General features: G+C 36.5%; 4 protein-coding genes across 8 annotated transcripts; 1 reads left to right on the top strand and 3 right to left on the bottom strand.

Annotated features, from left to right (window-relative positions):
• Nucleotides 1-7,781: 7,781 nt before the first annotated feature.
• On the bottom strand, nucleotides 7,782-8,354 carry LOC127794724 (uncharacterized). The gene has a single exon (XM_052325970.1). The coding sequence runs from the start codon at nucleotides 8,352-8,354 to the stop codon at nucleotides 7,782-7,784; it is 573 nt and encodes a 190-aa protein (XP_052181930.1).
• A 6,169-nt stretch (nucleotides 8,355-14,523) lies between these two features.
• On the bottom strand, nucleotides 14,524-76,643 carry LOC127794888 (SH2 domain-containing protein A-like). Of its 5 annotated transcripts, XM_052326171.1 has the most exons (11): nucleotides 76,267-76,643; nucleotides 73,252-73,442; nucleotides 71,659-73,114; nucleotides 71,305-71,358; nucleotides 68,321-68,433; nucleotides 50,427-50,666; nucleotides 26,926-27,176; nucleotides 21,020-21,182; nucleotides 15,556-15,905; nucleotides 14,894-14,970; nucleotides 14,524-14,809 (listed from the first exon to the last, which is right to left on the bottom strand). In XM_052326171.1, exons 5-11 carry the CDS (start codon nucleotides 68,324-68,326, stop codon nucleotides 14,775-14,777), a joined length of 1,122 nt encoding a protein of 373 aa, XP_052182131.1. In that variant the 5' UTR covers nucleotides 68,327-68,433; nucleotides 71,305-71,358; nucleotides 71,659-73,114; nucleotides 73,252-73,442; nucleotides 76,267-76,643; the 3' UTR covers nucleotides 14,524-14,774. The 5 variants fall into 5 exon arrangements, with proteins under 5 accessions (XP_052182131.1, XP_052182132.1, XP_052182130.1 ...); XM_052326172.1 differs by lacking the exons at nucleotides 71,659-73,114; nucleotides 73,252-73,442; XM_052326170.1 differs by lacking the exons at nucleotides 71,305-71,358; nucleotides 71,659-73,114; nucleotides 73,252-73,442.
• Nucleotides 76,644-92,754: 16,111 nt separating this feature from the next.
• LOC127794723 (uncharacterized) lies at nucleotides 92,755-95,488 on the top strand. The gene is made up of 3 exons (XM_052325969.1): nucleotides 92,755-93,185; nucleotides 93,327-93,823; nucleotides 94,986-95,488. Exons 1-3 carry the CDS (start codon nucleotides 92,755-92,757, stop codon nucleotides 95,486-95,488), a joined length of 1,431 nt encoding a protein of 476 aa, XP_052181929.1.
• Nucleotides 95,489-120,833: 25,345 nt separating this feature from the next.
• LOC127793834 (transcription factor MYB102-like) lies at nucleotides 120,834-122,574 on the bottom strand. The gene is made up of 4 exons (XM_052324580.1): nucleotides 122,363-122,574; nucleotides 122,045-122,185; nucleotides 121,775-121,904; nucleotides 120,834-121,617 (listed from the first exon to the last, which is right to left on the bottom strand). Exons 2-4 carry the CDS (start codon nucleotides 122,175-122,177, stop codon nucleotides 120,876-120,878), a joined length of 1,005 nt encoding a protein of 334 aa, XP_052180540.1. The 5' UTR covers nucleotides 122,178-122,185; nucleotides 122,363-122,574; the 3' UTR covers nucleotides 120,834-120,875.
• Nucleotides 122,575-129,398: the final 6,824 nt, after the last annotated feature.

The following is a 129,398-nucleotide window of genomic DNA, read 5'->3' as shown; positions in this document are numbered from 1 at the left end:
TTAATTAGAATAACATTGATTTTAAAGCTTACGTAGTTGAAATTTATTTATGAAAATGCCTGTTAAAACAATGCAACTTGATGATGAGGTAAAGAAAACATGCAGAGAAGAGAAGAAGATGAGGCTTCTGGCTTCTTCGATCAAAATGGATATCCTTCTACATTCTGTATTGTTTTTACTCCTAAATGGTGTTCTATTCCTTTTGGTGGAAAGAGAGGAATAAACAACTCTAATGCATGTTGCTTTCATATGATGGCAAAGTCAAAAGCAGATTTGGCCTTCAGTCGTCCCTTCAGACCTGTAAACCCCATCTAGGATTGGTGCTTATAATTAATTTTCTATCTGCAGGGTGAATATTGACATTTTGCAAGACAATTTTATGTGAAATATTTCAAAATTTATACCCCGGTGAAGATTCCCACATAAATTATGTTCAGAAAATAAGTCAAGTTTGCCTTGGGAATAGGACCACCCTTAATTAATTATCTTTTTCTTCAAATGGGCATAAAACTATAATACATATATATATATGTATATTCTATTATTTAATTAAACATCATACTTTGTATTTTAAAAATTCTTTTTCATACATATGGAATATTATAATAATTTTAAAATTTAAACAAAAAGATTAATCTAGTCTATATTTTCAATTTTAAAATGGGGTAATAGTGGTTATATAAAGAAAACTAAAATTAATTCTAACAAATATTATTAGTGAGATATTATAGTAATAAATTTAAAATTTAAACAAAAATATCAAGCTAATCTCTATTTTCAGTTCAAACATGGGGTGGTACGTAGTAGATATATCCAAAACACTAAATAAGTAAGATTTTATTTTTTTAATTTGAATAGTGTGTTCATAAATAATTAATTTTACAAAATATATATGTCATTCTATATTTATTTAATTTTATCAAATTAAATAATAAATATAATTTATTAAAATTTCCCTTGCATTGCTTCGAACTCTAGTATATAATGAATGGTTGTTAAATAACTTCTCAAAGCTTAAATTAGTTGAAAATTAATTTTTAATGAAATGAAATTTAGATAAGAATAGATTTTCGACACACATCATGAGAGATTTTATAATTTTGTTCATTCAAAAAGTATAACTTTATTGACGTGAAATATCTTTTCTTAGAATTGAAGACAAAGGTAAATGAAAAGAATAAATTATATTAAACTTTTTGTGTTTTTCTTTTATAAGTAAAATATTGCTTTTCTCTTTCTTATGATCAGTGTGATCTTTCTTTATTTTTGTCTCTCTTTAAATTTTAATATAAAATATAGAGAAAAGATATATTCTCTATTATTTCTAAAAATATTCATGATGGATCGTAAAGAATGAGAAGTGATGAAACTCCTTAACCCCCCCCCCCCCCCCCCCCCCCCCCCCCAATACGTTGAGAAGTCTAATTCTACAGAATGTGATAAGGTTTTTTTTTTTTTTTTTTTTTTTTTTTTTTAATTTTTTAAATTTTGGGTGGAGAATCTATTCTTAAATTAATTAATTAGTCAATACCCTAACCATAAGCATCATGCTAGGTCTAAGATTGTAGCATGGGGACCATCCTATATATGGTGATGCCCAATGAGTCCAAAATCATAATTGGCATCCAACCATAAAGTCAAAACCTTAGCACATCTCCCCCACCTAAGCTTCCTAGGCCTACTTTCGTTTTTTAACAAATTTTGTCCCATCAATTACACCCTTAATTTCAGGTTTTTTAATTAAAAAAATTATTAAAACTATTAAAAGACAAATTCCACACTGACACATATAAGATTCAATAAGAAGGCATTAATCATTTTTATATTTTTAGGTAATATTTGTTAAAATGAGTAAGATAAGACTTTATCAAGATAATTTATTTGTAAAATTCAAAATAAGTTATCTGAAAGGAAATAAGGGATAAATTTATTTTGAAAATTTAAGATAAGAATTCATATGGTTTTTTTTAAAAAAAAAAAAACTTAAAAAATACAATAAAAATTATTTTTGTTTGAAATACTTTCCATATTCTACCTTTTTCATATTTTAGTTAACAAATTCTACCTTAGAAAATAATACATGTATTCATTGACTCTGTTATTAACTTTACAACACTAACTTTCTTTTGTCAAGAAATAATTGTTAGGGTTGTGGAAGTTTAAAAAATGTGATCTCTCTTTATTTATTGTGATTATAGAAAAATAAAAAAAATAAAAAAATTTACTATTGGTGGTTGATGGACATCACCAGCCGCTACCATGGCCGACACCATCGAGAGGAAAGGAGGGGCTTATTAGTCCATTATTAATGATCTCTTGGAGGCAAATAAGCAATGAAATTTGACATATTTCAAATTAAACACAAAGGACAAAGGGGGAGGGGACCATTAAGGCTTATTCCCTTCCAAAGTGACAGAGGGCCTTCTAAATAAGTGATTTAACCCTAGGAAAGGGGTTGATTTCTGATGCCAAAACATCAGAAATCTATGCAAAGAGAGATCCAGATTTTAAGAATGGAAGAGATTGCCCCCCCATTGGGATTACGAAACATAGAAAGGCATTCCTATCCTTAAAACCCTTTTCTTGGAGCTCAAATACATAGACAATATGGTCATCTAATCATCTATGATCTGATAATATATCTACATATATATGTGCATATATATATATATACATACACTTGAAACCCTAGCTTTCCATCCAACATTTCTTGAACCAAAATCAAAGGGAAGATAAAGGAAGAGCTTGGGTTTTGCTTGCATTTTGGAAGAGTTATTCCATACGTAAGAAACCTTGCAAACTTTTGGTCTTTTGAGGTTGTAATAGTCCTAAAATACATACATCAAAATTCTCATAATGAAAATTTCAAAAGGTTAAGCAAAAGTTTAATTAAGTAAATTTTTAATTAATAATAATATTAATACATATATATTTACATATAATAATAAAAATGTATATATAACCCACATGAATTTGGTCTCCCATGACTCACCACAATTCATGGGGTCAAGGTAATGCCGGGCAACCCATGCATGGGCTAGCCTGGAGCTAGGATATATAAAAGAGACAGAGAAATAAATGGGAATCTAGGACTTTTTACTTGTGGAGATTTTTTTTTTTCATTTCTAATTTTTAATTTTGTTTTTGTGTTATCTTTTTTACATAAAAATAGAGAAAAATAAAAAAATACGTTTATTTCTATCAAATACGAAATCAGTTTTAAACTTTAGAAAACAAGAAATGTGTTCAGAGTTAGAAAATTTTCCACTTCAAGAAAAACTAAAAATAAATTAACATTGATTTATCCTTAACTTTTCTTTTTATTTCTCATTTTGAAAAAATATTATTATATTTTTATTAAGAAAATAATAACTCTAATAGGTCTGAAATGGCTTCGATAAAAAATTATGGGAAGGTTTAATCGTGGGTCTTTCATGAATTAAGTGTTTTGTACAAAATAAATTGTTAATGCAAACCAAAATTAAGTTGAAACATACTGATAAAACAAATGCATGCTGACCAAATTTTCACCATTAACAAAATCATACAAGGACCAACGGTCAACTACAAACCTTTATCAATACAACACAAATTGAAAATAACCATTGCTGCCACACTAACAATTGTTGTAGTCATTCCACAATTGGTCCGCAATGGCATCTCTCACAATACTTATTTATTGTTGTTGAGTCATATTTATTGAAAAACTTTCTTGCACTACTTCACGGCCCACAGTTGGCGATTGATCACGGCAACACAGGTATGTGACAATGTGAAGAAATCAATAACTGGGAAAATAAATATGCTCAAAACAGAGAAGAGAGAGATGAAATATAACTTCTCTAAATCATAATCCGTCAGTTCAAGACATATGCCTACTAAAATATATATATATAACATGACTAATCCTCTACATCCGGTTCTATTTACATACACTGCTGCTGCTATTGTACATATATGTAAATAAATCTAACAGTATAACCAAGAGCCCCCCCTCAAGTTGGAGATTGGGGAGAGCACAAGCCCAACTTGACAACCATAGATTGATGATGAGCAGTTGTCAAAGGTTTGGTGAACAAATCCGCAAGCTGCAATTGAGAAGGAACAAAGAGTGGAGCTATAAAACCTTGTTTGAGATAATCGCGGACAAGATGACAATCAATATCAAGGTGTTTGGTGCGCTCATGAAAAACCGGATTGGCAGCGATGTGTAGAGCAGCTTGGTTGTCACAATGAAGGGTAATCAGCAAGGGAACCGAAACATTTAGATCCTTGAGAAGATTAGAAATCCAAACAAGCTCACAAGTAGTGGACGCCATGCTGCAATATTCAGCTTCAGCAGAGGACCGTGATACCGTAGGCTGTTTCTTAGTCTTCCAAGAAATTAGAGCACCACCCAGAAAAACACAAAAACCTGTTAAGGATCGTCGTGAAAATTTGCAAGAAGCCCAATTTGCATCACAATAGGCTGAAAGTGATAGGCTGGTAGAAGCTGGATAAAAAAGACCATGAGAAGCAGTGTCCTTAAGGTATTTAACAACACAGAGAGCTGCATCAAAATGAGGCTGACAAAGAGATGACATGAATTAACTCAAGTGCTGCACAGCATAACTAATGTCTGGCCTTGTAAGATTAACATATAATAGCTTACCAATTAACCGTCGGTATTGATCAGGATTGGAAAGAGGAGTACCTTGATTAGGTTCTAAAGATAAACCCTTAGACATAGGGAAAGAAGAACCTTTAGTATCTTGTAAACCAGTTTCAAGAACAAGATCCATTATGAACTTATGTTGAGACAGAAATGTTCCAGAAGAGGATCTAGCAACTTTCAAGCCAAGAAAATATTTGAGATATCCTAGATACTTAATAGTAAATTTCTTATCAAGAGCTGTCTTAGTGGATTGAATGAAATTAATATCATCTCCAGCAATAAGGACATCATCAACGTAAACGAGTAAGGCAACAAAATGAGAATCAGTTTTGTGTGTAAAAAGACAATGATCATAAGGAGATTGAACAAATCCAAGCTGAAGAAGAAAACCACTAAACTCCAAATTCCATTGGCGTGAGGCTTGTTTTAGCCCATAAAGGGAGCGTTTCAGCAAACAGACATTGCTGGGATCAACAGAATAACCAGCAGGTGGAGTCATATAAACCTCCTCATCAAGATGACCATGTAAAAAAGCATTATTAATGTCAATCTGATAGATAGGCCAAGCTTTTACAGTAGCCACTGCTATAAACAACCGAACAGTCACTAACTTGGCAACAGGAGAAAATCTATCCTTATAATCCAGATCTTCTATTTGATTATATCCTTTGGCTACTAATCGGGCTTTGTATCGATCAATTTCTCCATTTAGTTTATATTTGACACGATACACCCATTTGGAACCAATGGGTTTCTTACCCTTAGGTAAATCAACCATTTCCCAAGTACCATTTAACTCTACGGCCTGCAACTCATTCTCCATTGCTGTAACCCAGTTAGGATCTTGAGATGCTTGATGAAAAGTACATGGCTCAGGGGCTGAAGATATATTGTTTAGGAAAGAAATATAGGCCGGAGAAAAAAGAAAAGATTTAGATTGAGAAAGATGACAATTACCTGTAAACGCAAAAGTGGAAGCATAGGCAGGTGAAGCTTGAACCAAGCTGACAAAGTCACTAAGCCAAACTGGTCGTTGTGGGACACGAGTACTGCGGCGAGGTTCAGGTAAAGAGGATTGTAAATTTGAAGATGGAGAAGAAACATTTGATGTCCTTTCAGTCAAAGGAATAGAAGACAAACCTGAAGCTGGAACAAATTCAGGTGTAGGTAAGCTGATTGGAAATTGAGGTAATGGTGTATCTAGTTGACTGGATGAAGACACATTGTCTTGAAAAGGAAAGGTAGATTCAAAGAATGTAACATCTCTACTAACAAAGATAGTGCGGGTGGCAAGATCAAACAATTTTTATCCTTTGTGACAATGAGAATAGCCAATAAAAACAGATTTAATGGCTCTTGGAGAAAATTTATCTTTATGAGGGAAGATATTTGTGGCATAACATAGGCAACCAAAGGTTTTCAAAGAAGCATAATCAGGTTCTTTATGAAACAACTGAAAATAAGGGGTTTCCCATTTAAGAACTAAAAGAGGCATTCGGTTTATAAGGTAAGTAGCAGTAAGCACACATTCAGACCAAAATTGTTTAGGTAAATGAGAACGTAGTTGTAAGGCTCTTGCCACTTCAAGTAAATGTCTATGCTTGCGTTCAACCACTCCATTTTGCTGTGGAGTGTAAGTGCAGGTTTTTTGATGCAAAATACCTTTAGATTGCAAGAAAGTAGACACGGAGTGGTTAAGAAACTCTGTACCATTGTCTGTTCGAATGGATTTGATTGAGGTTTGAAATTGGTTTTCAACTAGCCGAATGAAAGCTTGAAGAAGAGAAAGGCTTTGACTCTTGTGTTGAGCCATGTAGGTCCAAGTGGCTTTTGAATAGTCATCAACAATAGTAAGAAAGTATTTGGCACCAGTTAAGGAAGGAGTTGAATATGGACCCCAAAAATCAACATGTAGAAGTTCCAAAGGATTGGTGGTTTTAGGATCATGAAGAGGAAATGGCAATCTGGTTTGCTTTGCTAAGGGACAAACATCACATGAAAAAGTACCATCAAACAAATGCTTCAATGTAGGTATGTATTTCAGGTTTTTAACAAGCATATGCCCTAATCTGTTATGCCACAAATCACAACTAGAAGTAGTAACAAAGGAATTACCAAAGTATGGTAAAGTAACAGGCAGAACACAACTAGAAGTATTGGTAAATGCTTTATTCTTGTAAGAAATTTTTGGTAAAGTATCTGATACAAGAGGTAAATTGAGAGATTTTAGCTGGAAAAGAAAGCTGGTTATAGTGTCCACAAGGAAGCTTGACTTGTCCAGCTTGTACAATCTCCCTTCAACCTTTCCTACCGCCAACACTTTATGCATCCTCAGGTCCTGTATGAGGCAACCAATAGGAAGAAAAATTACTTGCAAGTGATGATCAAAAAGTAATTTACTAACAGATAAAAGGTTGAAGTGGAATGAAGGAATGAATAAAACATCTTGAAGCTCAATAGCAGGACTTAAACAAATAGTTCCTGCTTGTGTAACAAATGTGGTGGTGTGGTTAGGTAAATGGATTGAAACTCGGTGTGACAATTTGTGTAAAGAACGAAACAACCTTTTATGATATGTAATGTGGTCAGTAGCACCACTATCAAGAATCCACGTACCCTCACCAAGCATACCAAAAGAACAAGAGTTATTAGATTTTGGGTTACCAGCAAAATCATTCAGAGCAGTATTGAGGCTAACACTTGCAGCATTGGGCTTGAGCATTTTTAGAAGAGCCGCTGCAATTGAGTTTCCCAATTCTTGATTATCTGACCAGACAGCATCTAGAGGTGTATCAGAAGTTAATTCAGCCTTGTTAGTCACATTTGCAATAACCTTTTGTGCTGAATCTTTATTCATCTTCTCCTTATACGAATCAGGATAACCAATCAATTTGAAACAAGAGTCCTTCAAATGCCCACTCCTTTTACAGTTTTCACAAAAACTTTTGTTCTTGAATTTCTTCTGATCTCTCTTATTGTTTGGACTTTGCTTAGAGAAAAACACAGCTCCTTCATTAGTCTCATTCAAGGTAGAAACTACCTGACGTTGTGACTCTATTCTCAGAATCATTGAGTAAGCCTTATTAACACTTGGCAAAGGATCAAGTAATAAAATCTGACTCCTCACCTAATCATAACCATCATGCAGCCCCATAAGGAATTGCATCAACTTGTTTTCTTCAGCAAATTCAGATACAGCCTTAGAGGCACCACAAGAGCAGTTTGGTAAAGGCTTTACTGTAGCCAATTCATCCCATAATCGTTTGAGTTGAGTATAATACACAGATACAAAAAAATTATCCTGACTAACAGAGCTTATCTTGCGTTGGAGTTGATACACAAGTGCTCCATTACTTTCCCCAAATCTCTCCTCTATCTCACGCCAAAGTTGTCTAGCATTGTTAGTGTAAATGAAGGCATCTACAAGATCCTTAGAAATCAAATTTAACAACCAAGAGGTAACCATATAATCGTACCTCTTCCAGAGATTAAACTCCTCGCTATTTTCATCCAGAATCAGAATTTCCCCATTTACAAACCCTAGCTTGTTCTTAGCGCCTAGGGCAATTTGTATTCCTCTACTCCACGATCTATAATTGAGACCAGTTAATGGAGTAGAGACTAAGATCATACCTGGATGATCTGAGGCATGAATTTGTAACGGATCTCCTGCCGCAATATTAGATTTGTTCAAAGCCATGAAGTGTTGTCGCTGGTTTGATTAAAGACAGAGAATCTGGAAATTGAAGATCGCTTCGATGACCGATCCGAGAACATCGAATGAAATTGGTGAAACAAATCAAGCAGATCCCATTGATCTCCGCTCTGATACCATGTGAAGAAATCAATAACTGGGAAAATAAATATGCTCAAAACATAGAAGAGAGAGATGAAATAAAACTTCTCTAAATCATAATCCGTCAGTTCAAGACATATGCCTACTAAAATATATATATAACATGACTAATCCTCTACATCCGGTTCTATTTACATACACTTCTGCTGCTACTGTACATATATGTAAATAAATCTAACAGTATAACCAAGAGACAACCAACAACAATTGATAATTAATGATTAGTGACTCAAAGTGACAGTCGGTGACTCACGACGAATGGTTTGCGACTCATGACAAAAAAAAAACCTCTGAATTTGAATAAGAGAAGTCGATGGAGAAAGATGAGAGGATGGTGATAGTCGATGGAGCAAAAAGAGAGGATGGTGATATTCGATGGAGGAAGATGAGAGGATAGCGACGGTCGGCAATGCACGACGACGCACAATGATAGTGGACGATAAAGAAAGAAGCAACACTCAACTTTATGACGAAGAAAGACGTGAAAAAGAAGACTGCAAGTAGTTTTCTAGAAGAAGAAAAAGACACGAAAAAAGACATGAGGGTTTTGTGGAGAAGTTTGCTGCAAGATTTGTAACAACTCGTTAGTGGGTATAGGTCACTTGGTCCATAATCTCATGTGTATTGAATTTTGTTTTTATTTGAATAATGATTTTGAGGAATTATATGTATTGTAATAGGTGATGCTTGAAAAGTTAAAGTAAAAAGGGAATGATATATATGTTGAAAAGTCAAAGCACAGGAAGTTTGGTGGTGGTTGAAAAGTTAAAGAAATATGGGATTTTGAGTGAGTTGAAAAGTCAAAGTAAAATAGGGTTAAAAAGTTGAAATTAGGGTACGTGGTTGCCGAGTATATATATATATATATTATATTAAGTTGGCCTATGTAAAGATGGGTTATTATATATATGTATATGTATAAATGGGGGTATAAAAGGAGAAGAAAAGAGTAAATGGGGGGGGAGGGGGAATTTGCAGATTTTCTGGGGAGCTCAGCGTGCAAGCTTCTTCTTCCTTCATTCTTTCTATCCTCATCTCTCCTTGATTCTCGAAGCTTCAAGAATGTCGGGGGTTGTTGTTCTAGCGCATTGCTTTTTGTTCCCACAGCGCTATATTGTGCCTTCTTTCTCCTTCGGTTTAGGCTTCTGAAAATCTCTCAGGGTAAGTTCCTATGTCTCTTTTACCTTTTAAAGGCAAGTTCTTATGCTTCTTTTACCTTTCAGATGCAAATTCTTATGCTTCTTTTCTTTCAGATGCAAGTTCCTAATCCCCTTTTCAGTTCAGAATCATTAGTTCTTTCATTTCTTTGGGATTTTTGTTCTTGAAACCCTATTTTTGGGTAAGCGGGTTTTGCCTATTTTATTTTGTTAGTCTTGTGGCCTTTCTTGAAATGCTTGTTGAATCTTGTTGAAAACCCCAATAAGGTTTCTATTCACCCTATATTTCTAAAGGAATTACATTTTTCTTGATTAGGGTTTAGTTTCATTCAAGATTTTGATGTATCTTGCGTGTGTTCTGTCTCTTGTGCTTGTCATTCTTGTTGTCGGATTCTAGTGGCTAACCAATTGGGCCAAGGCTGTCGACCATGCAAGGAAGCAGGCACTGGCGGTCAACCGTTGGTCAAAAGCTATCGTTTTGCCCTTGTTGTCGACTGATACACCCCGTATTGCTTATATACTGCCCCAAACATTTTGTTAACTATTATTAAGTTCATTCATTAATTTTAATATTGATTAATGGTTATCTTTGGGAGGGGGGGTAAAAATACAACCATAAGTATGGAGTTGTGCATTACTTGTGATCTTGCATGAATTTATAAATGCATTGAAATTGCTTATGTGTCCATGGTGATGAGTATATATATATATATATATATATCCATGTACGAACATTTACTTGGGAAATTTATAAGTGTATGATCATGTGATACAAATGGTTAAGGGTGGTGAGTCATATGCCATATGACATGGGGATGTCTCAAGTAAACTCGTGAGTAGTTGTTGGAGAGTAACGCACTGAATATGACATTAATGACTGATTACATGGCATTGCATATAATGATCTTGTCATCAAGTTTTGACTATGTAGCTAATCCTTAGACTTGAACTGTCGTGGTTGTCTCGTGTTTTAGTATGCAGGATTTGCCAATGCATCGAACTATCTAATTGCGAGGTGGGGATATTCATCTATGTGGTTCTATATTGCTAATGCATGGAGGCATGTGCTCAGGGATAGGATATGTCACCCTCATTTAGATAAGGCAAACGTCCTATGTGGTCTATTGTTACTGTGATGAGAAAGTGTTTGACAAAGGCAATATGATTAATCAGAAAAGTATTTCCTGATATGTCATCTAGTCACGTTGATAAGATCTAACACATAGTTACCGAGTTTGTGAGTTTATCGTACCATGACTCTCGCTCAACCGGGACACTGAGTGATGAAAGAATTTTATTACATAGTAATCGTTAATTGTAATAGGCTCACTTAAAGTTTTACTTCATTGCCTTCTATATTGTTCTGGGCCGGTACTAGGCGCTTCCCAAGACCTTTCAAAATGTCACCAGAACATGGAGAGATTCTCATGATAGGTTAAGGTAATTCGGCCGGCGTCAAAAGAGATTTTGGCATTATCTAATTGCTATTAGATAATGAATCTAGAAAGTCACACACTATATAGCGTGACATCTGGTATCAGTACTGTGCACATGTCATGTCTCGAACATCATTGATAGTTAATAGTGATTTTAAATATGTCATTAAGTGTTAATAACTAGATTCATTACAAGTTAATGATCCGGTTGCAGTTTCTTTTGGAACTACATGTAGAGTCGATTGCTTCGCTCGACAGTCGACTCCATAAGGCTGCCAGTCGATTGTTACTATTACCTCTGCTCGAGTCAATGGCTTCTACATGGCACGAAATTGGAGGGGGTGCGTGGTGAATTGAAGGCTGGAAATTGGCTTCCTAAGACCAGAGAAATTCAAGAAAGAAAATTGCAAAGGTTGGTGCTTGGCTTATTCCTTTGTTATTCTAATTTTGCTTCTGTCAAATTTACAAAGAGCATAATTGTTATGTAGGGAAAATTCTGGATTGTCGGGAGAGACTGATGAGTAAGAATGAATCAAAGTTTTCAGCTTACCATAGGATCACGACGTGGTACTGAGTAGCTTGTTAGGTGTGGACGGACTAGGCCCTCTACATGATAAGGAGGATTCAGTCTCAATGTAGAAATAGTTTCTACACCCACCTAACATCGAGTTATAGGTATGTGATTTATTGTATTTCATATGATAAAACATCATGTTGATTAAATATTGAAGCAGTGTATGGTATATGTATTTATGACTTCCGTTGTGTATGTCTGATGTGCAAAAAAATTTAAATTTACCTATAGCGCTATATGTGTATTCCAACATCTACCAAGTTCCAAACTTGATTGGAATATACAAATTCAATTTTTGATTTCATAACCTCATGCCACTTCTGAGAATCGATATTTGATATTGCCTCCTTATAACTGGTAGGATGAATCAATTGATCACTATCCCTATATAGAAACAATTTTTATATCTCCTTCACAACTAGTTCATATCAACATTTTGAAGGATGAGATACTCTACCAGATCTATGAGGACCTTGATTGGTTGTACCATACTCAGTCATCTAATTAGGGATTTGTAGTTCAGAAGACTCCTCTTCCAAATTTATTTTCTTTCACATACCCTCTTCCTAGATAAACTCTTTTTTTCCCCCCAAAATAGGCATGTTTAGCGATCAAGATTCTCTAATCATCAAGAAAATAGACATAATACCATAAACTATCTTTAGAATATCATACAAATCTTCCTTTCTTAGATTTGGGTTCTAACTTTTCTATTTTCAACTTTTTAACAAAAATAGGAAAACCTTAAATCTTAACATGCTTAAGATTCAGTGGTCTCCCAACCTATATCTCATTTGACGTTATCTCAATAGATTTTTTCTATGCTTTATTTAATAGATAAGCCTTAGTGAGAAGAGCATAACCCCGTAACAAAATTGGTAAATTTGCATGGCTAATCATAGAATGTACTATGCAACAGAGTACAATTCCAACGTTCAACCAGTCTATTAAGTTGCAGTGTGTGAGGGGGCATTAATTGTGATACAATGACACATTTCTTAAGATAATTAACAAATTCAGTACTCTAGTATTCACCTCCTCGATCAGATTGAATGATTTTGATACTCATTTTTTATTTGATTTTTTACTTTAACCTTAAACTCTTTAAAATTTTCAAAAGTTTTAGACTTGTACTCCATCAAGTACATATAATAAGACTAAGATAAATCATCAGTAAAGACTGTAAAGTAGACATAACTACCTTAAGCCATAATATTTATAGGCCCAACAACTCTATAGCCTTTTCCCCTTGTCTAAAGACAGACTTAGTCATTTTCTTAAGAAAAACATCTCCTATTTATAGAGGTTAGCACCCCATCAAAGTATTCTAGCCATTGGAGTGAAGATCATGAAAAAACCAACCACTTTCAGTTGTGACTACAGTGAAGGCGAGGGTGTGTATATATGTATATATATTAATTGAAGAAATGTCAGTCAAGTTAAAATGGTAAAATTAGGCAAATCTCAAATTTCTATAACTCAACCTTTATCATCTGTAAAGAAGAATAACAATATTATGTCCTATTTAATAATTCAAAATGATTGTTCAACCAGGTAAAATATCAAAAACATATAGTTATATTAATTTTAAAAACTACCATAAATCCTGAAATCTATGCAAACACACATTTGACGTTTTGCATTGTGGAAATTTGCGTAAGCTTGGCAGCAAGCTCATTTGAATCAGGCTTCCTGTTGCGATGACAACAATTAGAATCCCAGGTCGACGTGCGTTTGGATAAATGAAATACCAAAGTTTAAGACTGTATTCTCTTTACTTTTTAATTTTTAGTTTTAAGTTTTAAATTCATTTTTAATTTTCTATTTTAGTAATCTATTTTTAAAAAATTAAAAATACATTCTTTTTATCATTTTAAAAAACTATTCCTCAAAACAGAAAATTAAAAGACCTGATCTCTTTGAAATTTTGAAAATAAGCTTTTAATTATATTTTATTTAATAAATTTGATATTTAATAAATTAAAAATATTTAATATTAATATATTATTAAAAATATATATACATTTTAAAGTTAATGAATTTTATAATATTTTTTATTATAATAATAAAATATGAATAAATAAATAAATTTATTTTAAATTTTAAATTTATTTTAGTTAAAAACACTCAAAATAATTTTTTGTTGTTTTGAGTTTTCTTTATAATTTTTTTTATTTTAAAAAATATATTTTTAAAAACTATAAAGAGAACACGTTTTTATTATTTTAAAAAATTAAAAACTAAAAATGAATTAAAAACAGTAAAAAGAACGCAACCTAAATTTCTATGATGGTATAGATTTCGCTCAATATGTTAAGATTTAGACCTAAATAGATTAAATATGCAAAATGACATAAAGGGCTATTAGTATTATTTCAAATGACATTTAAAAATCATATATCCAAGTGTTCGCCTTGGTGAATTTGTCATCACCTAGAAAAACTAATCATTCAAGTAACCTTTTGTACACATTAATAAAAATATCAGTTTTAACATCGTTGTCGTCGTTGTCAACAGTGCATGTTATTCTTAGTTAAAGTAAGTGATATGACATCTATAATATCATTTGACTTTTAAAATCATATCGATAATACAAATTTAAAAAAAAATAATGCAAATAATTTTACGCTAAATGTCCCTCTTATTCACCCCTTTAGCAAGACAATAGTTTGGTTGGGGTTACGTTTCGACACCAGTCTCATAAGAAAAAGTTTCAAGAGATTGCCGATAATGAAAACATAAATTTAACAAAAGAAAAAAGGAAAAAAAAAAAAACACAGTTTGTCAATGAATCCCCATAACAATAGGAGGACAGATGGAATGGGCTGGAGAGCAAATATAAGATGAGATGTCAAGTCAATATGTCCATCCATTCCTTCCACCAAAGCAAACCTAATAGTTCTCTACAACACTGCCATTCTTTACAGCCCCATAGTTTAGTTATTTGAATCCAACACACAAAGAGAAAACCAGATACATTAAGTTATGTACACAAAAGCTTAACAGAGAAACGGAAGGAACCAACAGGAAAACTGATTCTCACAGAAGCCACCTTATTTCCCCGAGAAAGGAGGACATCGATTACTAAACAAGAAACCTAGCCGCTTCTGAAAACCCTGCATTCATAAGGCACTGTGAATCATTACAATTTTATATGAACAACGAATTCGGGAATATGGAAGAGAGTACACTTTAGCATTCATTGGATAACTTAACTGCCCAATCGGGAAAGCTCAGGCTCCGCGAGGAGCATATCTTTTAGTGGTTTCCAAGTCTTCTCTTTTTCACCAGCACTACAAGGGCAGAAGAAGATGTCAGTCTTCAAGATGCATATTCTCTATCTGCTAGTACAGACGAGGAAACAGAAAACATCCCGGAAAGTCAGAGGGGCAACAAAAAGGAAGACCAGCAGAGTCGACTTTTCCTAGTATGCAGACATCAAGAGTGGACACATGTTCGGTACATGTGTGTATCCATTGGGTAACTAAACACTACCCGTAAATCAAGTTATACCATTTAGCATATTTTGTTAATTCCTATCTTCCAGAATTCCTAGTTACCTGCCAAAAAGGGTCATCTTTGACAGAAAATAAATTATTCCAAAATTTGCGTTCTCTCTTCACTCAGCAGACACAAGAGTGAAGAATTTAGAGGAATTTTCAAATATTTTTGCCTTTGCCCCCAGCGAGGGAGCACATCCAACCAGGACTGCAAACAAAAATGACAGTCTCAACTTTGTTGTCACCTTTCCATAAATTGACAAAAAAAGGGAGGGAGAGTATCTGCTTTCTTCTAAAAGCCCAACCGCATGTTTACCAACTAAATGTCTACAAGAAATACTGCACCAAGACAATTATACAAGGAAGTGACGTACACACCTGAAAATAAAATCAAGTGACAGCATCCTGTGGTGAATTTTATAATCGCTACCAATGTAAGTCACAACCAAGTTACCAGCATCTGGGTGGGGCCAGCTCCTTGAAGTAGGAAATCGCAGGATAAATGTCCCAGGGTCTTGAAGGCCTGCTGGTCCTTGAAGTGAATACTCTGCTTCTTCTTTCGTAATGAATCCTTCTATCCACTTAGGAGATGTAGAATTCCAGGCTGAATTTACCCAATGTATTGATAGCGTATAAGCTACTGGATATAGCCAACACCACAGCTTCTCAAAGTGTTCTCGGGCCACTAACTCCTGGCACCCAGCAATTTTCCTCAACAGCTCTAAGTCCTAGAAGATCAATAATCGTCAAAAAAAACATAACTTTTACTGATTTTGATAGAAGTTCTTTACATTTAGAACATAAAAAACATAACTATTACAAATGTTATTTACCAAACTGCCCATCAAAAACTCACTTTGTCAGCAACATCCCAAGCCTTTATCATAATATATGGGATTAGCTACATGAATTCTACCCTTCTGTTCATTTTTATCTATGGCCTTATCTTCCATAAGGCTCATATAATTAATATTAAACCTAAGTGTCTCCCCATTGAAGGAAAACCCAAAATTCTGAAATGAGAAAAATTAGAGGACCAAGGCCGATGGCCAAAACCCTGCTCGTGTCACCATTTTAGGACTCCTTTTTTTAATTTTTGTTTTATATCAATATTCAATAGCAAGGTAAGACGTGTTAAATACAATAAAGATAGTTTAGCCATGTGAAGAAAAAAAAGTAATAAATGCTCACATGGGAAGAGTGAATGGAATGGAAGAAGTTTTTAGCAAGAGAGATAAGAGGAAGATAAAGAAAAACTTGGTGGAAAACTCCAAGGCATGATATAAATTATAATGGCTTTACAAAAGATGTAGCCATAGATACAAATAATTGGCATGCTAGAGTTCAAGTAAACTCCACTCAATGGAATTTAAGACTTGATATATTGTTGGGAGGTGGTGTCATATCATTACCACTACATTGTTTCAGATTCAAAGCAAACTATTATATCTATGTATTTTTCTCTTCTTTTTTTTTTGAGGGAGGAAGGGGGGTGTTTGAGTAAACTTTAATTGTCATCTATTTTATGTGAGATATATTATAAACACCCAAATCCTTGCAGAACTTGAAATAAATCATACTAAAACCATGTAAGAATAAAATTATATACATTACCAAAACCATATAGAAAATAGGTACACATACTTTCTTAAAATAAATAGAGAAATAAGTATATATACCATGCCAAATCCATGTAAAAATAGGTATACATGTTATACCAAATCCATGCAAGAATATCTATTCATTCTTTCCCAAATAAATATAGATATAAGTATAGATATACTCCGCCTAATCTATGTGGGAATAGATAACTTTCATGCATAATAGGCTATCAGCTAGGTCGACTATAGCTTGACTCTATCACACTAGGAGTCGACTATGGCTTTGATATAGTCAACTCTGGCACACGGGGAGTTGACTATGGATGACTGGGAGTCAACTATGGATGCAGAGAGTCGACTCCCAATCTGATCTTTGGAGAAAATGCTCTAGAAATGCATGGTCGAGTGGCTTGATGATGTGGCAAGTGAACTGACGTGGCGTTGATGTGGCATAGGCATCCAGGAGATGTGTGCATGGCATACCTTTGTGCAGTAGGGTGTCGAGTGGATGCAATCGTTCGGGGTACGAGTGAGTGGACACGTCTGTTCGACTGTGAAAGGTGCAAAGGAAGAGATATGTACCTTCACGAGATGATGCAATCTAGACCGTTAGGTCGTGCCTAAATCTAAAAGGATGTGATCTGAAGATCTAGATTAATCTGAATCAAACAATATGACCTTTCACGATTGGACACTTGGAAACTATAAATAGGACCCTCCTATTTCCATTTCTTTAATCCAAAAATCAATTCGAGTCTACTGATTTTGTACATTCCTCCTCCAATATACTTTCATAATCCTCTATTACTTCTAAGTGCAAGAGATTCTAATCTCTTTCCTCCGGTCAAGAAGAGTGCAATCAAGTTTGGTTTCGCCCGACAAGGTTAGTATTGTGTTGTACTAATTCTTAGAAGAAGTGTTATATCTTGAAAGAGATTCTAATCTCTTTCCTCTGGTCAAGAAGAGTGCAATCAAGTTTGGTTTCGCCCAACAAGGTTAGTATTGTATTGTACTAATTCTTGGAAGAAGTGTTATATCTTGGAAGACAGACATCCATTGATCCTTTAGCACCATTGAGGGGGCGAAATCTGTCTTAAGAAGATTTGCTTTGGCATAACTCATTTCAAACCGATTCTATGTTCTTTTTCCAAATCTCCTTTCATTATACAATTGCGTTTCCATTTTATTGTTAATGTGCACATTTTCTTAGTTAAATTAAGATTTTCTACAACAATTTTTAATCTTAAAGAAAAGCTTTCTTGTATAAATACGCTTGCATATTGTTTATCTCATTTTAACTCATTCAAGTTATATCTATCATCATGAACTACACCTTATCCTAACTAAGTTAAGGTTAATGACACAACATTCATAATGGTAATTAAGTTCTAAAAGCCACATTAATAATACAAATCCATTATATATATATATATATATATTAGATCATGGTTTGGCAATAGAATCTATACATCGGATAGTTTGAGCGTTTTAGTCTAGTTCATCAATTTAGACATTTTTATCTTGGCCATCCCACATTTGTTCTTGTGGACATTAAATATTTTCTTATCTTGATATTCTTGGCAATTTTATCTAGTTTAATTGTAGTTAGGGTTGTATAGACATTGATTTAGTTTATTATCATGGAATGGATATTTTTATGGTTCAATTTATTGGTTATTATTTGTTATTGTCATGATATGGTATGGCATGTATCAAGGCTTTCTTGACCTTATGGGTTAGCTGCCAATTATGGCCCCCAACTATAGAGTTGGTATCGAAGCCTTGGGTTCTAGATTTTAACTACTAGATTTGATCCTTTTTTATTGAGTCCCTTGTAACTAAAAGAGCAACATTTAGTAGGTTCAGGATTGTGGTTATGAACTCAAGCACACTCACAATTGGGACATTTCTAAAAGGCTATTAGGATATTGTTCTATTCAATTTCGATATCTATTGTCTTCTTATTTGGTCAGGTCTATTGGATAACGTTGTGAAAATTTTGTTTATATGTCTCCGAGGGCACATCCAAATGCTAGGGGAGCTATAGCTTAAGAGACCTTTGATAACAACTTCATGCTTAGTGGTTAAGATAAACATGATAGATCATCTTAATTAGTTGGCATTTTCTTGGGAGGCTACTATACCTCCTACTATTTAGAATGATCTCATGGTTGAGGTAGTTATAGAAATACAAGTCGTCTATCAAGTCAAAGATATTAGGTTGATAATAGCAAAGTCTGGTAGGATATGTCTAACTTTGAAGATGTTGTTGGGAGTGAATGTTTCATCTAAACATTATAGTTTTAGTGGATTGTCATAGGAAGAATGGACTTTTGACCTAGGATTAGCATTTGATCTTGAGAATTTGCAAAGTGAAAAAAAAAAAAAGGTCTCCTTTTAATAGTAAAGGCTAGTTAATTGTCTCAAAAAAGGGTAGCAAGGATATTTACCTAGCTAGTGTAATTGAGGTTGCGAGAGAACGAAGTGAGGACACAAGCACCATGACAAATTGGGGAAATTACTTATTTTCGAAGGATATCTTAGATGTCCATAAAATGGAGAGAAGTAAGTTCCATATAGTTGTTGACCAGGATTATTTCTATAGCAGTGTTATTGAGAAGAAATTGAATCAGAACTCAGAAAAATGTCAAGCATGAGTGGATGGAGGAATATGAAAGGAGTTTTTAAGAACTAAAGAAGAGGAAAACTTCAACAGCTTGAACCAGATAGAACAAGGGATTTTTTTATATATAGTGCCTCCAAGAATTCTTTAGGCTGCATCCTTACGTTTCATGGAAAAGTGATAGTCTATGGTTTAGGCTGCATCCTTATGTCCCAGATTAAGTTGCAGGTATTTTAAATTTGAAATTGTAGAGGTGTTATTTATACAAAGAATAGTTTGGCATCAATATAGATAAAGTCAACATTTCAATGTTCTAGAAGAAAATAAGTAGACTTATTTATTTTTCTGAGCATTCAAATTGTACTATGATGAACTTCCACACAAAGCTCAGTGACTAATGTTTGGAGTAGAAAGAACTATGAGGGGTTGGCTATTTAAGGGCTGGCCAATGAACTTGGTTAGAAGATTTTAGCTAATTGAAGGTAGAAGTAGAGCAAAACCTGTTGGTAAATTTTAAAGTCCAATCAATATTGACTAGAATGATAAATCAAGAATATAATGCTAACGTGAAGATGAGAAATCTAAAATATAAATCTGAGTTTTGACTTAGTAATGCATTTGAGGACCTAGTCAAGATTTTCTAACTTAGAGGTAGACAGGGTGTACTAGCTAATAGTGTCTAATGAATGAATTGCTAGAAGTTCATAGGTCACATTACACTACCCATCCATGTAATGCTAAGATGTATAGAGATTTGATGAAAGTTTATTAGTGGCCCTGTAAAAAGACACAGGTGATAGAGTTTGTATCCAAGTGTTTAGGAAGTCAGCCGATAAAGTCTGTGTACTAAGACTAGTAGAGTTGTTGAAACCTTTATTTATACTTGAGTGGGAATGAGAATGTATAACCATGAAAATTGGGGGTAACACTCTCTATATAGGAGAAAATGATTTCTCCTGGATTGAACTAACAAAGATAGCTCACATTTCAGTGAAAAAAAGAAAAAAAAAAAAAAAACTATACATTTGGAAAAATTAGCTACCTTGTATGTACAAGAAATGGTAAGATTTCAGAGAGTGGCAATCAGTATTGTATCAATATATATTTGAGGTATATCTTTAGATTTGGAGATAGTTTTTAGCTAAGCCTAATTAAAAAGATAAATTTAGTATAAGCTATCGCCCATAGATGGATGAAAAATCTAAAGAGAGAATTCAGACTTAGAGGAATCATTGAGGAGTTGTGCAAGAGATTATAAAGGCAACTGGCGTGAGCACATATCTAGGATAAAATATGCCTATAACAGTAGCTATTAAGTTAGAATCCAAATGCACCTTCAAAGATTTTGTATTCTAGAGCTTGTCTCTTACTTGACAGTTTGAGATAAGGCTAAACACTTGGGACTAGAATTGGTACAAGGTGCAGTAGACAAAGTATATTTAAGCAGGGAAAGGTTGCTTACAGCCCAATGTAGACATAATCATCAGTGATATATATTGATGTCTATGCATAAATGTGTGCTGGCAAGCACATGCATTTCTTCAGGGAATGTGAGTGGTTGGGTGTGTGCAAATTGGTGGGTTGAGAGAGAGAGAGAGAGAGAGAGAGAGAGAGAAACCAGCTGTGTCAATGATCTGGAACTGCAATGCGCAATCATTATGAACTGTTGTTTTATCACAGAAGCCACATTCACCCAAAGAACATGATTGTTATTTTGTGAGATCAGATCCCAAACTTTTGTTCCCTCCTCTACCAATGCCTTCGCAATTATTATTTGTCGCCTGAAAAACAAAATTCATATCATATTGTCAATTGAATGGCTAGAAATTTATGGCATATATATAGAAGAGTCTAAGTTGTTGATTTCAGGTAGTTTATTCACAGAAATTACATCCAAAGGGAATGAAGCAACTGTGAGAGCAATTCATATTGCTTCTTTTTCAACAGCTAGAAAGAAATAGGAGATAGTTTGGTAAAGCTCAAAAAATAGTACATTTGTTCCCCATGTGAAATAGCACTTGTGACAATTCCCAACAGATGCTATTCCAACCACGGATGTGGCATAAGCAGATGATTTCTCAACATGTACCAGTTGCTTTTCATGGGCAAGCAGAATGAGTAGTTATCTTTTATGCAGAAAAAAAATTGTGAAAAACATTTCCTTCAAAGGTTCTGCAATCATTACTGTTAGAAGATGTGGCTGATTCATATTCCTTATGGGGCTGATTCATATTGCTTCATATCCACAGGAGTCCATGGGAGATTTATTTAATTACTTTGCTTTCCTTATTTAAGTGATTTGATTGTATATTATGTCTTCTATCTTTTTTGTATATTTCTTTCTATATTCGGTTGTTGTAGCCTTCCTTTTATTTCTTTCTAGATTTGGTACTTTCCTAAATCTGCATAAGGCAGGTTGTGCCTATGCTGTATAAATTTACAGCTTGTGTTGCATCTTAATAATAAGTCGAGTTTTTCCTTCTTTTCTTGACATAGTATCAGAGCCTTAGGATTAGTCCTAGGCATGTCGAGATTGTAAAGCTGAGAGGCCCTCTTGATCCAATTCTCTCTCAACCCATAGAATGGCGGCCGAAACTGAAAAATCAGTAGGCATGACTGATGTTACAGAAAGTACTAGTCAAGGCACTGGGAGGGAACTTCCGATCAGTCATAGTATTGGAGGAGAACTTCCGATTGTCCAAGCAGCCTATAGGTTGAATGGCAAGAACTACCTCAAGTGGTCCCAACTTATCAAGACTTTCTTGAAAGGCAAGGGAAAATTGAGTCATTTGGAGGGATCTGGACCGCAGGAGAATGATCCTATGTATGGTGCATGGGATGAAGAAGATTCATTAGTCTATCTTGGCTATGGAACTCCATGAATCCGAAGATTAGTGATACCGTTATGTTCTTAACAACGGCAAGGGAGATATGGGAGGCGGTGAAGATTACCTATTCAAAGGTACGTGATGTCACTCAGATTTATGAACTTAGGACCAAGGCAGCAGCAACCAAGCAAGGGAATTGGTCTATCACCGAATATTCCAACTTGTTACAAACCTTGTGGCAAGAATTGGATCACTATCAGTGCATCCAAATGAAATGCAGTGAAGATGCAGCAGTCCAGAAGAGATTTGTAAAGAATGAGCGAATATATGACTTCTTGGCTGGACTAAATTTAGAATATGATGCTGCTAAAATTCAAATTCTTGGTAAGCCTAATCTACCCTCCTTAAATGAAGTAATTTCTATTGTACATGCAAAAGAAGGCCGAAGAGGAGTTATGTTGGAGCATGGTCACCTGGAGAATTCAGCTCTATTGACTCTAAAAGGAGCTGGACGTGAAAGAGGGACTAAAGAAGATAAAAGATTCATGGATACAAGTTGGACCACAAACAAAGATAGTTTGTGGTGCACTTTCTGTAAGAAGCCGAGGCATACAGTTGATAAATGTTGGAGGGTTCATGGGAAGCCAACAAAAGGAGGACAACAACTTAAGGCTAAGGTACAAGCCTACACTGCCAATGGTCAACAGCCATCCCATATGACCAACTACAGTGACCAAAAGCATACATAAGGCAAAGAAATAGGATTGATGGGACTCAAACAGGAGGAGATTGAGAAGTTAAGGAACCTATTGGGGTCTCTTGAAAAAGAGCAAGGTGTTAGTGCTTCAAATCTTGTCTTCACAGGTATTACTTTCAATTCTTGTTGCTTAAATGCTTCAGATTTAGGTTTTAAATCACACTGGGTACTTGATTCCGATGCAACCGACCACATGACCCATTCTTCACACAAATTTCTAAACTACAAACCATGCCCCAATACTAAAAAGATTGTGTTGGCTAATGGATCTCTAACTATTGTTGCTGGAATAGGGGATATCCTTATTAACAATTAACTAATTCTGAAAGATGTTCTCCATGTCCCAAAACTCTACACCAATCTCATCTCTATTAAAAAACTGACCCAAGACACTAATTGTTGTGCCATCTTCTATCCAAATCTTTGTGAATTTCAGGAAAAGGACACGAGGAAGAAGATTGGGCATGCTAAGGTGAAAGAGGGGTTGTACTACCTTGAAGAGTCTAGTGGGCTGAGTGATAGAAAACATTTTTCTCCTATATATTTTTTAGCTAAATCCAATAAGGATGTTTTATGGCTTCATCATTTTCGCCTAGGACATCCATCTTTTGTAGTTCTTCGGTCTATGTATCCCTCTTTGTTCAAGGGATTAGATAATAGTGATTTACATTGTGATGTTTGTCAATTTGCTAAGCATAAAAGAGTTTCATTTACTCTTAATAATACTCAATGTGCTCTTCCTTTCAACTTAATTCATAGTGACATTTGGGGTCCTTCTCCTATTCCTAATATTTCGGGTGCTCGATGGTTTGTGTTGTTTGTGGATGATTGTACCCGAGTTGTGTGGTTGTATCTTCTAAAGAACAAATCAGAAGTATGCATCATTTTTCCTAATTTCTATACCATGATTAAGAATCAATTTGGTATTGGAATTAAAAGAATGAGAACTGACAATGCCAAAGATTTTTTTAACCAAACTCTATCTCTTTTCTTTCAAGAGATGGGTATAATTCATGAGTCTTCTTGTGTTTATACCCCTCAGCAAAATGGAGTAGCTGAGAGGAAGAATGGTCATTTGTTGGCAGTTACAAGATCCTTTTTATTTCACAATAATGTGCCAAAACGCTATTGGGGATAAGCTATCTTGACAGCTACTTATCTCACCAATAGGCTTCCTTCTAGGAATCTTGACCTCCAAAGTCCTCTTCAGCTTCTTACTAAGGCATTCCCAAAATTTATTCCAACAAATCTTTGCCCAAGAGTGTTTGGTTGTTTGGTTTTTGTTCATAATCATTCTCCTCATAGAGGGAAATTGGATCCTAGAGCCCTTAAGTGTCTTTGTTGGATATTCCTCCACTCAAAAAGGTTATAAATGTTTCCATCCTCCATCCAAGAAGCTGTTTGTTTCGACTGATGTAAGCTTTATGGAGGACCAATCATATTTTGATATGGCTGATATTAAGGGGGAGACCAATTCATTGGATGAACAGTCAAGGGAATTCTATTTCTCAAATTTTCCAGTTTCTCCTTCTCCTTCAAATCACCCTTAAGATTTCTTAAATTTGGTTCCAAGAGAGAATGTTCACTCTTCTTCTCACCCATTGCAAGTCTATTCAAGGGGAAAAGGTCCCGATTTTATCTCTAAGCATGCTGAATCATCTAATCCTTGCGTAGATCAGTGTAGCTCTCAACCTAATTCACACAAGAGTCCTAATTTACTTCAACCTACAGTCTCTACTGTTATACCAGAACCTATTTCAAGCAACACTCAGCCATCTAACCCACTTTTGGATGACCTGGGCATCCCAATTGCCTTAAGAAAAGGAACCCAAGCCTGCACTCAACATCCCCTACATCTATTCCTCGGTTATTCTAAATTGTCTCCGGCACACAAGGCCTTCTTGACCAACCTTAACTCCATCCCTATCCCAAAGAATCTATCTGAAGCTTTAAGTAATGATAATTGGAAGAAGGCCATGAAGGTGGAGATGGCTGCACTTGAAAAGAATCAAACTTGGGATTTGGTCCAACTACCTAAAGGAAAGAAAACTATTGGGTGTAGATGGATATTTATAGTGAAGTATAAATCAGATGGCTCTCTCGAAAGGTACAAAGCTAGATTAGTGGCCAAGGGTTATACACAAACATATGGTGTGGACTACATTGAGACGTTTGCTCCCGTCGCAAAAATGAATACTGTCAAAATTTTGTTGTCTTTAGCAGCTATGTTAGACTGGCCGTTGTATCAATTTGATATTAAAAATGCATTTTTACATGGGGATTTAGAAGAAGAAATTTATATGGAAGTTCCTCCTGGGTTCGAATTGACTAATCATGGAGAAAATGTTGTATGCCGGTTGAAGAAAGCCCTATATGGGCTGAAACAGTCTCCCAGGGCTTGGTTTGGGAGGTTTACAAAGGTGATGCTTGGTTTGGACTATAAACAAAGTCAATGAGATCATACTCTTTTTATTCATCATTCTAAAATGGGTAAACTCACTGCTCTATTAGTATATGTTGATGATATCATTGTGACAGGAGATGATAAAGACGGTATTGATGCCTTGAAAAGATGCTTGATTCACGAGTTTGAAATAAAAGAGCTGGGCAATCTAAAATATTTTTTGGGTATTGAGGTGGCTCGATCTAAGGAGGGTATCTTTATTTCACAACAAAAATATGTGCTGGATCTTTTACAGGAAACTGGTATGTTGGGCTGTATAGTAATTGATACTCCAATTGAACAAAATCATCATATTGGTGCTGGAAGAAGGGGTTGTTGATCGAGCATCCTACCAATGATTAGTGGGGAGGCTCATATATCTTTCTGATACAAGACCAGACATTGCATATTACATGGGCGTAGCTAGTCAATTTATGCATAACCCCAAAGAAAGTCATCTTAAAGCTGTACATCGTAATCTTCATTGTCTTAAAGACAGTCTAGGTAAAGGCATTTTATTTAAAAAAGGTGGTCACATGTCTATGGAAGTATACACTGATGCAGATTATGCTGGATCCCTTGTTGATAGACGGTCAACCTCAGGTTATTGTACGTTTCTTAGTGGTAATCTTATCACATGGAGAAGTAAGAAGCAAAATGTGGTGGCTAGATCTAATGCGGAGGCTGAATTTAGATCTATGGCTTTGGGGATTTGTGAGTTGTTGTGGCTCAAAATAATCTTGGCAGATTTACAGATCCGTTGGACAGCTCCTATGCGGTTATATTGTGACAACAAATCTGCTATCAATATTGCCCATAACCCCGTCCAACATGATAGGACTAAACATATTGAAGTTGATCAACATTTCATTAAAGCGCAACTTGAAGGTGGCTTGATTTGTACTCCATTTGTTCCTACCGGCGAACAACTTGCTGATCTATTTATAGCATATTTCACAAGCTTCTACACAAGATGGGAATGTATGACATCCACTCTCCATCTTGAGGGTGAGTGTTAGAAGATGTGGCTGATTCATATTCCTTATGGGGCTGATTCATATTGCTTCATATCCACGAGAGTCCATGGGAGATTTATTTAATTACTTTGCTTTCCTTATTTAAGTGATTTGATTGTATATTATGTCTTCTATCTTTTTTGTATATTTCTTTCTATATTCGGTAGTTGTAGCCTTCCTTTTATTTCTTTCTAGATTTGGTAGTTTCCTAAATCTGCATAAGGCAGGCTGTGTAGTTTCCTAAATCCGCATAAAGCAGGTTGTGCCTATGCTGTATAAATTTACAGCTTGTGCTGCATCTTAATAATAAGTCGAGTTTTTCCTTTTTTTCTTGACAATTACTTGTATGCTCGAACTAGGAAATAGGTCATAATGATAATGGTTATTACTTGTTACCATATTCAATCAAATATAAAACAGATTAACTTTTTTTTTTTTTTTTTTTGGACATATCAAAGTAGCATAACCTGTATAGCTTACCCATGATGGGAACATCCCAAATACAAGGAGACCAGCTGTGCTAAGTTTTCAAGTTCTTTCTGAGACGCTGCTGAGGAAATCTCCTTGAGCAAAAGGGCCCTCTCATTTAAGCCTCCCAAGCAGTATTTGAAGACAATCAGATCAGAAACTGGATTCCTGATATCTGACATCCTCTCGGTATCTGGATTCCTTGCTCCAGTGCCCTCCGAATCAGATGGGGAGTTGTCTGTCACTTCATGATTTTCTAGTCTCTGCAAATTATTACCACATGCATTATCTACCTAATTCATAAGTTTAATAGGCTGAGATCCACGTGTCAAGATATAAAAGTACAGAATGTCACAACTGAATATAATGTCAAAGAAACAGCTCATAGCCATCATCTGAATAATGATAACACTAAATGTTACAATTGTATGACACTTCTGGGAGAGGGATTTCAGCGCTGCAGCTTCCTTCATTCTCTTGCTCAGAGTTGAGTTCTAAAGTACAGAAATGAGATGTAATGTGTGTGTGTGTGTGCATATGCTGTTCTAATTGATGAAGAGGTGAGCTCACAGCAGAAGAAAATCAAAGGAAAGAAGCGATGGGTGTGTGTGTGTATATAACTGTCAATTATCGTTAAGTAAGGAATTTCTGCTCTTGGTGTTGGAACCCTTTCTAAATGAGAAATACACAGTTGAAGAATAAAATATACGAAACAAAGTGAAGAAGTATGAGGTGGCAATATTGCAATATAATGATAAAACTAAGCTACACCACAGGACAAGTAAAGAGATAGAAATTAAAGGAATTTCTGCCACATATATATTCCTCTAAGAGAACATAAACGTATGTGCATATTGGTGATGTAAGCAGCTGACTTTGAACTTAATTTTGGGGGACTAAATGAAGAAATAATGAGCAGCATTTTAAATATGTTGCTAGGCTTGGTGAGAGGATTCTTTCCTTTTTTGTTTTACTTTTTTGCTAGGTGGAGAGAGGATTCCATTGATATAAATTTCGTTAATTATGTTTAAGGTTTATGAAAGTGGGAGTAGTGGCTGAGTAATTGATGACTTAAATAAATGAGATTAGGCGAATCTCTAAATACTCTAGTGGTTGGTGGAATTCTCTAGCATCATGTGGAGACTTCTAGAAGATAGGTGAGGGGTCAAGGAAGAGCTGAAGCAGGCAGCTGGGTGTCAACCTGGGGATGACCCAACTTCAGCAACTTGGAGTAGGTAAGTAGGACTCTAGACCATTTGATTCTAACACAAATTGGTATAGAGCAGCTTTCCACAAGGTCAATAGAGAAAGCCCAGTCAGGGAGGAGAAGAACGAAGGAAAAAGTGAGGAAAGGGAGGAGGTTGTGCTCAAAGAAAGGGAAATTTCCCGGGAGAAGCAAGGAGCTGAGGTAGAAAGCATGCATTGGCTACTGTAAGGGGCACTGTATGGTTTATTATGTGTGTCACATTAAATGATTTGTGCATGAAAGATTTGTGGTAGCATATACCATGATTTCATGTGCATTGCATGTGTGTGATGTTCATGAAAGAGACATGGTTAGGGTGACATTGTATGTATGATGACTATAGTGTAGCGGGTGAGTTAGACTCCACTCCCCTCGCATTATGTGGGATATAACCCCTCTTGGTCTGCTACATGTGCTGAAGGTCGAGGGTGAGCCTTATGTGGGGCAATTGGCCTCTCGGTCACACGGAGTAACATTATTGTTGCAACTAAGTCTTACCCTCTTAGTGTTGCCATTTATAAAGAAAAAATATATATAATCCTACTATCAATTTAATAACTACAATTCAAATATATGAGAATAAAATATAATATACACCAAATTCTACTTTATTTTGGAAATAAAGTAAACCTATTCCTAATCTATTTTGGATTCTTTATTTGTTTTTTCTAGGAAAATGTATATTAATTCCTCAATCCCCATCGCTGCTCTTAAAAAGTAGTGTGGGACCTTATGTCTCTTGAAAATGGCCTCCAACGTCAATTCTAGTAACCGTCTCTCACAGATGTGGGCATCATCATCTTTACCATTGAACACAACTCCTCCCTCAAACCACTTATGAAAGCATACACCAAGTACTACTTTGTTAGACCCGGCTGCACAATACCTACAATTGACCTCAATTCCTCAAATTTCGCATGGTATTCCACCACTATCCCTTCTTGTTTAAGTTTGTTGAATTCCTCAATCACATCGGTCATGTTCCTTTCTCCAAACCGTTTACACAGCCCTTCTGCAAATTCTACCCAATTCCCACAATTTCCTTCATCTTGGATCCACCCTTGAAACCAAAAATCAGCCATATTGTTTAAGTAGACTACAACCAAGTTAACTTTTTGTTCCTCCAGCACCCTATAGAACTGGAAAAATTGTTTGCACCTCCTAATCCACCACCTTGGCTTCATCCCATCAAACATGGGAATTTCCAACCTTGGCATTGGAGGGTGGTTATTAGGGAAGGGATGGAAATTTATAATTGGTACTTCTTGTCCCATTGGAAACTCCTCTGCCTCAAGATCTCCCTAATTAATGGTATTCTGCCCGATGGTCACAGAATTAGATCTGGATTCTGCCTTGGAAACTCCTCTGCCTCAAAATCTCCCTGAGTTCTTGGTATACTGCCTTGTGGCAACAGAATTGGATCAGAATTCTGCCTTAGAGGGAAATCCAACGATAGCCGAAAATGGGGTAATAAGGACAACATACCCAGCACGCCATTCAATCTTTGCTTGTACTGCCCCATGGATTCCTTTTATTACTCCAAGATCTCTCGGTTCTTCTCTGAACCCCCCCCCCCCCCCCCGGCGCATTGCTTCCTTCACAACAGCCACATCTTCCTAAGTTTGTACCATCGTCTCTTGAGTCTGGGATATCCCAAACTCCATGGCCTCCATCCTCACTTCCAATTACTTCATTCTAGTACCCTCTACCATCCTTCCTCATCGCAATTCACCACGGTTGTTACTGTACTTCTCTTATCACCCACACAACTAGTTAACCTGGCTTTGATACCACAATATCAAGCACCAAGAATTGGGCTTGGGCAATTATGGAATTCTGGACAGAATATAATAGGAAGAGAGAGAGAGAGAGATAAAAGAATAATTTTGTTATTCAATGCCTTTCTCCTATCACCTTGGGTTACATATATAGCCTCTCCTTAACCGTCTAACTGTGTTATAACTGACTATTACAATAACATATAACTGACTATTACAATAATTACTATCTAACTAACTGTTACAAATATAACTGATTATTACAAATATAATTATTACAACTGTAATTTATTAATATTCCCTTCCTACCCCTAAGATCATAACAAGCATGACTAAGCTATTGGGCCTTGACTATACCGTCCAATATAGAAAAGGGAAGGAAAACCTAGTTGTTGATGCTTTGTCCCAATGTTTTGAAGAAGGGACTATTGCAGCCATCAGTTCCCTCATTCCTGACAGGTTGCACGAGGTGACAGCTAGCTATAATATGGCTAACTGGTCTAAGGAATTGTTGGAGCAGTTGATTATTGATCCCTCCAGTCGACCAGGTTATACAATGACCAATGGATTAATACGGTTCCATGGCAGAATGGTGATAGGAGACTGTGACCAGCTCAAAAACAAAATTCTGCAATCTTTACATGATCACCTTTGGGAGGTCACTTAGGTATTTGGAGTACTTACCATAAGGTGAAAGAGATATTTATTGGGCCAATTTAAATCTGTGTTGCGTTGTGTGATCGTGTATGCTAGATCGTGCATGCAGTGGAGCCAGCAATATCTTTCCATATGTGTACGAGGTGGTGGCTTTCCTTAGGAAACTTTCTTAATTCCTTAGCTTTCTTATTTCTTTAGCTTTCCCAAAAGTGTATATATATGTTCTTAGGAAATGTTTATAGATAGGATGTTTATATCTTTGGTTTCCAAATCTATATAGTGGTTCTTTTCCATCTTGAGCCTCTCCTAGCTTCTATAAGAAGGATTGGCTCGTGTACTATTCATAACAAACAACTTTTCAAGAAAGTTGAAAGTATTATTTTTCCACATGGTATCAGAGCCTTGATCCTAGCCTAATACGGTAAAACCCTGGTGCCTTCATTGCACAGTCCCTTCATCGTTTTCCATCCTTGAGTGCCTTCATTGCACAGTCCCTTCATCATTTTTCATCCCTGAGTGCCTTCATTGCACAATCCCTTCATCATTTTTCATCCCCGAGTGCCTTCATTGCACAACCCTTCATCGTTTCACTTGGAATTCATTCCCTATCATCAAAAGTCCATGTCTAAAATCTCTGAAACCATAGCCCCTACCATGACTTCGATAGACATCAATTTGCTTGAGGAACCCAATGGAGGAGGAGAGCTATCGAGTGTTCATCAATCCTACCAGCTAGATGGTAGAAATCACCTCTAATGGGCCCAACTTATCAAGACATTCCTTAAGGGTCGTGGGAGAGGCAGCCATCTAACCAGATTAACCCCAAAGGAGGATGATCCATCTTTCACAGCATGGGATGTGGAAGATTCTCAAATCATGTCTTGGATATGGAGTACCATGCAGCCAGAAATCAACAAGAACTTCATGTTCTTGAGCACAACAAAAGAGATATGGGAAACTATCCAGCAAACCTACTTCAAGGTCAAGGATGCTTCAGTGATTTTTGAGGTAAAAACTAAGATAAGTACTACAAAACAAGGTCAGTCATCAATCACTAATTATTTCAATAAGATGAAAGGGTTATGGTTGGAGCTTGATCAATATCAGGCAATAAAGATGGTGTGTAGTGAGGATGCTGCCACCCTCAATCAGATTCTTGAAAGGGACCGGATTGTTGAGTTCTTGGCAGGTCTAAACTCAGAGTTTGATCAAGTTAGGGTTCAGTTTTAGGTAAGGATAAACTTCCTAGCATGAATGAGGTTTTTGCTATCATTAGGAGCGAGGAGAATAGAAGATATGATATGCTTACATAGCTCTGAGGGGTCAGCTCTTATGACCAGCAACAAAGAAGGAGGAACCAAATTTGGAAAACCAACCTCTATGCATAACCAAGGGGCTAATAGTGAGGGGCAAGGGTGCACATTTTGCAAGAAGCCACGGCATACCAGGGAAACATGCTTCAAATTGCATGGAAAAGAAGCTGCTTTGGGCCGAATTGGAGGCTTCAAGAACATGAAGCCTCATAACTATATCTCCAATAAAGATCTAGAGGAAGTCGTCAATAAAGGGGACATGACTGAGGCTGGTTCTACTCAGCTAAATTCAAAGGAACTAAGCAAGCTAAAATCCTTCCTTCGGACATTCCAAGATGGAGCATCTTGCTCACTGGTGCAACAAGGTAAATCATTAACTTATGGGACTTTTTCAGCCTTTAAATCTGATAGGAATAACATGTGGATCCTTCATTCAGGAGCCACTGACCATATGACCCCTCATCTATATGTTTTTGACACCTATGAACCCTTTAAAACCACTAAACACATTACCATTGCAAATGGAACATCTGTTCCTATTTCTGGAAAAGGCAAAGTTCCTTTTAACCCTTGGCTGCCCCTTAATCATGTTCCCAAATTGACAGTAAGTCTGATTTCTATTCATAAACTAACTAAAGACCTGAATTTTTTTTCTATTTTTTCTTCTCACGTGTAAGTTTCAAGCCAAGGACACAGGGAGGACGATTGGTGTGGCTAAGGATTACAATAGACTCTATATCTTGGAAGGATTGAACACTTGTTCTAAAAGGAAACAGAATGGGAAGGCTTGTTTATCTCTATCTGCTTATGATATCTCTTCTATTTGGTTGCATCATTTTAGATTAGGTCATCCCCCATTTGTTTTGTTGAAACAAATGTTCCCTACTTTGTTCAATTCTTTAGATCCAAACAGCTTTCAATGTGATGAATGTATTGTGGCTAAACATCATCGGGTTTCTTATCCAATCAGCAATAAATTTTCTTCTCAACCATTTAATCTAATTCATTTTGATGTTTGGTGTCCATCTAAGATTGGAAACTGTTCTAGGACAAAATGGTTTATATCTTTCATTGATGATTGTACTCATATGTGTTGGGTGTTTCTTCTAAAGGATAAGGCAGCCATTGGGACTGTTGTACCTTCTTTTTGCAAAATGATTTACACCCAATTTGGCACACCTATCAAGAAGTTTAGGACTAATAATGCAAGAGATTATTTCAATAATCACCTACATCAGTACTTCCAACAATAGGGCATTAGTCATGAATCCTCTTGTATTGATACTCCGCAACAAAATGGAGTAACGGAGAGGAAAATGAGACACCTTCTCAATGTCACCCGAGCCCTTCTTCATCATCATCACGTTCCAAAAAACTTTTGGAGTGAAGCTGTGTTAACAGCCACCTATGTTATAAATAGGATCCCCTCTAGAGTGCTGTAGAATAGGAGTCCATTCCGACAGTTAGCATCTTTTTTCCCAGATCCTACTCTTCATTCTCCCTTACCTCTTAGAGTGTTTGGGTGTGTTTGTTTTGTTCACATACCCAAAGTCCATAGAGATAAATTGGATCCTAGGGCTCTTAGATGTGTTTTTCTTGAGTATTCTCCTACTCAAAAGAGCTATAAATGTTATCATCCAACCACTTGAAAATTCTATATGTCAAAAGATGTGACTTTCCTTGAAAACCAATCTTTCTTTAATTTTCTTTCATTTGGACAGCAGGAAGATACCCTTAAACCTGCTGATTCAGACCTTGAGCACCTGTTACCTACCCTTGATAAACCTACTAACCAGCTTCCTGATTCTATTCCTAATGATCCCATTCTGTCTACTAACCCTATGCATGCCTCCCAAATGCATTCTGATGAACAAGCTATGCCTAAGCTGTTAACTCCTAGTAGATTCAAGGATTCTGCTTTTATGTACCAGACAAAGCAGCCCATTGATGAGCCACAGCCACCACCAGTATCACCCACCAATCCTAGCTTGGAAGTAGCACCTCATGAGGAGGACTCCCCCAGCACCTCTGACCCTTCACCTCATCAGCCTAATCCAACAGACTTAAACCTACCCATTACTATCTGGAAAGGGGTTAGAACTTGTACAAAATACCCATTAGCCAACTATTTGTCCTATCATCGCCTATCCCAAAAACATAGAGGCTTCCTCACTTCATTAGATGCTATTGTTATTCCTAAATCAGTGGAAGAAGCTTTAAAAGAACCCAAATGGAAGGAGGCCATGTTAGAGGAGATGAGGGCTCTTAAAAAGAATCATACATGGGAACTGGTACCCAAACCCAAGGGGATAAAACCAGTGGGCTACAGGTGGATTTTTAATGTGAAATATAAAGTAGATGGTACCCTTGATAGGTATAAAGCACGGCTTGTTGCCAAGGGCTATACTCAGTCCTATGGCATAGACCATCTCGAAACATTTGCTCCCGTAACTAAAATGACTACTGTACGAGTTCTCCTAACATTGGTAGCCAATTATGGGTGGAAGTTACAACAATTAGATGTCAAAAATGTCTTTTTATATGGGGACTTAGAGGAAGAAGTTTTCATGGAGGTTCCACCAAGATTTCAGCATGTGGAAACAGGGCATGGGCAAGTGCGTAAACTTAAGAAGGCCTGGTTTGGAAGATTCTCAAAGGCCACATCTATGGGATATCACCAAAGTAGAGGGGACCATACTCTCTTAATCAAGCACATTGTAGAGCTATGTTGCATGGTTTCATGGAGGTTCCACCAAGATTTCAGCATGTGGAAACAGGGCATGGGCAAGTGTGTAAACTTAAGAAGGCCTGGTTTGGAAGATTCTCAAAGGCCACATCTATGGGATATCACCAAAGTAGAGGGGACCATACTCTCTTAATCAAGCACATTGTAGAGCTATGTTGCACGGAAACACCTCATAAGAATCGTCTCCCCGTTTCCGAAACGTTTCCTATTCTCGTTTCGGACCCTATTTATGCCTATTTTTTTTTTTAAAATGTTTGTTTCCACGTTTCCATTTCCTATCGGAAACATTTCCCGTTTCCGTTTCCGTGCAACATAGCTATACAGAAGATAACTACCCTACTTATCTATGTTGATGATATTGTAGTGACTGGGAATGATTTGGATGAATAGGGTCATCTAAAACGGGATTTGGCTCGAGAATTTGAAATAAAGGATCTTGGTCCACTGAAATACTTCCTAGGAATTGAGGCGGCTTACTCACAAAAGGTATCTTCTTGTCCCAAAGAAAATATGTGCTGGACTTGCTTATTGAAAGTTGAAACGGGTTTGTTGGGGGGAAAAGGAGCAAAAATTTTGGTTGATCCTAACCTAAAATTGCAGGGGAATGATAGTGGGACAGCAGTGGATAAAGGGAGATTTCAGCGTTTGGTAGGAAAGCTAATTTATCTTTCTCATACTAAGCCTGACATAACTTTTATTGTTAGCCTAGTGAGCCAATTTATACATAATCCTACTGAAGATCATATGAATGCTATGAGGAGGATAGCTATCTCAAAGCTACACCGGTAAGGGAATTTTATTCACCCCAAGAACTGGTTTGAAAATTCAAGAGTATACAGATGTAGATTATGGTGGTTCTCTTGTTAACAGCAGATCTACAACTAGATATTATGTCTTCCTAGGGGGGAATTTGGTGTCTTGGATAAGTAAGAAACAAGGGGTGGTGGCTCGATCCAGTGCTAAGGCTGAATTCTGAGCCATGGCACTTGGTGTATGTGAGCTTTATGGTTACAAATTATCCTAGAAGATTTGAAGGTTCCGATGACTTTTGGGGGACAATCAATCAACCATTAACATTACTCATAATCCTGTACAGCATGATAGGACAAAGCATATTGAGATTGACTAGCATTTTCTTAAGGAAAAATTGGATTTCAGGCTTCTCCAAATTTCCTAAGTTCCCTGAACTCAGCAAGTAGCTAATATTCTCACCAAATGACTACCTTGTACTCAATATGAAACTCTAGTAAGCAAGCTGGGTATAATTGACATTCACTCCCCAGCTTGAAGGGAAGTGTTGTGTTGTGTGATTGTGTATGCTAGATCGTGCATGCAGTGGAGCCAGCAGTATCTTTCCATATGTGTATGAGGTGGCAGCTTTCCTTATTGGCGGCAACAGCATATCAAGGCAATCTTGGCCTTGATAGAATTAAGAAGTTTCCTAAGTTGAACTTAGGAAACTTCCTTAATTCCTTAGCTTTCTTATTTCTTTGGCTTTCCTAAAAGTGTATATATATGTTCTTAGGAAATGTTTATAGACAGGATGTTTATATCTTTGGTTTCCAAATCTGTATAGTGGTTCTTTTCCATCTTGAGCCTCTCCTAGCTTCTATAAGAGGGATTGGCTCGTGTACTATACATAGCAAACAACTTTTCAAGAAAGTTGAAAGTATTCTTTTTCCACAATCTGTGATAGATATTGTGATGTCTTGTGATGTGTGCCAACGATGTAAGCATGAAACAGTGGCAGCACCTGGTTTATTGCAGCCATTGGCAATGCTTATGCAGGCTTGGGTGAGTATATCCATGGATTGTGTAGAAGGACTACCTCAATCATAAGGCAAGGACTGTATTCTAGTGGTGGTGGATCAGTTCATTAAATTTGCCCATTTTCTAAGTCTCTCACACCCTTTTACAGCACAAGAAGTGGCTCGGACATTTTCAGATCATGTTGTCAAGCTACATGGAATGCCACAGTTCATAGTTTCTGACAAGGCACAAGCTTACTGTGGCAAGAACTTTTTAGATCTTTGGGCACAGGGCAGCATATGTCTACTGCATACCATCCTGGGTCAGATAGCCAAACCGAATGAGTAAATCAGTGTTTAGAGACTTACCTACATTGTCTCTTGTCAGGATCCTCGGGTGTTATAGCTGTTAGTTATAGTTGTCAAAGTAGTTATGAATATGTTGGGAGAAGAATTAGGAGGTAGGTTAGCAGAAGGGAGCAGTTAGCAGGAGGTAGGCTACCATGCATCGATACTAATATGTTTTTGAAGTAAAGAAGGCTCTGATTTCCCTCTCTGTTCTTCTCTGTCTTGATCATGTTTCTCTCTTGCCTACTTCTGCTTTCCCTCTCCATTTCTGATTCTTCTCATGATTCTCCCTAAATTCCCTCATTTCTCTCTTTCTTCCATCTTTCCCAATTATCTACTAGAATCCCTAGATCCAAAACCTAGGGTCTTGACAATTTGGTATCAAAGCACATCCTAGGCCACCGATTTAGCTTCCTACAGATTCTTGCCATGGCTGATGGATTTGGCTGACATCATGATGCAATTCTTGAGTTGGATAAAAAATTGAGGTTTCAATGGACGGATTAGCAAGGAAATTAGATAGACTCATGTTAATGTTCTCCAAATTGTATCAGGTTAGTCTTCCTACTATTTTTTTCCTAAGGAACGGTCTGATCCAATTCTTCAAGGAAATGGAACAGTTCCCAGGACAGTTGGTTCTTCAGGATTTGAAATTGAACCAGCCTTATGCAATGAGAAATTGGCTTGAGCGATGGCTATAATAGATGAATCTGAGAAAGCTAAAAATGAGTCATTAGAGATTCAACCAACTGAAAAATCAACAATTTGACCATCAATGAGTTTACTTCAGATATGGATTATTTCAAGAGTAGAGTGAAGGAAGAGTGGTCTAATTCAGAATGTACTGATGAGGAGGATGACAGCAATAACAATGATGATGATGGCAGTGGAATGCATTCTCCGAAGAAAAGCAATGAGGTCCAGGATGTTTGGAAAGTAGGTCCAAGGGTACAACCTGATTCCTTAAAAAGAGAAGCTTATGAAGAGGATGCTCAAGATAACTTTTCTGAAAGTTCTGATCATGAGATTATTGATTTAGACAATCAATCACCAAGATTGAAATATGATAATAGAACATCTAGAGACTGGTCATCTTTTTGTTCGCAATCTGCCATATACTACCACTGAGTAAGAGTTGGAATAGCATTTAGCAGATTTGGCAACGCATCTAAAGTTCATATTGTTGTTGATAAAAGTACATAGAGGTCCAAAGGAACTGCTTATGTTCATTATTCGCTTCCAGAATCTTTCTCCAGAGCTTTACAAGAGTTGGAAAAAATTATTCTCCCTCCAACAAAAACTTAGGCTTTGGTTGTTTTCCCTGAACCAGCTGAGGCACGTGTAGCTTTCAGAGGTTTAACTTACAAGTGCTACAAGGATGGTCCACTGTATTTGGAGATGGGAGCCTGTAAATTGATTGTGAAAAGAAATTACATAAGTTTTTCAAGATTTCTCCATACAAGCTGTGGAAGAGAAGGAAAAAAGCTGCAATTTGAAAGCTACTCTGTTATGGTTTTGCATCGAGTATAGCCTAGAAGAACTAGAAGAAACCAAGGATAATACAAGTGGCAGAAATAAGTTAAGTTAGAAAGAGTCTTTAACTGTTGTATATGTATGAGAGGTATATTAGACTTTGTGTAGTCTAGTTATAAACCTTGTAATACCCGCCCTATTTGTCTATAAATAAGAGGCATAGGGGGCAGTCGCGGATCATCATTCATTTTCATTCTATGCGAGTGTTTTAAAGTGAGAGAAAAGACTAGAGAGATAGAGCTTTGTAATATCGCGACTAGTGTACTGGTGGAGAAAGTTTTTTGTACTGTTTTTTTAAAGATTCTAGTGGATTTGCTCTCGGGACAAGAGGCTGGATGTAGGATCACGAATTGTGATCTGAACCAGGATAAAACAGCTTGTGTTCATTGTGTGGTTTGCATGTTCTTTCTCTATTTCATTTCTGTTCTTATTATATTTTCTGTTGTGGGTTGAATCAGTGTGTGTGGCTGTGTATTGGCAAGATAGAGTGATTCCAGTGCTCCCGATTTCACATACTCAATTTCCTTGGGCTGCCGGTTTCTCTGATCTTTTGAGGCCAAGAAAGTTCTGAATGTCAGGATCTCGGGTGTTATGGTTAGTTATAGTTGTTATGGTAGTTATGAGGGAGAAGAATTAGGAGGTAGGTTAGCAGAAGGGTCCAGTTAGTGCATAGTGTGCTGTAGTGGCTAGAGTTGTAGGAGTAGTGGTAACTGCTGTAAAGGCCTAGCAACTGCTGTCAATAACTGTTGTCGGTAGCCTTATATCAGGCTACGCTACCATGTATCGGTACTGTTAGAGTAGATCTGCAGCACTCTCTCCAACACTCGCACTCGAATAGTCTCTCAAATTCTCACGGCAACAAGAATAACAAAATACAGAATTAAAGAACACGAAAAAGAAACAAGAACACCACAAGAATTATCCAAGTTTGGTCTCAAATTGAGACCTACGTCTAGATTGGCTTGGCCCTCACTTTTCCACTATCTTGTATAGGTTTATTACATGTGCTTTTGACAGAACTCTCACATAGCCCATATAACTTGAAAACTATAGAGTTTCTAACCAGAGTATACACAACAATACTCGTCTCACTCTTTGCACACAGTCAACACAAACCCTCTCTCGCACAAAATAGAATTTCCCGCATAAAACACAAAAATGAAGTACACCCTAAAGCCCACTCCCGACCCCTATTTATAAGCCATAGGTGCGGGAGTAACAACAACAGAAAAACTGCCCCACAACTCACCATTACATAACTACCGGCCAATTGTCCTTCTAGAGACAATCCTTCTAGAAGCCTTTTCTAACCATTTAAAACAAACCATAAACAGCACTAATTTTACATAACATTTCTTGATATCTATTACACTAATCTAGTACAAATGTTCTAACAAAATCTCCACCCATTTGCACTGGATTAGGCCTTTCTCAGGATCCTGCATCCTACTCACTAACCTGCATCTTCATTGTCCGAGTTGCAGTAGCTTTAAGCAATGCTTCAATTTAGTTGTAGGTACAGGTTTTGTAAAAATGTCTGTTGCATTGTCTTCCTCTGTCACTTTGGTTAGAATCATAGTTTTATTTTCAATAACTTGTCTGATAAAATGATGTCTTATGTCTATACGCTTTGTCCTTTCATGATGAGCTTGGTTCTTAGACAAATGGATTGCACTTTGACTATCACACATCAAAGTGGTCTTAACCTCTACACCTAGAATCTCACTTACTAATCCCTTTAGCCACATATCCTCCTTAATAGCATCTGAAAGTGCTATGTACTCAACCTCGGTAGTTGATAATGTTACCACATGTTGGAGACTTGATTTCCAACTAATAGTAGAGTTCCATAACCTAAAGACATAACCGGTTGTGGACATACATTTGTCAATATCAGCAACATAATCAACATCCGAATATCCTAGAATTATTGGTTGATCTTCTAGATTTGCACCACTATAAGTCAAAGCATAATCTATAGAACTTTTCAAATATCTTCACATCCACTTAACTGCCAACCAGTGAGGCTTACCTGGGTTGACCATAAACCGACTTATGACACTCATTCCATGTGCCAAGTCGGGTCTTGTGCAAACCATACCATACATTAAGCTGCCTACTATGCTTGAGTATGGTATATAGGCCATCTCTCTTCTCTCTTCCTCATCCTTTGGGGACTGATCTGATGACAGTTTAAAATGTGATGCAAAAGGCACACTAACTGCTTTTGCATTTGACATTCCAAATCTAGACAACAACTTTGCTAAGTATGATTTTTGTGACAGGTAGATTTTCTTATGTTGTTTATCCCTAGAAATCTCCATTCCCAGAACTTTCTTTGCTTCACCTAATTCCTTCATCTCAAACTCAACTTTCAACCTTTGTTTAAGAAGCTGAATTTCACTGGTGGATTGACTTGCAATGAGCATGTCATCCACGTATAATAACAGATAGATAAAAATACTAGGTGTGATATGTTTAAAATATATACGGCAATCATAGGAGCTCCTTAGGTATCTTTGGTTTATTATAACCGAATCAAATTTTCAGTACCACTGTCTTGGGAACTGTTTAAGTCCATACAGTGACTTCCTAAGAAGACATACTTTCTCCACCTCTCCCTTAGCTTGAAAACCCTTTGGTTGGTCCATATAAATCCCCTCTTCAATGTCCCCATGAAGAAAGGCAGTTGTGACATCCATCTGCTCCAATTCTAAATCCAATTGGGCAGTGATAGCTAATAAAATCCTTATTGAGGTGTGTCTCACAACTAGAGAAAATACCTCATTAAAGTCTATGCCCGGAACTTGAGTGAACCCCTTAGCTACCAACCTAGCCTTGAACCTAGGTTTAGCATTATTTCCAGCCCCTTCTTTAATCTTGAAGAGCCATTTGCAGCCTACAATTCACTGCCCTCTTGGCCTTTCAACCAATTTCCAAGTAATATTTTTCTTAAGGGATGCTATTCCAACCATTTATCAGAATCCTTAGAGGACACTGCTTCTTCATAGGTGAGGGGTTTTTCACCTATAGTTTCAGCTACACTGGTTAGGGCATATGCAACTAGGTCAGAATAACCGTATCTTTGAGGTGGCCTACGGTTTCTATGCTGTCGGTCTCTTGTTACACTATACCTATATGGATTTGGTTGATCCCCTAAGCTAGAGTCTACATCACTGTCATCCTCATCCCCTTCAAATTGGGAAGAATCATGGTCTTGGTCATGGTCATCTGCTAGCTCTAGTTTAGGTGAGTCAAACTCAGTTTCAGGAGTATTTTGGGGTAAATTAGGACTAATTTCAGTGATCACCTAAACCGACTCTCTATTTTGTTCCTCATCATGCTATGATTTATCATTTGCTACTTTTATGGTAGAATCTATCATGAACTAGGGTTCATGACGGACTGAAATGGACAATCAGAAGAATCCGATTGAATGAAGGTTAAAGGCAGAATGTATTAGAGGGAAAATTGAAGAAGAATGGGAGAGAAATTAGAGAGAAAATGAGGGAGAGCAGAATAGAGAAATGAGAGGGAGATTGTAGAGAAACTTAGAGAGAAAACAGAATATTCATTTATCATTCAAAACATATCTTCTCCTCTTACAATGGGGCCTTTATATAGGCATAGTAGCTAGTTAACTAATTTCTAACAATCTCCTAACAGCACCCATGTGCTTCTAACAACTTGTAAAAAATATCCTAACAACCCACTACAATCCTATTACCATAATACCCTTCTATTATTCCTTAGGTCATGACAATTCCCCCCTCCTTGAAAGAGTTCTTGTCCCCAAGAACTTACAACAATTTAGCCATTGCTCCTCAACCAATACCAACTCTCTCTAGTTTGGTTGTTCTTTCTTTTATCATTCCTTTTCTACGCCACTTCTTCTTTGTTCTTGGATACTCTTCAGCTGTCAATGTGTTCACATCAAATGCCTTCAATGAATTTAGCCGCTCCTTGTCGCAGGTAGCAGCTGAAATCTGCAACCCTATAGCCTTCAAATATCGATCATTCTGAAACTCTAACAGACCAGCTACCACATATGTTCCCCTCTTCTTATCATCTCCAAAATTGGCAACAATATGGTGGCATTGTTTAGGATCAGCAAGTCTTCCTTCTGCTGGGGCTGTCTCCCTCTTATTGTTTGATAAAAATCCCTCCACGTTATCTAATCCGTCAGCCTTCAATTGTTGTTGCTCCTTAACCTCAAAATTTACAGCAAGATTGTGGCACATTTTAGGATCAGCTCTACACACCTTCACAACATTGGAAGATATTTCAGCTACAAGTAGGCCATCTTCATAGCAGTTCGGCTTCTGGTTCCGCCTTTCCTTCACTTCTGATTCACGCTCCAACTCTTCCATAAAATGATCAATGCTCCTTGCTTCCTTGTTTGCTTTTTCTTTCAGCTTCTCCTCCTCCTGCTCCTTTTCAAGGAATTCCTCCTTGTTAAAACTTCCATGATAATCATCAAAATATTCCACCAGAAAGTTATAATGATACTTCTTAATAAGTATCATCGCAAATTCTTGCAGCTTCTCGCGAAACATTCGACCGAATTCCTTGCACTCTTCATGAAATCCCATTGCTTATTCCTTTGTCCTTGTTGCTGCCAACTGAAAATGCAGCCTCCTTTGGCTGCCATTGAGGCTCCATTCCAGCTAAAAAGGAAACTTTCTCCTGCTGCAATTGAGACTCCATTGGACTCCTTCGTGCGCCACTTCGCAAGGCTTCACGAGCAGGACATTCCATTGAAAATGCAGCATCCTTTGGCTGCAATCGAGGCCCCATTTGTGTCACGTGTGCCCTGCTTCCCATGGTCAACATCTCACGGACATGACACTAGGAAGACCAAGGGATAGGGATTGTATACATACCGTTCTTCACTGATTTGCTGCTATTAGTCATTGAACTTCTAATCGCTGAAATTGATTGCCCCTGCCTTCAACTCGGATTTGTGTAATTGTCGGAGCTCACTGAAATCTGCTTTGCACTTCCAAGTTTGGCCTCAGCTATCAGCCCAAGCTCAATCAATTCACCGTAGTTGCCGAAAACACAGTCGGACCAGCCAGGCCAAGTCACCTTCAAGCCTTCTCAACCTGGACCTTAACTATGGAAACTGATTTCCCTGCCTTCAACTCAAATCAAAATCGCAGCCAAAGAACAGCTACTGCCCAATCACTGTCCAGGGCTCCCTACACAATTTGCAATCGTTTTTTATTCCAAAATTACCACAACTCACTGCTGGTTCAATAGCTACACCCACTTCCGAGTCCAACCCACTGCATCGCAACAACCCCCAGTCGCTTCACCGACACAAGTCAGAAGGCAACCAAAACCGTAGCACACAATACCTTCCGATCGAAGCGGCAACACCCCAAAACTCCAGTTGGAATTTCTCGATCAAACCCGCAACACCCAGCCACGCCTACAAGAAGCTTATCAGTCTGGTCGCAACTCTTTGGGTCATCCGCTTCACCTCCGACGGACTCATGCTCGCCTCAACAGTCGCACTTCAGTGATCGTAGACCACCATCCCCTTCATTGTCTTCCAGCCGAACCAAGAATCACCTCCAAGGATCAGATCTATCATCGTCCAGAATCACTGTCGAGGACCACCGTCAACCCAAAGATCCCCGTCGACCCTCTGTTGCCTCTCGAAGTTGAGGATCACCGACTCAGCGACCCAAACCCAGTTGCTCCAGAATCACCGTCAAAATTGCCTAGGTCAGTTTCGCCTTCACCCGCCTTCCTCAGTCGGTCTCCTCCTCCACTCAATCAATCGATGCTTCCGATCGGGTTGGGTGTTCAATTCGTTCACTTGGAATTTTGTCTTAGGCTGATGACCACCTAAGTTCCAACCGATCGCTAGGAATCACTGCACCCAACCGCTATCAACTATTGTTTGAAATCCGCTTCACTGTGGATCAGCAACGAGGTTTGCACCCAAGTCGATTAACGTGTTTAGTGTGGCAGAACCAATTGAAGAAGGTGCAGAGCTTGATCGATCAAGGAAGGCGATTGTGATGCAACCAGCGGAATTCTCCGAAATTGAGAATGATGGCTGCAGTTTCTCCAAAATCCACTTACAACAGCTCCAAGGATGGGAAGGCCTTGCTCGTCTGTAAGTTCCAATCAACTAGAATCAAATCCACAGCCAATGATTGACTGCTCTGATACCAATTTGTCATGAACTAGGGTTCTTGACGGACTGAAATGGACAATCGGAAGAATCCGATTGAATGAAGGTTAAAGGCAGAATGTATTAGAGGAAAAATTGAAGAAGAATGGGAGAGAAATTAGAGAGAAAATGAGGGAGAGCAGAATAGAGAAATGAGAGGGAGATTGTAGAGAAACTTAGAGAGAAAACAGAATATTCATTTATTATTCAAAACATATCTTCTCATCTTACAATGGGGCCTTTATATAGGCATAGTAGCTAGTTAACTAATTTCTAACAATCTCCTAACAGCACCCATGTGCTTCTAACAACTTGTAAAAAATATCCTAACAACCCACTACAATCCTATTACCATAATACCCTTCTATTATTCCTTGGGTCATGACAGAATCCTCATCAAATGTCACATCTCTTGTGACTATAGTTCTTGGTCCTTTTGGATCTAAATTCCATAGTTTGAAACCTTTTGACACCAAATGAATAACCTATAAATAGGCATTTCTTGGCCCTAGACTCTAATTTGTCTTGCTTCGCATGAGCATAGGCAAGACATCCGAACACTCTAAGGTGGTCTAGGCTTGGTTTATGTCCTGTCCACCTTTCATATGGGGTTAGGAAGTCGAAGTTTATTGTTGTGGTGAGAGACCTATTTAGTACATGGGCTGCTATCGTAACAACTTCCCCCCAAAAGGATTTGGGCAAATTTGCATAAGATAGCATGCATCTAACTCTCTAAGAGGGTTCTGTCCATTCTTTCTGCAACACCATTTTGCCTAGGATTTCCGGGCGTGGTTAGGTGTCCCATAATCCCAACCATCTTTACACATTTGGTTTAAATTCTTATTACAAAATTCTAACCCGTTATCAGTTCTTATTGCCTTGATTTTGTTGTCCTTCTGGTTTTCTACCATAGTCTTCCATGCCCTAAAGGTTTCAAATGTGTTATCTTTAGACTTTAGAACATACACCCACAGCATTCTAGAGAAATCATCTATTATTGATAGGAAATATCTAGAGCCTCCTGTTATGGTCCACTATAAGGTATGAGACTTGTGCCACATCGGAAGTTTAGGCTTCTGATGTGGGGTTTATAACCTCTTGGGCACCCTCCCCTTAACAACTAGCTTTTGAGAGTGAGTTCTACTCGAGGGTTGTAATAGTGGTATCAGAGCTAGTCTCATGGCTCCCAATGCAAGCGAGCAGCGACGGAGGTGACGTCAGCATTGCAGTGTTCGCCCGAGACTAGCAGTGGCTAATGCACAGCCTGCCGTCGTGGGCGCCGGGCTGCAGAGCCTGGTGGTATGTTAAGGTCCACTGTAAGGCATGGGACTTGTCCCACATTGGAAGTTTAGGCTTCTGGTGTGGGGTTTATAATTTCTTGGGCACCCTCCTCTTAACAGCTAGCTTTTGAGAGTGAGTTCTACTCAAGAATTGTAGCACCTCCATGAGATATAGTTTGGGTTGGACCCCATAAGTGTGAATTAATGTAGTCTAGAGGTTCTTTTGATGAGTGTATGGCTGTTTTACTAAATTTTACCTTTGTTGCCTTACCATATACGCAAGATTCACACTTGCCTAAACCTATGGTTTGTTCTAAATCCAATATACCTTGTTTTGTGAGCTCCTTAAGACCCTACTCATTGATATGTGACATTCTTAAATGCCAGAGTTACCTTAGATTTAGGGTTAGGGCTTATCGTTGCAACTTCACCACATAATATGGTAGCCTGCAAAAGGTAAATTCCATTTCTTAATACAGCCTTCATACACACTAAAGACCCCTTAGATATTTTAACAACTCCACCCTCACCCTTAGACTTTAAGTCGTTTGTGTCTAGCTCCCCAAGAGAGATTAAATTCCTCTTTAATTCTGGAATATGCCTCACGGTAGTAAGGGTTCTATGGGAGCCATCATGCAATTTTAGCCTAATGTCTCCACCTTTTACCTCACATTCATAGTCATTGCCTAGTAAGGCCTTATCTCCATTAATGCCCTTAAAGTTTTGCAACCAATGTCTTTTTGGAGTCATGTGAAAGGAGCAACCAGAGTCTAAGACCTACTCTTGGCTTTCTACACTTTCACTCACAATTAAAGCTTCAGAACTATCATAACCTAAATCACAAAAATTTACCCCTCCTCCTGAATTATCCTTCTCAGCTAGGTCCTTCTTTCTCTTTGGACATAGCCGCTAAATATGACCTTCTCGTTGACAGTAATAGCATTTTATTGAGCTTTTTCTAGTCCTAGACTTAGACCTTGATTTACCCCTATTTTTCTGATCTCTTTTAGGGCTTCTTGATCTTGTTGTTAAAGCATCACCAGGGGTAGATTTAATGTCTATTTTAATTCTTAAGTCTTTAGAATTTAATGCCCCTATTACATCTTCTAAAGAAAGTTTATCTCTACCATGCTGGAGAATATCCACAAAGTTTTCATAGGACTTAGGTAATAAATAGAGAAGAACTAAGGCTTTGTCTTCATCCTCATATTTTACGTCTATGTTTTCTAAATCTAAACATAGTTTGTTAAAATCATCTAAATGCTCCTGAAATTTCTGATGATCATGCATTTTAAAATTAAAGAACCTGGCCTTGAGGAATAACTGGCTGTAAAGTGTCTTCTTGAGGTACAAGTCTTCCAATCTTTTCCAAATTTCTACCGCAAACTTCAATTTTGACACCTCCCTGAGAACTTTGTCTCCAAGACTTAGAATCAGAAGGTTGTAAGCCTTCTTCTTCATCTCCGCCTAAGTCTCCTTCTGTTCCGCCGTTAAAACCAGTGTCTCGTTCTCAATTGGTGTCCCTATTGCGATGTCCTCTTGTTCCAGTGCCCCTTCTAGGCCTTGACTACAAAGGAAAGCTTCCATCTTGATCCTCCATAGGCCAAAGTCATTAGACCCATCAAATTTATTACTGTCATACCTTGATGCAGTTGGTGCCATACTGCTTTGAGACTTAGATTCTTTCTCCTTGAGTTTCTTGAAGAATCTTGAATGTCTCAAAGATTATAGGCTCTGATACCAAGTTGTTAGAATAGATCCGCAACACTCTGTATGACACTCGCACTCAAATAGAGTCTCTCAAATTCTCATGGCAACAAGAATAACAAAATACAGAATTAAAGAACACAAAATAAAAACAAGAACACCACAAGAATTATCCTAGTTCGGTCTCAAATTGAGACCTATGTCCAGATTGGCTTGGCCCTCACTTTTCCACTATCTTGTATAGGTTTATTACATGTGCTTTTGACAGAACTCTCGCATAGCCCATATAACCTGAAAACTATAGAGTTTCTAACCAGAGTATACACAGCAATACTCGTCTCACCCTTTGCACACAGTCAATACAAACCCTCTCTCACACAAGATAGAATTTCCTGCATAAAGCACAAAAATGAAGTACACCCTAAAGCCCACTCCCAACCCCTATTTATAAGCCATATGTGCGAGAGTAAAAACAACAGAAAAAACGCCCCACAACTCACCGTTACATAACAACCGGCCAACTGTCCTTCTAGAGACAATCCTTTTAGAAGCTTTTTCTAACCATTTAAAACAAACCATAAACAGCACTAATTTTACATAACATGTCATGATATCTATTACACTAATATAGTACAAATGTTCTAATAGGTACTAATATGTTTTTGAAGTAAAGAATTCTCATTTTTCTCTCTTCAATTCTTTGATTTCCCTCTCTATTCTTCTCTCTCACTCTACTGCTTTCCCTCTCCATCTCTGATTCTTCTCATAATTATGCTTAAATTCCCTCATTTCTCTCTTTCTTTCTTCTTTCCCGATTATCTACTAGAATCCCTAGATCAAAAACCTAGGGTCCTGACATCTCTGTTTTTTACAGCCCAAGGTTTGGCATAAGTGGCTTCCTTTGGCTCAATGGTGGTATAATTCTTATTATTACAATTCCACTAAGAGGTCCCCATTCGAGGCCTTATATGCTTATAAACCTCCCCTTCTACCTACCACTTTAGAATCTACAATGGTAGCTGCAGATAACACCTATTTACAGCAACGACGAGAAGTTTTACAGGTGCTACACAAAGAACTAACAACTGTTCAAAATAGGATGAAGTAGTTTGCTGACCGAAAACAAAGTGAAAGGGAGGTATGGTTTATCTCAAGTTGAAACACTCCCATCAACAGGCTCTTACTCACGAGCAGATTTCCAAGCTAAGTCCTAAATTCTATGGCCCATTCCCTATTGTGGATAAGTTTGGAAGTGTAGCTAATAAGCTCCAGGTGCCTCCTGATACTCAAATTCATCCAGTTTTTCATGTCTCCTAGCTTAAGAAATCAGTGGAAGCACAGCCGGTTAGTTCTACTTTACCTTCCTTTGTTTGTGATGCATCTCCCACAGTGGAACTGGCTTTTATTTTGGACAAAAGGGTCACTTACAAGCATGCGGCTCCCTTAACACAAGTGTTGGTACGATAGACTCACCGCCACTTGGATAACAATACATGAGAGTATGCCCAACTTCTTTCCATTTCTTGAGGACAAGAAAATTTAAGAGGAAAAAAGGGAGGGGGGGGGGGGGGGGTGTAATTGTCAGGACCCTAATGTTCTATAAGGGGATCCCTTGATATTTTTTGTATAGCAGTTAAGGAGTAGTTGTACTTAGAAATAGATGCTCACAGTTGTACTTTGAATTTGTAATTGGCAGCCTTGTTGGGGCCAACTTAACTGTTGCATTGGATTAGAATATAAAGCTAATCCAGCCTAATGCAAAGGCATCGAAGAAGTATTTTCCATAATTCTTTGTTTCTCTCTCTCTCTCTCTCTCTACTTTCTTCTCAAATTCTCCTTATTTTCTGCCCTGGTTCTTGCCAATTGGCTGAGAATTCATCTTGTCAAATCTCGAGACCTAACACAAGGTTAGGATAAACATTTAATGAATTGGAGGAGGCTAAACAAGAACAATAAAGATCTACCAAAGAAGATCCTTCTAATTTCCTTTTTCTTTTTTTTTTTCAAAAGAAAAGGAGGATCCATGTATCAAATTGTTTCTTCTTCATATCACAATATAACAAGAAATTATATTTCTTCCATTCATTTTATTAAAAAAAAAAAAGATCTCAAGCACCATGAGAAGCTATTACTTCTTGTAACCAAACCAAAAGAAATAAAATCTTAGCCAAAACAATTAAGAATGAAGACTCAAGGAATCACCAGCTGTGGCAGCAGAAATAGGAACAAGAATTGTTAATGCCATATACCATCAAAACTGTGGGATTGATCATATAAGGTCATTTATAGCTATTTCCCACATTAAAAAAAATAATATGCTTGCTTATGACGCCAAGTGAGAACACTACTCCTTACTTTTCATACAACACCAACGTGAGTAGAAAACCTTTACCTAAAATTGTGCATATACAACAACTCAAATCCAAAGAATCTATTTTTCAGTTATCAAATTAGTTGAGCAGTTGTTGGATATAGAAATAGGAATAGATCAAGAACCCTAACATCCAAAAAAATTTCAATGATTTCTTTTTTCTTCTCAGATAAATAAAGTATAATGACTTAAGAAAATCAAATACACATGAAAGTATAATGACAAAACTGAAAAGAAACATGAGAATGACATATAAGAAATTAGAATACATGCGCAGTCATACAAGAAAAGATAAAATTCGAAAATAAGACTATACTTCATAAGGTTGGAGTAGTGTCTACTGAAGATAAAATGTGAGAGACACGATTAAGATGGTTTGAGCTTTGAACATGTGAAAAGAAGATGAACAGATGCACTAGTGAGGCAAGTGGATGAAATGGAAGAAGTTTATAGCAAAGAAGTAGTGGAGGAACAAAGAAAATGTGGTGGGATCCCTTCGAAAGAGCATGAGGTAAGTTCCAGTTTATTACCATCATCTAGAAGTGTTGTCTATAAGTACTTGCTGAATAAAAGCAATAGCACAAAAGTAAAACAGATACCTCATTTGCAGTGAAGTTATGGGGAAAGCACTTCTCTTTAGCACGATCCATGTTGAGATCAGCCTTATATGTTGCAAATGAATTATCTTGTCCAAATTTCACCTGCCTTGATGATGGATTAGAGTTTCCTTCATGTACAATATTGCATCGAAGTTCCGAGGATCCATCATCCAACTGACAAGGAGGAGATTCACTGAGCAAGTGAATGGAAGAGTTTGATTTCTCCTTCATCGGAGAACTCTGCATGGCACAAATTGTGCAAAATACAATGAATCAGACCAGAGAATGGCTCAAAGAAAGAATATGTAATATCCCGAAATTTCGGAAATAAATGATGATTATTAATTTTGATGTTTGAAGTCATTATGGAATATTTAAGGAATTAAGGGAAAATATTTATTTATGTTATTTTGAGAAAATGGATAAATAAGGTAATTAATTAAATTATTTGGGGATATTTATGAAATTAATGAAAGAATAAAATAAATTAATTTAGTGAATTTTTGGAAGTTTTAGGGTGTAAGTGAAATAAGAAGGAAATGGAAGTTCGGGCGTATGTGCAATTAAAGGAAATTAGGGGTGTGGAAATGTGAATAGCAAAAGTGGCCGCAATTCACCTTAAATTTAATGAAAGGCGTATATATGTTGAAGGATGAGTGTGGCACGGGCGGTCGCACGCGAGGGATGCCAGGCGAGGGACGGGGGATCGATTCCTCAGGCGTGCGCGCGAAGCTGGGTTTTGCTGATTTTAATTCAGCCAAGGGAGGGCCGAAACGACGTCGTTTCAGCCCTAAGGCGGTGCTAGCGTACGCGGCTGCTGGTTGCACCACGTGGCTGCGTTCTGGCTACTCTTTTTGTTCCATTTTTAAGCCCAATTCAGGCATTTCCGAGCAGCAATTCCAGTGAGCAAATTGGGAGAAGAAGACGCGGGCACAGTGATGGAAATGAAGAAAATTTGGGAGAAATTGGGGATTAAATCAAGGTTTAATTGAGTTTTAGTTAGCCAGGTAAGTAGAGCAATATGTATTAAACATTCTGTACGATTGGAATTTCATTTTGGGTCCAATTTTATTAATTTTGGGAGTTTATTCTATTTTGCAGCATGTATTAATTTGGTAGTGTTTAAGCGTGAAAACGCTGTAAACAGCTAAATAGAGGCAAGCTCCCGCTACCCTTGCGATCTTTTTTTCATTTTGTGAACCCCTCGCATTTCCTTAATTCGTTTCGATTTCGAGTATTAATTATATGAATTAAGGATGTTATTGGCATGATTTAATTTAAAATAAATATGAGACTTATTGGGATTTTATTTGTGGTGCGCCTACGTGGGATTTTAGACGGCTAAATTATTTATATCACACGGTTAAATTTGCTTAATGTAAGCTATGATTTTATTAATTAATAAGAAACATTTTATTTCACAGCGGGAGTGCAAGAAAGGCAAGAACGACCGTATAAAGGCAAGCTCCTAACCCTCTCCTCCTGTTCTTTAATTCCTGTAAGAGACTCCATGGTTTCTCGTATTTTATCCCCTCCCTTACGCTAAATCAGCACCTAGCATTATTTATTAGATTATTATTCATTTAGTATGATTTAAATTAAATCCAGAACTTCTAGAACTTTATTTGTTGTGAGCTTACGGGGGTTTGTACCGCCCCCAGTCCTTTTGGAATAATGCCAAACCTAACTTGGGGATTAGGTTCCTAGATGTGCGGGTTTATTTATGGATTTCTCAGGTTTATTTATGGTTCAACTAGGGCTATCGAGCAGTAGGGCAGTGGTCGGCTGTTTAGTGACGTTGGAGTAGACTATCGTACGGCCCTGATGTGGACCATCGGACGAACACTCCTAGTCACTAACCGTTGACCGGTGCCGGACACTGCTGATTAGCTCTCTCGACTCGCTTTGTTTTCTATCATTCCAGGTAGTAGCAGCATGGGTCAAGGGCAAGGGAATCAGCTTCTAGCGGCAAAGTCAGTATGGTGTACAGGCAGTCCCGTCAATCCCCATCAACTCTGATGTTTAAGTAGGATTTACTCTATTATTTTTGCGGTGCCAGGTCATTTCTCGAGTCTTGTGTATGTCGGCACAGGAGTCTGTATTCATTTATTTATTGTGTGACCGTTGTGCTAGCAGTCTTCCTGTAGTGCATGCATGTATACATAGCTTCGCTTCCTTTGTTTTAACTCTTGTTTATGCATGCTAGGGTAGTTTTTGTCTTATGTTTCATTCTTTCTCCTTCCGTAGGCATTCCCGTTCGGGTAGTCCGGGTGGTTGGGATATCCAGGCGAGGGTGCTTACAGAATAGATCCTCATAATACATTATTCAAGTAGTAATATGGGAATGTGACTAAATACATTATACATTCATAATTAGTTTTGTGTAAACTTTCTCTAAAAGATGCCAAGCCTTTTCATACTCTAAAAAATTATAAAATCTTATAAATGTGAACTTTTAAAGGTATAAAATAATGCTCATAATTGTTGGAGAGTTTTCAAAAGCTAATATTATTTGTACCAATTATGTAAACAATAAAATACTTGTTTTTGTCTAATGGCATTCATAATTGTTTACCTCTTAACATTTTTTTTGTTGCTGAGATTTATCTCTGAAATCAATAGGTATATTGAAGAATAATACCTCCGATGATACATTCATTGGATTCAATAACAATATATAGACAGAGGGAAGCAAATAATAAGGAACTACTATTGACAACACAATCTCTAAACAAGGAAATGATAGAAAAGAGGAATCAAACTATGAATGGAAATACTAAAAATGAAACATAGATAATCTTCCCGATCTGATTTTGGGTTTTCCAATCTTCCAATAGTCCACCTCAAGCTAGTGAATAGATATCTATCATTCCCACTTTGCTAACGTTTGACTCAAAATCTGACTTTATCAGGGCTTTTGTAAGAAGGTCAGCTTCTTGCAACTTTGTTGGCACATAATGCAAGGTGAAGCTCCTATTGTCCACTTCCAACTTGATGAAATTTATGTCAATCTTCACATGCTTCATCTTGTCGTGTTGAATAGGATTATGAACTATGTTAATGGTAGATTTACTATTACTATAAAACTTCATAGGTTCTTCCATTGGAATAGATAGGTCTTGTAGTAACTTACAAATCCAGATTAATTCACACTCCTTGAGCAATTGCCCTACATTCAGCCTCAACACTACTTCTTGCAACCACCATCTGTTTCTTACTCTTCAAGTCACCACATTTCCCCATACTTTTGTGAAGCACTAGTAGTGGATTTTGTGTCTTCAATTGAACCTACCCAATTTGCATTTGCATAGCACTCAACACCCCGTTGGTCAGTTTTCCTTAATAGTAAACCCTTCCCCAGAGTACACTTTAGGTAGCAAAGAAACTCACTACTTCTAAATGTCTCTTTATGGGAGCATGCATGAATTGACTTACCACATTGACATTATAAGCAATATCGAGTCTGGTGAGAGATGAGTAGATCAATTTCCCCACAAGGTGTTGATATCTCTCTCTTTTAACTGGTGGATCCTCTTCAGTAATTTTGTGCTTCCAATTTCAGACTAGGGGAGTCCCTGCAGGTTTGCATCCCAGTTTCCTTGTCTCATTCAGCAAATCAAGGGTGTACTTCCTTTGGGAGATAAATATGCCCTTCTTACTCCTAGCAATTTCCATCCCAAGTGTTATCTTGGGAGTATTGGAAACACTCAATTGGTCTTATAAAACGCACACGCACACACTCACGAATGATCGTTACAGAATAAAAGAACGATAGGACAAAATAGAAATGTAAAGACAGAACATCAAACAAACTCACAAGACACCAATTTTATCCTATTTCAGATCATCAAGTAATTGATGACCCTACAAACCGAGAGCAATCTTCTTTTAGAACTTGAATGAATCAGTACACTGATGGCCTCACACGAGTACACGATTTACAGATATTATAAAGGCTATCAACAACTAAACTCTTCTCTCAACGGCACTCATTTGTTTCATATCCTCTAATCAAATACCCCAGCCCTCTATTTATAAACCATAGGGGCAGATTTTACAAGGATAATATACCGATAGTTACCGTTAGACACTGTTAGTTACCATTAACTAACTAAAACTTAAGGCTTTTGACTGATATCACCGGAACTTTTTTGGGCTTACTCGATGCAAATATATAAAAAATCTCCACCATTTGCATGAGTACTACCCAAGCTTGAGAAATTACCAGCTCTCCTTAGGACTTGCATGTACACCTATTCATTCACATAGAAATACTTGTAGGAGCCTTAAACAATGTTGTAGCTTGGCTATTGGAATAGCTTTGGTGAATATATTCGTAGCATTATTTTCCCCTACAACTTTGATCAAATTTATCTCTTTCTTTTCAAGAATTTCTCTGATAAAATGATGCCTAACATCTATGTGTTTGGTTCTTTCATGGTGAGCTTGATTTTTAGCTAAATGTATAGCACTTTGGCTATCACACATTAGGGTTGCCTTTACATTTTTCCCAAGCAATTCACTTGTTAAACCTTTCAACCATAAGGCTTCTTTTATAGCTATATATTCTGCTTCTGTGGTTGAAAGAGCTACCACAGATTGCAAATTAGTTTTCCAACTAATTGTTGAATTTCATAGCTTAAATACATACCTTGTGGTTGACCTTCTCTTGTCTAAATCTATTGCATAATCAGCATCAGTAAATCAAGGATGCTTGGCTCTTCTTCTATATTAGCTCCACAATAAACCAAAGCCATATTAATGGCCCCTTTTAAGTATCTAAAAATCCACTACACTACATTCCAATGTGCCTTTCCCGAATTAGCCATAAACCTACTTGTTACACTCATAATATGAGCTAAATCCGATCTTGTACATACCATGCTATACATAAGACTGCCTACAACACTTGAATAGGGTATCTTGCTCATTTCCTTAGTGCTCACTTCCTCAGTGAGAGATTGCTCATGGGATAGCTTAAAATGCTAAGCAAAAGAAACATTCATATCCATTGAATCTAGCATATGAAACTTTCTAATAAGTTTCGCAATGTATGACTTCTGAGATAACATGAATTTTCTCTACTAGCTCTCTCTAGAAATTTCTATGCCTAAGATCTTTGCCTCTCCTAACTCCTTTATTTCAAAGGTTGACTTCAATTTCAACTTTAGATCCTGAATTTCTTCATTTGATTGACTTGCAATCAGCATATCATCAACATAGAGGAGTATAAAGAGATCTTATTAGAAACATGCCTAAAATGCACACAACAGTCATATAAACTCCTTTTAAACCCTTAGTTTAACATGAATGTATCAAATTTCTTATACCACTGTCTAAGAGATTGTTTTAATCCATAGAAGGACTTTCTCAGCAAGCATACTTGCTCCCCTTTTCCTCTAGATTCAAATCCTTTTAAATGTTCCATTAGAATATTTTCTTCCAATTCACCATGCAAGAAGGCAGTGGTTACATCCATTTGTTCTAGGTTTAGATTTAAATGAGTTGTTATAGCAAGTAAAACTCTAATAGAGGTATGTCTCACCACAAGTGAGAAAACTTCATTAAAGTCAATCCCGAATACTTGAGTAAACTTCATTAAAGTCAATCCCGAATACTTGAGCAAACCCTCTTGCTACTAACATAGCCTTATACCTAGGTTTCTCATTTTTTCCAGCTCCTTCCTTAACCTTGAAAAACCATTTACAGCCTACAACTCTTTAACCTGAAGGTCTATCTACCAGAGTCCATGTTTCATTCTTCCTTAGTGACTCCATTTCAGATTTCATGGCTGCCAGCCATTTCTGGGAGTCCTTGGAGTGTACAGCCTCCTCATAAGAAAGAGGCTCATCTCCTATTACCTCCATTGCACTTGCCAGTGCATATGACACTAGATCTGAGAATCCATATCTTATTGGTGGTCTGCAACTTCTCCTTAGCCTATCCCTAGCAACGTTATATTTCTGTAAGTTAGATTGATAATTTGCATTTGGGGTATCCTCACTATTTTCTTGATGATCAATTTCCTAATCATAAGGACTATCTAAGTCTTTGTCATGGGTTTCATCTTGCAATTCAACATCCACTAACTTAGATTTACCCTCCAAATCCTTTTGATCATTTATCTATTGGTCCTTAATAGTGGAACCCTCATCAAATGTGACATCCCTACTCACCATTATTCTTGGCAAACCTGTTTCCAAATTCCACAACTTGTACCCCTTTACCCCAATAGGATAACTAACAAAAAAGCACCTCTTTGCTCTAAGTTCTAACTTTCCCTGTTTCACATGTGCATAAGCTAAGCACTCAAACACCCTCAAATGGTCTAGGTTCGGCTTATGTCCAGACCACATCTCATAGGGCATTTTAAAACCTATGGCAACTAATAGGGACCTATTTATAACATAAGTTGCAGTTGCTACAGGATCCCCCCAAAATGCTTTTGGTAATTTAGCATGAAACAGCATGCATCTAACCCTCTCAAGTAGGGTTCTATTCATTCTTTCTGCAAAACCATTCTTTTTAGGGTTTCCTGGAGCTATGAGGTGTCTTATAATACCATTTTCATTGCACAGCTGGGTAAATTCCTTCTTGCAAAACTCTAGACCATTATTTGTCCTAATGATCTTGATTTTCCTTCCTTTCTAATTTTCTACCATGGTTTTCCAAGTTTTAAAAGCTTCAAATGTATATCTTTTGATTTTAAAACATAAACTCAAACCATCCTAGAGCAATCATCAATTATGGACAGAAAATACCTAGCACCTCCATGGGATAAAGTCTGTGCAGGGCCCCATAGATCTGAATGAATATATTCAAGAGGAGCCTTAAAGGAATGAATTGCTCTCTTAGAGAATTTTACTTTTGCAGCTTTTCCAAATATGCACGACTCACATTTGTCTAACTTTGTGACCTTTCCAATGCCTAATATTCCTTCTTTGGACAATTCTTGCAATCCTTGTTCACTAATATGTGCCATCCTAAAATGCAAAAGTCTAGTTTGTGCATAAACCCTATTTTCTCCTACTGCAGCTTCACCACATAATGTGGAGCCTTGCCGCACATAAATTCCATTTTGCGGGTTGGCTTTCATGCATATTAGTGACCCCCTAGATACTTTAAGAACTCCACCATCTCCTCTATAGGAGTAGCCATTTTTATCCAATTCACCCAGAGATATTAGGTATCTTTTAAATTTGGTACATATCTCACAGATGTTAAAGTCCTAATGATTCCATCATGCAATTTAATCCTTATGTCTCCTATTCCCATTATTCTACATTCTTGGTTATTTCCTAACAATACCTTCCCACCACCTATGGGCTGAAAATTAAGAAACCAGTGCCTATGCGGAATCATATGAAAGGAACAACCAGACTCCAAAATCCAAACCTCTTTTTCTGCCTTTTCAGAAACTACTAAGGCATCTAAACTACCGTAATCAAATTCACAAACAGATGTAGAAATTTCAAGATTACCTTTATCTTGGAATTCCTACTTTCTCTTAGGCCAATTCTTCTTAATATGTCCTTCCTCATGGCAATGATAGCATTTGATTACCCTTCCTGCCACTCCTTGATCTTAACCTAGATCTGTTCTTGCCTCTGGGGTCTCTCCTATCTAGCCTTATTTTGACAGAAAGAACATCCCCATAAGTGTTCTTTCCTTCCACTTTATTCTGTAATTCTTTTGAGTTTAAAGCACATATAACATCATCAAAAGTTAAGTGTATCCCTACCATGTTTCAATATATCCACAAATGTCTTATAAGATTTTGGTAAAGAATGAAGTAATACCAGGGCTTTATCCTCATCATCATATTTTACTTCTATGTTTTCAAGATCTAGACACAACTTATTGAATTCATCTATATGATCTTGTAATTTCTGCCCTTTATTCATTTTAAACGTAAAGAACTTAGCCTTCAAATACAACCTACTTGAAAGTGATTTGGTCATATATAAGCTTTCTAACTTAAGCCATAATTCTGTTGCTGTCTTCATCTTAGAGACCTCTCACAGCACCTCATCCCCTAAACATAAGATTAAAGTATTGAAAGCTTTCTTACCAATTTCTTTCTTCTTTTATGTGGAATTTTTGTGGAACACACGGTTGGCATTTTTGTCTCCCCTTCAAGTGCTTCTTCCAGTCCAAGATTCCCCAGCAAAGCCCTATCGTCATCTTCCATAAACCAAAATCGTTCTACCTATCAAACTTCTCAATGTCATACCTTGTGGTAGACGTAGTTGATGTCATTTCCGAGAGTTAGGATTCTTGGTATATAACTCTAAACGATGATTCTTGGCTTTTCTTGACTTAACAACCGTGCTCTGATACCAAGTTGTTATCTTGGGAGCATTGGAAACACTCAATTGGCTTTATAAAACGTGCACACACACTCACGAATGATCGTTACAGAATAAAAGAACGATAGGACATAATAGAAATATAAAAACAGAACATTAAACAAACTCACAAGACACTAATTTTATCTTGGTTCAAATCATCAAGTAATTGATGACCCTACGTCTAGCCTTAAATCGAGAGCAATCTTCTTTTAGAACATGAATGAATCAGTACACCAATAGCCTCACACGAGTACACGATTTATAGAGATTACAAAGGCTATCAACAACTAGACTTTTCTCTCAATGGCACTCGTTTGTTTCATATCCTCTAATCGAATACCCCATCCCTTTATTTATAAACCATATGGGCAGATTTTACAAGGATAATACGTCGGTAGTTACCATTAAACACCGTTAACCAACTAACTGAAACTTAAAAGTTTTTTACTGATATCACCAGAACTTTTTTTGGCGTACTCGATGCAAATATATAACACCGAGGATGTATTGTAGGTGCTCAAGGTCTTTTACTTTAAATTATTCCTGCAATTGACCTTTAAGTCAAATAATTTCTTGTGTGTCATCCCCAGTGATCACCATATCATCTACATAGACTATACATATAGTCCTTCTCTAAACCTTAACTTTTTTACAAAGAGAGTATGGTCAGTCTGACTTTGAGTGTAAGCTGTACTGAATCAGGCAAACCACACTCTAGGGGATTGCTTCAATCCAAGTAAGGATTTTCTCAGTTTACACACCATGCCTATTCTATCCTTTTCAAACTCCAGAAGAAGTTTCATACCTCTTCTTCCAAGCTTCCATTCAAAAATGCATTCTTTACATCCATCTGGTGTAAATCCCAACCCAGATTGGTAGCAAAAGAGATAAGGACTCTAATGGAATTCAACTTGGTAACAGGAGAAAACATTTCCTCATAACCTATGTTATAAGTTTGAGTGTATCCCTAAGCAACCAATCTTGTCTTGTATCTGTCTATATTTCCATAACATTCAGTTTTGTGGTAAAGATTCCTTACACCCCACAGCCTTCTTTCCTTCGGGAAGAGGAACAATATCCCAAGTCTTGTTCTCATTCAATGTTATCATTTCCTCCATTACAACTGCCCTCCACTTTTGATCCTAGATAGCTTCATACACATTATTAGGAATCTCCACATGGTCAAGTTTTGAGGTAAATGCCATGTACTTTGAAGAGAGCTTAGAGTAAGTAAGTTAACTAGATATGGGGTACTAGTGTAGAATCTTACTCCTTTCCTCAGGGTAATAGGCACATCAAGAACATCAACCATACACTTACCTTCCCCAAATTGTGTCTCTTTCACTAGATTTGGCTCCAAATCTAGTTGTTTGCTTTGTTGAGGAACTCATGGTCTTCTAGAGTAAACTACAAGTTCCTCTTGAGATGTTTTTTTCAACTTCTCCCCCTTGATCAGTCACTAGTCTAGGTTTAGGATCAAATTGTTGAATAGGGAGGTCTTAAGGTGTTGGGTTAGGAAGCTATTACTACCTATGGGCACAACTGTAATTAGTAGCTTGGTATGATTGTAATTAGTAGCTTGGTATGATGGTAATTAGGACACAAGCTACACATGGCCACATGGGTACTAATAGCAAAGAGTTAGTTACTTAGAACTCTCTAGATTGTAACCAAACAACCTATAAATAAAAGCTATCTCCGGAGGATGGAGATCATGTGAGGATTATTCCAAAGATTTTTTCTCTCTTTCTTCTAAAAATCTCTCTCTCTCTCTCTCTCTCTCTCTCTCTCTCTCAAATTCTCTCAATTCTTTCTCTCCCACTAATTCTCTTTCCTCTTCCTAAATTCCAGAAAAGTCCACTGCCAGATCTTGGACCTAACAATTGGTATCATAGCCGGCGATCTGGTCGGAGCATTGTGTCATGGATGAAGGCACCAAGGAAAAACAAATGAAATCCTAATTAGATGCCATCGAAATTGGGATACGCCAGAATCAGGAATAGGTGGATGACCGCCTAGAGACTTTGGAGATGGGGATCCGACAAACTCAAGAAGAGATTAGTCGGAGCCGATCAAAGAATGCGGCCAACTTGGATCGAGCAATGAATGGAATTAGGGAGGAATTTGCTGGATTGAGACAACAGTTGAATGTTGCCTTGAGCATGTTTGCTCGGCAACCCAACGCCAACCTACCCATGGATTTCCCTCCCAAAGCTTCATTAGCGCCAATTCTGATGACGCCAAGAAATAGGCCAAGGGCTAATGATCAGATGGAAGCAAGGGATAGGATGGAGGCAGAGGAGGAAAACATGGCTTTAGGAGTTGGGGGAACTCCCCCCACACCCCCAGGCCCGCGAATGGACATTCCCAAGTTTGAAATAGATAGGCCCAGATAGTGGATCAGGAGGTGCAAGTGAGTGTTTTATCAATATCGGGTGGCAGAAAGAGAGAAGGAAAATATGGTTGCAACCTACCTAGATGATGTAGCTAATGCTTGGTTTTAGAATTGGTGCAAAGGGAAGGTGGAATGGAGCTGGCTAGAATTTGTAAGTGGCTTGTGTACCCGGTTTGGAGAAAGGACCAAAACCGATATTATTGAGGAATTTAATAAGCTGATGCAAAAGGGCACGATAGAGGAATACTAGGTGAGATTTGAGGAGCTTCGATCCCTATTATCCCTATCCCACCCTTCTCTAGATGAAGCTTACTTTATGTCTAGCTTCATTAGTGGTTTAGATGATCAAATCCGTCCCACGGTGAAGATGTTGTACCCAACATTAGTTGGGCAGGCAGCAAAGCAGGCTCACTTGCACAAGATGGCTTTGGAAGCATTTGCAAGGAAACATTGGTTGTCCCCTAAGGGAAACAGATAGGAGAATCCTTACAGTAATAGTGGGGTAATGACTAAGGGAAACAATCAATCCTAGCAGAGGCATGGTTCGATAGTGAGGAGTCTACCTGCCCCACCCCTAGCTAAGGCCCTAGCTATGGATCAGAAGAGACAATTGGGACTCTGTTCTCGTTGTGGTGAAAAATTTGGTCCAGGGTATTAGTGTAAAAGAATGTTGTTCACGATGGAGGGTCAAGGAAAAGAGAAAGAAGTGGGAATCAAGAAAGCAGAAGAGCAGGAAAGGCATGCTAATGGGGAGTAAGATGGGGAGATATCAAAGCATGCCCTACAAGGCTGTGCCTTGGGCAAGGAATTGAAGGTAAAAGGAACTGTAAGGAAGAGGAAGTTGGTGGTACTCATTGATAATGGCAGTACTCATAGTTTCTTAGATGAAGTAATGACCACTGCCCTGCAATGTGAATTGCAAGAGACTCCCCCACTGTCTGTTTTGATTGCTAATGGGAGTAGAATAGTGAGTCAATATAGATGTAAGGGGTTCAAGTGGATGATGAGTGGTCAGGAATTCTCACCTAACTTGAGGATTCTCATATTAGGGGGATATCACATCGTGCTAGGGGTGGATTGGATGCGAACAGTAAACCCCCTAGTGTTTGACTTCAACACTTTGGAAGTTACCTTTGACATGCGAGGTTAGAAGATCACTCTTGTGGGCTGCATTTAAATAGGGGAGTGTAAGGCAATGTTAGGGAAGAGGCTACAAAAACTCCTGGAACAAGAAGGGACGTCCATTGGGCAACTACACTCCCTATATGCCATAGAGACAGAAGTGGACCAAGGGAAGGATGATCTTACCACCAATTCCAGACAGATGGAGGGATGGCAGTTCGTGCCTCGGGCATCAGTACCATCCACCACTATTGTACACTCTTGTGATCCAATTCACTTATTGTTGATGGAATTTGAGGATGTATTTGCCAAGCCATCAACCCTACTCCCACACCGGTTCCTTGACCACTGTATTCACTTTAAGCCTAATAGTGAACTGGTTAACAAAAAAGCCTATCAATACTCCCCTGTCCAAAAAGTTGAAATTGAGAAGTTGGTTAAAGACATGTTGGCTAAACCCCTCATCCAACCCAGCCAAAGCCCATTTGCTTCCCTGATCCTCCTAGTAAAAAAGAAGGATGGACCGTGGAAGTTTTGTGTGGATTACAAACAGTTGAACTCTATCACCATCAAGAATAAATTCCCAATACCCATTATAGAAGACCTGCTCGATGAACTTACAAGGGCCTCCATTTTTTCCAAATTAGACCTCACTTCAAGGTATCACAGATTAGGATGAACCCTAATGATTATCCCAAAGCAGCCTTCCGAACCCACCAAGGACACTATGAGTTCTTGGTAATGACATTTAGACTCACTAATGCCCCTGCAACCTTTCAAACACTAATGAACCATATCTTTGCTCCCTATCTTAGAAAATTTGTGCTAGTATTTTTTGATGATATCTTAGTTTATAACCCTAACCTAGACTAGCACTTGACCCACCTTAGAAAGGCATTTGAAATCCTCAAGGTCCATCAACTCTTTGTGAAAAGGTCCAAGTGTACCTTTGCAGAAACTAGAGTGGAATACTTAGGCCATATTATCCCAAGTCAAAGGGTGAGCACTGACCCCTAAAGGGTTGCAACCATGGAACAATGGCCAAAACCTAAGACCCTTAAGGAGCTGAGAGGGTTTCTAGGTCTCACAAGCTATTACCAAAGATTCATTAAGGGGTATGGGGTGATAAGCAAGCCATTGACTAATCTATTGAAGAAGAATAGCTTCCATTGGGGAGTTGAAGCAAATGAGGCTTTTGAGACACTTAAGAGAGCCATGACTCAAGCCCTTATTTTAGCCCTCCCAGATTTTTCTAAGGAATACATTTTGGAAACTAATGCATGTGACACAGGGATAGGGGTTGTGCTGATTCAAGAGGGCAGACCAGTGGCCTACATGAGCCAAGCCCTAGACCCAAGGCACCTAGGCCTTAGTATATATGATAAAGAGTTGCTGGTTGTGTTGATGGCTATAGAGAAGTGGAGATACTATCTTGAGGGAAGACGATTTACTATAAGGACAGACCATGAGTCTCTAAAATTTCTCTCTCAATAGAGAGCCCACAACCAATTACAACAGAAGGGAATTACTAAATTGATGGGATTTGATTATGTTATACAGTACAGGAAGGGAAAGGAGAATTTAGTGGCGGATGCATTGTCAAGAAGAGAGAATGCACCTAGCTGTCACGCTATCTCAGCCATGGTTCTCAATTGGATGCAGAATATATCATGCAGCTATGAGCAAACTGCATGGATTAATGAGATACTTACCAAGCTGGCAGTTCAACCCCAATAAGAGTCTGACTACACTTTCAAGGCTGGGTTGTTAAGGTATCAAGGAAGGGTAGTCATTGAAGAGGATGCTCAACTAAAAAAACGCATCCTTCAGTCACTACATGACTCACATATAGGAGGGCACTCTAGGCTAAATGTGACCTATCACATGGTAAGACAACTCTTTTATTGGCCAAGGCTAAAGAAAGATGTGACTAAGTATGTGTTGCAATGCACCATTTGCTAAACGTGCAAGCATGAGCAAGTACCCTGTCCGAGTCTTCTCCAACCGTTGGAGATACCATCCCAAGCTTGGGACAGATCTCCATGGATTTTGTGGAAGAATTACCAAAGTCTGAGGGATTTGACACCATCCTAGCAGTGGCCGATAGGATAACAAAGTTCAGTCACTTCATTACTCTGGCACATCCATTTACTACAACAAAGGTGGCTAGGAGGCTTATGGATTCATTGTTTAAGTTGCATGGATTACCGAGGGTTGTTGTCTCAGATCGAGAGAAGATTTTACAAGTCAATTTTGAAAGACTATTTCAAGGGTTAGGAATAGGGTTGTGATCGTCAACAGCTTTCCATCTGGAGACTGACAGACAAACAGAATGAGTCAATTAGTGCCTAGAAACTTATTTGAGGTACCTATAGTTTACAAAACCAAGGAGTTGGAGTAGGTGGGTGGCATTGGCATAGTGCTGGTACAACACCAATTTTCATACAACTCACAAAAGAACCCCGTTTGAAGCACCCTTTGGGTACGCACCTCCTATCATTCCAGTTGTTATGTACTACAACCCAGCTGAAACCTCAGTTGATCAGTACTTATAGGCAAGGTAGGAGGCACTACAAGTCATTAAAAGGGAGCTTAACACAGATGGCGAATAAACATCACATGAACAGGACTTTTGAGGTAGGGGAGGAGGTCTACTTGAAGGTCAAGAGGTTTCAACAACAACCATTCAACAAAGGTCCCATATCTAAAACCAGAACAAAATATTATGGACCATTTAGAATCATTGCAAAGGTAGGGCTAGTGACCTACAAACTACAACTTCCCGAGGGGGTGGGGTTGCATCATGTGTTCCATGTATCCCTCTTAAAGAAGGCAGTGGGAACAGCTGAGGTAGTCAATGGGGAGGTTTTTGAATTGGTTGAAGATAGAATTGTGGAGGTAGAACCTCTAACAATGCTAGATAAAAGAGTGATCTACAAGGATTCCATCCCTCTCACCCAAGTCTTAGTGTAATGGACACACTTGCACCCCAACAACACCACATGGGAGTACCTACCAAATCTACTCCAGCAATACCCCCAAGTGATTAGGCTTCTTTGATTTTTTAGGGACAAGAAATAGTTCAAAGGGAGGAGAGTTGTTATAGTCCAAGGGCACAACTGTAATTAGTAGCTTGGTATGATGGTAATTAGGACCCAAGCTGCAGATGGCCACTTGGGTACTAATAGCAAAGAGTTAGTTACTTAGAACCCTCTAGATTGTAACTAAGCAACCTATAAATAAAAGCTATCTCAAGAGGATGGGGATCATGTGAGGATTATTCCACATATATCTCTCTCTCTCTCTTTTCCCTCTTGAATTCTCTTGGTTCTTCTCTCCTGCCAATTCTCTTTCCTCTTCCTAAATTCTAGAAGAGTCCACTGTCAAATCTCATACCTGACAGAATCGAAAGGGAGATTGAAAGGGAAATAGATGGATCCCAATGATTTTTTTCGATTGAGATCTCCCCCTACAGAGAAGCATTGGGGAAGAAGGGTTGATTTTCCAGAAAATTGGTGTCATAGGAAATGTAGAAGTGTCTAGAAGTAGGGCAGTAGCACTTGTACCCTTTTTGAGTAGGAGAGTACCCAAGAAAGATGCATTTATAAGCCCTTGAATCAAGTTTTCCTTGAGTAGGACTAGGGTTATAGACAAAGACCATGCACCTAAAAATTTTGGGAAGAAGTGAGTCAAGGATCCGAACATAAAGAAACACTTAGCTTAAACAACTAAGAGGAGTTTGAAAATGAAGAGTTTTGGAAGGAAGACTGTTGATAAGATAGGTAGTAGTTAGAACAGGTTCCCTCCAAAACTGGTTCAGGACATTAATGGTGAAAATGGTGGAGGACAATTTTTTTGCTCAACAATGCCATTCTGTTGAGGAGTACGAGGACAAGAGCTCTGATGGAGAATGCCATGGTCAACAAGGTAGTCATGGAATTCATGGGGGAAATACTCCTTGACATTGTCAGAATGGAGAATTTGAATAGATGACTAAAATAAATTTGTGACAAGTTTATGAAACTGCTTGAATGTGGTGTTGGTTTCGAATTTTTCTTTTAGAAGATAAATACAGCACACACGTGTATAGTCATCTATGAACATAATGAACCATCGAGCTCCAGTAATATTTGGCAAACTAGCGGGCCCCCAAATGTCGCTGTGAATGAGATGAAAGGGTTTGGATGCACGGTAAGAGTGGTTTGGATGATGTTTCCGAGATATGCTCACAATTGAAAGAAGAAAAATCTTTGTTGATAAATAGATTCGGGTACAAGTACTTCAAATAATTAAAATTGGGATGACTAAGATGACTGTGCCAAAGGAAAACATTGGAATCTGAACACTAGACAAAGAGAGTTCTTTATTTAGTGAACCCAGTCTTGAAGGAGAACCAGAAAAAGAGTAAAGGTCATTTCGTTACTCAGCATTGCCACTCATAGTCCCCGTAGACAAATCCTGAAATTCACAATGAGTAGAAAAAAAGGTTACTGTACAGTTTTGATCTTTAGTTAACTTATTGGTAGATATGAGATTATACTGCAAACTTGGGACATGAAGGACAAATTTCAACTTTAACCCGAATAGGTTCAGATTTCCAATTCCAGCAACAATTGAAGAGCTTCCATCAGCCATGATAATTTTTACCTCTTCATCACACTGTCTATATGAAGAGAAGAGGGTGGATGACCTAGTCATGTGGTCGGATGCCCCTAAATCAACAATCCATTCACTGGTATTTTCCTATTTTGACAAAAGGGATGACTTAGAGTGTTACCTTTTGTGCAACATTTACAGCAAAAGGTGGAAGGAGCAGGCAATTCCGATCTGAATTAAGTTAGCAGGTTCTATAAAATCTCCATTTGCTCATCGGAAAAAGGGTTTGTAGCTGGCCTTTTCTTGTCTGTAGTGGTCTTTGCCACATGTGCAGCAGCATTTTGCTTGCGTTGACTTCTAGGTTTCCAATCTGCAGGTTTCCCATGAATGTGTCAGCATGTCTCTTTGGTGTGATATGACTCGAATTGGATGCAACAACAAAGTCGGGGTTGGTTGTAGCGGCGTTGATCGCAGCGACAACTGCTAGGGTTGGTTGCAGCAATGGCAATCCTAGGCACTAATAGGGTTAATCGCGACAGTTGGCCTAGGCACTAGAACCTAAACAGCGATGGAGGATCGAAACCTGGATGGCTAGGGTTTGTAGTTGTGCTCTGATACCATGAAATCAATAGGTACATTGACGAATAATACCTCCGATGATACATTCATTGGATTCAAGAACAATATATAGACAAGGGGAAACAGAAAATAAGGAAACTATTGACTACACAATCTCTAAACTAGGAAATGATAGAAAAGAGGAATCAAACTATGAATGGAAATACTAAAAAAGGAAACATAGGTAATGTTCCCGATCTGATTTTGGGTCTTCCAATCTTCCAACAATCTCTTGCATTTTTATGATTTGCATGCGCCTGTATTTGACACAAGCCTTCACTGTTGGGATCCATTAATTAATAAACAGAAATTTTATATTTCTAATGGCATAATAAAGTATCAAAACTACATTCCAAACTCATAAATACGCTGAAAACAGAATATCTTAACAAGAATTAAGGCATCAAGAAAGTTAAAAGATTTCCTTGGAAAGATATTTAAAGTGAAAGCTATGAGAATTGAAACCAAGTGAGCTTGAAAGCAAAAAGAGACTCTTGATTTAATTAAGTACTGAAATAAAATAATATATCAAGAGAAGAGACTCCACTTCTGCAGTGTAAAAATAAAAAATAAAATAACATTTTATAGATATATATATAAATGTATATATCAAGTATCAACTACCAAGAAGAATCCACCACAGAATATATTAATATTATATAGCAACTGTGACTCCTGCAAATTGCAACTCAACAAGGATTCATCTAGCACAGCAGAAATCAAAAGGCGAAAAGTCATCCTCAACTCCTAGCAAAATCCAGTGGACACTGGACACTAGTCACACAAAAACCCAGCTGCAAGAAACAACTCACCGACATCACTGTCAATCGTTGCAGACACTACAGTCCACACTACTCAAAAATTGAAGTCCAGTCTAGTCGTTGCCAGTCGCTCACAGTCCACACCAGTAGTCTCGTCTTCAACCCTGGTCCCACACATTCCAATCATCAATCAAATATAGAGAGAATGAAAGCATGAAGAGTCTACAAATCAAAGAATCGTATCAAAACTGAAGAGTTGTGCAAAAAACAAAGTCTAGAAACAAAACAATCCCTGTTCTATATGTCTTTGAAGTGTCCGGAAAGGGGACACATGCATCCTTCATGTCATACATGCCACGTGGGCATGTCTGACTAGCTGTCCACACTGGCACGACAACCCCAGGGCGTTTCTGTGCTTTATAGGCTTTTACAGAAGACATGACCACAGATAGAGATGGCTGGTGAGTTATCAAAATTTTAGATTATGAGTGATAATCATGTATAATACTCAAAATGAGAGTCTAAAGCATTAATCAAACCAGACAAAAATATGAAAAAGAAAACATGGTAGGGTTGTTGGGCAAAGAAGTTAACAAAGTGCAAGAAATAACTTTCTTTTAACAATAGAATTTATTTGCACTAGAGGAAAATTCAAATTAACAACATGAAAACATGGGATTAGGTTCGAAAATCAAATCTCAATGATTAATTGTGCATTTTAATTTCCCTACCACGCACTCATGCTATCCTTTAATGCAACTATGGCTAGGTTATCACTCAAATTCAACGAGCTTTTTTGTCCTCTTCCTTATTTAGTAACAAATGGAGCTTAGTCATGGGCAAGTGGAAGCTTATATGTTGTTCTCTTGTATATGGTAAAAAATAAAAAACTACCGCTAAATATCAAGATGGATGGTAATATAACGCCACAAACTCTAAATTTTTTGTTATATCACTATATATGGAAACCTTGAGACATACAAATAATAAAAGCTATCTACTTATTGAGACATATGATAAAGGGTCTAGAGGTAAAGAAAAAGATTTGCATATGGTATTTACTAACTTGAAAAAAAGACCATGACAAAGTACCCAGAGGAGTCTTGTGGAAGGTGTTAGAGAGTAAAGGTGTTCGAATTGCTGATATGTAGATTATAAGGACAAATATCTTCATGCAACAAGTATGTTAAGGCTTATGGAGGAGATATTGAAGCTTTTTCTAGCTGCAAGTAGATTACATCAAGAATCTACATTGAACCCTTACCTCCTTACTCTTGTGATGGATGAACTCATAAAGCACATTGAAGTAGAAGTGCCTTAAGAATGTTATTTGCAGATCTCGAGGATGAGACAAAATAAACTTCACTTTGTGAAGAAACATTGTAAAATCCAAAGGCTTTAATTTGAGAAAATTGATGTCATGACCCTATGAGCAATAAAGGGGTATTATTGTAATAGGGTAGAATAGTTTGTTTTGGATTTTTTACCAATTAGTTAGGTGCACATGGCTGCATGTGCAAGGCTGTTAGGAGACAAATATGCCTATATAAGACTGTTGTAAATGGATGGGATTGTCATGTGTTGAATGATAATTGAAATTCTAATTTCTCTCTACAATTTCTCTCTAATCTCTCTCCCTAATTCTTCTACCATCCTCCCTCAATTCTCTCCAATTTTCTCCCCCCATTCTTCTTCAATTTCCCTTATACATTCTGTTCTTGACCTTAACGGTATCGGATCCTTCTGATTTCCATTCTAGTCCTAGGCTAAACCCTAGGACCATGACAATTGAAAACTGAATACGTGGAATATAAGTTTAGTAAAAATAGAAGTGTGGATGAAGTGATAACAAGACTTAGAGATTTATCCTAAGAAAATCAATTTAGATATATTGGATGAATTGCTCAACAAGAAACGGAAACCATGGATGCTACTCATAAAATAAGGAACGATAGTAAGTGGAGAACTTACATTTTATGTGACCGCAAATTCCTTTTTAAGTTAAAAAAACAAAACTTTTATCAAATAATAATAAGAGCATCTTTGTTATATGGCTAAGAGTGTTGAGCAGTTACATAAAAACACATGCAAAATATGGAGTTTTTCAATGAAATTAACATTATTCTTTTTTATTTTATGCAACTAGCACCGATTTTGTGATTTTCACTATGATAGCATCAGGTGGCATCCAAGCCTTGGTAGAGAAGACCCGCTAGTCTAGCTAGCAGATGTAAGTAGCATTGCTAGCCACAAAAAGAAAACCCACCAATCCTACTAGCAGGTGTAAGCAACATCATTTGTTGCAAAAGAAAAACCGCCAGTCTAGCTGTAACACCTCCTCAGCTCAAATATCACAGGAAGGCATATACACATTACTGCCTAAGGGGTGTTAGGAAACCCTCAACAAAGAAAGTTATGGATCGAACCTGCCAAGAGAATTGAAAGGGTTTCCTAGGCTAATATAAACACATACAAGCCTTTCCTTTCAGGTGGTGTTTAAATTTAACATTAAGTAGTACATCCATCAAACTAATACAATGTTTTATTTACAACTCGAACAAGACTACACATTAGGCTACAAGATCAAAAAAAATAATATTAAGCGTCCATAATTTCCTTGCCACTCGCCTTGCTTGCTTCCTCAATTCCTGACACGTTAAACATACCTGGAACATGGAACATTCCAGGGGCATCAACCCAAATTAGATAACAAGTATCTAAGTGAAGTGGTTTTACGAAAGAAGTAAAACATATATGTTATGCACATATACAAAATGAAATCCCCTTTTTGTGGAAGCCATGCCAAAATGTTGCAATCACCCCGCGCACGTCATGCTCACATTAAACACAGGTATGTGACTCCACAGAGCCACCCATGACGGCCACTAGCTTGCCACAACGCCTCATACTATGTAGTGAAGAAATAAGTAAAGAAACATGCTATACAAGGAAATCAAGTGAGTAGGTTCACATCCAGTACAAATGACTCAATAAATTATCAACATGTACCAAGGAATATGCAAGAAACCATTCACCTTAGTCGTTAGCCCCGTCGAGTTACTGTTCACAGGATTTTCAACTCGGTTTTGCTGCAGTTTCACAAAGTTCGTGTCACCAATTTCAAATATTTTTACATATGGTGATAAAGAATAATTAGAGGATGAAATCAGAAAATTTTCAGAGGAAGAGAGCTGCTCACGCGCCACCAGAAGTGTGGCCACGCATAGCAGCAGCTGGCGCGTGCGCCGCCTTTTTCCTCGCGATGGATCCTACTACTGAAGTTTAAAAATGCCATATCTTGCTCATTTTAGCTCCGTTTCACCCTTCGTTTGAACCTACGGACTCCCCTTTTCATGTTTTACAGCCATACGGAAAGAAAATCGACTTACCTCTTTGATTTTCCCGCTGTATTGACTGATTTCCGGTGAGACGTCGGTTACCTGCCACCACCTTCTTCCTTCTATGCTTCTCTTGGTTCTTCTTCTTTGTTTTACTTGGAAAATCTCTATACTTGCCACACTCCACTTCCACAGCAAGCCTCCCCCTTTTATAGGCTTTCAAGATATCCATATCTCCTTAAGTAATCATGACATGATCTTTCATTATCTCTAGGATATCTCTTAATTCCAAATTTCTATTTTTCATCCAATCCTAAGCTCCCAAATCATGCCCCATGTGTTCTTAAGATAAGAACTCATTATTATCATCATTACCTCCTATTAAAAATGAACTAACCTTTAACAAGTTGAAATATTTACACTTAGGCCTGGTTCCTTTCTTTCTCTTATTACATTAACGCCCGAAATCCACTTCTGATGACATTTTAACCCTCAACTTCCACTGGAAACACTTTTGCCCCCTTAAACATAGAATCCTACATTCCTAACTCTTTCCCCCAGGTTACTTCTAGCTCATTTTCACATTCACAAGACAATAAAATCAAAGGTTTCTTTCTTTTTTCTCAAATCAAAATACCATTCATTTCGTCACTTCAATTTTCATTACAACATCCAAGCTTCACATCAAGGTTCGGGGTATTACACTAGCCTTTACCTAAGACCCGCCAGTTACCTGCCAAACACTTTTGCACTCTTTTGTTAAGTGTTGGCGATGACAAGGTAGAGAGACATGCTAGTTAGAGAGACTAGTAGGTCTCTCACGGCCTAGGCTCAGAAACCATATTATGCTAGTTGGTAAAAATTTCAAATTCGATGCTAGTTGTATAGAAAACAAAAAAATATCAATTTAATAAAAAATCCAATATATGAGTGTAACTGAGATGAAGATATTACAATAAATGAGTAGTTATACGATAAAAGAGAAAATAAGAAACATAATTATACATAATAAGGTTGGAGCGAGGCCTAATGATTATCAAATGCAGGAGATGCAATTAAGATGGTTAGCGTCGTGAATCAAGACTGTGATTATGCGTGTGATTGGTCAAATATTTTGTAGATTTAAAGGCTATAATAAGGATATAATCATATTTATATTACTGTAAATAGAAGATTACTCAATTAGGATATTTGTTCCCAAAGTTAGGTTGACATTCTATGTGTATATATGCATTTTCCAATTCAATGAGAAAGTAAGCCATATTTTCCATATGGAACCAGAGCCAAAGAAACCCTAAAACTCTTGTTTCCGAGCCTTCATCGCCGACTATTCTTCTGCCGCTACTACAACCATCACGAGCAGCCTTCATTGCTGCAATAGTACGTTATTTCACATTCTTCCCTTAGCCCTTCCCATTAACCGGATATGTCAACCACCACTGATGAAGCTAGTTCCCATGATACAAGGGAAACACCGGCACCCACGTTGCTTTAGCCATCGAGAGAACTGTAGCAAATCAATGTTGTCTATTAGTTGGATGGAAGGAAGTAACTTAAATGGTCCCAGTTGATTCGAACCATTTTGAAAGGGAAAGGGAAGATTAACCATATTATAGGAACTGGACCAAATAAGGGAGATCCAACCTATGTGGCATGGGATGAAGAAGATTCCACGATCATTGCATGGCTGTGGAGTTCCATAGATCCTGAAATCAATGATACTTGCATGTTTTTGTCAACAGCAAAGGAGGTTTGGGAGTCCATCGAACAAACCTACTCCAAGGTGAAGGATGCAACCCAATCTACCTAGATCTACAAGTTGAAGACCAAAATAGCTGCAGCAAAGCAAGATAATAGGACTATCATTGAGTATGTCAATTCCTAAAGGGACTATGGCAAGAAATGGATCACTACAAGGTAATTGAGATGAAGAACAATGATAATGCAACCACCTTGAAAGCTTTTATAAAAATAGACCGCACTTACAATTTTCTTGTAGGTCTAAATGTGGAGTTTGATCAAGTGAGCGTTCAAATCCTAGGCAAAGATGACTTACCTTCACTTAATGAAGTGATTTCAATTATTATAGCTAAGAAAAATAGGAGGGGTGTTATGTTGGACCCCAAACCAATTGAAGCCTCAGCAATGGTGGCAAAAAGGGGAGGAAATCGTGGGTTTAAGAAGAACCAACTACTTGGAGAAAATGGAAAAATAGGTCTCAAATCCATGGACAATAACAACCATGAGAATATGTGGTAGCAGCTACTAATCAGTCGTTGTCAAATTAAGAAGGTCGTCGATCAATACCTGCTACCGCTACCGATGGCTCTAGGGTTGTCTTCTGAAAGGCCATAAAAGGTACACACCTACTCACAAATAACTTAATTATTCTACAAAATGGCTCCAGTCAATTGGGTTGGGTTATTAATTGGTTTTGAATTTGGGGTCGAAATTGGCTCTCTCTCTCTCTCTCCCTCTCTTTCTCTCTCTCTCCACTTGAAGTCACCAAACAGTGGGGCATTTTCAGCCAAAATCTGGGTAAGTAGAAAATCAAAGTAAAATGCAGGGTTTCTTCTATAACCCTAACCTCAGCCCCTTGGTTCCCCTCAATCTGAAACCCTCATCATCAGCCATTTCGGGTGTTACACTTTTGTTCTCAAAATGATAAAACATTACCATATGTTGATATATTGCCAAAATCTCGCTAGCAATTTATTAATCTGTGTAACATTTTCCTATATATATAATGCCAAAATCTGGGTTTTTCATAATTTGTATAACCTTATTAATTCAAAAAGAAGGCATCTTTGAGTGACTAACAAAGTATATGATGATGTCATGATATGGAAAATGAAGAGGAATAGCATACAAAGCATTTGGTTGAGAAGAATGTACTAAGTGCGGGATGGAGGCCATTCAAAGTTGCACACAGATTATTTGGTCCATAGTTTACTTTTCCAGATGATCAACTTTCGAATCTGAGATTAATTTTTGGCCCTTTTATTATATCCATACTGATCTGTTATGCTTAACAAACTCAATAGTTCTTGTCAAATTCAGGTTTATGTGTTTTTTCATTCACAATACATTAATCAATTCTTTCCCATTTTGTTGTGACACCAAGAAATGTACCCTTTAGGTTTTCAGCAAACACAAGTCCTTAGTGGCCAAATTGACACATTGGGTTCAGTGCCTAACAACTACAACAACAATCACAGGCCCTAATCCCATTAAGTGGGGTCAGTAGCATGAATTTTAGACATATAACCATCTTCATCCATGGCTTTCTCCTCTGCAATGCTGTTAAGTTTTATGTCGTATTTAAAAGTTTTGCTCCAAGTTCTTAGCTTTAGTGCTTGCAACAACAAAAATAAACAATCACAAGCATCAATCCCACTAGGTGGGGTTAATTACATGAATTCTAAATCTGTATCTATCTTTATCCATGGCTATACCCTTCGTAAGATTTTTATCCTATCTATGTCATGTTTAAAGAACTTTCTCCATTGCATCAACTAGTTCCGTATGTGAATTTATTAGTCTTCTTTTCACATGTCCTAACTGTGGAAAAATATGGCTTACTTTCTCATTGAACTGGAAAATACATATATACAAATAGAATGTCTATCTAACTATGGAAACAAATCCCCCAACTGAGTAATCTTCTATTTACAATAATATAAATATGATTATATCCTAATTACAACATTTAAATCTACAGAATATTTGACCAATCACACACATAATCTTAGCCTTGATTCATGACACTCCCTCTCAAACTAGTGAATTGACATTGTCCATTCCTAGTTTGGCTATAACAACTAGCATCATAGGTTGTCATGATCCCATTTAAAAAATATTCATGTCATGATCCCATTTAAAAAATATTCAAGCAAAGGAAAACAACTTGCTTGCATTGGAATAGAAGGCTAAAAAGAAAATAAAATGAAAGGGACACAGAAACTTCTACTTCAACACATATTCAAGAAGCCCTTGATCAAAATCCAAAAGTCCCTGTGTGCGAAGTAAGTAAAACCATTAATTATTTGCATTATGCTTTAGATAGCCTATCATGGTGCAGGCATTCTTCTTGCATCAGCATCCATATGAGAAAAACCCACTGGAGCTTGTATAACTGCTAAGATCTATACATTGAAGCCATGGAGACCTCTTCTAAGATGAAAACTGGAAAATCTGATACAACCTAGATTGAGTCCGTTGAAATTTTATGAGTGGTGTATATTTGTATTGTAGTACTTTTTACATTTACATATTGTAAATTTTAGAGATGAAATCCTGGCCAACATTGTTACCATTTTTGCGCACACATAATTTTACAAGTTTGAACCCACACAATACATCACTGTTAATTATCAATTTCCCCAGCAACAAGCTCTATGCTTTCATGAATCAATAGTACAACAGTAATGACCAGAGCATCATCACCTAAACTCATGTTAATCACACAATTTGCAGGGTAACACACATAAGTACCAAAAAAAATGTTGGCAATTAGTTTCTGCAGACAACACTGATTATAAGATTCTAAAATATATTTACCATGGAATGAAATAACCAGAACAGACCCACAAATATTTTGAGGGAAAAGACAAAACTTAAAATTAAAAAATATATAGATCTCAGAAGTAGTTGAATGACCTTTCGAATGCAAGCAGAAGGCGACAGTGGCGTTGAGGCAGCGAGGAGGAGGGGGCGGCGATGGGCTGGAGACGGCGAAGGGAGATAAAGGCAGCAAGGAGGACGGGGCGGCGATGGGCTGGAGACGGCGAATGGAGATAAAGGCAGCGAGGAGTCGACGGCGGCGGCGATGAGGCAGTGAGGAGGCGGCGTTGAGCTTGAGGCTGCGGCAGCGATGGGCTGGAGACGGCGAAGGCAGGCGGCGGTGGCGTTGAGGCAGTGAGGAGGCGGCGGCGATGGGCTAGAGAAGGCCTCGGCGGCCGGCGGGAGTACGAGAGAGGGAGTATGAGTGGGGCAGATGAGATTTGGGAATTTGAAGGGGGGATTTGTGGATTTAGGGATTTGCAAGGGGGTAATTACAATTTTCAAGAGGCGAGGCATCTCTTGCCTTCAAAAATTATTTTGTTGCTTTAAATATTTAGTAATTAAAAAAATTAAATAATATATTAAAATAATATTAATAATTATTTAATTAATAAAATAAAATAATTATAATTATGATATCTGATAAAATAATTTAAATTATGATCACTATTAGATAATTTACATAATAATTTATGATAATAAATTAAATATGATAATAAAATAATTTAAATTATAACATCAAATTAATATTTATTTAAAAATATAATTATATTATAACTTTAATAATTATAAAAAATTAATTTAATATATTATATTTTTTTAATATATTCATAATGTTTTAATATATTACATTATCAATAAATATCATTTAAAATGATATTCTTGTATTTATAAAAAAAACTGTCTAATAATTCTCTTATATTATTTTATGGTTAGAATTAAAAATTTTAATTAATTCTTTTTTCGTTGTTGCCTCTCTTCTCGTTGTTGCATTCTCCTTTTCTACTACTTTTCACTATTTTTATTTTAAATTAAATTGACTTGACAAGAAAAAATAAGATATTAAAAATCAAGTTTACATGTACCGTTTCTATTACCATCTTCTTTTCATACATAAATTATTCAATTTTAAATTTAATATTATTAGTCAATTATACATTAATTAAAAATATATCATGTAAATATAATTGAATCTGAATTGTATGTGATTTGTTCCTGCAATTGGAGAGATAAGTTTTATCACTTTGTAGTATTGGACTCTTGGTACTCTAAAAAAATAGAGAAAAATATATTCATTTTGTATCGAAAACGTTTCCTATTTCTTGTTTATATTTCCATGCAACTTAGTACATAAGTATCTTTTTTGATCCAAATAAGATAATATTATCTTATCAAATCTTGATTTTTTAGAAAAACATAATACAGTAATTAATTTATTTTATCAGGGATTCAACTATTTTATATTAACTACTTGAGTTCAATACATCAATTGAGAATATCAATAATTATATGTATTAAATGGGCTTAAGGTAAGATAATTATATTTTTTTTCTATTTTACGAAATTATAATTTTTTATTTAACATTTTTTGAATTATTTTCAAGATCTTTTAATTATTTAATCATCTTATGTCTTAGATTGATTCACTTTTAATTTATTTTTTAATTATATGGTTAAATATTAAATTTTAAATAAATATTATTATTTATATTTATTAATAAATTAAAAAAAAGCACTTTATTTTTTTATTTTTCCATTTTACATCCTCAAAAACGTTCCCTCTCTATTAATTTTTACCTCTTTCTTTTGATTCCCTCATTTTACATCCACTAAAACTTTCCCTCCCTATTAATTTTTGTTATCCTTTAATAATGGTGACAAATATTTTTCTTGTTTTTCATGATTTTGTGAACAAAATAATTTCAATATTATTAATATTTTTTTCAAAAAAAATTGTCATTTTTACAAATTACTAAGATAAATAGTTTTGTCACTATTGAAACATTGAGAATATGACGAAAATATTTGTCATCATTTGATAATTCTAACAAAAGCATTTTTGTCATATTTTTTGATTTTGTGACAAAATATTTTCATTAATATTAATATTTTCTTACTAAAGAAATTTGTCACTTGTGTAAATTATTTGACACAAATATTTTTCCACTATGGCACATTGAGAATATGATAAATATATTTGTCACCCTTTTATAATTTTTTCAAAAAACATTTTTGTCACATTTAATATCATTATTATTGACAAAAACATTTATCACTAATGCATTATAGATGTTGTTGTCAAAGTAAATAATTTGATGTAATCATAATAGTTTAGAGCATTAGTGACCACAATTTACCATTCATCACTAAACAGCTAAATCATTGCGTGCTTGGTGACGAAAGTAATTTTTCGTCACTAATAATAAAGTATTGGTGACAAAATTTTATTTGTCATTTATAAATTCGTAACTAATAATCACATTTCTTGTAGTGATATTTCAATTTATTTTTTTTTCAAAATTAGTTTACATTTATATATATTTAATTTTATATTTCACATTTTTTCGTATTATTGTTACATTTTATGATATTTACATATGACACTTATGACTAATTAAAGTGGTATGCTAGGATCATATATATGTCACTTTATAGGTACAGGAAATGTTAACATTAAATGTATAATTTCATTCATATTTTTATTCAATTTCAAAAATTAATTTCAACTCAATTATATTAAAATAAATTCATATTATATTTTTAAATTTTATGTCACCTCAACCATATGAATTTAAGTTAATTCATATATTTATGATTAATAAAACATAATGAATTGCATTTATTAATCAAACACAATGCAGATAGATTAATTAAATATCGAATAGTATACTAAATATATTATTAAATGAATAAATACTTTATGAAGATATAACTAATTATATTATTAATTAAGATCATGTTTGATGTACTACATAGAAATTGATATATACTATATAGAGAAATGTATATGCTAATCGTGTTTGATTTATTATTATTCTTAATTCAAAAAATTATTACAAAATCATATGATATACCAAGATTTTGAAATTTTATGTGTTTTTCTTGACTCTATCATCAGTTTAAAAATATTTATATAATCTTTTCAATCCAAGAATAGTATATATATATTCTCTAAATATTATTTAATTTAATTTTAGTATACTTTTCACATTAAACAAAATATAATTCATATACTATTTTTTTTTTAAAATGTGCCCATTTATCTCTCTCCTCTCACATTTTTTTCATTTTGTATACATTTAATAAATATTACCAATAGTTACTTATTATATATTTAATATATATTTTAATTTATAAATTTGTAGTTTACATTTATATATATATTTATTTAGACTTTAATTAAATATATTTCATTTTGGGATATATTTAATTTTTATATCTTTAAATGAAAATTTTAATTTATATAATATTTTTAATTAATTTAAAATTTTTAATTTCAAGACAGATTTCTTTTCGTCTCTAATTCCGTCTCAAATTTGAGACTGATTTAGAAATAAAAAAAATCCGTCTCAAAGTTGAGATAGATTTAGAGATATAAATTTTTTCATCTCTAAGTTGAGATGGATTTTGTTTCTGTCGAATATTTTTTGTCTCTAATTTGAGACGGATTTAGAGACATAAATTTTTTCGTTTTAAATTTGAGACGAATTTTAAGACGAAAAAACTCTGCATCAAATTAAAGACGGATTTAGAGATAAAAAAATTCGTCACAAATTTAAGACAAATTTGGAGACAGAAAAAATCTGTCTCAAATTATAAACGAAAAAATTCTCATCTCAAATCCATCTCAAATTTGAGACAGAAAAAATATGTTTCAAAAAAATTCGTCTCTAATATACTATTTTCTTGTAATACACCCATGGCATTGGATGAATTTGTCACTAATAGCGATGGAATTTTTCCATCTAAATTTGACTGATGATGTAACCAATTTAGCGATGAATTTTTTTCTTTTAGCGATGGATTTAAAAATTCGTCCCTAAGTAATTAGTGACGCTTGCTTAAGTGATGAATAAAAAACCATCGCTAAGTAATTAGGACAGAATTTTAGGCATTTAACAACGAATTTTTTCCATCACAAAAAACCAATTTTTTTGTAGTGATTGCACAAGCAGCTGCATCTCCACAAATCTCCATTAGGACATCACACTCTTTGAACATGTACTTGACTATGTTGAGAATGACCTTGTTTTTTCTTCTTAAGACACATTTTGTTGGAGGGTATAGGGTATAGTGTTTTGATGATCTATGCCATGTTCCTTGCAATAGACTACTTTAAATTCTCAAAAGGTGTATTCATCTACATCGTCTGTCCTTTGACACTTTAGATAATAGTTGTTTCTTCTCCACCAAGCTCTTGAACTCTTAAGACACTATTTTGTTGGGGGTATAAGGTATAGTGTATTGATGAACTATGACATGCTCCTTGTAATAGACTTTAAATTCCCAAGATGAGTATTCATCTACATCGTCTGTCCTTATACACTTTAGATAATAGTCACTTTACTTTTTCACCAAGCTTTTGAACTCTCTAAATTTGTTGATGTAACACCCCTCCCCTACTGACCCAACACACAAGAGGACCGAGAAAGGGAATGTTAGAGAAACCATAAGAGACTTGAGAGCCAAAAAGACAAACATCCATCTACCCAATAAATTTACATTCATACATGCCATATCATCCAATTCTCATTCATTTAAGATTCCAAAACGTACACAACATGCCAAAACAATTATCACTTCCTTTACTATTACATGCTCTGTTTATAAAAAAAAAAAAAAAAATGTAGGCATTGGCTTCACAAAATCCACTCCCACGATATTTTGTCTTAGAATGCCCTGACACACATATCTAACCATCCACCCTACTCGAATTCTCCTCAGCTATCTCTTTTCCCTTACCTGGAATAGTGATGAATACAAGTATGAGCCACAAGACTCACCAAGTATGAACAATAAAAATAACATAGATGAAACCATAGCACGGAGTGTGTATGGTAGGTGATAATCGAAACAGGCAGAGCAAATCATTTACATAACTTATAATTCCACTCACCCACCCATAAAACATTATACTACGAACGTGCCATACATCACACAAATATATGTTAGTAACACATATGGCCAATCGGCCACAAAAATAATTATACATACCGGCCTGCCTCTGAACATCTGCAATCTACGGAATAGTAACAAGTCTCAGTGCCCACATAATCTCACCCATGATTGTCACCAAATGGCTCGCCCCTAGGTTGTCACCCAGAATGTAACGTCCCGCTTTTCCGAGCGTTAAATAACTTAAGAATTTTAGGAATATTTTTTTTCAATATAAATCATTTACCGATAATCTTGTTCTACCTTCTCAACATACTAAACAAGAATTAATAAACTAAGACAGTTAATCATCACAAATGTGGAAGCTTAAAATCAAAACCTGATATGGTACATAACTTAATTCACTTAATCATAACATAAGAATTTGTAACATCATATCATCAAATACTTAAATACATGGAGACTTATCTGTATAATTTGACGATTCCTCAGAAATATAGTAACTAGTAACAATTATACATGATCTTCAATGTAGTATAATCTTCTAACCATGACTAAAGACGTATCATGAATCCTCACGAAAGAGCATATATCGGAATAACTCGTCAAACCCATCGCCCACGTCATCACGTGTCGTTACATCTCAATCATCCCCTAGCCATAGCTGCAAACCTAACTGGAACGTTTGAGTGTTTCAAGGGCATAACTCAAATAAGAAAATGAATCTTTTAGTGAGGGTTTAGAAACATCATCCATGAATGCATGATGCAATAATATAAACAATCATATGCCCTAGTGTAACTTCCTTGGTTTACCAGCCCGGCACAAAACCCAAGGTAGAATCCTGACACCTTCAGCAAGATAATCCCAATGTTGTGCCATCAATTACCCTTGGAGAATTACGGCTACACTATCATGGCGACATCTCAATCCCATGCACGTATATCAATATGCTAATAATATTGTGCCATGCAAATCACAACTTTCCATGCAATATGACAAAATGATCATTGTTAGGTTAATTCGCAAGCATACGAATCGCACAAGTAATATAATGAATGAGTAGAGTGTCGATCCCACGAGGATTGGATTAAGTACCAAAATTGGATTAATTTTAATATTATTTTAATTATAAAAGGAAGATGAATTTAAATAAATTAAACTAATGAGAACTAAAATTAAATGCAAATTTAAAAACAACTTAACTTGGATAAAATGAAGGCAACTAGGGTATTTCGAATTCACTTATTAATTCTTCTTAATTTTCAATCAATTGGGTTTCTATCAATTCAATGAGGTGAATATCTAAATTGGTTAGTTTCTTTCCTAATATTTACTAACCTAATTAAATCTCAATCTGTTAACAATCAACCTATTTTTCAATAATTATAACAAATAAAATTCATTGTTAAGTTTTAATTCATTATCCCTTATAAGATTCAATTATCAAATCTCTTATCAATTATCTATCTTATAAAATTTATTACTTCAACCTGTTATGAAATTACCTTTCGGTTTCAAATCATAATACGAGATCAGTTAAGTAATGGTTAAATCACTTAATCATATTAAGAACAAGTAATAAATAACTGAAATCACGATAAAAAACTCAATCAATAAAAATCAAGAATTCATAATAAGTTTCATCTCAAACCCTAATTAAATAAAATTAGTTCATAATAAAATTAATAGAATAAAAATAAAACTGAATGAAGAATCATAAAGAGGAAGGTCCCTGCGCCGCTCTCATCCGTCTGTTCGTTGCCTTCTTGTGTGCGCCTGACTTAAACCTCTGTTAATTGCTTCATTCAATTTTCTTCAATGCTGTGCAGTCTCCAATTCTCCTTGTGCGCCGCCAAGTCTCTGTCTCCTCCTAGCCTTCCATTCTCTCCCTTAATCTCTTATTATATACATAAATTTATAGGATGCACAGCCGCTACCTTCCTTCCCCCTTAGTGCCTTTTTTTATTATATATATATATATATAATGCATATGGCAGCCCTAATCCCTCATTTTCAATCCCACGCCACTGCCACACTATTGTATATATAAATAATATAATATAATATATAATATATAATATCTAATATACTATTAATTATAATAACTTTATTATATTATAATAATTATTATTATATAAAATATTTATTTATTTTTATTTATATTAAAATATTTATTTTAAAATTAACTTTATAATATTTTTTTCCTTTTCTTTTTACGCTCAAATCTTCGAAATAATATCCTTTGCTGAGTTCCTACAAAAAGAGATTAAAATGATGTAAAATCCATATAAACACATTTTATGTAGAAAAAATCATATAAAGTTAAGATAAAAAATAGATAAAAATATACATACAATGAAACCCTATCAATCATAACTTTATACATATAATGCATAATATAAGCAAACACATCATACATAAATTATTGTGATAAAACTACTCACCTTTAGCATGAAGTTTGGTTTACTTAAAAAAATACGTATCACCTCGATTTGCGTGCTTGACCTCAATTTTTGGGCCAAACTCCAAAAGTCGAACGAATAACTATTCCCCGAGCACAACAATCCTATAAAATCATATTTCATCACAAAATATTTCAATACCCCAATTTCTTGATATTTTCCTTTATTTTCTCTCATTTTTCCTTCTAAAATCCAAATAAAAACATCTTTAACGATTTTCACCAATCTTTTTCCACAACAATTCATTATATTCTCAGAACTTCAAAGGAAAATTCCAAAACTTACCTTCAAGATCTGTTTGCATGCAAAACGAGGTTAGTTATTGCAAAAATCGACACATCGAAAAGGCAAACACCAAAACTTTGTGCACTTCCAAGATTTTTGCCAAATTTATCAGCCAAGGACGTGCCTTCACGCGCTGGCGCATGGGCTGCGCGTGGTGACCAACGCGTGTAGCCCACTCGCCAGCTGTCTTCCCCAACCCCGACACACCAACAAAGCTGGATTTCTCCACCATCTTGCTCTCCTTGCCCAGTCGATCCAGATGGGCCATCTTAAAGTTCGAAAGAAGCACCAGAAGGTTGCAAACGAGCCGGCCAAAGACTCGGTCAAGCGATCAGCCTCCCATCTCCGGCGAAGCCTCGAACACCCCTCAAACCTTAACAAAAATGCTCAAAATTCTCTAGATATCATCCTCATCTCATGGGAAACAAAAACCCTATGGTTTGGTTTCTCAATTCGTTCAAGAACAGCCTCGATTTGAAGCCAAAAACCTCCTCAGATTCGGCCACCATGAATGCCTATTTATAGGCTATTTCGGGCCTTCAAATGCTTGAGCTCGACCAACCCAAGTCCCCTAGAGCCTCTGCCTCCCCCAAGTTGGTCCAAAACCCATCGAAAGATCTCTCAAAATCAATTCTCAGTGGCCAAACTTTTGGCCATTTTCAGCCTAAAGTTGGCTGATTCCGACGTGCTTTTGGCCGATTATCGGCCAAGAAGCTTGTCTTGGCTTTGGCTCGAGGCCCCCAACCACTTTCTTGGGTTTTCCATGGCCGATTTTGGTGATTGCATAGGCTAGTCAGCCATGGCTGTTTTGGAGATTTTCCTAAAATTACACTTTGGCTTTCTCACTTTGGCCCATTTTCATAAAGCCCCTCAACTTTTCATAATTGCATTGAAGACACTCAAGTTCTAAAACATCCATTTCAATCCCTAAGATTCCAAAAAATAACATTTCGACCTCTCTCTAGCAATTTTGAAAAACTGCACTTAGGCCTGAATATTTGTTTTGGCCGTAAACCTTTTCGTTTCTTCCTAAAACCGCTGAATGGTTGTAACACTCGAGAATAATTTTGAGGATAAAAATGATATTTGATAAAGGGCATAATTGGAATTTTGGAAAAAATAAGACTATAGGGCACACTAACACAGCTTTGGACGATCGAATTAATCAGAGGGAGTACCTTGGACCCTAGATAGCCAAGGAAAATGGTATAGTATCGACGATTAATTAAAATTATGATTTTTAGTGATAAAAGAAATGAGATCGGGAACAGTTTTCGGTACAGCAAAAATACAGCTGCCAATTAGGTCGTATTACCGAATTGCTATAAACGACGTTTAAAAAGTCAATGGAGAGTGTCAAGGACTAGTATTCGATGTATAGAACAACTCTTAAGTGGTTTCAGGTTGAATCGAGTAGATTTAAGGTCAAATAAATCAATCGGGCCTAAGTGTAATTTTCTAAAAATGCCCGAAGGAGGTCAAAACGGTAAATTTTTGAAAGTTTCAAGGGAGAAATGAGAATTAATAATCTTGAGGGTCTTAGTGATAGTGTTGGGAAGATCAGGGCTTAAGGATAAGGGCCAAAATGTAAAAGAAAGTTCAAGGGGGGCCAAATTGTAATTTTCAAAAATCTGCCAAAGCATGGCAGATCTGGCCGAGATTTTGGCCTGAAATTCCGGCGATTTGGGCAGCCTAGGGTCATTAGGGAGTGGCCTAGGGTGGTCTAGGAGACGTGGGGAAGAAGCCTTGGCTGGAAATCGGCCACGTGGGGGTCGGATTTGGCTATAAATAGCCAAGGGTTTCGGCCAAAAATGAAGCATCAAATTGCTCCATTTTGAGAGCAAATCTAGGGAAGCCAATAAGGGGCTTTTGATCCTTGAGGGAATAGGATCATTTCTGAAAATTTTGAGAATTTTTGGATCGGTATAAGGGTCTTTTTGCATTTGGCCGTGTATATATATACATATATCGAGTGAAGATGAAATTGGGTTGTAGAGTGATCGATCGAGCGATCTAATAAGGGGCTTTTGTTCGCAAGGTGATGGGTAACTGATTTGGAAAGTTTCGTGTCAATCGGAGTTCAAATCGAAGGTCAACTTGGCTCGCTGGAAAACGCAAAGCTTCGCCAAAGTCGGATTGTAAATCGTCAAATCGAGCAGCTTCCGGTAAGTTTTTCGGCCATGTGAAGGTTCTATTGTGATCGACTTGAAGAGAGCTTCAAGATGGTGTCTTCAGATCAGCCATCGGAGAAGGTCGCCGGTCACTGTCGCCCGAGAAGATGACCAGAAGTATTTTTTTGTGTTTTTTTAAATACTAAAAATATAGAAAATTCGATAACAAATAGAATTAAAGGAATTAAAATTCTGGAAAAATATCCATAAATTCAAGAAAGATGAATAGTTTATTTTGATGCGTTTTTATCTTGGAACTTTCTTGGGGAAATAATTATTTTTGATTTTTGAAAGGAAATGTAAATATAAAATAAATAGGAGGAATTTTTAGAAAATTCTGAAAAAATTCCATAAGTATAAGGAATTTATTGTATTAGTTTTTGTGATTTTTATTGAAGTATATTCGAAGTAAATCAATGAGAAATAAATTTTCTCAAGGAAAAGTAATTATGGAAATTTGAGAAAATAGGAGAAAAATCTGGAAAATTTCCAAAAAATCCCAGAGACTTATAAATATTGTTTATGAATTATTATGTAAAAATATTTGAGAAAATAGTTGTGTAGATATTTATTTTGGATTATTAGAGAAGAAAATGGGAAAAAAATAGGAAAATTGTGAGAAAATTAAGGGAAATTATAATTGTTGGATAAATGTGATGATTAGGGTGCTTTGAGGGTTGATACGAAGTGACTCGGGTGAAGTTCGAAGAAGGCACGCAAATCGAGGTAGGCACGCAAATCGAGGCGTACTGCGTTTGTCGAGAAGAATTTGAAATTTCGCCAAAGGTGAGTGTTCGCCCCCAACTTTGTTTTGACTTGTGAGTGGTTCTACTCGAAAAGACTTTAAGTGACATGTGAATGGTTTACTATGAATGTTCATCCCTATGGCTTGGTTTATTATGGTTATCCAAACAATTATTTACACATGCATTGAATTTCGTACGGTAAATTGCATACATTGATATGTTGATTTTATGCATGTTATGATTTTTTGGCATTGGCTTGTTTTGTGTCGTCCATGTGGGACGTGGGTTGGTAACCTGTGACGTAGCACAGAGTGACAGCACTCGGGATGCGTACCTAGGATTAATGCTAGGCGACCCACTTGGGACGGGGCTAAGAGTGGACACCACCCCAATTGTTGGCTCAAGTGGCGGGGCTGCGAGTGGACACCACCCCAGGTTCCTTTGAGCAATAGCATTAATGCCGAGGTGACGTCGATTTCGAGGATAGTGCTGATGTGACACTCTTGGGGCTAGGGTTGCGTTGGGTTTTGGATTGCTTTTAAGTTGGAGCGTAAAGCCTAACAATGACAATGGGGTGATTCCCGGGTTCATATGTCGAGGTTGTCCCTCTTAAGTATGATTGTTTTGCCAATGGGTCGAAGTGGTCGTGTCGCCTTTAGAGAGATTACATTTTCCCCGGTTAGGGTTAAGTGCTATGTGAGATTCTCTTAGGCTGGTGCATGTCGGGATTTATTGATTTTGTATATGATTTTTCATATCTGCATGAAAACGTTTTTGAACTCTCATTTAGATGATTCAGCATCTAATTTGGACTATATCCCTGGAATATTCAAACGTTCCAGGTGAAAGCAGTGGTGCCAAGGGAAAGAATGTCATCGAGATGTAGCTGCTATATTTTCGTAGGTTTTGTCTATGATTATGATGTTTAGAGGTTGTGTAATATTTTGATATTTTCATGTGAAACATCGGTTTAGATATTGTAAAGGAATTGTCGGTTATATATATTTGAGGTTTCGATCTTACTTTCGCTGATGTGATTGATACTACTTGTCTTAATCTATTGATTCTTAAATTTTGATATGCTAAGAAGGTACGATCGGGATTGTCGGGAAATGATTATGACGAGGGTATGTATATCGAGGGACTTATGTTGAGTATTTGATGTTGAAAAAAAAAAAAAATATCCCCGAAATCTCGAGTTAACGCTCGTTGTGGGAAAACGGGGCGTTACAATGGTTGTCCTACATACTGAATATGAACTCTCTCAAGGTTCCGTTGACTTCCCGGAAGCCCCCTACGATAATTCAATTTTGCAGCTTAAATCGTAGCTGCATTTTAGTTGTATCAAAAATTGTTCCTGATTAGGTTTCTTTCGATGCCATAAATCATTCCTCAAAATACTAATCACTTTCATATCATTTTCCTTTGGCATCTCGGCTCCAAGGCACTCCTTGCAGTCTATACGATCATTCATAGCGATAAGAAATTACCCTTATACCCTTAATTTATCTGTAAAATTCTCGGGTATTACACAAAGTCTGAAACCCCATTCAGACATAAGTCTATTGGTTTTGGGGGTTATATGCCACAGAATCATCTGCCTCGCACACAATAACTTTCCTTGTCATGTAATGCATCACTTTCATGCTCATACACATAATGCTCGTGTAACACTTAAAAAAAAAATCATGACTGATGCTCACGCATGCCTAATATATAAATGTCATTATGCTTGTATCGTGTCATGCCCATGTTGCACATATACCACACATCTCAAGTCATGCCATATTAAGGTTTTACATTTATGGTATCATAGACTCTTTCACTTGATAAACAAGGCTAAATGTCTTATTTTGTCCTAATTTAGGGTTGATAAAGCTTGAAATCGTGATAAGATTAAACTTGGAGTCAATCAAAACATTTTTGTAATTTTTTTCTAGATTAGTCGACTAAGGGTGTAGATGAGTTGACTAAGGGTTGGGTTTAGTCAACTATCAGGTTGACTTAGTCGACTGGACTGAGAACTAGTTTTTGGATTGAAAAAATTGACAAAAATGGATTTTAATATTCCTTTGAATAAATACGATATCTAGGGATCGTTGAAACTCGAGGTTGAGTAAAAGAGCGGTTGCTGGTGACATTGGCACGAGAATCTAGGCTGTGCACAAAAATTGAGGCATTTTGAGTACGTTCGAGGTTAGTGTTCTTACTTAAAAAATTAGTTTTATTCTTCCTAAACTTGATTTGGTTACATGCAAAGGGTTTTGTTGCATGTGTACGGTTTAACCTATGGTGGTTATTTTCATATGGAGGTTAGTCCCAAAAATATTTTATACATGTGCATTGAATTTTATGCGATAAATTATGTACATGAAATGTTCTTTTATATGATGCATCGAAGTATGGTATGTGGCATTGGCATGTGTTTGTGTTATCTATTTAGGATGTCAATCTAGGATGTTACTTGGATAGTGTAGTTGTAATTTCCCAATGGTATTTGCAGGAACAATGTATAGGTGTATCCTGTGCCGTGTGTGTTGCCGGGATGATTGCCTAGGGTTTCGTGCCAAGTTGGGTGGCCATAAAAGTTACACTAGGGCAATTAGTTATACATGTGGTGTAATACCCTAAAACATCGTAAATAATAATCATAATTTTGGTATTTCGGACCCTAGTGAAATTATTAGAATTTTAGTATTTATTTGTAAATTTAATAGGGTTAGGTATGTATAAAATTATTTATATTGTATAAACTGTATATAGTTTAATCATAGTAAAAAATTCCATAAATTATAAGGCTTAGGTACTAAAAATTAGAATTTTCTTTCAATATTTCATATATGTATATATGTATATATAAAAAAAAAATCAAGAGAAAATCGAAGCAGGCGCAATGGTTATACTCTTGCTGCGACTGCAACAAGCTATCAGAGGGAGAGGAGCGGCATTAATGCCGCAATGGCAGACGGGATGGCCTTCAGGACACGTGGGTGCCCGTGATGGGATAAGAAATGTCAGTTTTGGGCTATAAATAGCCGTGTTCGGGCGACTCATTTTCATCCAACTTTTACTTCAAAGATTGAGAGATTAGGGCACTGTTTGAGAGAGTGGTGAGCGCGATTTGGATCCTTGCGTCGTGGGTAAGATTTTTGGAGCGTTTGGGGATTGTCGGAGCAGGAGAAAGCGAGAAATCGAGGCTCGCCGAAAAAGCCGCACATTGCCGGAGCTGAGGATTCAACCAGCAAATCGAGGTACTTCTTGATGTTTTTTTTAAAATTCTAAGATGATATTTGAGGTCAGAAGGTCGGGTTTAGGAAGGGAAAGAAAGTCGTTTCGAAGCTCGAAGGCGTCAGGCGTGGCCGCACGCGCCAGTGCGTGGGGAGGCTGTGCGTGGGCCACACATGCGCTAGGTAGGAAAGAAAAAGAAAAAAAAAAAGAAAGAAAGAAAGAAAAAAATAAAATAAAATAGGAAAAGTTTTGCAAAAATTTTTGAAAAAATTTAGAAAATCTAGAATTTAATTTATGTTTTATTTTGAGAAACAATTCCTTGGAAAATGCTCAATTAATTATTTATTTACTGATTTTGTTATTATGGAAATAAGGGAAAAAATAGGAATTTAATCTGAAAAATTACAAAAAAATTCCAGAAGGCTAGAAATGTTATTTTAAGAATATTAGTGAAGAAAAATTGGGTTGAATGAGGGTTTAAATATTTATTATGAATTTTTGAGAAAATAAGACTTCGAAAATAAGGAGAAATTGTGGAAATTATGAGAAAAATAGGAAATTGATATTCTAGAATAAATTTAATGTTTTAGGAACCCTTTAGGCCCGAGGATTGGGAAATAGCTCGTTTGACACGTTTATCGAGGTCGTCACGCTTATCGAGACAGCTTAATTGTGAAACGAAAGTATACTGTTACAGGTTTAGTATGATTATAAATGTTTATGTTAAACTCTGATCTTCGAGAATGCTTTCATTATATTGACATGCTCTGATATGTATCCATCACGTAGACTCCACACATGACATGCTATGAAATGCATGTTGATATCATTCATCATGCGTATCGTGGCCATAAGGTGTAACACCAAGTGTCATTTCACATGCATTTATAAATTTTGCGTAATTTTATTGCTTATGCCCATATAAATGATTTAATTATAATTATTACTATCAATTATTGAGCCTTGTTATGCAGTGGAAGGAAATGGACACCGTCGCGCTCAATGTGCCAATTAGAAAAAAAAAATTATAATTTGTTATTATGCAGTTCAATGTGTTACTATTGATTCAAAAATTTCTAAGTGTATTATAATTTTATCAATTTGAATTCAAGTGGCTAAATATATTTATTTGGGTTTGAAATTTTTAAATAGCACTCAATAGGATCTAGAATACAAATTAATTTAATGTTGGGTTTAATTTTTAAGAGACTCATTATTGGCCCAATGGGTGAGAAAAAATAAATAAATAAATAACCCAAAAGCCCAATTAAAGCCCACCTAACTCAAGACTTAATAAAAAAAAGAGAGAAAAAAAAATTAAACTTTTAAAGACTTCAGGTAAGTAAACTCTCTCTATTTTTCATTCCATGTTGAACGATTAATGTGGAAACATTATGCTTTATGGTTTGCTTGTAGATATTTAATGCTAAATCTTCTCGTTACTTTGTGTCACTTCCTTACATACAAAGAAAATGATTAAACATGTATATATGACATGTCATTGCATCAATGAGCATGCATAGGCATTGATTAGAGAAGGTTAAATGTTTTTCACATGAAAGATGTGTAAAGGTGCAAATTTTCTTTCAAAGATATGTAACTCAAATTTTAAAGGAAAAGGGTAAATGTCTATGCTATGAATAATGTGAGTGGGAAATGGGGCGTGGGGGACCGGCGCACCCGACCTGTGAAGAAATGTGAATGTGAAAGTTGAAAGTGGAAATAAATTTTTAACCCCTTTGCGGTACTACCGATGGAATGAATTTGGTTCCAAATAAGAATTGCCCACTGCATTTCGATTGGCTAGATGACACATCCTGTGAGCTCATGATAGTAATGAAATATTTTGAAAAGTTAAAATAAATGGGGATATATTTTCCAAACTTTATTAAAACTTTGCATGTCACGAGCATGCATCATGTACATGGAGTTTACTTGCTAAGCTTTAGCTCATCCCTTTATTTTCCCCACGTTTCAGGTGATGAGAGCTAGATTAGTTGAGGAGATTGCTTGGAGATAGACTCACCCAGTAACCAATGGCATAGGGTTTTAGTTTTGGACTTGTCTTGTTCGTTATTCATTTATTTAGCCATTTCCTTAATTGTTTCATCTTGAAGTTTGAAATAAGATAGTTTTGGGTTTAGTTGGTTAATATTTCTATTATTGTGGGTGCGTTGTCCCTTTATAGGTTGGCTAACTCTTATTTACAGGGGACACTCTGTCGAAACTTTTATAGAGTTTTATTTAAAAGAAAAAATAAGCTAAAAATGAAATAATTTCTGCATTTAAAGTAAGGTGAATGTTAACACATCTAGGTTTAGGACTTCTAAACTTGGGGTGTTACATTTATGGTATCAGAGCTAAGAGTTTTAAAAGCTATTATGTAGACTTTAAAAACTTGATTAAAGGGTATTCGGGTGCTAAGTCATGCCACAAGTGAGTCCTCCTCAATCATCTGGTAAGGTCAATTTTTTTAAAGTTATTGCATGTTCTTTAATGTTAGAATGTTGTGATTTGCCTACATATTAATATGTAGTGTTTCCTTATGAGTATGATTTTGGCTTTGTTTTAGTAATGGCTCGTACCACCCGTTCTCAAGCCCAAGAGCCAACTTCTCAAGGTCAGAATGAAGGGACAGGCAACGACGTGATCCCTCAAGGCACTCCGGTGACCATGGAGGCCATCATGCAAGTGCTGGCTACTTTCGGGCAAGCCAACCAACCAAGGAGAAATGAAACACAGGAGCATGGAAAGATCTATGAATTTAAGAAGCTGTCCCCACCATCATTTGCTGGCACTACTGATCCCCTTGAAGCTAAGAAATGGTTGACTGAGATTCAGAAAGCCTTCTCAGTCATGGAGTGCACTGATGGGGAGAAGGTTAAATATGCGATATACATGCTCCAGGGAGATGCATATGATTGGTGGCTGATGGTTCAATGCCAACATGAGAAAGACACTAACCCCTTCACCTGGAAGATGTTTACCAAGGCTTTTGATGACAAGTACTTTCCCAAGAGCATCCGCTAACAAAAAGAGAGGGAATTTGTGAGGTTGGAGCAAGGAAGTCGAACAGTTGCAAACTACGAGGCAGAATTTACCTGATTAGCTAAATTTGCTCCGGATTTAATAGCGACATAGGATAGAAAGGTGAGACGTTTTGAGGAAGGACTCAAGCCTCAAATTAAACAAGCAGTGATTCCATTTGAGCTTCCTACTTACCGGGAGGTGGTCAACAAGTCTCTTCTGGTGGAAAGGGCAAACCTCATGTGCAAAGAGGAGATCAGAGTTCAACTGAGTGGCCAGAAATACAAGGATGGGAACTCTAAGGGCTGGAACAATAATGGGAAGAAGAGGAGAAATGACCTAGGGAAACATCAAGGTCACCAACAGAATAAGCAGCCCAGGAGGACCTGTCCGAAATGCGGCAAGGAGCACCTTGGTGAATGCCTTCATGGCAAAGGTGTGTGTTATAAGTGTGGGAAGCTAGGGCATTTTGCCAATGATTGCAAGGGTGTATGCTACAATTGCGGGAAACCGGGACACATAGCTAAGAACCGCAAGGAAGAAAAGAAGACTACTACAGCACGAGTCTATACCATATCCAAGAAAGAGGCTGAAGATTCAACAACTATAGTGTCAGGTACTTATAATTTACAATTGAGTACCTTTATCAATTAATATGATTTGATTATAGCATACATATATATATATATATATATTCTATCATGTAGGCATCGTGTATGTGGGTGACACACTTGCGACTCTCCTGTTCGATTTCGGGGCTACCCACTCATTTGTTAGTCCCACATTTGTTGGAAAATTGAGTTGTCCAACTCCGCAACTAGATACCCAATTTAGTGTGTCAACACCATCCGGAGTAGTATTGAATTCAAGATATGTATTGAGAAATTGCCCGGTTATAGTGAATGGGAGGGAGTGGTAGCCAAGGTTGTTAAAATCGAGATTTTAAATGGGATCGACAAAGGGTCCATAAAATCGGATCGTAAAATCGTAAGATTTTAGAGATAATTAAAAATACCCTTTAATTTTTGTAAATATATGTTTATAATAATATAATTTTGTAGAAAATGAATTAATATTATTTAATAACTTGATTATTCCTTATTATAATTCAAAAAATGATACTTCCCAAATATAGCTAAAAAACTAGCAGGTTGGTATAGGCAATTTAGAGGCAAAATATAGGTAATTTAGAGGTAAAATATAGCTTAAAATTCTTTAGATGATGCTTCCAATGTCTTCCATTAGATTTAGATTGTAATTTTTTCTTGATTTAACATTGATTAAATCAAGTAATATCCTAATTTGGGGTTGGGTGGTCCATTAATTAATTACTTGTTTGTCTTGATTTACTTATGCAATCAATGTTAAATCAAGTAAAAATTATAATTTAAATCAAGTAAATTGTAACTTATGCAATTAATGTTAGATGCTATGTGACATTGGAATTTATGTAATCAATGTTAAATCAAGTTCCAATTTAGAGGCAAAATATAACAATTCATTGCATAAGTTCTAATGTCAGATGCTATGTGACATTGAGACGTTGGAAGCATCCTCTAAATTACAACTTAAATCAATAGAGGTCTTTGAATCGTAAAATCGTTTGGGGATCTCTGAAGCGTAAAATCGTAAAATCGTACACGTAAAATCGAGATTTTATAGGATTTTATCCCAAATTGGATTTTACATGGGATTTGAATCGTTTGGGGGTCTTCGAATCGTAAAATCGTAAAATCGTATGCGTAAAATCGGGATTTTAACAACAATGGTGGTAGCAGATCTCATAGCATTAGATATCCATGATTTTGATGTCATATTGGGGATGGATTGGCTATCACGGTATCATGCTACAATTGACGTCCATAAGAAGAAAGTGGTGTTTGAGCCCCCAAATGAACCTCGTTTCTGCTTTGTTGGAGCTGAGGTGAAGCCTTCAATTCCAATAATAACAACAATGAAAGCTCGCAAACTGGTGAATAAGGGTTGTATGGCCTACTTAGCTGCAATAATTGAGATGCCCAAGTCAGAACTTTCTATTGAACAAATTCCAATAGTCCAAGAATATCAGGATGTGTTCCCAGATGACCTTTATAGTCTACCACCTGAAAGGGAGATTGAATTCGCCATTGATTTAGTGCCTGGAACAGCCCCAATATCCAAGGCACCGTATCGTAGGCTCCTACTGGACTTAATGAGCTTAAGGAGCAGCTACAGGATCTCATGGATAAGGGTTTTGTTCGACCTAGTTTTTCACCATGGGGTGCTCTTGTGTTATTCATGAAGAAGAAAGATGGTTCCATGAGGCTTTGCATAGACTACAGAGAGTTGAACAAGGTGACAATAAAGAACAAGTATCCGTTACCAAGAATCGAAGACTTGTTTGATCAGCTTCAAGGTGTTGAATATTTTTCTAAAATTGATCTGCGATCTGGTTACCATCAACTGAGGATCAGAGAAGATGACATTCCAAAGACCGCTTTCGGTACTCGATATGGGCATTATGAGTTCTTGGTAATGCCTTTTGGGTTGACAAACACCCCTGCTACATTTATGGACTTGATGAATTGGGTCTTTAAGAAGTATCTAGATCATTTTGTCATAGTCTTCATCGATGACATATTTATCTATTCACGGTCCAAGGAAGAACATGAAGGGCATTTGAGGATGGTGCTTCAGAAACTCAGAGAAGAGAAGCTATTTGCTAAATTCAAGAAGTGTGAATTCTGGCTAGATAAGGTGCCGTTCTTGGGGCATATTGTATCAAGGAAAGGTATTGCAGTTGACTCGAGTAAGATTAAGGCAGTTCGAAACTGGCCAACATCAGTTAATGTTGGAGAAGTCCGCAGTTTCCTTGGGTTAGCTGGTTATTACTGAAGGTTTGTCGATGGATTTTTAAAAATTACCTCACCTTTGACTCAATTGACCAGGAAGAATATGAAATTCCAGTGGAGTCCGGATTGTGAACTAAGCTTTGAGGAGTTAAAGAAACGGTTGACAACTGCACCTATCTTAACAATTCCACAAGGTAGTGAGGGGTTTGTTATCTACAATGATGCTTCTAAGAAAGGACTCGGTTGTGTCCTTATGCAACATGGCAAAGTGATTGCCTATGCCTCAAGGAAACTAAAGGAATATGAGAAGAACTACCCAACTCATGATATCGAGTTGACAGTTGTTGTTTTTGCATTGAAGATTTGGAGGCACTACCTTTATGGGGTTAGATGTGAGATCTACACTGATCATAAGAGTCTCAAGTATTTCTTCACATAGAAAGAGTTGAACATGAGATAGCGTAGATGGTTGGAACTTGTTAAAGATTATGATTGTGTTATTAACTATCATCCTAGTAAGGCCAATGTGGTCGCTGATGCACTTAGTAGAAAAAGCCATGGAGCAATAACTGCCTTACAAATCATTCAAAAACAATTGTTGGTAGATATCCAAAGGCTTGAGTTGGAGATCATTCTGCGAGGTAAGTCAGGCTATCTCGCCAATATGACTCTAAAATCGACACTTCTTGATAGGATCAAAACCTTATAGTTCGAGGATTGCCGAATGTTAAAAATTCGAACTGAAGTGGCTAAAGGAAAACGTTTTGACTATGTTATAACTGCAGATGGTGCTCTTCGGTATGGTGATAGACTGGTGGTCCCTAACAATGAAGAACTAAAGCAAGAGATTATGAGGGAAGCTCATAACACCCCATACTCGATTCACCCTGGAAGTACAAAGATGGTTTGAGATTTGAGAAAACATTTTTGGTGGGTTGGCATAAGTCGTGATGTGGCAACTTACATTCAGTGTTGCCTTACTTGCCAACAAGTCAAGGCTAAACACCAACGACCCTCAGGCTTGTTGCAGCCCCTTATGATTCCAGAGTGGAAATGGGAACGGGTAGGCATGGACTTTGTTGTTGGCTTACCTAAGACAAAAAAAGGAGTTCCATTATCCATTGTATCTGATCGCGACCCGAAATTTACATCCATATTTTGGAAAAGCCTACATAGGGCCATGGGTACACAATTGAGGTTTAGCATAGCCTTTCATCCGCAGACCGATGCGCAGTCAGAGAGAACAATTCAAACCCTTGAGGATAAGTTAAGAGCTTGTATAATTGATTTTCGGGGTACTTTGGATGAATTCCTCCCATTAGTCGAGTTTTCATACAATAACAGTTACCAAGCAGCGATTGGTATGGCACCTTATGAGGCGTTGTATGGAAGAAAATGTAGATTGCCAATTCATTGGGATGAGGTTGGAGAAAGAAAATTATTGGGCCCAGAGATAGTACAATAGACTGCTGATATTGTTGAGAAAATCCGCCAACGAATGAAAACAGGGCAGAGTAGATAGAAGAGCTATGTTGATAAAAGAAGGAAGTCATTGGAATTTGCTGCAGGTGATATGGTCTTTTTGGAAGTGGTGCCAATGAAAGGAGTTATGAGATTTGGAAAGAAAGGAAAGCTAAGCCCGCGATTTGTTGGACCTTTTGAAATACTAGAAAGGGTCAGTGACTTAGGTTATCGGGTTGCACTGCCATCAACATTATCGGGGGTACACAATGTATTCCATGTCTCCATGCTAAGGAAGTATATCCCGAACACATCTCACATCCTCTGTTATGAGTTACTGGACCTTCGTCAAGATTTAACGTACGAGGAATCACCGATAAAAATTTTAGAGAAGGCCAACAAGGAACTTAGGAGGAAGAATATCACATTAGTCAAGGTCTTGTGGAGAAATCATGCGGTAGAAAAGGCCACTTGGGAGCGCGAGGATGAGATTCACGCCAAGTATCCACACTTTTTTGGTAAGTTTTAATTTCAAGGACGAAATTTATTTTTAGGGGGTAAAGAGTTGTAACACCGAGTGTCATTTTACATGCATTTATAAATTTTACGTAATTTTATTACTTATGCCCATATAAATGATTTAATTATAATTATTACTATCAATTATTGAGCCTCGTTATGCAGTGGAAGGAAATGGACGCCGTCGCGCTCAATGTGCCAATTAGAAAAAAAAAATTATAATTTGTTATTATGCAGTTCAATGTGTTACTATTGATTCAAAAATTTCTAAGTGTATTATAATTTTATCAAATTCAATTCAAGTGGATAAATATATTTATTTGGGTTTGAAACTTTTAAATAGCACTCAATAGGATCTAGAACATAAATTAATTTAATGTTGGGTTTAATTTTTAAGAGACTCATTATTGGCCCAATGGGTGAGAAAAAAAAAATAACCTAAAAGCCCAATTAAAGCCCACCTAACTCAAGACTTAATAAAAAAAAGAGAAAAAAAAAAGTGAACTTTAAAGACTTAAGGTACGTAAACTCTTTCTATTTTTCATCCCATGTTGAACGGTTAATGTGGAAACATTGTGCTTTATGGTTTGCTTGTAGATATTTAATGCTAAATCTTCTCGTTACTTTGTGTCACTTCCCTACATACAAAGAAAATGATTAAGCATGTATATATGACATGTCATTGCATCAATGAGCACGCATAGGCATTGATTAGAGAAGGTTAAATGTTTTTCACAAGAAAGATGTGTAAAGGTGCAAATTTTCTTTCAAAGATATGTAACTCAAGTTTTAAAGGAAATGGGTGAATGTCTATGCCATGAATAATGTGAGTGGGAAATGGGGCGTGGGGAACCGGCGCACACAACCTGTGAAGAAATGTGAATGTGAAAGTTGAAAGTGGAAAGAAATTTTTAACCACTTTGTGGTACTACTGGTGGAATGAATCTGGTTCCAAATAAGAATTGCCCACTGCATTCCGATTGGCTAGATGACACACCCTGTGAGCTCACGATGGTAATGAAATGTTTTGAAAAGTTAAAATAAATGGGGATACATTTTCCAAACTTTATTAAAACTTTGCATGTCACGAGCATGCATCATGTACATGGAGTTTACTTGTTGAGTTTTAGCTCATCCCTTTATTTTTCCCACGTTTCAGGTGATGAGAGCTAGATGAGTTGAGGAGATCACTTGGAGGCAGACTCACCCAGTAACCAATGACATAGGGTTTTAGTTTTGGACTTGTCTTGTTCGTTATTCATTTATTTACCCATTTCCTTAATTGTTTAATCTTGAAGTTTCAAATAAGATAGTTTTGGGTTTAGTTGGTTAATATTTCTATTATTGTGGGTGCGTTGTCCCTCTATAGGTTGGCTAACTTTGACTTAAAGGTGACACTCAATCGAAACTTTTATAGAGTTTTATTTAAAAGAAAAAAAAAGCTAAAAATAAAATAATTTTTGCATTTAAAGTAAGATGAACGTTAACACATCTAGGTTTAGGACTTCTAAACTGGGGGTGTTACATAAGGAGTACGAACTGGCACCGCTACTTTACCAAGGGTGCCCCCATACACCCCGGCTTCGAAAAAGGTGGCCGTAAAAATGGTAGGTAGCATGAATGGTGCAGTTGACACCTACAATGAGTAAGACATTGCATACACACGTGATAAAATATTTTGTACCCTTACTTAGATGGTTCATCATCTAATTTGGGTTTTTGCTCTTGAAATATTCAAATGTTCCAGTTGGGACTTGCAGTGATGGTACGAAAATCGAGGATGCGTAACGACACGAGTTGTCGAGGAATGAGCAAGTTGTACCATGTTTTGTTGTAGCATGAATATTTCAAATATTATGAATAGCAAGAATGTATGTTTTAAAAGCTTTTGTATTGTACTGAGAATTTTGTATTATGAACTATGTTCAGTTATCAATGTATGAGATCCTATGATCAAGTTCGATTTCAGCTTACACTTTATAAAATTATATTTAAATCTAGTGTATGAAATGTTTCGCCTGGCACTAGATAGGTCTAGGGGAATTTCGGGAATAATTAATGTAATTCAGCATGAAAAAAAAAATAAGTCCCAAATTTCCTAATATATAACACGTCCTGAGAAGGTGGGGTGTTACATGTGGGATGTCAACTTATGACGTGGCACTTGAGTGATATCACAAGGGAAACGTGCCAAGAAAAAATGCCTACTTGTGACCAGGGTTGAGAATGGACACCACCCTGGTGATCGACAAGTGGCGGGGCGGTGAGTGGACACCACCCCAGGTTCCTTTGAGCGATAACATTATTTCCGAGGTGGACATGGAGTCCCAGGGATAGTGTTGATCATCTTGCAGGCAGGATTTGTATTGATGTGATTCAATATGCTTTTGAGTCAAAACGTAATCCTTGGCATGATTGTGGGGTGATTCCTTGGGTTCCTAAATTGATGTTGACCATTCTATGTCAGAAGTGATAACGATGGTTTTTCGTTGTGTCAAGAAGATGCATTGATGTTGCCTCTTAAGTTATGGCTGTGTTATGCCAATGTGTCGATGTGGTTGTGTGGCCTTTAGACAGATTGCATTTTTTTCGGTTAGGGTTAAGTGTTGTGTAGGATTCTCTTGGGTGTGGACATGTCAGGGATATGTTAATTTTGTTTCATGTCTTGCATACATTCATGAAAATATTTTGAACTCTCACTTAGATGATTCAACATCTAATTTGGACTTTGTCCCTAGAATATTCAAATGTTCCAGGTGAAAGCAGCGGTGCCAAAGGGAAAGGAATTGCCGAGAAGTAATGGCTATTTGTAGGTGGTTTGTAGCATGTCTTTTTGATTATAATGTATATTACTTTGATGATGTCATGTTAACGATGGTACGACTTTCATGTTAAGAAATAAAGTAGTTTCGGTTATGTACCGTTTGAGGTTTCAATCTAACTTCCACATTTATGATGATGTTGTCTATCTTACCTTACTGATTTTAAGTTTGATATGTTGAGAAGGTAAAATGGGATTGTCAGGGAATAATTTATGTTATGTGTTTGTGGAAAAAAAAATATATTTCCGAAATCCTAAGTTATAATACGCTTGAAAAAAGTGAGGTGTTACACCTCGAAGGTTGGATTAGTCGACTGAGCAGAGACTACTTATTTGGGGAGTCGACTCACGGTAAGTTGATTAAGGCATTCTTATGTCAACTAGACACAAATAGTTGACTAAAATTGGCCTAAGTTGACGATTCAAGCTATGAGACCAAAAATGAAAGTAAGAACCAAGGCATGGAAGAGGCCAAATCTTTCACCATGGTTTGCTTAGACAAAAACTACCATTCCTTGAGAAAGTTTAGGGGTGAAACAAACCCTAAATAACTCACAAGAAAAGCTTCCAAAAAGGATTTTAAACCAAGGTTTCTTAACAAACACAACCCACAACCTTTACCCCTCCAAACCTTGAGTTTCTTTCTAAACCCATACCATAACATGAATTCCCATATTTGGTATCTCAACATACACCTCACCTCTTTTCTCAAAACCCCCAAACCAAACCCCAAAGGAAACTTTAATGTTTAGAAATGGAGGAAAAGAGAATAAACTTGCCTTATTTACCCTCTTTTCTTAGCACTTTATGGATTTGGAGCCTTTAGAGAGTTAGATGCAAGCTTGTGATTGGAGGAAGAGTGTTGGGTTTGGAAGAGAAGGGAGACCCACAAGAACCCCTTGCCAAATGCTTCATTCCTATTTTGAGATTTATTCTCTTATATCTCTCACAAATTTCTACTAATTTCCAACCACACAAATTTTCTCTCTTTTAATCTCTTAATATTAATTTTAAATTGCCCCTTATCACTAACTCCATATTTCTAGAAAGTCCTCCCTTCGCCCTAAGTTTTGACTTGGTCTTCATTAACTTCATGCTTTTAGAAGCTCCCTCAATTGTTTTCTCTAGCCATCAGAGAACTCCACTTCCTCCATTCTCATTTGGCCAATCTTGACTTTTCAACTCCACCTTCTTGCTTGACTTTTTCACTTCTCTCATTCCTACTTGTGACTAAGACTTTTCCACAACTCTCAATCTATTCTTGACTTAGACTTTTCCACCAAGCATCCAACCAACATCTTTTGAATTTTCAACTACACTTAGACTAACTCATAGTTTACTATCCCCTCATTGTACCCAAATAATTTACATAAATTATTGAAAATACATTAAACAAGAAATCTACATACCCGACTTTTTGAACAAAAATCATCGATTTCCCGGGTAGCTCATCTCTAACTCTCGATACCTAACAATAATTAAATTAGGCTTCTTAGACCGAATATTTTGGTACTTAAATTGCCAAAGAAGATCAGGGCATTATAGTTGAATACTTATCTTTTCTCATTCAAAAGACAAATCCACGTTTTGCCACTAAAATTATCCGTAAAAATGTGCATATACTTGTTACCTCTGATGGTAGTAGGCGTGATTAGTCCACACGTTTGAGTGCACAAGCTTCAGGGGAAGAGATGTCCATTTTGTACTCCAACTTGTGAAGGCTTTATGTATTATTGCGACGATTCACCTTGGGCAGACCACATACCATGTTTTTCTCTCCCATTTAATACTTTTAATGCCTTAAAATTTAAATGCCCATACCTTTTTTTTATCATAGGATAGTTTCATCTTCCACAACGGTCTTGAGGCATCTTAACTAATTCACATTCAAATGGAGTGGGAACGTTCGGTTCTTGGCCATCTTTACTGTAGCAACCAATATTTGGTTCTTGTTATGCATGGAGAATGTAGTCCCTCTCATTCGGATGTCGTAACCACTTTCCAACACCTATTCCAAGTTGAGAATATTGTTTATCATATTTGTACGTTACATATATAGTACACATCACTGTTGTAGCGTTGATCACTAGTCTTTAACTGGAGTATGATCTTGCATTTTCCCTTGTCTAGCCTTGTGACAAATCACTAAACATGACAATGACAATGCATTTTTCATCGAGCTTCACAAAGAACTGTTTTCTCCCACGCATATGGTTGGATGCATTTGTGTCTAAATACTAAATACTTGAACTACTACTGTCCATACCATTGTAGGCTATTAACAAGACCTCGTTATCTTGCTTTTCTTCATCTTTAGCATAATTGAATTTCTTATATTTCTTTTTGGAGTAACATTTCGAAGCATAATGACCTAAGTTGTTGCAATTATAACATTGTATACCAGATTTATCATTCCTCCAATTTGATTGCCATGCCCCATCTCAACCACGACTATGACCACAATTTCTTTGACTAGATGAATATCCTTCATTGCCATTATTTTTTTCAGTCTCCCTAGGCTGGAATCTACCTCTTCCCTTCCAACCATATCTTCTTCCTCGTTGATAACTCCCTTGTCTGAGTCACCTCGTCTATCTTGGAATGAGAGTTTGGTTTGAAAAGCTTGTTCGAGGGGCTTGTCATCACCCTTTGAATATTTCCTCATATACTTGAAGTGAGCCCATCAACTACTCCGTAGTCATCTCCTCCAAGTTTTTTGATTCCTCAATGGAAATGGTCACATAATTAAATTTTGTGTCGAGTGACCTCAAAATATTTTCAATAATGCGAACATCTTTTACCTCTTCACCATTCTTTCTTAATTGGTGGACAATGGAAATAACTTGAGAAAAATAATTGAAAATGGACTTTGAATTTTCTTGCCACAATGTTTTAAATTATGCTTGAAAGGTTTGAAGATGAATTTTCTTTACCTTCTCCATGCCACCAAACACTTTTTGAAGAAGTTCCCATGCCTCCTTAGAAGTTTGCGCCAAGGCAATTAACTCAAATAAACTTTCATCCACTACTTGATAGATCGTAGAAAGTGCCATTATAAGAATTTCGAGATTTAGCGACGAAATATTTTCATCGCTAAATCCAAAAATCCATTGCTAAATCAATTTAGCGAAGGATCAGCATCGAACTACGTTTGTCATTAAAGTCTTCATCGCTAAATTTCTCTTGCGATGGATTAGCGACGAAAATATTTCCATTGCTAAATATAATTTTTTGAAATTTTGCAATGGAAGTTTCCGTGCAAAACAGAGATGTTTAGCGAAGGAATGTTCCATTGCTATTTTTGGCAATGGAATATTCAGTCGCCATTTTTTTTAAAAAAATTTATTGAAAAAATAAGAATTTTATATTAGCTTCGATCGTTATATTTTTAAATTTTTTATAAAAAAATATATTCAGTTGTTAATTTTTTTTTAAAAAAAAATATAGTGACGGAAACTTCTGTCATTATTATTTAAAAAAATAAGAATTAATTTATTGATGAAAATTTCCGTCGCTAAAATTAATTCAAAATATTTCTGTCGTTAAAATTAATTCATAAAATTAAAAAATATAGCGGCAAAAAATTTCGTCGTGGAACCCACAAATATTTTAATTTTTTTTTGATAAATTAATATATTTTTTATTTTTAATCATAAATAATTATTAAATTAATCTAAAATAAATTAAAAAGAGAATTATATAAAAATTCTAAAATTTATATTTATAATGTGAAAATTAATATTCAAACAAAATACTAATAATCGTCTGTTATATACTAATCGTTACATAAAAATAACTACAAAAATTAATAATCTAAATCGTCACCAGCATTAGCTGAGTCAGGCTGATAAGAAAAAAAAGAAGGAAACATACTACAAGTAGATGTAGTAAGTTGTTCAACCAAAGCTCGCATATCTGACATTTATTGTCGAACGTCATTTAGCTCCTGAGTCTGCAAATTTATCTACTTTGTCTACAATTTTATTTTCTTTGTCATTTCTTGTATAACCAGATTTTCATTAAGACCAGATGAGACCGTGGATGAGCTACCAACGTCAGAAAATTTCAATTGGGATAAGGATCCTGTGCCGTAAATCCTCTTCTTCTTATTTTTTTCGCCGGCAACCTGAATGAATATTTGGTCGCAATCTAGCTGTTGAGACTCCTCCGACCTCTCATTCGGTTGAGTCGCTTGCTCCAGCAACTGTTCGTACGTTTCTTGCGACAATTTATCCAAAAAAAATAGAATAAATCAATTTCGAATATTAAATCTTACGTTAATTATAAAAATGATATTATTTATAATTAAAAAAGACTTACAGAGATGCTCACAGAACGTCTGTCGACGTACGTCCTCTATCCTTCCTCAATTTTTTTGGAATGAGTTTGTTCAAAAAGTTCAATTAGTGTGAGTTCACTCCCAAACTCCCGTGTCTAAAAATATATATATATATATAGAATTAACAATTTTAATAATAAAAAATTATAAATATTAATAAATTAAATAAATTAAATTTCTCACAATTCATCTTTTATGCTCTGCTGAGGATATGGAGCCCCTAGTATGGCGGGAAGAACAAACGCCTGGACCACCTGTCTCACTTAAACGGTTCAGCGATACTTGTGTAGACCGTTTTTGAAAGCTTCATCTTATTCTCATTTCTGCATCCAACGATCTCAAACATTATCTGTCACAAAGATCGGTTTTCCATTGGCATGCCACCTACGAATATTGTCAATGTATCGCTTAGCTGCTTTTTGTGCCTACTCTCTTCTCACTAATGCATCAATTGCAGGATCCCACTGAAAAATTTTCTATAAAAAAAAAAGATTAAATAACTTAAACATTTCTACATTAATAATTACCAAAAAATATATATATTATTAATTTAAATTTAATACTGCAAATTCATCCCAATATAAGTCTTTCGTCTTCGAAGGCACTTCTTTTTCAAACGAGACCCTCGTTGTGAAGATGTTTCTTGAAAATCGTCAATATAATATAGGAGATGTTAATTTTATAACAAAAAATGCTCCTTTATACAAATAATAATAATTAATATAAAAAATAACATGTCATAATGTAAAAAAAAAAATAAAGATGATTTAAAAAAAAAATAAAATTACCCATTGTCATCTATCACTATAACATGATGTGACTCGGACATAGAAGGACCAGCAACTGAGTGAGATGATGGAGATGCTGCAGGGGGGGAGGCTGGTGAAACGTGCCCTGAAATATCCACCGGTAGAAATATTGTTGGAGATGATAAAATATGCGATGTTGCAGTAGATGAGGTAGAAACAACAGTAGACTCAGAAGAATTAGGTGTGGAACCATTATGTCTTGCACGAGGAAGATAACGTTCTCTGGGACTCGTCATACCTTCGATAAAATAAATCAATTACAAAATTAATATCACTAATAATTAAACATAATATATAACATTTCAATATAGCTCACCTAAATCATGTAGCTCAAAATGGTGACATCACTATTAGAAAAACAATAATAATTTTCTTCTCAAGAAATTGATTATTCTAATAAATTATATGAAAAAACATATTATAAAAACAATAGATTCCAGAAAGACTAAACTAAGGGGTTTTCAACTTTATTTTTAATACTAAAAATAAAGTTGAGAGTTTCAGAATTTTCCAAAAATGATTAGTTAAGAATCGAGTTGCTAGAGGAATACATATGTTGTGCAATTCTTGGAATAGAGATAAATGATTCCTTGAAAGTCAAAATGCTATACAAATCCACAAACAGTGTATACAGTATTATTACACATAAAAACGACTTGACGAAAAGATTTCTTATTTACCAGTATTTACCATAGACAATTGATAAATAGTGTTTGGAACGTTAGAGAAGAATAGAAACAAAAATGACACTCCATGGTGGTATGGTACGTAGTAACCAAAAAGGAAATCATAATATCCAAATTTTAATTTTATCATTTCATTTTATGTAATTTAAGCTGTTACATTATTAAACCTGACCAAAATTTTAGATCTGTCCATTCACCTCATACACACACATTTATAAATATATATATATATGCATTCAGCTTGACTTCACTTTTTCATCCACAAAATTCCAAGCACAACCACACTTTTGTATAGTGTGAATATTTATAATAGCAAATTGCTGCCACACCACTACTAGTTGTCTTGTTTAGATGATAGCAAATTGAAGTTATATAAATCATAATTGCTGCCACAACTCTTTACAACAACTCTTTACAGAAGGCTAAATTTTGTCTTGATGTAATATGGTTAATTTCATGTTAAATTATTTTAATAATACTATCAAATATTAGCGACACTTATACACTATATGCATTGTCACATACCCCAAAATAGAAACAAAGAGCATTCAAGTTTCAAGAAACCATGAGTATTCAAATAACATTCAAGTTTCAATAGCATTCAAATACCACAAAACATAAACAAATAGCATTTAATAGCATTCAAGTTTCAAGAAAAAGAAATAGCTAAACCTCGAGCGAGCTAGAATGAGAAAGCTAGAGGCGAGGGCGAGGATGAGGCAAGTGAGCGAAAGGCGAGCAAACGAGGTAGCCAACGAGAACAAGAGGCTAGGGCGAGGGTGAGGCAGTGAGAGCAAGGCAGCGAGTGAGAGGCTAGGGCTAGGTCGAGGGCGTTGGAGAAGGGTTTGTAGAAGGGGAAGAAGGGAGAATAAGGGTTTGTAGAAAGGGAGAAGAAGGGTTCTGATTGAGGAATTTTTAAGGGGATTTGGCCAGAGGTGGGAATCTTCCTGCCTCTTTCGTTTTTTTTTGTTTAATATTTAATAATTAAATATATGCTGAATTTACTTTTAAATATATTCCAAATAAGTATACCAAGAACGAAATTTCAAATCAATTAAGGAGTTAGCATCACATCTACATTAAGCGGTTGTTCAATTGTCAAAAATAAGTCTTGTCTGTTATGAAATTGTCTTTGACTGGTTTGTTTTTTTAATCAGAAGGGGCATTTTTCTTATGATAATAAACAACATAAATTTTCATCCTACGAGTATAATAAATATTAATTATTTATTTTCTTCAAACAAAAATTCTGAAAATAACTATTGAACAGATTAATCGTTTAGATTATTGAACCAATAACGATTTTATACGTCATATATTTTGTATTTGACTTTTAGTAAGAATAAATAATTTTTGAATCGTAATCATAGATATCCTATCATAAGCTTTGTCATTTGCATGTGTATCGATAATGGTTTTATTCGTCATATGCTTTGTATTATCATTTTAAAAGTGGTACAAAAAAATAATTTACATCTCATGTCTCCTGTGTGGTAGCTTGTTTGGATTATTTTGTGATTAGTTGAATTTTATTGTCTTGTAATTTTAATTTAGGCATTTGTTAATTTATTATCTAAATAAAAATTACAGCATGCCAATTAAAAATTTTGTGATAATAATATGAGCTTGAATATGTGTAAATAAAGCAAATATGAATGTCACATTATGGTGTTATGGAGATGGGGATGATTACAATTTACATGATTAATTTAATAATTATGGAAAGAATTCCAATACAAAATGGATTGGATGGAATTCCAATCCATTTTGTATATAAAAGAAAAAGAAATGGAATTCCACTAAGATGACAAACGATACAAACATGAAATTGATAATTATATTTGTTTCAATTTAATTTATATTTATTTACATACAACTATATTAAGATCATATATGTGTCACTTTATAAGAACATAAAATGTCAACTTTAATGTATAATTTGATTCATATTTTTATTCAATTTCAAAAAAAAATCTCAACTCATTTATGTTAGAATAGCAATACAGTTGTGCAACAAAACTACACTGGTAACTAAAAGCCCCCAAATAAACAATAGCAACAGCAGGGATAAATACGCAACAACAACCAAGGGAATCACTTGTTGCTGTAATGTCCTCACAACAGATAACCACAACAATACAACTTAATAGCAACAAACAGTAAAGGAAGGAACAACCAACCCAGAATCCGGCTTGGCAACTGCAACGAGGAAGAAAAGTGACACCACCGGAAAAGCACACAGGGAGAAGTAAAGGACCGAGGCAGGCTTGGAAGCGTCGACCTGAAGACAGATACGCCCTACTTCAGTCACAGGCAGACTTCGGCGATTGTCTAAACAGGATGCAACAATCAACTCCGTCGGACGCCGACCACCATCGACCAGATCTGGTAGAACAACAAAAGGAATGAGTTCGCTCTCTGTGATAGACTACGAGAGAGGGATGACAATTGAAGGTTGCGGTGCAGGAAACCAAGACACGATCTGCCTTTTATAGCAAGGTTGAGGGCATCGAACTGACTCTGCAATCAAATCGGCCATTGAATGCTGACATCAATGCCCGTCACTTAGGGAAGACGAAGCAGAGACAAAAATTAATGGAATTAATGAAGACGACCGCTCTTGGAAGCCATTAGAAGGAGTGGAAATAAAAAAAAGAAAAATATTTAATTTATTATTTTCTTTATATAAAAAATATATCTATACGACCCGACCCGACCGACCGACCGACGGCGGCATGCGCGAGGGCCAAGGGGTTCGCCCGCTCTAAAAATCTGGGTGCCTATTAGGGCCCAAACCCAAGTGAGAGGGAGGAGTTTAAATACCCACTCCCATCTATTTACACAACTAATGTGGGACAACCACCCACCCACACACACTTACACTCACATTATAAAACACAACAATCCCCACATGAGTGTAAGTGTGCTAAACCAAACAGACCGACATGATGCCACAGAGAGCGAACACCAAGTTATGCATCAAGCAAGGTATTTTTTGGACTTGAACCTCCCTTAGTGAGTATCTGTCGAACTTACCAAAGAAGTAGTGAGCCTAGCTCTTGAACTACCCTCATGGTGGCAAATCAAGACAACAGATATCACACACAACTCATCTTACACCTTCGAGTTCTATACGATTGTATCCATTTTGGTCATGGACAGTATCCTGAATTCATGAGAGCTCTAGAGAACCCAAGCCTTTAGAACAGTTCTCATAGAAGCGACCAGCTTTTACCCTCACAAAGGTAATAATTGATTAAGAGTATTCTGTCACTACTCCTCTTATAATAAGATACCAACATTACCTGTATCATCGACAGATCACACTCTCTCTTCGCTACCAGCAATTGGGGTTGGAACTATAAGTTTCTCAGTATGTAAAGTATGAATTGTTCCAGCCATTTTGCCTATTTAACCCAGATCTTGGGATCTCCAGTCAACTGGATTTGGTTACACCGAAAAATTCATTTCACAAGCTTTAACACCATTCCCTTCGTCGTACAGGCGACTTGCTTCCTCGCCACCCTTTACTCAAACAATTAGCCAAGTTTTCCTTAGACTTGACATAGTCAATGGAAATTATTCCATTGGTAAGCAATTGCTTTATAGGATTATGCCTACGGCTAATATGTGTTGACTTCCCATTGTAGACACTATTTTTAGCTCGCATTGAAGCTGCTAAGTTGTCACAATAGACACATATGACATGTACAGGCTTAGGCCACAGTGGAACATCTTCAAAGAAATTTCGAAGTCATTCAACTTCTTTACCAGCTTTATCTAGAACGATAAAATCGGACTCCATAGTAAACTACGCAATGCATGTCTGTTTCAAAGACTTCCATGATACAATGGCTCCACTTAAGGTAAACACATACCCACTGGTTGATTTAGTCTCCATGCTATCAGAGATCCAATTAGCATCACTAAATCCTTCCAGTACTGGTGGATATCTCGTGTAATGCAACCTATACTCTAACGTGTACTTCAAATACCTGAGTATCCTGACCAGAGCATCCCAATGGTCACGTTCAGGATTGCTCGTGTATCTTGCTAATCTACTTACTGAGTAGGCAATATCGAGTCTTGTACAGTTCATGATGTACATCAAACATCTGATGACCCTGACATACCCCAAAGGAGATACACATTCACCATTGTTCTTCTTTAGTTTAGAATTTAAATCAAACGGAGTAACCGCGGGCTTACTCTCGAAATGACCAAATCTGCCCAACACTTTCTCAATATAGTGTGATCGAGAAAGTATATACCCTTCGGCATTCTTTGTTATCCGAATTCCAAGAATAATATCAGCACGACCAAGGTCTTTCATGTCAAAGTTAGAATTCAGTATCTTTTTTTTGGATTCCATGACATGCCTATCAGTGCCCATTATCAACATATCATCCACATACAAGCACACAATGACACACTCGTGATTTATGGTTTTAACATAAACACATTTATCACACTCATTTATCTAGAACCCAATTGCAAGCGCAGTGTGATCAAATTTCTCAAGCAATTGCTTTGGCGCTTGTTTCAGTTCATAAAGAGACTTTACAAGCTTGCACAATTTCCTTTCATGTCTCTTTACGACGAACCCTTCGGGTTGTTCCATATAAACTTCTTCCTCTAAATCTCCATTAAAAAATGCAGTCTTTACATCCATTTGGTGGATTTTCAAATTATGTAACGCTGCAATCGCAATCAACACCCTTATAGATGTGATTCTTGTTACTAGATAATAGGTATTAAAGAAGTCTTACCCTTTCTTTTGGCGATATAGCCTTTAGCTACCAAAGGGGCCTTCTGCTTATCAATAGTACCGTCAGGTTTTAGTTTCTTCTTAAATATCCATTTGCACCCGATTGGCTTACTTCCCGGAGGTAAGTTGACCAATACCCACGTCTTATTCTGCATAGTGGACTCCATCTCACTATTGATAGCTTTCTTCCAATATAGAGCGTCAGAGGACGTCATAGCCTCATTAAAAGTTTGAGGCTCATCTTCTACCATATAGGTTAAGAAATCTCGTCCAAATGAAGTAACTTTCTTAGCTATTTTGTTCCTTCTAGGTTCAACCTCGGTCTCCTGACCAACTTGACCCTCAGAAGAACTCATCTCATACTTCCTCCTGGAATCACCGTTGTTGTGTCTTTCTTCCTTAAAAGGGAATATGTTCTCAAAGAACTCCACTTTTATAGATTCCATTATGGTGTTATTAATAATATCAAGAATTTCTGATTTTATCACCAAGAACCTATAGGTCGCACTATGTAATGCATAGCCAATAAAGACACAATCTATCGTCTTTGGTCCAAGTTTAATCATTTTCGATAAAGGAATTTGCACATTCGCCAAACACCCCCACACTTTCAAAATTTTGTACGAGTGTTGCTTCCTATTCCACACTTCATAAGGAGACTTGTCAATCTGCTTATGTGGAATCCTATTTAATAAGAGGTTTGATGTAAGCAACACCTCCCCCCCACAAGTTATGGGGTAAACCTGAACTGTTAAGCATGCAATTAACCATGTCCTTCAACGTTCGATTTTTCCTTTCAGCTACACCGTTTTGCTGTGGTGTATACGGGGTTGTGGTTTGATAGATTATGCCATTAACCTCACAGAACTCAGAGAGAGACGATGATTCATACTCACCACCTCTATCTGATCTCAGCACCTTTACTTTCTTCCCAAGTTGATTTTCAACTTCTGCCTTATATGTCTTGAAGACATCTAAGGTCTAATATTTACTATGTAACAGATACACATAGCAATATTTGCTACAATCATCTATGAGTGTGACAAAGTACTTCTTCCCACCTTTAGTAGGGGTACTTTTCATGTCACGTAGATCACTGTGAATTAAATTAAGTAACTCACTGTTTCTTTCCACAGATGGAAACGGCTTACTCGTAAATTTTGACTTGACACAAAGTTCACATTTGTGCCCTTTGTCAATGCTGAAGTTAGACAACAATCTTAAATTTACCATTCTTTGGAGAGAACGATAATTGACATGCCTTAACCTTGAGTGCCGCACATCACACAACTCAACAGAATAAGCGAAAGCCTTGTTCTTATTCTCATTAATTTTGGGAACCTGGGCTAGTACATTAAGTTTGAACATACCATCAAGTAAATAACCCCGTCCCACATACATACCCCCATTAGTAAGAGTGAACTTGTCTGACTCAAACACCAGTTTGAATCTATTCTTATTCAGCAGGGTTCCAGACACCAAGTTCTTCCGGATTTTTAGCAAGTGGCACACATCATTGAGGGTGAGTATCTTTCTAGAGGTCCACTTCAGCTGGACCTTTCCTTTTCCAACCATAGGAGATGCAGAAACATTCCCCATGTACAGCTTCTTAAAGTCGTCAGTCTTCTCATACGTGGCGAACAGAGACCTGTCCTCGCAGATGTGCTTTGTGGCCTCGGTGTCTACCCACTAGCCCTTAGCATTCGACACCATGCAAACAACTGTGACAACTGCAATTAGGTCGACATCCTCTTCCATCATGTTGGCCTGACTTTTCTTACGCTGGTTGTTGCCAGAGCTCTGTTCCTTCTTATGACGACAGTCAATGGCCCTGTAGCCCGTCTTGTCGCACACCCAGCAGCTCCCTTGGATACGTTTGGTGAGGGTCTTATTCTTGGGACCTATGTTCTCGTTCTTCTTCTTGCCTTGCTATTTCTTGGGCTAAGGCTTTGAAGCTTCACCACGTTGGCCCTTGCTTCTAGCCTTAGAGGGACTTTATCTCCCTTCCGATTGTCTTCTTTGATACAGAGTTTGACAGCCAGATCCTCCATGGACAGCTCTTTCCGCTTGTGCTTGAGGTAGTTTTTAAAGTCTTTCCACGAAGATGGTAACTTCTCAATCATAGCAACAACTTGGAATGACTCATTTATGATCAATCCCTCACTCAGTAAGTCACTGAAAAGGACCTACAATTCTTCCAACTGATTGACCACCAATTTGGAATCAACCATCTTGTAGTCAAGAAATTTCCCCACGAGAAATTTCTTAGTCCCGGCATTCTCTAATTTGTCTTTATTATCTAGACAATCCCAAAGTTCCTTGGTTGTTGGGTAGGCAGTACAGTATACATTGTATAGTGAGTTCACCAAGGCACTTCGTATGTAATTCCGGCACAGGAAGTCTGTATGCATCCACGCTTTCTTGGCAGCAACTTCCTCTGCAGTTGCATTCTCTTTCGGGGTGACTGGGCATGCTTCCTTCAGGATATACGCCAGGTTTAGAGTGGTCAGATAAAAGACCATATTTTGTTTCCATCTCTTAAAGTCCTCCCCATTGAACTATTGTGGCTTCTCAACATGTGTTGTTGTTTTGGTAATAGCCGGTCCAACAGTAGCGGCCGAAATAACAACAGCAGCAGAGGCCGATGCAGTGGCTGTAGTGACATTGGTGTTGGGGGCAACCATATTCCACTTAGGAAAATTTCAGACTATTTTCCCTTTTAATATCTGTCTTCAGATTGTTAGAACAGCATTATAGTTGTGCAACAAAACTACACTGGTAACTAAAAGCCCCCAAATAAACAATAGCAACAACAGGGATAAATACGCAACAGCAGCCAAGGGAATCACTTGTTGCTGTAATGTCCTCACAACAGATAACCACAACAATACAACTTCATAGCAGGAAACAGTAAAGGGAGGAATAGCAAACCCAGAATCCAGCAGGGTAATTGTAACAGGGAAGAAAAGTGACACCACTGAAAATGCACACAGGGAGAAGCAAAAGACCAAGGCATGCTTGGAAGCGCTGAACTGAAGACAGATACGCCCTGCTCCGGTCACAGGCAGACTCCGGCGATTGTTTAAGCAAGATACAACGGTCAACTCCGGCAGACGGCGACCACCACCGACTGGATCTAGCAGAACAGCAGAAGGAAGGAGTTCGCTCTTTGTGACAGACTTCGAGAGAGGGATGACGACTGAAGGTTGCGGTGCAAGAAACCAAGACGTGATCTGCCTTTTATAGCAAGGTCGAGGGCACCAAATTGACTCTGCAATCAAACCGGCCATTGAATGCTGACATCAATGGCCGTCGCTTGGGAAAGACGAAGCAGAGACAAAAATTAATGAAATTAACGAAGACGACCGCTTTGGGAAGCCACTGGAAGGAGTGGAAATAAAAATGAAAATATTTAATTTATTATTTTCTTTATATAAAAAATATATCTATATAGCCCACCCGACCGAACGGACGGCGGCGTGCGCGAGGGCCAAGGGGTTCGCCTGCTCACAAAATCTAGGTGCCCCTTAGGGCCCAAACCCAAGTGAGAGGGAGGAAGAACCAATCCATCGCTAATTTTAGTGACAGATTAATATTTTCGTCTCTAAAATTTAAAAATAAAAGAAAAATAAAATTAATTTTTTATTTAGCGATGGAATAAATTTTTCGTCCCAAACAGATTTTAGCGACGAAAAATTTATTCCGTCGCTAAATAAAAAATAAAAATAAATACAATTAATCCATCACTAGTTTTGCGATGTAAATTCGTCGTTGTTCCATCGCAATATAGTGATGAAAATTTTCGTTGCTAAAATATTGTCGCTAAATCTCGAATTTATAGTGAGCCTTTCTTGTGTTGCTCTTTTAGTTCTTTCTTCAGTCCATTGGTTATAGTAGCTTCATTTTTCTCATCCACTGGCTCCTCGTAGCCATCTTGGAGGAATTCCCATAAATCAAGTGAGTCTAAAAAGGATTTACATTTGGATGCACCATATATCATTATTTTGTTTGGCGAGTTCTGGAAGTGGAACTGAATTCGTAGCCATTGTGTAAAATGGTACTCTTGAGGCTCCAATAACAATTTTAATTGTGCGTTCAACGCGTCGTCTCCACAATGCTGCATGTCCTTTCATCTTCCTTTGTCTCCTCCTTTCTTTCTAATTCACCACTGGGCACTGCTTCTTTTTTTCACGTCGGCTGCTGGGCTTCTTTTTCACTTTTCTTATTACTGTTCATACTGCTTTGTGACTGCTTCTTTTCTTCTTTCTATAATTTCCTCATTTTTTAGCAATTCGACGCGACAGTAAGCAGGCACGCAGGCTTCATCGTCAACAATGGCGGCTGGCACACAAGGGGCAGCGTCCGATTTGCGACGGTTTCAGGGTCAATTTAATTGCCTCTAATCTGTGACGGTTTAGCTTCCAAACTGCGATGGTTCACTTAATTGACGCCACAACGCCGATCGACTTCTATCTCTTCGTGTGTTTAGCTTCTAACTCTTCTTGTTCGCTGATCGATCCAGCAACAGGAAACCCAGATGATACCTCCTTTCGATGTCGCTCTGTACTTCTCCAGCTCTGATACCATGATGTCAGAAAGTAACCTCCTCTTCCTCCTAAATTTAACCACGTTGTGTGTGGTGTGTGTGAAAAAACGGACTTGAAAATGAAGAAGAATGCTCTGTTTTTTAATATATATAACTGGCTGAGATTAGCGGCATATATATTTATAGGCCAGATTTAACAAAAGAAACTTAAAAGAAAATGTTTTGTTATTTAATTACCTTCCTTCAATGCTACTTATTCCTCTTCCACTTCCACCGCTTCTAATTCTTCCGTCTTTTGCAAGTTTAATCTTCAACAAGGAGTGGCCGCTTGTTTTCATGTTCCTTATTATTTTAGTGTTTGTTTTTATTTGTTTAATTTTCATTTAAACAAATAAAATAAATTAAAAACTGTAAATGACAAGAAAAATATTACACAGGTCCTAATCAGTTTCCATGCACATGATAAGGTGTGTTAGGTAATCAAGGGAGAAATGTATCATGGAACGCGTTTACCCGATCGAGCATTAAGACACCGTTTCAACGAATTAGCAACACATTTCTTTTGCTTGTAGAAAGCCAACCAAAGAGGGAAGAATCATAGTAATTAGAAAAGGCACATGAATCATTCTCCTCATCCAAACAAACCCCCAAGTTTCTAAATGAGAAACTCAGTCAACAGTGCCTTCTCTTCATCCAAATAAATTTTCCGAGAAAGTGGAGAAATATCAAATCCAGAAAGCTTGAAGACAGAAACCCTCTTTAATTTGGAGTTGCAATATTCAAGGCTTTGAAGAAATTAGAATCATATGTAGAAATGGCATATTGATCATTCTCTTCATCCAAACAAACATCCACATTTCAAAAAAAGAAATTTCAGTCAACAGTGCCATCCCCCAAATTAACGTAGAAAGGCAGCAGCAATTAATATTCCCAGTTGTTCAACTGCAACACAATTTCTATAGGAAACGAAAAGCAAATTTTCCGGGAAAGTGGAGAAATATGAAAAGCACAAAGCTTGAAGACAGAAACCCACTTTTGAAGTCGCCATATTCAAAGCTTTGAGGAACCTTTTTCTTTGGGCGGTCGAAGAAAAGGATGGATAGAAGGAAATGGATATGGTCGGCTGAGAGTCAAACGATTAAGCTTCGACCTCGTCGTTTGTTCCTTCGACACGTTGCTGTAAATGCAGATGAATCAATGTGTTTTACGTAAAGGTGACGAATGGATTACGGGCATGGCTTTGCATGGCAGCAGAGTTTGACCCGCACAGCCGATATTAACACGATTCAAACCTTTGGCCATTAATTCAAGTAAATGGTGATGTGTGGTTGTTCTTCAATCTTGGTTTTCAGTTCACATGCGCGCAGACATATTCACGTATTTGTGTTCATGTATATATTCAAGAAGGGTTGGTTGACAATGTATATAAATATGAATTTAAGATATGATAGTACAATTATTGGGGTTTGATTTTAATCTTTTCTGAGCTATCTCTTTCGGTCTCCCTCAAAGCTAGTTGTCGGGAGAGTGCTGAGAAACGACATGTCGTTTGTCGAAGAAAATTGTGATAGTTTCGTGGTTCATCAGCTAACCCGAAAATGAATATAAGAAAATTGCTTCACTGTAAAATGTTGTAGTGTTATCAAATTTGACTACGTATGGTTAATTATTTTTCAACAATATGCCTGCAATTAAAAAAAAAAAAAGAAGAGAAATCCTAGTTTATATATGTTTCGAGAAAACTATTCGATGTATATGCTCAGGGTTGGCCCTATAGGCCCCCAAAAAATTTTTAGAGGCCACTGGCGCTGGTGCCCAAAAAGATGCCACCCATGGCCGACTAGTCGACCATGCACATAGGAGCCAAGACCAAGAGGAGGTGGAGAGGAGACGACGATTGGATTGGCAAGCGAAGACCAAAGGAGATAACACGTGCGAGAGAGAGACAACTAACAGAAGCGCTTGCAGACATGCGTGCACGCATGAGAAAGAGAAGAAGAAAGAGAAAGAGAAAGAGAGAGAATGCCTGCACCGCTACCCTTGTCTACGTTAATCGTTCGACTGCCACTGCTAGCTCCTTCCCTTCCATTCCCTTCTACAATGACAATAAATATGGGTGAGACCCCTAAACTAGTTATTGCCTAGGGCCTAGAACCCCTTGAGTCGGCCTTGTATACACTTAACATTTAACATAGTTTAAGATTGGAATTCACTTCTTTGAGATAAAATACAAATAATTATTTGGTGTGATATTTTTAATGTCACAGAATTACATGCAAGGGACATATGTTAGGGTTGAGAGCCATGACCTTCTTATATTTTTTAAAATCCCTTATAGTATATTTTAAAAATACAAAATATTAGAAACTTTGCTATTATTTGCTCATGTTTTTGTTAACCCTTTTTGGAATATAATAAAAAAAAATATTACTATATTATTGACCCCAAACTAAAATCAAAATTTTATAAATTTAAGATATTAATTAGGTTTGTTTGATTGACCATATTTTTCATGAAAAATGATCATTTTTTATCAAAATTCTAACTTTTGAGGTGTTTGATTAGTCAAACTTTTCATGAAAAATATTTTTTTACTTGTGGTCATGTGATGCTATTTTTTCACTTTTGCAGAAATTAGTTTTTTCATTGGGGGAGGGGGGTAGATGCAATTTTTTTATGGAAATGAAAAAACTCACCCACCACATATATAGCTGGCCTTCCTATTCCACCATCGCCCATCAACGGAGAAGAGAAGAGAAGGATCAGCCAAATCTAGCGATTGCAGCGGCTATTGGTGAGCAGTGAGCAGCGATGACTTGCAGCAACCGCCATCAATGACGGCGAAGGCATGGGCAGTGATTGGGGAAAATATAGGCGATGACTGAAAAGACGAATAGAAGCATTGTAGGAAGAAGACAAAAGGTCGTGATGCAGGGGCGGTGCGTAGGCGACAACGATGAACGGTGGCTTGACCGACAGCAATAGCCAATGACGATGGCAGTGGCTGAATAGCGACAACGACTGTGGCTAGGCGGCGACGACAATTGTGGTTGAACTTGTTGGGTAACTAGAGACTCACTATCTCATTATTTGATTATTTTGTATATATATATTTAATTTATTTTTTGAATATGTATGTATTTGATTATTTTATGTAGTTGGTTATTGAGTTGTGTATTTGATTATTGATTATCTGCATATGTGTACATGATTATTTCTATGAAAAATAATGGCAATCAAACATAAAAAATTAAAAAAATATAATAATTTTTAGGTAAAAAATTAAATCAATTAAACACCTTCAATTAACATTTTTCCTAAAATTTAATTTTAAGTAATTTAATTACCTAATTTTTTTTTTCATACAAATTTTATACTTATGATCAAACACACTCTTATTGACTCTCTTACTGACTTAAAAGACTTTTGCCCCTAAATAACTATATGTTTTTCTGTTTATCTAAAAGACATATACATTATGACCTTTTATAATAATTCCGTGATAATATCAATAAAATAGAACTTATTAATATAAATTTAATGTACGATTATTACACGCAACTTTATTCATTATCAATTATTACATTGATCATTTAAAAATACATTAATCACCTAGAAGATGAAAACATTAGTTAATAAATTAATAATTTAAGATCAATGTCCAATAATTAAAAGAGTTCTTCTACAGAATAAGACAAATTGATAGAGAGAATTATCAAATGAGGGCAAAAAAGTAAAATGCTCTCGCCCATTTTACAAATTTACAAAGTGAGCCATTATCATGTTCTCTCCTCTCTCGTCACATAACCGTCGATTGTAAATTGCCGAGTGTTGTTGCCTTCACCTTGTCACCTCGCAGACCATCATTGCATCCTCTGATGGTCAGCGAGGCAACGAGACGAAGGCAATAATGCTCGGTGATTGGCAATTAACCATGAAAAGAGAGAGAGATAAAAAGGTAAAAATAGTAGCATCATTTATAAATTTATATTTCAAGTGAGGACATTTTAGTCTTTTTCATCTCGAGGGCAAATTAGTATTACTCTGATTAAAAAATCAAAAAAACTGGCGATGACGAACGCACTGGCCCAACCTCAGAAACAGGATAAGAGTCTATAGGGTCACCGGGTCAACCAGTCACCATGGGGCCCACTCATCATAATTGAGTCCACGTGTCCGAGACGGTGGTTTAAAAGAAAAAAATTGCCACAAGAGCCCCGCCGTGTTTTTCAAAAAAGGGAAGTACCTTTCATTTACGTGGGCCCCACATTAACCACGCATGCAGCGCCACGTGTTTCTCAAAGTCAAAGCCTCACAACCTCAGTCTTCACGATGCAATTTAATTTAATTTTTTATATGTATATATTATTATTTACTTTATATATCTTTACATTTTTTTGTACGTGAAAGGACACCTTCCTTACAGGTGGCAACAACACGTGCCAGACTCCCCACCTCTGGCAGCCGTCACCGGCGCTGTCTCGGTCGCCGGAGCCTTCTGTTGGGATCTGCGAGATCGTTTCTCTGTTTCTTCTTGGTTAATTCTTAGATTTATTAAATTTTAGACCAAAAATAGTAATCACTTATATACAAGTGATTATTAAGGTTCTAATTTTAATTTATTGTTTGATTGACAAGAGACAGATGGATTCATCAATCTTTTCGACGACAAGGAGCCAAAGGAAGAAAAAAATTGTATTAATATATTATATTATATTATATATGAACAATATGGAAAGTCACATGATTAATCAAGCAGGGGAACATTTCGGGGCGCAGTGAAACAGACCAATAAAGTTGCGACAAATAGTTAAGAAGTTTCCCGAGAAATTAGCACCAATAAATCTGAGGAAAAGAAAATTTTTTGATGATCAGTTGGGTTTTCAAGTTACATGAATTGATTGACATCTAACATTTCCATGATTTCAAGCTTCAACATGTTACTGCAGTAGCTTTCCCTCTCATCTTCATTCGAAACGTTGCTGCCGTTGATGCCGGTCGAGTTCGAATTCAATGACGCCTGACTGAAGTTGTTGCTGTTATTGGATTGGAAGGTCGAGTTTTCAGATAGAGAATTAGGATCCATGATGCTTTGTTCGGACCCGTAGAAGCCATAGTTTTGTAGAGCTGCATAATCTCCGGGTTGCCACTCGTTTATTTGACAATTTTGAGTAAAGTTAGTGAAATTTGATGAGAATTGCTCCACATTTGGATCCATGACATGGGTTTCGCTGGAAAATGGAATTTCCAGGGCTTGAAGCTGGTTAGGCTGAACCAATGGCGGCAACTGGTTCTGGAACTGAGGATTGCAGAGCTGGTTTCCTTGAACATTTTCCGAGAAAAAATTGGGATTTTCTCTCTGAGACGGGTAAAGAGAAGCGGCCAGCCGGAGAAGTTCTGGGTTTACAACAGCCTGGACGCCGAGTAATCTTGAAAGATTATCCACTTGAGAAGGGTTGTAGAGAGATGATGAGCTTAGAATTGAAGAAAGATCGAGGAGATCAAGGCGAGGGCTGTGAGTCACTGGGTCGATTCCCATTCGGAGAAGCCTCTTTCTAATGTGTGTGTTCCAGTAGTTTTTGATCTCGTTGTCAGTTCTTCCCGGCAACCGAGCTGCAATGGTCGACCACCTAGGGTCAAACAAATTGAGAACACAACCCAAAATTAATCGTCGACTATGCACAAGAGATCGGATAGTAACTTTAACTTCTCGTAGATTAAAAAAAGTTCGATTTTGAACTGATCTGTTTAGATTTCAGAATTGAGTATTAATTATATTCAACTTACTTGTTTCCCAGAACACTGTGCAGTTGGATTATTGTCTCCTCCTCTTCGAAGGAGAATCTGCCTCTTTTGATGTCAGGCCTCAGATAATTGGTCCAGCGAAGACGACAACTCTTTCCACACCTCTGCAGCCCTGCATAAATAATTGCATAAAACCCAGAAAAATATTAAACTCTGGAAACCCAGAAAAATGGCTTAGTTTTCAACCAAGTTTGAAAAGTAAGCAAAGCATTTAGTTGACAAAGAAGAATGGATAGAGAAGTGGACGCATACCGGCATTCTTGGGAAGGGTTCTCCAGTTCCCATAGCCATTCTTCTGAATATAATCGGTCAGCTTCTGATCTTCCTCCGGCGTCCATGGCCCCTTCTTCAGGCCATTCTTCTCGCAGCACGGTGTTCTTCCCATCGTCGACTCTGCAAATCAAATGCTCTCCTAATTACAGAATTACATATACAACTTCCTTTGGTCCTGCCCGACCAACGGTGTTCCGTACAGATTAACAGTGCTATATATGTGTGTGTGTATATATATGTCTATATATATATATATATAGAGAGAGAGAGAGAGAGGAGGGAGGGGCATGGAAGTACTTGAGCGAGAAGGGAGGGTATATATATAGGAAAGAAGAAGGGGAAGTCAATGAGATTCGGTGCCGTCCAGAGCTTCTCTCTCTCTATATGTATATGCGATCACATCGTGTACATCTTTTTCCGGCGGGGCGTCTCTCCTGCGATGAGGATTCACATTAGCTGTCATCAACGTTTGTAAGGCCACGTACCCCTCCCATCCCCTGCTCACGGCGTCGACTCATGATCTCATCTTCTTGCTTGCATGGCGCCCTTCTAGCTAGGTCGGCTTCATCAGTTAGCCATGTAAAATTTTGTTACGTCCTCTTACTCTAAAAGACCGTATTGTCCCCTCCCACCCCCCCCCAACCCCAACAAAATACCAAGTTTCTTCAAGTCTCCATCAAATATTTATAGCTAGGTTAGGCGGTGGCAAAATATTGAATTAAATGGTAATTAAGGAAAATGATACCATTATATATATATATAGAAAATATGATTGAAATTAATTACACCATTTCTTATTGTAATTAATTGAATTGAGTTTAAAACATTTTTGGTGGGAGAGGATGATCGGAGGTAGGGCGCGAGTTCCGGTGATAGGTCCGTTCGAGGGATATTTGGCACTTGCAAACACTCTGACAGTCGAGTGAGTAAAAGAGTAAGGAGAGACAGTGTATCAACATGTCAGAACATATTTTGACTCTGAGGAGAACTGGTTGATACAGGAGGAGAAGATGTCCTCTACACACATGCGTCGTACATTTGTAGGTGATGAGACTGGCTATCAAGCATCAGTGGAGATTCTCATGTGATAACATGATGACGACGAGACCCTCATTAATATGGATGTGATATATCATTAATGAAGACAATATCTGAGGCTGTTGCATGAATATCCAATGGGATTGCAATGATACCGTGATAAGCTAGCGCTGAACCAAGATTGAACCTAAAGAAAGGGTCGAGATTGGGCCGGACGGTCTAGTGGACATTTTCTTATGAAAAATTGAATATGCAATTGAAGTTGTCAATTTTTCATATAAAATAAACACATGGGATATAATGCTACCTAGCTTGTCAATATTGTGTGACAATTGTATTTGAATAAAGAACGTGTTAAGAGTCATAAAGGCTACAAAACGAGTACAAAATTGGAAACACCTTGGTTGGGGCAAACAAAAGTGTAGTCAAACATGAAAGTAATTGCGAAAGAAACTCACATGTGATCCATTTGACTGAAAAAACCAGCAATAATGTGCAGCCCAATATAGGCCCTACTTTTTTTGTCAGGAGACATCACTTTATGTCTATCCCTCACAAAAAAGAACAAAAAAAAATTAATTTCTTACTTACTAGATATATTGATTTATTCATCCGTCCAATAAGCCTCGGCTTACCATCAGAAACGTTGTAAATCCCAACTCAATAATATTAGATAGAGTTGACTATTGGGATTATTAGATCAAATAATATCATCTAAGATCTTTTAAATATTAGGTGGGCAATAATATCTATCTATGTTCTTGTAAACACGAGCTGTTTCAGTGGGGTTTTTTTTTTTAATTTTAATTTTAATTTACACGTGTATAATTATGTATAAGATTTTTGTACAAAATTAAGTCATTAAGAATAAAATCATCGTAAAAAATTGTTAAAAAACAATAATTTTGAGGAGGACAATATATCGTACGAATAAAGTGTCCAAGTAACATGCATTACATGCAGTTTTACAAGTCTCAAATTTTTAATATATATTTTGTTCATCACACTCCTTGACGTCGCACTCGGGGGCCGGCCGGGGCCCGTGGTGATTTGTCATGAAGCAATGCCTTACAATTAAATTTCAAGTTTGTCGACTTATGGATTACAACACTAGCTAGGGTCATGTATAGTTCAGGCATCCAATGACCAAAGCCACTTACTTTTTGTGCTTCTAATTGGCCCCTTTTTTTTTATATATATATATGTATATAGATAGGCTTGGCTTTGATTACCCCTCAAGTTACAAAGTCAACATAAAGTTTGGATTGGTAATTAATGCCTTATGATCTTCCGTAAAAATTTGCATCCAGCTATATGTCACACACAACTTTTATATATATATGCCCTCACAAAGTTTTGTTTTTTATTAGGTCAAATTCACAAGTGTTATAATAATAAAATTAAATTGAGATAAATAATTTATTTTTAACTCTAGTCCGGTATCAAATTTCATATTTTAATTTGACCTAAGTCTTGACATGATTAAATTATATATTGAAGACAATTTTAATGTACCAATGTAGAATTAAGCCTCGATATATAAGCTCCTCTTAAAGTTTATATTGCTCTAAATTAATTAAAAATCACTTTCAAAACACAGGTTAAATGATTAGATTATAATAAGTTGAGATTCATACTAATAGGTAGTGAGTTCAATTTAAAGGTTCTATTTGTAATTTATTTTTTCTGTTAAAATTGAGGATATAAACGGTGAAGATCGTGCAATAATGATAATTTTAAGTTAATTAAAAATTAATTTAATCTAAATCAGTATCAAAATAATTTTCGAACTTAATTTGTATGTAACGTAAGTCGAGGTGAGAAGTGGACAGGCAGGCAAATCTCACTTAGACCATAAACGTCTCATAATTGAAAGTCTTTTGACAATAATAATAGGGTAATAATTTGTCAATGGTGACATGCCTACGTGTCATAATTCCCGACGGTAGCTTTCCGTTATGATGAGGATATCATCATCGCCGTTGAAAATCGCGAATCCTAATCCCATCAGCAGCCGCCACGTTGCCACTTGTGACCCTAATTAGTTGTCCACCTACCTCCTTAACACCACACTTGTTGGCAATGATTTTTAGTATAATTATTATGAATGTAATTATGATTTTATATTTTTAATTATGTTTATTATCGTAATTATATTGTTATAAATTTTTATAACTGTATTTGTAATTGACTGATTAATTATATTTGTAATTTTTTTAATAAAAATAATTTCTCTTATTAAATTAACTAATTAACAATCAACATAAAAATTGACAGTGTAATTAAAAAATAATCATATCCACTAAATTAGATACAATTTTTTTTTTTTTTTGGATTAACGAGTGACGCCAAACCCTACACATACACACAAAATAAAGAAATATTTAATATATATTACTCAATATATTATGATTAATCAAAGGATAAATTACATTCAAAACTTTTAAGTTTTAATGACAATTGAAAAACAACAGAGACTTTATTGACTTTATAATTTTGGTTATAATTTCTCTTTTTATCACTACTGTATAAATGCTAAAATTTTTAATATAATTTCTCTTTTTATCACATTTATGGTATTTTAATATAAGAAAAATACCATAAATGCTTGACTTAACAATACAGAAAATTGTGCAAGAATACAGAAAATACCATAACAAATTAAAAACCAGTGTTATTATTTGGTTGGTTATATTTAATTAATTTAGATAGATTGGATAATTCTTATTCTCTCTAGCCTTAGATAAAATAAAAATTTATGTATGGACTTGCCCTTAAAATTGTTTAAACCTTTTCAAAGAATTTTTTTGTATATAAATATTTTTTAATAAAATATTTAATAAAAAGTGTTTTATATTTTTTAAAATACAAAATTTATTTGTGAATTTATCCTTAAAATTGTTTACCTTTTCTAGGATCTTTTTGGCTAAAATATTCCTCCCAAAGGAAAAAATTTTGCCAAGTAACCACGAAGAAGCAAGGTTATGTGAGAATAGGTGGATTTTGTTTAATCTTTGATGTTTAGTTAGGATTTTATCTCAATCAATGTTAAGTTTAACTAATAGTCAAATGTTATTTTAATCATCTAGCAGAGATTTGTTATGAAACCTGCCCACAAAGAATGAGGAGACAACACGCATATGTCCACACCTAAACAAACGTGTCCTAACACGCCATATAATCTGCATTAATACGACCATAATCCTAGGCTAATATTGTCCCCCATTCCCCGCGCCATCCGTACACACGTGGCACATGATCAATTCATTAACTGGCTTACTACTTACTCATTTGGTTGGCCAGTGACTTAGTTTAGTTCCATCCCCAGCTAAGCAATATCCTCAGTCATAATTGTCACACTCACTTTCACCAATGCTAGGCAGTAAATTAATGACCCCAAAAAAAAAAAAAAAAGTTAATAAAGGTCTGATCCATCTCTTAAATTATGTTTGGTTGGGTGAGACGGAAGCAAGGGAAAATGGTGTATTGAAGTATTTTATTTTATCGGTATGTTTGGTCCGAACAAGAATTATCTTATTTCATTGTTATATTTGATACGTTTTTATTTTGATAGAAGAGAATTTTATAAAATAATAAGTTGACCTACATTCCCTTTTATATTATAAAAATTAAAAATTCTTATAAGACATATATTTAACTCCAAAAAAATCATATAACTATTGACTATATGTAAAAAATATATTTTAATCTTTTTTAAGCTAGAAGCATTAAATAAATATTGAAGATAAGAAGGGGCGGTTAATTCGCACAATTTGCCCCAAACGGAAGAGAAATGATGGGTCATGGAGGTGCAGGCCGCTACCAAAAACAATAATAATAATTATAGAGACGAATTTTATAAAGGAATTTTTTTTTTATTTTTAATAAAGATGAATTTAAAAAAATAGTTTTAGAGACCGATTTAGAGATAAAAATTAATTGTCTCTGATTTAGAGATAGAATTAGAGATTGATTTTTTTCTTCTTTAACTTTTTTGCTTAGAGACAGATATAGAGATGATATTTTTTCGTCTTTGAAATCAGAAACGTTTCAATCTCTGTATGTTTTTTCTCGGCTAGAGATGAAATTTTTCTGTCTCTAATTTCAGAGAGAAAAATCCCATCTCTACCTTCAGAGACAGAATTAAATTCCATCTCTACTACTAGAAATAGAACTAAAAAAACATAAAATAAAAGTAATCAAAAGTGAAAGTAAACCTTGTAATAATAAAATAATTGGTATTTTAGAATATAGACAATTGATGTTTTAGAATATAAAGCATGCATGCAGTAATAATTGGTATTTTTAAATATAAAATAATTAGTATTTATATTTTAAAATATAAATATAAATAATATTTATATTCTAGCATATGTGAAAGCATATGAGCTCAGAGAGGGAAAAATTTCTCTCTCTAAACTCTATATTAAGGGTTTTTATTTTATAATAAAATAATTAGTATTTTTCACATATAATAATTTAATAATAATTTGATTGGTTATTGGTAGAACCAAGAGTCACAAGAAATTGGGATTTTATTATAGAGAGTAGGAAAGAATATCTTAAATATAAGTTGAAGTGAATAACTATTAATAGTTCTGTGGCTAAGCGAGCCGTGTTAGGGCCTTTAATCACGCCAAATTTGGGGTTCGAGTCTTAGGGAAAGTAGCGTTTTTTTGAAAAAAAGAGAAGTCATGCTTGCAAACGTTAGTCTCACATCCTGTCGAGCGTGGGCTTAGTGGCCGAGCTATGTGTGCGTTTGTGCAGCATGTGCCCAGGCCATTGGGCACCAGACACCCCCTGCTTTTGCTGTTGCACCTGCTATTAGTGATGAAATATTTTAAACCGTCTTTAACAACAACAATAGAATTGATTTTGTGCTAATAGCAACACAATTTTTTCCTTTCTTTAAGGCTTTTTTGCCTATGGAATTTTTGTCTTTAGCTACGGATTTTAATCCGTTGTTAAGTAATTAGCAACAAAATTTTAGGCATTCAGTGATGAATTTGTTTTGTTGCTAAAAACTTTTTTTTTTTTTAGTGAGCGACTTGCAGAGAAAAAGAACAAGGTGGGTCAATGCTTACTGCCCAATTGGCCTTCAAATTGCCTTCGATGCTTGCTGCTTAAGCCTCCCCTGATATATATCAACTTAAGTGGCTTTTAAGCCACAAATTAGAATGGCCAAGGATGGGCCACGCCATGCATACACACACACACACATATATATATATATACATTAAGTAATTAATTTAATTTAATTTACTTTTTATTATCATTATTATTATTATTATTATTATTATTATTATTATTTTATTTTATTATTTTCATAAATACTTCTAATTAATTTAATTAATCACCTTAATTTCCTATTTCTTCAAAATATCATAAATAGATATTTTTTCAAAAATCTTCAAATATTTTAAAATATCATCAAACACCCAAATTAATTATTTTTACTTGTCTCCAAATTTTTGGGATATTACACAAAGGGCTTAGGTTAAAAGGAAAGACTACTAGAGGTGAAAAATAATCTCTAGTGAATTTAAGAAAACTACATAATAAAAATGGAATGTTAAGTGAATGAAGGTTTTGAAAGCAAGATACAAATTGTAAAGGTTAGTGAGAGGTTTTTAAGGGAAATGTTTTTAAAAAAGAAATTTTTTTTCAAAATTATGAGGTGAAAATACACTCTAAAAAAAGGTATTTCGTGGACAATTGTGTTGGTTAGCAATAAAATATGGAAAGAGAAGGTGGCTTGCGGTGGAATACAACAATTTTTGACTTATTGAAGACGACGATAGACGATGATGTATAGATGAACACTTGGGAGATGTTCTTTATAGATAATGGTTGATAAAAATATGAAAAATAGTTTAGTGAGATTTATATATGTAATTAACACTATGTAATTAGAAGAAGATTGTGAGGGTAAAATTATAATCATGTTACCCATTCCATGGAATGAAAAAACTTTTCATCTATTTTGTGATAAAAGACTTTTTCATCATTTTAAGGGAATGTGTCATTTCATTCTCCATATCAACCAAATAACTTTTGTAGGAATCACATTCCCTCTCCATATCCACCCTGCCCAACCAAACATATATAGCCTTAGTTCAACCTCCACTCTCATTGTCCTATATATTAGAATTAACTCATTCTATCATTTGCTCTTGAAATTAAATTTACCCACTTTCCAAAAAGAAAGAAAGAGAAAAATATACTGGCCTTAACAATATATACACGGGGTTTATGTACGGGATCACTAATTAAATTAAGGAATGCTAGCTACATA

This window comes from Diospyros lotus, chromosome 2 (genome assembly GCF_014633365.1).
Source record: "Diospyros lotus cultivar Yz01 chromosome 2, ASM1463336v1, whole genome shotgun sequence".
NCBI classification, from domain to species: domain Eukaryota; kingdom Viridiplantae; phylum Streptophyta; class Magnoliopsida; order Ericales; family Ebenaceae; genus Diospyros; species Diospyros lotus.
This window is presented reverse-complemented; position numbering and strand designations above follow the sequence as displayed.

Coding starts and splice junctions, on each gene's coding strand:
- LOC127794888 (XM_052326171.1), bottom strand. Junction 27,177..50,426: donor ATAACTTCACTGCAAATGAG/GTATCTGTTTTA, acceptor AATAATTTGCAG/AGACTAGAAAATCATGAAGT. Junction 14,971..15,555: donor TCACTTGATTTTATTTTCAG/GTGTGTACGTCA, acceptor CTGCCCTTGTAG/TGCTGGTGAAAAAGAGAAGA.
- LOC127794724 (XM_052325970.1), bottom strand. CDS start 8,354: ATGGCTTTGAACAAATCTAATATTGCGGCAGGAGATCCGTTACAAATT.
- LOC127793834 (XM_052324580.1), bottom strand. CDS start 122,177: ATGGGAAGAACACCGTGCTGCGAGAAGAATGGCCTGAAGAAGGGGCCA. Junction 121,905..122,044: donor AACCCTTCCCAAGAATGCCG/GTATGCGTCCAC, acceptor TTATTTATGCAG/GGCTGCAGAGGTGTGGAAAG. Junction 121,618..121,774: donor CACAGTGTTCTGGGAAACAA/GTAAGTTGAATA, acceptor GTTTGACCCTAG/GTGGTCGACCATTGCAGCTC.
- LOC127794723 (XM_052325969.1), top strand. CDS start 92,755: ATGGCTCGTACCACCCGTTCTCAAGCCCAAGAGCCAACTTCTCAAGGT. Junction 93,186..93,326: donor ACCAAGGCTTTTGATGACAA/GTACTTTCCCAA, acceptor GACATAGGATAG/AAAGGTGAGACGTTTTGAGG. Junction 93,824..94,985: donor TTCAACAACTATAGTGTCAG/GTACTTATAATT, acceptor TGGTGGTAGCAG/ATCTCATAGCATTAGATATC.